At 37.1% G+C, this 144,179-nt stretch overlaps 1 pseudogene; it reads left to right on the top strand.

Annotated features, from left to right (window-relative positions):
- The first annotated feature begins 10,568 nt into the window (after positions 1–10,568).
- On the top strand, positions 10,569–80,720 carry LOC128644539 (zinc finger protein 260-like; annotated as a pseudogene).
- The last annotated feature ends 63,459 nt before the right edge of the window (positions 80,721–144,179 follow it).

Here is a 144,179-nt window from a genome sequence, read left to right on the forward strand (position 1 = left end):
TTGCATCATGTGATCCAAGATGGCGGTGGTTAGTAAGAAAAAATGCCACATGTAAGATGGCCGGTCGTGTAAAGCAGTGGAAAGAAGGTCATGTAAAAATGTCAAAGAAAAAGGTCGGATCTCTTGACAAGTAGTAAATCAAAAAACGACTTTAATAGAATCAACTGGATAAAATTCCAAAACCACCAGAACAAAAATCACGGGAGACAGCTGGCCTTACTAGTTTCGGCATTGTGCCGTAATCATAGACCTGCTGGATACTTGGAAGGGGCCTTCTTAAAAGTATACCTTTTCACAGTCATTGGTTGGAAGGGAGTTTAAACCACCCTCCCATTTAACCCCAAGTATGGCTAAAGTAAGTGTTTAAAGGGACCTATTTATATACATAGGAGTATAAAAAGGGACTCATTTCAGTGAAAGAAAAGAAAAATCATTGTGTGAGACATTGTTATAAACACCCTGGATATTGTGCTATTATATTATTGGTGTAAGCTCCTTCATATGTCCAAATTCATATAAGGCTTGGGCTATTAAGAAATAACAGCCTATATTGCAAATACCTGGACCAATCACTATTATGTGTTTATAAAATTTATAATTTTCATCATTCTGGTAAACATTTGTATATGATTATAGTTCATACACGTTGCAAAACTTAACATGAGGTGATAATAGGTTGTCAGTAATCAATTGAGCAATATAGGCATAGTCACTAATGAATGAAGGAAACACTGTTATATTGTATCCAACGCCATGATAATAGCACAATACGTACAGATCTCTGGCATACTATTATGGTATGCTTATATATAACATCATTGTTATAGTATATATAATAGGTGCCCTATATGGTTAGAGTGGTCACATACATATGGTTATTTCAATAGTCTCCAATGTACACATTTACAAAAGAGGTCATGTTAATAATATAGTATAACCATACATAAAGGATAAACCAGTGGATAATACCATGTAGTTATTAAATACCTTGTAGTTAATAAAAATAAGCATACTCATATCTATTTACATAGGCATGATCAAGAGGTGAATAGTGAATAACGAATAACATTGTCTAGACTTAAATAAAGAAAGACGCTGGTTAAGTGGACATATAATGTACAATATAACGCCTGTGACTGTCAGGGCGTTCACGGGTGTTTGCACGGCTGCATGTGCATGTGAGTTCCTGGGTGCCTGCGCTGTTGCGAACGCAAATTTGCGTGTGTCTGGGCAGGTGCGCAAGTCCGAATTTGCAGGTGCGTACCCATGGATGACGTGCACAACACATTTCCGGCTCCTGACAGACAGGGGGAGTGTTCTGTGGCTACACCCTTGTCTCCCATAGGTGCTAAGGTAACTGCTGCACCTGCGTTACCTGAGCAATGGGGGTGTTCCTGGCCCTTGCAGGGTTTAAAGCCTGAACAGCCCTCTCACTAATTGTTGAGTTATTCTGCAGGCTGATTCACAGAGTCTAAGCAATTATCCTGTTTCCCTACCTTGTATTCTGGATTTCCCTGGCTTTTGACCTTTGGCTTGTTTTTGATGTTCCTTCTTTGCTGCCTAGCCTGGCTTTGGATTCTCCTGACTTGGATCTCTGCTTCAATCCGTGCCTGTTGTGACGTCTTGGACTTGTCTATTTATTGTTCTCTGCCACTGGGTTTCCCTTCCCGTTACAAAAGATGACCCCCTTTAAATTTAATTTTCTGTAGTTTCTCAAATAGTTAATATTTTCAGATTTGGTTATTTATGCTACAGTTGTAAATGATTCTAATGATAAATACACAAATGTGATTGTCTTTATAAATCATGCTTGTAAAATAATAGATTCAGATCTTATTGTGGATTTATAAAAGATGCAGTTATAGTGTTATTTTTTTTTGTTCTATTTTTTTTTATATATAATCAAAATAAAATGTACTTACAGAATTTCTTAACTGTGGTCTCAATGTTAATCAGGGAGAGGTTGAATAAATTGTGTTATAGGTTTTTAGCTTTCTGAATTTTGTTTTGCTAAAATCACCCAATAAGATGATTTTATCTTGTCTACAAAACACCCCATGCCTGACAGGGGGACACTATAACCTTGTTACTTTAACCCATAAAGAAGGTCATTTCCCTGTATTTGAGAAGCAGTTGTTTCATCTTATGCACTAAAATAAACATTTTGAAAAGCCATTTTTTTTTCTATTTCCAGTGGCAATTTTTTGGGCTTTTTAAATAACATATTTGTAATATGAACATTCTGTTACTTGCTCAGTTTATTGGTTAATAAGCAACATCATTGTTTTTTTTAACTAAAATTTTAATTGAACTAAAATCACACATTTGAAATAATAAAAATATGCACAAATTAAATAGTCATCTAAATCAAGGATCAGCAACCTTGGGCCCCTAGATGTTTTGGAACTACATTTCCCATGATGCTGATACACTCTTTAGGCTGTCTGAGCATTGTGGGAAATATAGTTCCAAAACATCTGGGGGCCCAAGGTTGCTGACCCCTGATCTAAATAATCCTTTTGTTGGGATTGTGATTAACAGGAGGAATAGATGTATTTAATATGTAATGAAAATGGCATGAAGTTATTAACTACATAAATGTTATGAATGAAGAGCCTTCAATAAGTGAAAATGCTGTATTCAGGCACATGCGTCTCTCTCCAGCAATACTGAATACAGGATCTCTCATCTGTTCCTATCCCTGAGGCAGTTTCTACCATGATAAGTCTTTATTACAAACTAACAAAAGCCTGTGAAGTCAGGTTGCTTAGCACTTTGTTCACTGCTCATTTGTTTAACTAAAGTTTACTGTAATATGTATCGAATTCAGACAGTATCTGTTCTTATTGACTAAACTAGCTGTGAAAAAAATATAAAAATGTTACATTCATATTCAAACTGATTTAAATACAGACCTGTTTTTTTTTTATTAGGCAATAAATAATCTTATTCCAAGTAAGAAAAAAGTAATGGACATTGTCATTTAGATGAAACCAGTAACTTAAAGGATGATTATTTTGGAGATCCATACAAGGGGACTTTATAAATGTAAACTATTGTATGTTCAAATGGGTAGTAATATTGATACAAAAATAAGTAAAGGTGACTTGTAATTTGTGTGCAGCTTTTACAGACATTTAATATTATTTCTATAAAGATGCTAAATTGTGCAAAGTATAACAACACATAACTTAGCATGTCTCTTGTTTTTTATTTTTTTATTAATTGAAACGATTGAGTAATATTATTTATACATTTAAAAGATGCAGCAATTCTATCTACCTACAGTGGGGCAAAAACTATTTAGTCAGCCACCAATTGTGCAAGTTCTTCCACTTAAGAAGATGAGAGAGGCCTGTAATTTTCATCATAGGTATGAAAACTATGAGAGACAAAATGTGGAAACAAATCCAGACAATCATATTGTCTGTCTGATTTGGAAAGAATTTATTTGCATATTATGGTGGAAAATAAGTATTTGGTCACCTACAAACAAGCAAGATTTCTGGCTCTCACAGACCTGTATCTTCTTCTTTAAGAGGCTCCTCTGACCTCCACTCATTACCTGTATTAATGGCACCTGTTTGAACTTGTTATCAGTATAAAAGACACCTGTCCACAACCTCAGACAGTCACACTCCAAACTCCACTATGGTGAAGACCAAAGAGCTGTCGAAGGACACCAGAAACAAAATTGTAGACCTGCACCAGGCTGAGAAGACTGAATCTGCAATAGGCAAGCAGCTTGGTGTGAAGAAATCAACTGTGGGAGCAATAATTAGAAAATGGAAGACATACAAGACCACTGATAATCTCCCTCGATCTGGGACTTCACGCAAGATCTCACCCCGTGGGGTCAAAATGATCACAAGAACAGTGAGCAAACATCCCAGAACCACATGGGGGGACCTAGTGAATGACCTGCAGAGAGCTGGGACCAACGTAACAAAGGCTACCATCAGTAACACACTACGCCGCCAGGGACTTAGATCCTGCAGTGATAGACGTGTCCCCCTGCTTAAGCCAGTACATGTCCGGGCCCATCTGAAGTATGCTAGAGAGCATTTGGATGATCCAGAAGCGGATTGGGAGAATGTCATATGGTCAGATGAAACCAAAGTAGAACTATTTGGTAGAAACACAACTCGTCGTGTTTGGAGGAGAGAGAATGCTGAGTTGCAACCAAAGAACACCATACCTACTGTGAAGCATGGGGGTGGCAACGTCATGCTTTGGGGCTGTTTTCTCTGCAAAGGGAACAGGACGACTGATCCGTGTACATGAAAGAATGAATGGGGCCATGTATCGTGAGATTTTGAGTGCAAACCTCCTTCCATCAGCAAGGGCAATGAAGATGAAACGTGGCTGGGTCTTTCAGCATGACAATGATCCCAAACACACCGCCCGGGCAACGAAGGAGTGGCTTCGTAAGAAGCATTTCAAGGTCCTGGAGTGGCCTAGCCAGTCTCCAGATCTCAACCCCATAGAAAACCTTTAGAGGGAGTTGAAAGTCAGTGTTGCCCAGCGACAGCCCCAAAACATCACTGCTCTAGAGGAGATCTGCATGCAGGCATGGGCCAACATACCAGCAACAGTGTGTGACAACCTTGTCAAGACTTACAAAGTATTGAGATGAACTTTTGATATTGACCAAATACTTATTTTCCACCATAATTTGCAAATAAATTCTTTCCAAATCAGATAATGTGATTGTCTGGATTTGTTTCCACATTTTGTCTCTCATAGTTGAGGTATACCTATGATGAAAATTACAGGCCTCTCTCATCTTCTTAAGTGGGAGAACTTGCACAATTGGTGGTGGCTGACTAAATACTTTTTTGCCCCACTGTATCTATCTATCTATCTATCTATCTATCTATCTATCTATCTACCTATCCCAAACAAAGGCTATGCAATAGAATTAAAATGTATAATGTTTATTTTTAAACAATAATTGTTTGTTTTTTAAGAAAAATCCTGTGAGTTCCAATCTGATGTATTTTGCTATTTATGATAAATTAATTGAGCACCCAACATTAACTTTTGCAAGCAGTGAGTGCATGGACATTTCTAGTGTGTGTGGGTATAGTAAAATTATATATAGCAAATACAGCAGGTTATATGTGAAAAATATATAGTTTAGGCTGGAAAAAATAAACATTAGAAAATAATAAATTAAAGGGCCATAATACCCAAATGTTTAAACACTTTAAAGTGCTGCAGCATAGCTGTAAAAAGCCGACTAGAAAATATCACCTGAACATCTCTATGTAAAAAAAAAAAGATATTTTACCTCAAAAGTTCCTCAGTAGCCACCTTCCATTGTAAAGGATTTCTAAGCAGCATTTTAGTGTGTCTGTCCTGGGACAGCTGAAAGGATGAGCCTTGTGAACTCTCATATTATTTCACCAATCAGGTAAAGGAAGCTTACTATGAAATCTCATGAGAGTTAAGTCAAATCTCATGAGATCACAGTAAGAGTTCATGACCTCAGCACTGCTGAGGCTGATTGGCTGCTGTTCATTTCTTCATTTTTTTTTATTTTTACCGGCAGCTGGGAGCAGCTGAGTATAACCTTTTTACACAGAACTTACTCTGCTGAGCTGAGGAGATTGTGAGATAACATATCTTCCTTTTTTACATAGAGATGCTCAGGTGATATTTTCCTGTCAGCTTTTTATAGTTCTACTGCATCAGTTTCAAGTGATTTAGCATATGAGTATTATGTCCCTTTAAGGAATAAATATTATAGGTCTGTTTACAACTAAGTTCTGTTAAAATAAAAATTTCCATCAATAAAAACATAGTATAATGCTGTATCCTGAGATATTTTAGGACACAACACTGCCACTTTATAGATCATTAGTTAGGCCTCATCTTGAGTATTGTGTGCAGTTCTGGAGACCATATCTTCAGAAGGATATTAAAAAACTTGAATCTGTGCAAAGGAGGCTGCCACAATGGTACATGGTCTAAAAAATAAAACTTACCAGGATAGGCTCAATGACCTGAATATGTATAGCTTAGAGGAGAGAAGGGAAAGAGGTGATATGATAGCAACTTTCAAGTACGTTAAAGGGTTTAGTAAAACTGAGTCTGTGAGTATTTTACATAAAATGGAAAATTCAAAAACAAGGGGTCATGAGCTCAAGCTAAAGGGTAGTAGATTCAGGAGTAATTTGAGGAAGCACTTCTTTACAGAAAGAGTGATTGATTTATGGAATAAACTTCCTCAAGAGGTAGTAGCAACAAACACCTCGGGGGACTTTAAAAATGCCTGGGACAAGCATAAGGCTATCCTACGAAGTAAATATGTTTATACTGTTAGGTAATATCGGGCAGACTTACTGGGCCTATGGCTCTTATCTGCCGTCAATATCTATGTTTCTATGTAACAGATAATACTCCCACATTTAAATACACAATTTGTTTCCTCCTTACTTATCCATATGATAATCACACCCTGAGGGGGAGGCAGGGACTCTGTATTCATGTGACACCAGAGGGGACAATAGACATCTATATGAGAACAAAAGTCCAGGTGTGACCCTCTCATTGTCTCCCAACTGACAAGTTGTACTCATGTGAGTCACACAGAGAAAGGTGACCCTCCCATATTAATATAAATATCTGTGTAATACTCAGTGATATCACAGGAGGAACCAGAGAGACTTCATACTTACAGAGCTTCTGCTAAACGGTAATATGCAAACCCTGACATAAATCTTTATTAACAGCCTCACACTGTTGTGTTTTATATAATGATGAGAAAATATTGTTCTGTATTTTGTTATAAAGATAAAATATTTCACTTCATATAAGAAACTGAGTTTATAAAGATAAATTGACTTTTTTGCTATATTTTTTATTGATGTCTTAATGAAGTTAAAGAGGGTAATTTAATACATTGCAGTATATGGCATTTTGTAAAATGAATGTTAGTAGCTTAACCAAACCATATTTTTTAAGTGTGAGGAGGTCTGTGCTTGTTATATATAATATACTGTTTTTGCTCTTTGAAACCAAAACCAAAATGGACATTACAATAAAAAATAAGCTTTTACAACTCAGAGCGTCATTTAAAAAAAAGAGAAAAACATTTCAAATTGGTTCCTATTGACACAGTATTTTTATATGCACACTTCCTGAGGCACCAACCCCTACTGAACATGTGTTGGAGTTTATGTCATTAAAAAATATTAAAAAAGTGTTAAAATATTACTCACAGTGCACAAAACACACAATTATCATAACAAACCAAATGGATGAGTAATTTTTTTTAATTAACTTTAGTTTATTAGTTATTTAATAAAATTACTTTTTTTCACTCGTCAATTTACTTTGTTATGATATATGTATGTTTTGTGCACTGTCTGTAGTATTTTAACACTGTTTTTATATTTGTTCTTGGTTATATTGAGACATTTTGTTCTCAATTGTGTATTTTATTCACAGGGTGTTACACTATTGTTTTTATTGCACACAAGTTAATTTTATATGTACATATCAGTCTGTGGTTGGCTGATGGCTGGTATATATATGGCAGCTGAGAAATGGAAGAAAACTTTGATATTTGTTAGAAAAAAAATCTACTGCTCTTTTGAAATTAATATTAAGTGTTATTGCATTGTCCTTTATTATGAATTGGTGGATTTTGTAATTCTCTTGTATGTTATGTTCCTTTAAAATGGGCTGAGCTTGCCCAGAATTGTATTGAAAGCTCTATGCAAACCAGCATCACATATGTAATACCCTAAACGGATGACTCAGCCAATCAGTATTACATGTTATATCTATGTCTTTATAGGGACATGTAACTCAAAATGTTTCTTCAGGATTCAGATTGTAATAACTCACCTGTATTATTAAAGGGGCATGAAATCCCCCCCCCCCAAATATTTCATGTTTTGATAGAACATACAGCTTTCTAATGTACTTTTATGATATAGTATGCTTTGTTCTCGTGGTATTATTGGTTGAAAAGCATACCTAAGTTGGATCAGGAGCTGGGAGCTAGCTGTTGATTGGTAGCTGCAGATATATGCCTCCTGTCATTGGTTTACTGATGTGCTCAGCCAGCTCCCTGTAGTGCATTGCTGTTCCATCAGTAAAAGGATACTAACAGAACAAAGCAAAATTGATAATAGAAGTAAATGGGAAAGTTGTTTAAAATGGTTTTCTCTACTTTAATCAGCAGCTTGTGTAGCCACCAATCAGCAGCTAGCTCCCAGTAGTACATTAAAGCTTCTCAGGCTACCTAGGTATGGTTTTAAACAAAATATGCCAAGAAGATAAAGAAAATGATATAAAAGTAGTTCAAATGATTTCCCTAAATCATTTAAAGTTTTTAGTTTTGATTTACTGTTCCTTTAATTATACCATACTAGTTGGTAAGCCTGCCCGGAGGGCAGTCTATGTGTTGTTAATAAAAAAAATTGAACTACAGAAAAAAATAAACAAATTATCAAAAATTAAACCTAATCCCTATGTAAATTAAAAAGCTTCCCCCCAAAATACCCCCCCAATCTAATGCTAAACTACCAATAGCCCTTAAAGGGCCAGTAAACCTAATAAATAATGTTATATAATTCTGCACATCCCTCAGAGCGCATCGAGCCAGATGTTTAGTCACAGCCTGGCCCGACCACGCCATTACATTCAATGCAGCTCGCTCCTACTGTCTGGCATAGCATGAGCAAGCTGCATTGAATGTAATGGTGCGGTCTGGCCGGGCTGTGACTAAACATCTGGCCCGATGCGCTCTGAGGGAAAACCAGACCCGCTCAGTAGAGCACAGAGGCGAGTCTGGAAAACCCTCTTCTTTTTATAAAAAATACTGGATATATTATGCAATAAAAAACTAGCACTATGTGCAGAATTATATAACATTATTTTTTAGGTTTACTGGCCCTTTAAAAGGACTTTTTGTAGGGCATTGTCCTAAGTACAACAGCTCTTTTGCAGTTACCAAAAATTCTAAGTCCCCCCTAACAGTAAAACCCCCCACCCACCAAACCCCCAATAATAATAAATAAACCTAACACCTAAAAACCTAAACTATCCATTGCCCTGAAAAGGGCATTTGTATGGGCATTGCACTTAAAAGGGCATTCAGCTCTTTTGCTGCCCATTCCAAATCTAAAAAAAAAAATATATTTTTAAAAAAACCTGTCTAACCCCCCAAAAATTAAAAAATTATACCTAAGTTTAAATTAAGCTAAAATTACAGAAAATAAAAAATCAAAATACCAAAGTTTAAAAAATTAAACCTAATCCCTATGAAAATAAAATGCCGCCCTCAAAATAAAAACGCCCCCTAATCTAATGCTAAACTACTAATAGCCCTTAAAAGGGCCTTTTGTAGGGCATTGCCCTTAGTTTAACGGCTCTTTTAAGAATTAAAAATATTAAGTCCCCCTAACAGTAAAACCCCCCACCCACTAAACCCCCCAAAATAAAAAAATAACACTAAAAAAACTAAACTATCCATTGCCCTGAAAAGGGCATTTGTATGGGCATTGCCCTTAAAAGGGCATTTAGCTCATTTGCTGCCCATCCCTAATCTACAAAAATAAAATTAAAACACTAAAGCCCCAAAGTCTTCTTCCAAGCGGCCGACATCTTCTTCCAAGCGGGGGTCTTAGTATGTTTAATTCTTAAAAGAGCTGTTAAACTTAGGGCAATGCCCTACAAAAGGCTCTTTTAAGGGCTATTGGTAGTTTATTCTTAGATTAGGGGGTGTTTTTATTTTGGGGGGGCTTTTTATTTTTATAGGGATTAGGTTTAATTTTGGTAATTTGGTTTTTTATGTTCTGTAATGTTAGCCTTTTTTATTTTTTGTAATCTTAGCTTTTTTTATTTTTTGTAACTAGTATTTTGTAGTTTAGATAATTTGTGTTAATTTAGGGGGTGCTAGGTTAGGGGGGTGTTAGGTTAGGGGGCTTAGTAATTTAATTAGTTATTTGCATTGTGGATTTTGGTGGTTTAAGGGGTTAATAGGTTAATTAGGTTTATTGTGTTGTGGGGGGTTTTCGGTTTAGGGGTTAATTATGTTTATTGCGATGTGGGGGTTTTGCGGTTTAGGGGTTAATAGGGTAAATTGGTTTATTGCGATGTGGGGGTTTTGCGGTTTAGGGGTTAATAGGGTAATTAGGTTTATTGTGGGTGGTTGATGGTCAAGGGGTTAATTACTTTATTATTTTGTGATGTTTGGGTTTGCTAAGTATGTGATAATACTTCGTGTGGGAGTTTTTTTTTATATACTTCATTTGGGCAGTGTTTTTTTTTTGTATTGCTCCGTTTGCCTTCACTGCATCCTAGTGGATTCCGAAAATGGCAGGGTGGTCAAACAATCCACCTTCGGTGGATTCTTTCACCACCCTGACATTTTCGGGACTCCACCTGGATGTAGCTTCTCTTCATCCAGGTGAATTCTTTTGGCTGCGTGCACAGCTAACATTCTGTTGCCTGCCTCGCACTGCCATTATTCCATTGAGGATGCGTGCGCAACTGCCGGCGGTGACGGACATTACAAACGCAATTATAGTATAGATGTACAGTTAATGAGAACCATTATTTATTATTATCCGTCTAAACCATTTAATATACTTTATACAGACACGGACAGAGCACTGAGAGATATCAGGTATTGATGTAACTGGAGTGAATAAGGGAACCTTCTTCCCGAGCACAGACTTTGGAGACTGTTATCAGCATGAACTCATATGTGTTAGGTGAGTAAAATAGATATTATGCAGACTTTAATTACTGGGAAAATAGAACAGATCACTCATTAAACAAATATAAACTATTATATTTATATCTGCATCTTTTAAGAACATTTGTCTCAGTGACAGTTATAATGAAGGAGCAACCCCAATCTTCTTTTTCGGACCCCTATTGGGGCGAGGAGGAGGGTAAAAAAATACTATTACCTCCCCTATCCTTTTAGACAGACCCCACAACTACCTAACCACATTCAAAGACCTGGCTCTGTATTCTGAAGCCCTGGCACTGACCCAGCCAATACAACACCCGTAACTAGGCCTCTGCCTACCTTGTTCCCACATTATTAAAACTAATAAGTGTCTAACAAATGTCTTTTTCAGAAATATTTCTAAAATAATACTAAGAATAAAATCTATTAAATGGTATAAAAAGAGAATATGTTTTTACTGATTAAAGACCAGGGGCTTCATAAGTAACAATCCAGCCCTATATTGGAGTAAGGCTTACTGATTTAGGAAGCTTGAGCATTACCCTTATGCGTTATGGCCCTAACATAGGCCTTTGTCAAGAATCTTGAAACATTAGGGCTGAAAACGCGTTGAAGAGTTACATAGAAACATAGAATTTGAAGGTAGATAAGAACCAAAAAGGCCCATCAAGTCTACCCATATTACATGTTACTTTTTCCTTAGGATAGCCTTATGCATGTCCCAGGCATTTTTAAATTCCTTTACAGTCTTTGTGTTTACCACCTCAAATGGAAGTTTATTCCATGAATCCACCACCCTTTCTGTAAAAAAAATGCTTCCTCAAATTTCTCCTGAATCTGCTACCCTCTAACTTTAGATTGTGACCCCTTGTTTTGGCATTTATTTTTTGCGAAAAATGCTTTCAGCTTCTATTTTATTAAGTCCCTTCATATATTTGAAGGTTTCTATCATGTCACCTCTTTCCCTTCTATCCTCTAAACTATACATATACATCATAGAGTCTTTCTTTGTACGTTTTATATTTTAGACCATGTACCATTTTAGTAGCCCTCCTTTGGACAGCTTCTAGTTTATTATATATATATATCTTTCTGAAGATATGGTCTCCAGAACTGTACACAGTATTCCATATTTGGTCTAACTAATGATCTGTAAAGTGGAATAAGAACCTTGCTATTTCTGCTACTAAAACCTCTTCCAATGCAACCAAGAATTTGACTGGCCTTGCTGGCTGCCCTGCGGCATTGTGTACCAAATTTTAAATCATCTGAAATAATAATTCCCAAATCCCTTTCTTCTTTAATTACAGTCAGTAATGTACCATTGAGACTATAATTGGCCTTTGGGTTTTTGGATCCTATATGCATAATTTTGCTCTTGGTAATATTAAATTTCATATCCCATTTGACCAGTCCTCTAGTTTATTAATATCACAGTTCATTTGATCAACTCCTCCTGGAACATCTGCCCTGTTACAAATTTTTGTATCATCAGCAAATAAGCAAACCTTCCCCTTAAGCCCACTTCCAATATCACTTATGAACATGTTAAACAAAATAGGCCCAAGAACTAACCCTTGGGGATCACCACTAGTAACTGATGCCTCATTTGAATGTACTCCATTAATTGAAACCCTCTGTCGTCTATCTTTAAGCCAGCATTCTACCCACTTAACAATCTTAGCATCTATTCCAAGGCAATACATTTTGTGAATAAGTTTGTTGTGTGGGACGGTGTCAAATGCTTTGATAAAGTCTAGATATGCAACATCTACGGCTCCTCCCTGGTCTATTATTTTAGTTACATGGTCAAAGAAATCAATTAGATTAGTCAGGCATGATCTTCCAGTAATGAAACCATGCTGTTCTTTGTCTTCTAAGTTGTTTGTCTGAATGAAAGATACAAGTCTTTCCTTTAAAAGAGTTTCCATTAATGTCCCTGCAATTGAGGTCAAACTGACTGGCCTATAGTTAGCAGAATCTTCCCTACTACCCTTTTTATGAAGCGGGACTACATTGGCAATTTTCCAGTCTTTTGGAACAACTCCTGTTAGAAGTGACTGATTAAATAAATCAGCTAATGGAGTAGCTATTACGGATTGAAGTTCTCTTAGAACCCTTGGATGAATATTATCTGGACCCACAGACTTATTAACTTTTATTTTTGATAAAGCCCTTGAAACCTCTTCCTCTGTTAAAAGAAGAGTACTACTCACATTATTATTTACAGTAACATCCCTTAATAGAATCTCACTATCTTTACCATCTGTTGTAAAGACTGAACAAAAGTAATCATTTAAACAGTTTGCTATTTGTTTATCTTCTTCCACTACTCTATCCTCATTCTTGAGTCTAACTATCCCTCTGTTAGTTTTTCTCTTTTCACTTATATATCTAAAGAAGGTTTTGTCACCATTTTTTACAGAGTGTATTATTTTCTCTTCTGCATCAGCTTTAGCCTTTCTGATTAACTGTTTTGTCATCTTTTGATGGGTTCTCCATTTTTTTTTATCCTCTTTTGAGCCAGTGAGTATGAATTTTTTATAGACTGTCTTTTTTGTCTTAACTGCATGTGCTACTTCTCTTGAAAACCATATTGGTTTTCTTTTACTTTTACAAACAAGCCTAATACAGTGTTTAGTTGCATCTAGAATAGCATTTTTAAAATATTCCCACTGTTCTTGTACTCCTGTAATCAGTGCCATCCCTTTTAGGGATTCATCTAGGTATCTGCCCATGTAAGAAAAATCAGTTGATCTAAAGTCTAAAACTTTTGTTTTACTATGGTTGCTCAGTACCTTTGCCTGAATATTAAACCATACAGACTGATGATCACTAGAGCCTAAGTTCTCACCCACAGACACCTCAGATACTATATCACTGTTTGTAAGTACTAAATCTAATATAGTTCCTTTACGTGTTGGTTCTTTTACTAGTTGCTCAAGAGATTCCCCTTGTAAAGATTCCAGGATATATTTACTTCTAGTTGATTTGGCAACAGGTACTTCCCAGTCTACATCAGGCATATTGAAGTCCCCCACTACAATAACATTGCCCTTCATTGTAATTTTGACTATTTCATCAATTAATAAAGTGTCTGATGCTTCGTCCTGTAATGGTGGTCTATATACTACTCCTATTCTAAACACCTGTTTCCCTTCAGTTTCTATAGTTACCCAAACACTTTCTACATTGTCATTTTTTTCTACAATTTCAGTTACTTTAATATTGTCTTTTACATACAGAGCAACTCCACCCCCTTTTTTCCTACTCTATTTTTTAAATAAGATGTAACCAGGTATGACTGTTTCCTAGTCGTGAGAGTCATTGTACCATGTCTCTGTTATAGCTACTAAATCCAATTTATCTTGAATCATTATTGCAGTAAGTGCAGGTAATTTACTTACTAAACTGTGAGCATTTGTGCACATTGCACATAGAATATTTCTAGAATTCTCAAATCCTTTTGCATGGTCAATACAACCCCTGCCTACATTATTCAAAGTCTTATTCCTAAGAGTAATGTTTTTTTTCTTAAATAAACAAGAATCTAAAATTTGGTTGACTGTCTTGGCATGTTCTGGGGGACAGATGGGTATATTAACTCTGTCCTCCTTCATTAGTTTAAATTGCTACTAATAAAGTCTTTAAATTCTTTACTCAATACTCCTGTCCCTTTAATATCCAGATGCAAACCATCCTTCTTATACAAGTTGCTATCAAGCCAAACAGGGCTTTGATGGCTAACAAAACCATATCTTCTCTCCCTACACCACCTCTCTAACCAAGAGTTAAATTCTATAATACGCTGCATTCTTCCTTCTTCCTGTCCATACACAGGTAAAACAGCAGAAAAGGACACAGATGCAGCCACATGATCTAAACAACTTCCTAGTTTAAAAAACTCCTTTTGCACAACAACAACATCATTTCTAGCCAGATCATTTGTACCTAGGTGAACAATAACATCTAACTCACTGTCTTTTCTAGCTGCCTTAACAATTCTTGAAATACGATATAAATCTCTGGAAGACATCTAACCTCTCTCAAATCTCCTTTATCATCATCTATCTGTACATTTCTTAAAATGGAGTCACCTATTAACAAGGTCTTACAGAAATTTACATTTGCAGATCTTACCTTGGATTTCTTGTTTTCAGATTCAGACACCAGAAACTCAGGTTACTCCAATATAGGACTGGATTGTTACTGGCGTCATTTTTTAATTTTACATTTTTTTTCCACTAATAATCACTGAGGAATTTAAAGATAACATGGACACTATTACCCATTATCATTTTTATTTTTATCTTTACAATTTTTTCCTGTTGGGACACACATTAGGAATTTCACCTAGAAAGTTCACATTACCTCGAGGGACAATTTTTTGTGCACATTATATTATAATATATATATATATATATATATATATATATATATAATATACTGGACTTCAATTTTCACTATTGTTATATATGTATATGTTTTAACTGATAGGGTATCCTAACATTATTTATTTTAAATGTTTTCGAAAATAATTTGTTATAGATTTAAGTTATTGATTGATTTAAGTTAAGTTTAAGTTTCTATTTCCATATTTCCATTTGTATATTTTAACCACTCTAGCCTTTTTTAGCACTCCCTCCATCTGGATTATTGTATATTTTGAAAGTTTTTAGGGACTTTTTGGGAGCTTGTGGTTTCATAGGTGTAGGTGCTGTAATTACTAATCTATATACTGAATGACATTAGAGTTTTGTTACTTTGTGCATTTTATTTTATATTACTTTACCTGTCAGATTGGGTCCTTTCAGTTGTACGTTAGGTTTGAACTATCTATTTTATATTTTAATAAATTTAGCTTTAGATCCAACAGTAATTTTATAAATTCTGATGGTTTTGAAAGTTTCTGTGTTACTTTAACAAATTAGAACTAAACTCTTTATATTTCTGTTTATCTTTTTGCACTTTGTTTGTATTTGCTTATTTGTATATTAAAACTGGCATCTTCAGATAGTGGGAGTAACAGATGAGTTCCCATGGAATGTCTGAAGCTCTCTCACAGTTCTTGTGAAACGCTGTAAGCATTTTAAGCAAGCTGGCCTCACCGATTTATCCAGCTGCATGAAGTTAAAATTGGCTCAAAATTTAAAAAAGCAAGTTAAAAGTGAAACCATTTCAGTTTAGTTTGTATTTGCTACAGACTGAGACTTTTATATCAGCCTCAGGGGTTCTCCTGGTAAACTGAAGCTGTCAGTTTTATCTTAAATAGAAGAAATACAAAGTGCAATGTTATTTGTAAAATATAAACATAAATATTTAGTATGAGCCTAGTTTGTTAATGTTACACAGGAACTGTAAAGCCGTAATCAGAATTTGTAAAATCATAATCCTAAATACACTGCTGTATACAAAATAAAAAACAAAAGTGGAAAGTTTAAATGTAGTAAACTTAATCTGAATGTAAATTAATATAAAATACAAAGCACAAAGTGTATGTCTCTCCTTCACATACAGAAATGTAGGGAATGCCCCTTGTAAAAGTAAAGCAAAAATCTGCCTTTTTTAGAATTTCACTAGGGATCTAATTTAGATCATCTCACCTGAGCGGGGAGGTTTAGATAATCGGGCCTTTATCCAGAATACAGATGTACTTGTTTCCTTACTGTGACTTTCAAATGGGGTCCTATAACTTTTCAATCATAATCAGTGGTTTAGTTTATTAGGATGTGAAAATATTTGCATTTTTTCGGTTTACATTTGTGAAATAAAGGTAAAAAGATTAAAAAAAAACACAAACAAGCTATTTTTTTTATTAATAGAAAATTAATAATATGCCTTTTCAATAGGATTGATTATATTATATTGATGAACTATAATGACATTTTTAATATTGTTTATTTTTATTTTTAGACAAACACATGAGTAGTTCTTTTCAGACCTGCGTTCCTGGAAGCAGCATTTCGAGATCACAAACTCCAAAAGTCTTAAATTCTAATGACTATTCACAAACATTGGGGATATCACAACATATATTTAAAGAAGATCGTGAAATTACAGGAATTTGGCAGCAATCATTATGTACAGAGAGTAATGTAATAATCAAACAAGAGGACAACATTTATGACTTATCTAGTGAAATGATTATCCCAGAAGATAAACCATACACATTTACTGAGTTTTCAAAACATTTTAAAGAAGAAAATAGTCTTCAGTCTAGCCAATCAATTCATACAAATGAGAAAGCATTCAAATGTACAGAATGTGAGAAAAGCTTTTCATGGAAGTCGAATCTCCTACAACATAAAAAAATTCATACTGGGGAGAAGCCACATGAATGCACAGAGTGTGGGAGATGTTTCACATCTAAGAGAAGTCTTATAGCTCATGAAAAGACACACACAGGGGAGAAACCTTTCACATGTACTAAGTGTGGCAAATGCTTTATTCGTGTGACAAGCCTTATATCTCATGAAAGGACCCACACAGGGGAAAAGCCATTCAAATGTACTGAGTGTGGGAAAGGTTTTGCAGATGTATCATTTCTGAAGCAACACCAAAAGATTCATACAGGAGAGAAGCAACATACGTGCACAGAGTGTGGGAAATGTTTCACAGGCAAGACTGGCCTAATTTTTCATAAAAGGACCCACACAGGGGAGAAACCATTCAGTTGTACAGAGTGTGGAGTACAGTTTAGCCAAAGGTCCAGTCTCTCAATCCACAAAAGGATTCACACAGGAGAAAAACCTTATGTATGTACAGAATGTGGGAAAATGTTTACAGCCAGGTCAACTTTCCGAAGTCACCAACTTATTCACACAGGGGAAAAACCATTTACATGTTCAGAGTGTGGGAAATGTTTCACACAGAAGACTAATCTCATATCACATGAAAGGATCCACACAGGGGAGAAACCATTCATCTGCACTCAATGTGGAGAAAGTTTCACAATAAAACCTAATCTTTTAAAACATATAAGGATTCACACAGGAGAAAAACCTTTCACATGTACAGAGTGTGGAAAAAGTTTTACACAATCGAGTAGTCTTAAAACTCATGAAAAGATTCATGAGGGGAGAAAACTTTCTCATGTTTAGAATGTTGCAAAAGGTTTCTATTCAAATTAAATATCCTAACACACCAAATATTTACATCAAAGTGAAGCCTTAAAAATGTTTTAGAAAAGGTTTCCAAAAATTGTCTTAAACTTAAGAAAAGTATTTACACATGGGAGAAACCTTTTACGTGAGCATTGTGTAAAGTATTTTCTCACAAGACAGTAATCATACAACTCATTTGAGAATTGACAGCTTTTCATGTTCAAAGATCTTGGAAAAATATCTGCATAATTTAGAAAATATCCAATGGATTATGCTTTCCTAATTTGTTCCTTATATATGCAATGTAGAAACATTTTAAAAATGATAAATTTGTCAAACAATGTAAATTGACAAAAGGCAAAAAACACTAATTTCCCATTACAAAAACCCCTAATCACACCATAATTTGTCACCTACTGGAAATGCATTTCTGCTGTCCTTTGTTCCTCTATATATGTTCTTTGTATACGTCAATTTCTCTCCTATCAATGTGGCAGAATCCAAACACCACACAGGAATATACAACTTATCCTCATACTGTCCAGTCTACACAACCTTTCAGCACCATGTTCTTAGACAACCAGACTACATCAAGTTCACGCATGACCTAGCTCGTCAATGCCATTCTTGTGTATTAATATGTCAGTTATGGGAGTTGTGCATTTGATTTACATGGAGAGAAAATAATTTGATTTACAGAATAATGGAGACTTTTTATATGAAGAAAGCGAAAATGATTTAAAGGGACACACAATCAAAATTAAACTTTCATGATTCAGATAGAGCCGGCCATTTTAAACAACTATCCAATTTACTTTCATTATCTAAATGTGCACAGTCTTTTTATATTTAAACTTTTTGAGTCACTAGCTCCTACTGAGCATGTGCAAGAATAAGTGTGCATGCATTTCTGAATGGCTGATGGCTGTCACATGGTACAGGGGGAGTGGAAAAAGACATAACTTTTAAAATTGTCAGAAAAAACTCTACTACTCATTTGATGTTCAGACTAAGTGCTATTGCATTGTCTTGTTATCTTGCATTTGTTGATTATGCAAATCTACTGTGTTGACTGGTCCTTTAAGAGCGAACATCAGTCTGAAATGGTTGACAGCTGGGAGATATATTTGATGTGTAAACCATGTGGGTAAAGCTTTTTCATTAGTAGAACAAAAGTTGAAATACGTTTTTTGTGTAATAAAAGGTCACAAATAAGGCTGTGTCAATTATTCAAAGTGTGCATAAAAGTTGTGAAAATAAAAACCATAGTGATAAAAGAAAAAGTTACTTAATCTGAATAATTGTTTCCTTTATTGGTTTCAATTCCCAGATGGCCACAGTAAATTATCAGTAGATTTTCCTCAAAAAGAGAAATAGAAACAAATAGAGTAAATCTGTGTTTACATATAGGATAAGACCCCACATTCTTCTCTTTCCTTACTGACACTTGATGGCGCTACAAACAGCTAAAGACTATACTGGCCCCCACCGTACCAAATCCAAAGAAATGCACTACCATCTTAAACATTAGAGGGAATACACTAAAAGGATTCATTAGAGGGAATACACTAAAAAGCTGATACATTTGTATCATAAACCACAAGTGAAAATATCATGATGACAGATATGATTAGATGTTCTTTAATAGAGTAAATATATGTTTTTTTTACTCCTATAAGCGAGATGTTCATCATTGCCCTTATTTAATATAACATTGCCCATAACAAAGATGGCAAATAGAGCACCACAATACCGGCTGCATAGGAATTACCGGAACCGCATATGATGAAATTGAAACTGGAAGTGATCTTTTTGGGCGCAATTTTCAAATTAGTCACTCGGTTCTAATTGGACCATATACACTTATAACCCACAGTTACCTACAGCCTCACTATGTCTTGAAAAAAGGCCCCAAGCTGGGTCAAAACATGTTAACATAGATTTGAGGCTCAAGTTTCCTTTTTTGGTAAGCATATCTCTATTTGGCCACCTCCTTTTAGGAGATTTTGCACATGTTTGTATATTTTCTTCTTTTTTAGGTTTTCCATAGCAGATTCACACCCCCCTCCACACGCTGACACATTCACATCAGGATTTATTTTTATTTTTTGTTATTTTTATTTTAATATATATATATATAGTATGCAGAAATCCAAAAAGATCAGCACTCACCAACACCCCCATCCACTGTGTGTTTTGCCAAAATCATATAACCATGAGCAGGTTTGTTGAACTGGACTCGGTAAAAATCCCAACTGAACAACAAGTAAGCAGGCACCGCAGATTACTTCAACCACCTTTATTGTGTCAAAAAGCATAACACATAACGTTTCGGCCCCTCACAGAAGCCTTGGTCACGTGAAAGATAGTACACAACATTACCCAACACACCCCTACAATAGTGCCTAATATACCCCCAGGGGATACCTGATTCGCCGCAGAGTGGCCCGTGTGATGCCTCCACACACACATGGACTAGAGATGGTCCGACAAATTTTGATTGATCATTTTCATTAGACCGGCCCTCCAATTGAATTCTTCATCCAACTGATGGATCTCTGTTCAGTTAAGAATTATTTTCGGTTTGAAAATACTTTTTTTTCTACAAACTCTAGGCACTGTGCTAGGGTCAAATATGGCCCCATTGTATGCTAATATGTACATGGTAATGTATGAACAAGAACACATTTTTCTTCCTGAACGGAGCTCCATCAAGTTCAATCGTCGCTATAGAGACTACATCTTCTTTATCTGGGGTGGCAGTGTATCATCCTTATTGGATTGGTTTCACCAACTCAACTCAATTAATTCTACTGTACGGTTCAAAATTGAGAATGATATGGATAGGATACACTTCCTAGATGTAGAAATATACAAGAAGGATACAAGCAATGGGCTTAGGTTATACACTACGTTATTCAGTAAGCCTACGGATAAAAATTCACTACTACATTTTGGTAGCTTTCACCCACAAGTTCAGAAGGCAGGGGTCAGTTCCTCTCAGCTCCTGTGTGTTATACGTAACAACACTGAGGAGACCAACAACAAAACAACTGGAGAACATGTCCAAATGATTCCTGGACAGGAGTTATCCAGAGACTATTGTGAAAGCACAATGTGAGACAGCATCTCTCCTCACTCAACAGTCCATCACCTCCAAACCACCAAAACCACCAGAGAAATGACTGAATTTTATAACAACATTCACACCAGCTTCCAGTGCAGTGCAGAGTTTTGTGCAGCAACACTGGCCAATACTTTCACCAGATGCCAGTTTACCTTTTGATGATATTCCCCCACCACGATTGGTCTACAAAAGGTCAATGAACCTGAGGGACCTATTGGTGAAGACGGACCCAGTCAATAATAACCGTAAGGATACGTGGCTACCAGCAGGCAAGAAAGGATGCTTTCGCTGTGGAAATTGCAAAAATTACAATGGAATGATCACAGGGAACCGTTTCCACCATGCTCACACCAATCAGATGTTTTAGATTCGACTTAGGCTGACATGTACATCAGACCATGTCATCTATATTATCATCTGTCCATGCTCCCTATATTATATTGGAAAAACCATCACCACATTCAGGGAGAGGTTGGCGAATCATAAATCTGCAATCAGATTGGCCTTTGAAAAAGACGGATCAGACCAACCAGTGGCACGCCACTTCCAGCAAGCTGGCCATTCCATCTCTACTATGAGGACAATTTTGATAGATCATGTACCAAAGTCAAGACGTGGAGGATATTGGGCTAAAGCACTTTTGAGGTTGGAATCGAAGTGGATATATTGTCTGGGTACTACCTCACCCAATGGTCTAAATGCCATGATTGACTACAGTTGCTTCTATAAATAGGACTGTTGGTTTCCTTTCCTCTAATATGTTTCTACCGTAAGCCTTGAGGCACATTACGTTTAGCTTTTTTTATTCTTTGTTTTTAATATTCTAGGTATGCTAGGAAATAATTTTTTAGCATATCTGCTCTGCATACGGATAAGATGTAATATAGCTTTAAACTATAGGCAACTAGATGTTTGGTTACAGACAAGCTGGCTATATTATTCAAAGTCTTTTTTCTGTGATTTCTTGTTAGCAGGTTCTAATACATTTTATGACAGGGGATCCCTAGAGTCGCTGCAGTTTTGGACTAAAGTCCTTTCGTGTTGTCTATGTGCTGTTCATAGTGATTTTGGAATGCCAACTAGGTCAGCTGAGAGAGCGTCATGTGTTTGGCTGGTTATAATGCTGTATAGCACATAGCTGCCGATTTTTGTTTGGTGATCACCTTGACAACAGACTCGTCTTGATGATGTATACACTACATGTGTTTTCACTTGTGCTTGATGCGAGGCATCACACGGTCCACTCTGCTGCGAATCAGGTTATCCCCTGGGGGTATATTAGGCACTATTGTAGGGGTGTGTTGGGATACGTTGTGTACTATCTTTCATGTGACCAAGGCCTCTTTGAGGGGCCGAAACATTATGTGTTACGCTTTTTGACACAATAAAGGTGGTTGAAGTAATCTGCGGTGCCTGCTTACTTGTTGTTCAGTTGGGATTTTTACTGAGTCCAGTTCAACAAACCTGCTCATGGTGTGTATATATATATTTCTTTTTTTTGGTGCACAGTATCTATATATTCCACCAGTTTTTTTGGGAACATATTTTACAGTTTATTTTTTACTTTTTTCTGCTTTTTGGATACATATTCTTTCTCAACTTTTCAGGATACCTTTAGGATTTGTCTATGATTGACTATGAATTCACAAATCAAGAATTCAGCCTACTTTTTGGATTTGGACTTTTGCACTACTGGACATTGGGACTATTAGTTTATTAATTTATTGTACCTCACATAGAGATTTGTTTTTATCCAACTCTATAATTTTAGACATTTTAATCTGTTCAAATTGATTTTTAGTCGTTTATAATAAATTTAATAATATTTATATTTTATTATATATATATATATATATATATATATATATATATATATATATATATATATATATATATATATATATATATATATATATATATATATATATATATATAGTCTGCTACCTGATATCATACTTCAGCCTGTTGGCGCTCCTATTACATCTCCATTTGTATCTGTTTTTAAGAAATGTACTCTATATAAATCACTCAGCCGCCTTCTTTTAAAACTTTTAATATGTACAACAAAAAATACAATTTCACAATCACATCAAGGCTTGGAACGTTATTCAGGTTGTTAAAGAATTTTAGCAACAAACAAATATAACCAGTCTTTATACATAAGAGAAACACGCTGTAGAATCAGCGATGATATGTCTTACAGACACTGTTACAAATTTGCTTTTAATTCAAAGCCATTCTCACACCCCCTCCTGGTAACATGTCTCTTCATTCCAACGTACGTTTCTCCACCTTGTGTGGATTTTTCAATGATATAAATAATTAGATTTACAGAATAATGGAGTCTTTAAATGAGAGAAAATTATATAAACAAGAACATCAGTCTCAAATAACTGACATCTGGAAGATATATTTAATGTGCACATCATATGGATAAACCTTTTCTTATAGCAATAGACACTTAGAATTGTACATGTTATAGACCAGAGGAATTACTGAGGGGAAACTGATTTTATTTAATGAGACACAATATCAGTAACCGGCACATACGTGATCATAATCAGTTTAATTTAAATGGCTACTATAACCTACATGTATACTGGGTATGTAATATGTGTGTCATGTGATCATAATCAGTTTAATTTAAATGGCTACTATAACCTACATGTATACTGGGTATGTAATATGTGTGTCATGTGATCATAATCAGTTTAATTTAAATGGCTACTATAACCTACATGTATACTGGGTATGTAATATGTGTGTCATGTGATCATAATCAGTTTAATTTAAATGGCTACTATAACCTACATGTATACTGGGTATGTAATATGTGTGTCATGTGATCATAATCAGTTTAATTTAAATGGCTACTATAACCTACATGTATACTGGGTATGTAATATGTGTGTCATGTGATCATAATCAGTTTAATTTAAATGGCTACTATAACCTACATGTATACTGGGTATGTAATATGTGTGTCATGTGATCATAATCAGTTTAATTTAAATGGCTACTATAACCTACATGTATACTGGGTATGTAATATGTATGTCATGTGATCATAATCAGTTTAATTTTAATGGCTACTATAACCTACATGTATACTGGGTATGTAATATGTGTGTCATGTGATCATAATCAGTTTAATTTAAATGGCTACTATAACCTACATGTATACTGGGTATGTAATATGTATGTCATGTTCTAGGTTTTTATGTTCTTTAGCAGTCACATAAACTCAATGCACTACTGGGAACTTAGCACATCGGATAAGTTGCATATTAGTGCAGCCACCATTCAGTAGCTAGCTCCCACTAGTGCATTGCTGCTTCTTCAACAAAGGATGCCAACAGAATGAAGCAAATGTTATAATTGAAGTAAAATGGGAATGTATTTAAAATAGAAAATGCTCTATCTGAATCATGAAATAAAAATGTTTGTTCTTGTCCTTTAAGTATTTTATTGCTTCAGGATATAGTTCCTACCTCTCTGGTCATCCAAATGGTTAAGCATAACCACTACACAATTTTAACCCTTTATTTTAAATTTGCCTTGTTAATTTAAAATGCAATATTCAATTTGTCATGTTTTCAATTTAATTTTGTGTAACATATACTTATTATAACAGTGAGTTAATGAGTCTGTTTATAATAAATCACGATTGATTGTTTTAATGGCATGATTGATTTTGCCACCTAATTAACAAACCAGTGTCACTGATAGGTCTAAAACCAACTGGCACACAGCGGAACAGGCTCTACTGGCACTGAGCCTTTGATCAACTTTAAAAAAATATTCTTTAACAGGAAATAAATCAAGCCCTATATATAAATATTGCTCCAGGTTATTAATCACTATAACCACAAAGATTTTATACCCATTCACATTGATATTTACCTTGTATCATACTGAAAACCAATTAGTCATACATATATTCTAGATAGTGATTTGATTGGACTGAGCAAATTATTTAAACCTTGATTGTTCACCTGTATAGCTATGCATGATTAAGGACCATGTAGGTTCCGAAACGTTGCAATTTTTTGAGGTCTTAGGTCCTCCAATAAAGCCTTTCACCTGTTGAAATTGTGGTGCTGTCACATCTCTTCTTTGTGAACTGTTAATTTTGGAGGATACAGATACTCCTTTGTGACTGGCCCACTTCAAAGGCAAATATAAAGGGTCTGGACTGTTTGCTGTATATCCTAGATAATCAATAAACTTGTAACATTATCTCAAAACAGCATAGATCTGATTAAAGCACATTTAATCTTAAACTGGACTTTAACTTTACAAATAGAAACATTTGGTTTTGGAATGCATTTTAATGACTAGAAATGACACGAACACTTAAATAGAATTAAGCAACCTATAAGAATGGAAGAGGTTGACACATAAGGTCCAAATAAGGTACCCAAAGGGACTTATAAAATATTAAGAGAAAAGGTCGTCCCCTTTCTTACAGACTTATGTCATTTTTATTTTGAATGCCAAACTGTTCCATCTAAGTATTTCTCAAAGTATTTGGCCACTTTAATATTTAAACTGGATGATGAATCTCAATTGATAGGATCATGTAGACCATATGAAACGCAAATTATTTCTTTCATGATTCAGATAGAGTAGCAATTTTAAGCAACTTTCTAATTTACTCTTATCATATTTGTCTTCGATCTCTTGGTATCTTTATTTGTAAAGCGGGATTGTAAGCTTAGGAGCCGGCCTATTTTTGGTTCAGCACCTGGGTAGCGCTTGCTGATTGGTGGCTAAATGTATGTGTGATTAAAGCTTTGTATAGTTAAATATGTACGCCTTTACAGTCAAATATGATATATCAGAAACCATAATGCACTCCAAAGATGTCCTTGTTTTCATTAATCTGCTAACGCGTTTCGGCTATTCAGTCGTAATCATAGCTATGGATCATACACCAGTTTGCTTATTTAAATACAACAGTCCAACATGATTGGTTGAAACAAAAGCTGCAATTACAAAACCTTTTTGAATTTAAAGGGAAAATGACACTCATAATGCCTGAAGTGACTGCCTACAGCTGATGGAAAGAGAGCTAGTACAATATAGTACAATATAGTACATAGACACCACTTTTCTTAGCAAGAGAGAAAGTGGAGGGAAAGAAGGGTTTTTATATTATTTATCCCTATGATCCACTCACATCATTTGTATTTTGGAATATTTAACGTTTGATTTGAATTTAGATTTAAAGGGACATGAAACCCCAAAAAAATATTTCATGATTTAGATAGAGAATACAATTTTAAACAACTTTCCAGTTTACTTATATTATTTAATTTCCTTTTTCTCTTGTTATCCTTTGCTGAAAGGTTTATCTAGGGAAGCTCAGGAGCAGCAAAGAACCTAGGTTCTAGCTGCTAATTTGTGGTTGCTGCATATATATAAACCGATTGTCATTGGCTCACCCATATGTTCAGTTAGCAACCAGTAGTGCATTGCTGCTCATTCAACAAATGATACCAAGAGAATAAAACCAATCAGCAACAACAACCCAGGCTCTTTACTTAAAAATGGGCCGGCATCTAAACTTACATTCTTGCTTTTCAAATAAAGATACCAAAGGAATGAAGAAAATTTGATAATATGAGTAAATTAGAAAGTTGCTTAAAATTGCATGCTCTATCTGAATCATGAAAGAAAAAAATTTGGGATTAGTGTCCCTTTAAGGGTTTATTGGGGGGGGTTTATTTTTAGATTAGGGTTTGGGATGAAAAAGAGCTAAATGCCCTTTTAAGGGCAATGCCCATCCAAATGCCCTTTTCAGGGCAATGGGGAGCTTAGTTTTTTTTAGATAGGATTTTATTTGGGGGGTTGGTTGTGTGGGTGGTGGCTTTTACTGTTGGGGGGTTGTTTGTATTTTTTTTTTACAGGAAAAAGAGCTGATTTCTTTGGGGCAATGCCTCACAAAAGGTCCTTTTAGGTGTTAGTGTAAGACAGGTTAGGTTTTATTTTACAGGTAAATTTGTATTTATTTTAGCTAGGTAGTTAGTAAATAGTTAATAACTATTTACTAACTAGTCTACCTAGTTAAAATAAATACAAACTTGCCTGTAAAATAAAAATACAACCTAACGCCTAGATTTAGAGTTTTGCGTTAGCCGTCAAAACCAGCGTTAGAGGCTCCTAACGCTGGTTTTGGGCTACCGCTGGTATTTGGAGTCAGTCAGGAAAGGGTCTAATGCTCACTTTCCAGCCACGACTTTTCCATACCGCAGATCCCCCTACGCCATTTGCGTATCCTATCTTTTCAATGGGATCTTTCTAACGCCGGTATTTAGAGTCTTGGCTGAAGTGAGCGTTAGAAATCTAACGACAAAACTCCAGCCGTAGAAAAAAGCCAGGAGTTAAGAGCTTTCTGGGCTAACGCCAGTTCATAAAGCTCTTAACTATTGTGCTCTAAAGTACACTAACACCCATAAACTACCTATGTACCCCTAAACCGAGGTCCCCCCACATTGCCGCCACTATAATAATTTTTTTAACCCCTAATCTGCCGACCGCACACCGCCGCAACCTACGTTATCCCTATGTACCCCTAATCTGCTGCCCCTAACACCGCTGACCCCTATATTATATTTATTAACCCCTAATCTGCCGCCCCCAACGTCGCCACCACCTACCTACAATTATTAACCCCTAATCTGCCGACCGCACAGCGCCGCCACCTACGTTATCCTTATGTACCCCTAATCTGCTGCCCCTAACACCGCCAACCCCTATATTATATTTATTAACCCCTAATCTGCCCCCCACAACGTCGCCGCCAGCTACCTACAATAATTAACCCCTAATCCGCCTCACTCCCGCCTCAATAACCCTATAAGAAATAGTATTAACCCCTAATCTGCCCTCCCTAACATCGCCAACACCTAACTTCAATTATTAACCCCTAATCTGACGACCGGACCTCACCGCTACTATAATAAATTTATTAACCCCTAAAGCTAAGTCTAACCCTAACCCTAACACCCCCCTAAATTAAATATAATTTAAATCTAACGAAATAAATTAACTCTTATTAAATAAATTATTCCTATTTAAAGCTAAATACTTACCTGTAAAATAAACCCTAATATAGCTACAATATAAATTATAATTACATTGTAGCTATTTTAGGATTTATATTTATTTTACAGGCAACTTTGTAATTATTTTAACCAGGTACAATAGCTATTAAATAGTTATTAACTATTTAATAGTTATCTAGTTAAAATAATTACAAAATTACCTGTAAAATAAATCCTAACCTAAGTTACAATTAAACCTAACACTACACTATCAATAAATTACTTAAATAAAATACCTACAATTATCTACAATTAAACCTAACACTACACTATCAATAAATTAATTAAATACAATACCTACAAATAAATACAATTAAATAAACTAACTAAAGTACAAAAAATAAAAAAGAACTAAGTTACAAAAAATAAAAAAATATTTACAAACATTAGAAAAATATTACAACAATTTTAAACTAATTACACCTACTCTAAGCCCCCTAATAAAATAACAAAGCCCCCCAAAATAAAAAAATGCCCTACCCTATTCTAAATTAAAAAAGTTCAAAGCTCTTTTACCTTACCAGCCCTGAAAAGGGCCATTTGCGGGGCATGCCCCAAAGAATTCAGCTCTTTTGCCTGTAAAAAAAACACAATACCCCCCCCCAACATTACAACCCACCACGCACATACCCCTAATCTAACCCAAACCCCCCTTAAATAAACCTAACACTAAGCCCCTGAAGATCTTCCTACCTTATCTTCACCACGCCGGGTTCACCGATCCGTCCACCGAAGTCTTGATCCAAGCCTCCGAAGTCTTGATCCAAGCCCAAGCGGGGGCTGAAGAGTGACGTCCATCCTCCGGCTGAAGTCTTGATCCAAGCGGCAAATGAAGAAGTCCATCTTCGGGAAGAAATCTTCATCCTATCCGGGCAGAAGAGTAGATCCGGACCGGCAAACATCTTCATCCAGGCGGCATCTTCTATGTTGTTCCATCCGATGACGAGTGGCTGATCTTGAAGACCTCCGGCGCGGATCCATCCTCTTCGTTCGACGTCCAACTGAAGAATGAAGGTTCCTTTAAGGGACGTCATCCAAGATGGCGTCCCTCGAATTCCGATTGGCTGATAGGATTCTATCAGCCAATCGGAATTAAGGTAGGGAAATTCTGATTGGCTGATGGAATCAGCCAATCAGATTCAAGTTCAATCCGATTGGCTTATGGGATCAGCCAATCAGATTGAGCTTGCATTCTATTGGCTGTTCCGATCAGCCAATAGAATGCGAGCTCAATCTGATTGGCTGATTGGATCAGCCAATCGGATTGAACTTGAATCTGATTGGCTGATTCCATCAGCCAATCAGAATTTTCCTACCTTAATTCCGATTAGCTGATAGAATCCTATCAGCCAATCGGAATTCGAGGGACGCCATCTTGGATGACGTCCCTTAAAGGAACCTTCATTCTTCAGTTGGACGTCGAACGAAGAGGATGGATCCGCGCCAGAGGTCTTCAAGATCAGCCACTCGTCATCGGATGGAACAACATAGAAGATGCCGCCTGGATGAAGATGTTTGCCGGTCCGGATCTACTCTTCTGCCCGGATAGGATGAAGATTTCTTCCCGAAGATGGACTTCTTCATTTGCCGCTTGGATCAAGACTTCAGCCGGAGGATGGACGTCACTCTTCAGCCCCCGCTTGGGCTTGGATCAAGACTTCGGAGGCTTGGATCAAGACTTCGGTGGACGGTTCGGTGAACCCGGCGTGGTGAAGATAAGGTAGGAAGATCTTCAGGGGCTTAGTGTTAGGTTTATTTAAGGGGGGTTTGGGTTAGATTAGGGGTATGTGGGTGGTGGGTTGTAATGTTGGGGGGGGGTATTGTGTTTTTTTTACAGGCAAAAGAGCTGAATTCTTTGGGGCATGTCCCGCAAATGGCCCTTTTCAGGGCTGGTAAGGTAAAAGAGCTTTGAACTTTTTTAATTTAGAATAGGGTAGGGCATTTTTTTATTTTGGGGGGCTTTGTTATTTTATTAGGGGGCTTAGAGTAGGTGTAATTAGTTTAAAATTGTTGTAATATTTTTCTAATGTTTGTAAATATTTTTTTATTTTTTGTAACTTAGTTCTTTTTTATTTTTTGTACTTTAGTTAGTTTATTTAATTGTATTTATTTGTAGGTATTGTATTTAATTAATTAATTAATTTATTGATAGTGTAGTGTTAGGTTTAATTGTAGATAATTGTAGGTATTTTATTTAAGTAATTTATTGATAGTGTAGTGTTAGGTTTAATTGTAACTTAGGTTAGGATTTATTTTACAGGTAATTTTGTAATTATTTTAACTAGATAACTATTAAATAGTTAATAACTATTTAATAGCTATTGTACCTGGTTAAAATAATTACAAAGTTGCCTGTAAAATAAATATAAATCCTAAAATAGCTACAATGTAATTATAATTTATATTGTAGCTATATTAGGGTTTATTTTACAGGTAAGTATTTAGCTTTAAATAGGAATAATTTATTTAATAAGAGTTAATTTATTTCGTTAGATTTAAATTATATTTAACTTAGGGGGGTGTTAGGGTTAGACTTAGCTTTAGGGGTTAATAAATTTAATAGAGTAGTGGTGAGGTCCGGTCGGCAGATTAGGGGTTAATAATTGAAGTTAGGTGTCGGCGATGTTAGGGAGGGCAGATTAGGGGTTAATACTATTTCTTATAGGGTTATTGAGGCGGGAGTGAGGCGGATTAGGGGTTAATAACTTTATTATAGTAGCGGTGAGGTGCGGTCGGCAGATTAGGGGTTAATTATTGTAGGTAGCTGGCGGTGACGTTGTGGGGGGCAGATTAGGGGTTAATAAATATAATATAGGGGTCGGCGGTGTTAGGGGCAGCAGATTAGGGGTACATAAGGATAACGTAGGTGGCGGCGCTGTGCGGTCGGCAGATTAGGGGTTAATAATTGTAGATAGGTGGTGGTGACGTTGGGGGCGGCAGATTAGGGGTTAATAAATATAATATAGGGGTCAACGGTGTTAGGGGCAGGAGATTAGGGGTTCATAGGGATAACGTAGGTTGCAACAGCAGGTGTTAGTTTTTTTCTAACACTTTGTCTCCATTGATGTCTATGGGGGAAAACGTGCACAAGCACGTCAAGTCAGGACTTGGTTTTTGTGCAATATGGAGCTTAACGCACAAAACCGCACAACACAAGAAGGTTTTGGGTTAACTTGTAATACTTCCATGCTATGGAAAGTGTGGTAGCGCAAATTTTTTAGCGTTATTCCCGCTCTGAGTATAGTGCATAACTTGTAATATAGCGGAATGTTATCAATATCTACCTGCTACCTGCTTAGTCCTTTATACTTTAGTAAGGCTCTTGTAGAAGGGTGATAAGGAATATATTTTACTGTTGTAACCTGCAAATAGTGGATGTGTAGTGGACTCAAAACCCAGTTCTTTACATTTTTTAAAATTAAATAATTAGCATAATGCCTTGCTTGCAAATATGCCAAAAAATGTTCATCTACTATATTAAATTCTTCTTTGAGTTTCCCAAATTACTTAATGCAGCCGGTTACTGTATAAACTATCTACGAAAACAAGAAGGTGGCACTCAAATAAGAAGCAAACCTTTATTCAGAGAGCAACATTTTGGGGTTCCTGCCCCTTTCTTAACCTAACACATACTGAACACAGCACACTATTTAAGCCATACACCTATAAAAAGGTATCCAATCAACTTCAGATAGGAGGAGCTATCTTGCAAGTATAGGGGAGGTTTAACAGACACTGTAACCCTTAACCTTCTTTCACCCACCAGTGGACAGAATACCTATTAAAAACAAAATCATGGTGATAGATAAAGCCCAGAAAAACCTTAGAGGAGGTGATATAATTAAAGACTTACTCCATAAGGAAGACAAATGGACATAGAGGCTCCATACTATGCATCCAAAGGGCCAAAATAGGGAGTTTAATTTGCTTCCATTTATCTAGACTAACTCTTATGATAGATATTCATAAATAAATAAAAATTAAAACATAGATAGAATAATGCCCCTTCAATTACATTTCTCCAAAAGTAATGTTTATTCGTACATTACAGTGCTTTTTGGATAGGACCCTTTAATTTCTAGCTGTTGGTTGCTTTTGTTTTTAATAGGTATTCTGTCCACTGGTGGGTTACAAAGGGCTAAGGGTTACGGTGTCTGTTAAACCTCCCCTATACTTGCAATATAGCCCCTCCCATCTGAAGTTGATTGGATACCTTTTTACAGGTGTATGGCTTAAAGGGACAGTAAACGTAGAATATCGGACATCATTTTACTAAATGCCTTATGCAACTATGACAGTCTAGTGGTATCTCACAATAAAAAAACATTTATAACATACATAAAACAGACCGCTAACCTTACCTGTAGGGAGTAAACACCGACCGCCCAGAATTTCTTATGTATATAGAATTTTTACAAAGCTTCTTTATCCTAACCAATCCCCTGTATATCGATCGCGCAGTTCCTTGAGCGTCAGGGGCATGCGTTCTTTGATTGACAGGGATTGCTGGAGACATACTGGGCATGCAATCCAGTCTTTAGCATATCGTTGTTAAAGCGCATGCACAGTTTGAGTAGCTGGCGAGAAACACTTGACAGACAGAAGCTTGTGAATGAGCAGTAATGGGAGGAACAGGGGCGTTTGTAGCCCTTCCTATGGGATGAACCGTTAGCCGATAAAACACTCCCAGAGTAGGAGCGGCTTGGTGGGCAGTGAGTGAGGACTTCCATAATGGTTATTTTCAGAAACTTCAAAATGTTATAGCTTAATTTTTAAAAAGTTTACTTAAAAAACAAAAATAGCATAGCGATGAGAATATTAGTCTGCCTATATGTGAAACACAAAACAGCAAGATTTACTGACACTTTAAATAGTGTGTTGTGTTCAGTATGTGTTAGCTTGAGAAAGGGGCAGGAGCCCGAAACGTTGCACTCTGAATAAAAGTTTGCTTCTTATTTGAGTGCCACCTTCTCCTTGTTTCCTTCGATATACATTTGGGCTGTTGGGGAAGCCTGGAAGGTGAAGCACCTACTATAGTTTATTATCTGGATACATTGGCCTCTATTTATGAAAGGTCTTGCGGACCTTATCCGACAGTGCGGATCAGGTCCGCAAGACCTCGCTGAATGCGGAGAGCAATACGCTCTCCATATTCAGCGCTGCACCAGCAGCTCACAAGAGCTGCAGGTGCAACGCCGCCCCCTGCTGACTTGCGGCCAATCGGCTACCAGCAGGAAGCTGTCAATCAACCTGATCGTATTCGATCCGGTTGAATTGCGGCAATTCCTGTCCGCCTGCTCAGAGCAGGCGGACAGGGTTATGGAGCAGCGGTCTTTAGACCGCTGCGTCATAACTGCTGTTTCTGGCGAGTCTGAAGACTTGAGCTTGATAGATAGGCCCCATTGAAACAAGTGATGTGCTGACCCTATGTGCCTTTTCTGTATAAACTCTCTAATGCATGTAAATTACCCCTTTGTCCCTCCAAAGTAGAATTATGAGTAGCCAAATAGATATTCTGTATAGTATGTTCCAAAGTTTACTTAAAGGGACAGTCAACACCAGAATGTTTGTTGTTTAAAAAGAAAGATAATCCCTTTATTACCCATTCTCCAGTTTTGCACAACCAACACAGTTATAATAATACACGTTTTACCTCTGTTATTACCTTTTATCTAAACATCTGCAAACTGCCCCCTTATTTCAGTTCTTTTGACAGACTTGCATTTTAGCCAATCAGTGCTCACTCCAGGGTAACTTCACGTGCATGAGCTCAATGTTATCTATATGAAACACATGAACTAATGCCCTCTAGTGATCAAAATGCATTCAGATTAGATAAAGCCCGGAGGGGCGAAATGCGTCAGGGGAGAGCTGTGAGCATGGAGACGCTCATGTTATTATTTTAAATTGCCTGACACTAGTTCACTGTTCGTTTGTTGCTCAGAATCTCAGCCGCTCTAACTATAGCTAACTCCGTTATATAGTCTGGGTTGTGCTAAGACTTTTTTAGCATAGGGCTGTACTGTGGAGTTTACCTTATTTTGCTAGCCATTCAAGTGTAATAATTTAACCAAATACATCAGTATTCTACTGTATGTTAATCGAGCTATTCCGCAACTTATTTATTATCTATGATCCACTTTAAGATCCAAATTTATTGAATATACAGTATATGAAAACTACGATAATCAATTTATCACACTACGATAAATATTTTTCATATATATAAAATTAATTTAGGGGAGTTGTGAATACACACTAAGTAGCATTATATATTGGAACAGTTTACTACTGTCACCTGGAGCCCGATACATGGTAACAGTAGTTACTACCAGACTGTTACTTTGTTGCCAAAGCAGGAACGTATTGTTGCTTAATTTACGTCTAAAAACATAAGAAATCTGGTTTTCCTTCACAATGTATTTTAGAGCCTAGACGGTCAATATTTAAAGGGATAGACATTTCTCTGTGCACACTTTATGAAACAGAGATACTATCAGCCTCATTAAGTATAAATCATACGTTTTGGATACCGGTATACATTTGGCCTTTTTCAAACACATAAGGAAACACCAACAGTACACAGTGATATTACACACACTCCTATGGCTGCTATATATAACCCAATGAGACTGATTAGCTGACTATTCTAAGCAACTTTATTTTGCATATAGGGGATTTTATCTAGTATTAATACTCATAGGCCTTATTTTCTACGATAATATCCCTTCTACTTATGTATCATTATACAGGACTAGTGTTCAGTGTCGTTTTTAATGTTGTGTATGTTACTCATTTTTATTTAGACCATTAAAAGTTATATTTTATTAGTTTGCAATTCCACTGTTCATTGGTCAGGGCCAAGAGTGCTATTTGTGCTTACTTTTCTTGGTTTTGGTGCTTTTCTTCCAGACCTCATTTTCTATTTTGTTCTGAATAAATATTTATGCACCAGCTCCCCTTTTGTACAATTTGGGATTCAATACAAAAGAATAAATTGATTATCCTTACATATTATTTCAAGGGGAAAAGCCCAAGTGGTGCCATTGCTTCAGTGTATTATAATGCATTCAGATTAGAGGCAGCCTTCAAGGTCTAAGAAATTAGCATATGAACCTCCTAGGTTTAGCTTTTAACTAAGATTACAAAGAGAACAAAGCAAAATTGGTGATAAAAGTAATTTAGAAACTTTTTTTGGACTTGACTGTCCCTTTAACCACTTAGGGCTCAATTTTTAAAGCCTTCTCCTCTCTAAGACTGCAGGTTCTCACAAGAGAACCTTCAGTCCGTATTTATCAAGCAGCAGTCATCAGACTGCTGCTTCCATATCCTCTTTTCCACCTCTTATGTGGAGAATTTAAATCTCCCCGGTCTCGTCTGACCGGGGAGTTTGACAGATCTTGCCCGCACGTGATTGGCTGTGCGCGGGTAGGGGGCAGTATTGCACGCAAGCGCAAAATAGTGCTTGCAAGCAATGTTAAATTATGCCAGGGGAATTCTGTCCACCAGAGGTGAGCTGTGGCAGACAGGGGTGCATATGTACGCCCCTGTCTGCCGCAGCTTGATAAATCAAGCCGTTAACCTCCATCATGCCAAGACTGCAGAGCATATATTGTTAAAAACTTTCCAATTTACTTCTATTATCAATTTTGCTTCAATCTCTTGGTATCCTTTATTGAAGAAGCATCAATGGGCTACAGAAAGCTGGCTAGACACATTGGTATGCCAATGACAAGAGACATATAGGTTCAACTACCAATCAGCAGCTAGATCCCATCTCCTGAGCATTACCTAGGTATGCCTTTCAACAAAGAACAGCAAGAGGATAAAGCTAATTAGATAAAATAAGTAAATTGGAAAGCTGTTTAAAATAACATGCTCCATCTGAATCATGAAAGAATAATGTTGGTTTTCGTGTCCCTTTAATATACTTTATATGGAACAGATTATAAAGGGATATACATTTTACAGTACTGTATAGTGAAGACTAAACTACACAAAAGCCTTGTTCCAATAAAAATGCAGAGCATAGTTTAACTGTAGTGAAAAGAGGGGATATATATTGGGGTCCTTTTTTCCATAGACTTTCCCAGCTGTGTGAAGTGGGCACCTCATGTAATTAAATTGTGAATACAAATATACCATTTGTCTGTGCTACGTTTGTGCTGATTTTGTTTTAGAGATATTAGACATTATATTTTAGCCCATGTGATCTCAATCTCCACTTACTTTCCACCCCATGTAACTAAATTGTAAAAATAAATATTTAAATAAATACATAAATAATTTTTTTTATTTGTGCTGATATCTGCTGCAAAAAAAAAATATTAAATTTGTGCTGGTCTCCGCTTGCTTTGTACCTCATGAAATTAAATCGTAAATGCAAGTATATCATTCTGTTGTGCTGAATTTGTGCTGATTCCTCATATATTTTAGTCTGATGACCTCAGTAGTCACAATTTAATTACATGGGGTGTCATAGTATAGGTGGATATGAGGTCACATGGGCAAAATATAAAGTGCAATATCTCAGAAACTAAAGCGGCACAAACTAATGGTATATTTGTATTCACAATATAATTGCATGGGGGGCTCTGCTCACATTGTATGAAACTTGTGTACAGCTCAGCAGGTTTTATACACAAGTAACTGATGCTGTACACAGCACTGACTGTACCAGCTTAAAGGGACATGTACATACAACCCACAAAAGCCTTTAAAGGGTCAACTCACACCACACGCATAGTCTTAAAAAGTCAGATCACAATAATGTTCTCACAACACATGCCCACACAGTCTAAAACATACAGGCACACACACACACACACACACACAATATCATTAAAGGATGAAAAACACTTACAGCCTTTAAAGGGACATCTTGCACCACACACATGCAAGCTTAAAGGTACAGATACACAAACACCCAAGGTAGCCAGCCTTTAATAAAAAAAAGCTCAAATAATCTTTAAGGGACAGATACACGGTCTAATAAGTACACCCAACTGCACAGATCCTTAAAGGGGTGCTCAGTCTTAAAGTGACTGAAACACACACAGTCTTTAAAGGGACAGCTCACACCACAAGCACAAAGTGTTAATGATACAGGAGAACAAACACAGTGCACACAGCCTTAAAGGCACAGACACACTCACACAATTCACATAGCCTTATTGTATACCCAAATACAGTCTTAAAGGAATAGATCACAGCATGCACACACACACATACGGTGCACCTAGCATTAAAGGGAAAGTTTATACCACACTGTCTTTAAGAGGTGGCTCAAGGCATTCATACACAGACTTATAGAGATGGGTTTTGGCATTCACACAAAGCAATGAGCTTTCACTTTAAGACAGTCTGTGTGTGAGGGGGCACGAGTTAGCTCTTTAAAGCTGTTTGTGTGCGTGCTATGAGCTGTCCCTGTAAGACTTTAAATCTGTGTGCATTGTGAGAGTGGTGTAATCTGTCCCTGTGTGTGCTGTGCGCGTAGGGTGTCCTGTCTCAGTCCCTTTAAGGCTTGGTGGGTTATGTATGTGTGTGCTGTGCGTGTAGTGTGTCCTGTCTCAGTCCCTTTAAGGCTTGGTGGGTTATGTATGTGTGTGCTGTGCGCGTAGGGTGTCCTGTCTCAGTCCCTTTAAGGCTTGGTGGGTTATGTATGTGTGTGCTGTGCGTGTAGTGTGTCCTGTCTCAGTCCCTTTAAGGCTTGGTGGGTTATGTATGTGTGTGCTGTGCGCGTAGGGTGTCCTGTCTCAGTCCCTTTAAGGCTTGGTGGGTTATGTATGTGTGTGCTGTGCGTGTAGGGTGTCCTGTCTCAGTCCCTTTAAGGCTTGGTGGGTTATGTATGTGTGTGCTGTGCGTGTAGGGTGTCCTGTCTCAGTCCCTTTAAGGCTTGGTGGGTTATGTATGTGTGTGCTGTGCGTGTAGGGTGTCCTGTCTCAGTCCCTTTAAGGCTTGGTGGGTTATGTATGTGTGTGCTGTGCGCGTAGGGTGTCCTGTCTCAGTCCCTTTAAGGCTTGGTGGGTTATGTATGTGTGTGCTGTGCGTGTAGGGTGTCCTGTCTCAGTCCCTTTAAGGCTTGGTGGGTTATGTATGTGTGTGCTGTGCGTGTAGGGTGTCCTGTCTCAGTCCCTTTAAGGCTTGGTGGGTTATGTATGTGTGTGCTGTGCGTGTAGGGTGTCCTGTCTCAGTCCCTTTAAGGCTTGGTGGGTTATGTATGTGTGTGCTGTGCGTGTAGGGTGTCCTGTCTCAGTCCCTTTAAGGCTTGGTGGGTTCTATATATGTGTGTGCTGTGCGTGTAGGGTGTCCTGTCTCAGTCCCTTTAAGGCTTGGTGGGTTATGTATGTGTGTGCTGTGCGTGTAGGGTGTCCTGTCTCAGTCCCTTTAAGGCTTGGTGGGTTATGTATGTGTGTGCTGTGCGTGTAGGGTGTCCTGTCTCAGTCCCTTTAAGGCTTGGTGGGTTATGTATGTGTGTGCATGTGACTGTGTGTACATAGTGTGAGCTGTTCCTTTAAAGCTGTGTGTATATTGACTATGTTTTTGTGCACACTGTGATCTGCCCCATTTAATGTGAAAATCAATCGTACTGTTTGTGAAATGCTAGGACTGACCATTGAAACAAATAAAGGGGACATTCATTACTGAAATATAAAATATTTCATGCAGAAAGCTCCTTTATTTGTTTCAAGCGTTGCCTCACTGAGTTGCTAAGGAAGACCATTAGTCTGTCAGCAGTGTGTACAGCTGGTACAGTATCAGTTACTTGTGTATAAAATCCTGCTAAGCTGTAAACAAGTATCATACAATGTATCATGTAATGAATGGGGAGTCTATGGGGCGGAAAGGGTCTTTTAGACCCTAATATAAAGCCCCTCTTATGGTCCATGAACAAACAGTGCAGAAAATAGACCCCAAATAAACCCCCATATAATGTTATATGTCTGAGACAATAATTTACCTTGCTAAATAGGATGTCACCTTATTAGTATTATTATTATTATTATTATTATTATTATTATGCTGACACACACATTAGTGATATAGTGAGGAGGTGGGATGTTCCACTCCATATCACCCCTATCCTATTCCTGTTTGGTTCAGTCCGTATCACATGACTCAGTATAACACACCCCATTGGCCTGAGATCAGGAAGAACTGACTAACAGAGGACTGAGCTGCAGCTGCTGCAGAGATGGTGAGAGACAAACACTTATTGTATATTATAAACTAACCAGTAACTAAACAATACTGTTATATACAGTAACTAATTAGTGCTGTTATATACAGTAACTAATCACTACTGTTATATACAGTAACTAATGACTGCTGTTATATACAGTAACTAATTAGTGCTGTTATATACAGTAAATAATCAGTGCTGTTATATACAGTAACTAATCACTAATGTTATATACAGTAACTAATGACTGCTGTTATATACAGTAACTAATGACTGCTGTTATATACAGTGACTAATCACTACTGTTATATACAGTAACTAATGACTGCTGTTATATACAATAACTAATGACTGCTGTTATATACAGTAACTAATCACTGCTGTTATATACAGTAACTAATCACTGATGTTATATACAGTAAATAATTAGTGCTGTTATATACAGTAAATAATTAGTGCTGTTATATACAGTAACTAATCACTAATGTTATATACAGTAACTAATTAGTGCTGATATATACAGTAAATAATTAGTGCTGTTATATACAGTAACTAATCAGTGCTGTTATATACAGTAACTAATCAGTGCTGTTATATACAGTAAATAATTAGTGCTTATATATACAGTAACTAATTAGTGCTGTTATATACAGTAACTAATCAGTGCTGTTATATACAGTAAATAATTAGTGCTGATATATACAGTAACTAATTAGTGCTGTTATATACAGTAAATAATTAGTGCTGATATATACAGTAACTAATCAGTGCTGTTATATACAGTAAATAATTAGTGCTGATATATACAGTAACTAATTAGTGCTGTTATATACAGTAACTAATTAGTGCTGTTATATACAGTAACTAATCACTGCTGTAATATACAGTAACTAATCACTGCTGTTATATACAGTAACTAATCAGTGCTGTTCTGTGCTGTTATATACAGTAACTAATCAGTGCTGTTCTGTGCTGTTATATACAGTAACTAATCAGTGCTGTTATATACAGTAAATAATTAGTGCTGATATATACAGTAACTAATCAGTGCTGTTATATACAGTAACTAATCAGTGCTGTTATATACAGTAACTAATCAGTTCTGTTATATACAGTAAATAATTAGTGCTGATATATACAGTAAATAATCAGTGCTGTTATATACAGTAACTAATCAGTGCTGTTATATACAGTAAATAATTAGTGCTGATATATACAGTAAATAATCAGTGCTGTTATATACAGTAACTAATCAGTGCTGTTATATACAGTAAATAATTAGTGCTGATATATACAGTAAATAATCAGTGCTGTTATATACAGTAAATAATCAGTGCTGTTATATACAGTAACTAATCAGTGCTGTTATATACAGTAAATAATTAGTGCTGATATATGCAGTAAATAATCAGTGCTGTTATATACAGTAACTAATCAGTGCTGTTATATACAATTACTAATAAGTGCTGTTATATACAGTAAATAATTAGTGCTGATATATACAGTAACTAATTAGTGCTGTTATATACAGTAAATAATTAGTGCTGATATATACAGTAAATAATTAGTGCTGATATATACAGTAACTAATTAGTGCTGTTATATACAGTAAATAATTAGTGCTGATATATACAGTAAATAATCAGTGCTGTTATATACAGTAACTAATCAGTGCTGTTATATACAGTAAATAATTAGTGCTGATATATACAGTAACTAATCACTGCTGTTATATAGAGTAACTAATCAGTGCTGTTATATACAGTAAATAATTAGTGCTGTTATATACAGTAACTAATCAGTGCTGTTATATACAGTAAATAATTAGTGCTGATATATACAGTAACTAATCACTGTTGTTATATACAGTAACTGACTGCTGTTATATACAGTAAATAATTAGTGCTGTTATATACAGTAACTAATGACTGCTGTTATATACAGTAACTAATCACTGCTGTTCTGTGCTGTTATATACAGTAAATAATCACTGCTGTTCTGTGCTGTTATACACAGTAACTAATCACTACTGTTATATACAGTAACTAATCACTGATGTTTTATACAGTAACTAATCACTGATGTTATATACAGTAACACATCACTGCTGCTATATACAGTAACTACTGCTGTTATGTGCTGTTATATACAGTAACTAATCACTGCTGTTCTGTGCTGTTATATACAGTAACTAATCACTGCTGTTATATACAGTAACTAATCACTGCTGTTCTGTGCTGTTATATACAGTAACTAATCAGTGCTGTTCTGTGCTGTTATATACAGTAACTAATCAGTGCTGTTATATACAGTAAATAATTAGTGCTGATATATACAGTAACTAATCAGTGCTGTTATATACAGTAACTAATCAGTGCTGTTATATACAGTAACTAATCAGTGCTGTTATATACAGTAACTAATCAGTTCTGTTATATACAGTAAATAATTAGTGCTGATATATACAGTAAATAATCAGTGCTGTTATATACAGTAACTAATCAGTGCTGTTATATACAGTAAATAATTAGTGCTGATATATACAGTAAATAATCAGTGCTGTTATATACAGTAACTAATCAGTGCTGTTATATACAGTAAATAATTAGTGCTGATATATACAGTAAATAATCAGTGCTGTTATATACAGTAAATAATCAGTGCTGTTATATACAGTAACTAATCAGTGCTGTTATATACAGTAAATAATTAGTGCTGATATATGCAGTAAATAATCAGTGCTGTTATATACAGTAACTAATCAGTGCTGTTATATACAATTACTAATAAGTGCTGTTATATACAGTAAATAATTAGTGCTGATATATACAGTAACTAATTAGTGCTGTTATATACAGTAAATAATTAGTGCTGATATATACAGTAACTAATTAGTGCTGTTATATACAGTAAATAATTAGTGCTGATATATACAGTAAATAATTAGTGCTGATATATACAGTAACTAATTAGTGCTGTTATATACAGTAAATAATTAGTGCTGATATATACAGTAAATAATCAGTGCTGTTATATACAGTAACTAATCAGTGCTGTTATATACAGTAAATAATTAGTGCTGATATATACAGTAACTAATCACTGCTGTTATATAGAGTAACTAATCAGTGCTGTTATATACAGTAAATAATTAGTGCTGTTATATACAGTAACTAATCAGTGCTGTTATATACAGTAAATAATTAGTGCTGATATATACAGTAACTAATCACTGTTGTTATATACAGTAACTGACTGCTGTTATATACAGTAAATAATTAGTGCTGTTATATACAGTAACTAATGACTGCTGTTATATACAGTAACTAATCACTGCTGTTCTGTGCTGTTATATACAGTAAATAATCACTGCTGTTCTGTGCTGTTATACACAGTAACTAATCACTACTGTTATATACAGTAACTAATCACTGATGTTTTATACAGTAACTAATCACTGATGTTATATACAGTAACACATCACTGCTGCTATATACAGTAACTACTGCTGTTATGTGCTGTTATATACAGTAACTAATCACTGCTGTTCTGTGCTGTTATATACAGTAACTAATCACTGCTGTTATATACAGTAACTAATCACTGCTGTTCTGTGCTGTTATATACAGTAACTAATCACTGCTGTTCTGTGCTGTTATATACAGTAACTAATCACTGCTGTTATATACAGTAACTAATCACTGCTGTTCTGTGCTGTTATATACAGTAACTAATCACTGCTGTTATATACAGTAACTAATCACTGATGTTTTATACAGTAACTAATCACTGTTGTTATATTCAGTAAATAATCACTGCTGTTATATATAGTAACAAATCACTGCTGTTATATACAGTAACAAATCACTGCTGTTATATACAGTAACAAATCACTGCTGTTATATACAGTAACAAATCACTGCTGTTATATACAGTAACTAATAACTACTTTTATATACATTAACAAATCACTGCTGTTATATACAGTAACTAATCACTGCTGTTGTATATAGTAACTAATCACTGCTGTTATATACAGTAACTAATCACTGCTGTTCTGTGCTGTTATATACAGTAACTAATCACTGATGTTATATACAGTAAATAATCACTGCTGTTCTGTGCTGTTATATACAGTAACTAATCACTGCTGTTCTATACAGTAATTAATCACTGATGTTATATACAGTAACACATCACTGCTGCTATATACAGTAGCTACTGCTGTTCTGTGCTGTTATATACAGTAACTAATCACTACTGTTATATACAGTAACTAATCACTACTGTTATATACAGTAACAACTCACTGCTGTTCTGTGCTGTTATATACAGTAACTAATCAGTGCTGTTCTGTGCTGTTATATACAGTAACTAATCAGTGCTGTTCTGTGCTGTTATATACAGTAACTAATCAGTGCTGTTCTGTGCTGTTATATACAGTAACTAATCAGTGCTGTTCTGTGCTGTTATATACATTAACTAATCACTGCTGTTATGTGCTGTTATATACAGTGACTAATCACTGCTGTTATATACAGTAACAACTCACTGCTGTTATATACAGTAACTAATCACTGCTGTTATATACAGTAACTAATCACTGCTGTTCTATACAGTAATTAATCACTGATGTTATATACAGTAACACATCACTGCTGCTATATACAGTAGCTACTGCTGTTCTGTGCTGTTATATACAGTAACTAATCACTGCTGTTCTGTGCTGTTATACACAGTAACTAATCACTACTGTTATATACAGTAACTAATCACTGCTGTTATATACAGTAACTAATTACTGCTGTTATGTGCTGTTATATACAGTAACTAATCACTGCTGTTCTGTGCTGTTATACACAGTAACTAATCACTACTGTTATATACAGTAACTAATCACTGCTGTTATATACAGTAACTAATTACTGCTGTTATGTGCTGTTATATACAGAAACTAATCACTACTGTTATATACAGTAACAACTCACTGCTGTTATATACAGTAACAAATCAGTGGTTTTATATACAGTAATTAATCACTGCTGTTATATACATTAACTAATCACTGCTGTTATGTGCTGTTATATACAGTGACTAATCACTACTGTTATATACAGTAACTAATCACTGCTGTTATATACAGTAACTAATTACTGCTGTTATGTGCTGTTATATACAGTAACTAATCACTACTGTTATATACAGTAACAACTCACTGCTGTTATATACAGTAACTAATCAGTGCTGTTCTGTGCTGTTATATACAGTAACTAATCAGTGCTGTCCTGTGCTGTTATATACAGTAACTAATCACTGCTGTTCTGTGCTGTTATATACAGTAACTAATCAGTGCTGTCCTGTGCTGTTATATACAGTAACTAATCACTACTGTTATGTGCTGTTATATACAGTAACTAATCAGTGCTGTTCTGTGCTGTTATATACAGTAACTAATCACTACTGTTATATACAGTAACTAATCAGTGCTGTTCTGTGCTGTTATATACAGTAACTAATCAGTGCTGTTCTGTGCTGTTATAAACAGTAACTAATCACTACTGTTATATACAGTAACTAGTCACTACTGTTATATACAGTAACTAATCACTACTGTTATATACAATAACTAATCACTACTGTTATATACAGTAACTAATCACTACTGTTATATACAGTAACTAATCACTACTGTTATATACAATAACTAATCACTACTGTTATATACAGTAACTAATCACTACTGTTATATACAGTAACTAATCACTGTTGTTATATACAGTAACTAATCAGTGCTGTTATATACAGTAACTAATCACTACTGTTATATACAGTAACTAGTCACTACTGTTATATACAGTAACTAATCACTACTGTTATATACAATAACTAATCACTACTGTTATATACAATAACTAATCACTACTGTTATATACAGTAACTAATCACTACTGTTATATACAGTAACTAATCACTACTGTTATATACAGTAACTAATCACTGCTGTTATATACAGTAACTAATCACTGTTGTTATATACAGTAACTAATCACTACTGTTATATACAATAACTAATCACTACTGTTATATACAGTAACTAATCACTAATGTTATATACAGTAACTAATCACTAATGTTATATACAGTGACTAATCACTGCTGTTATATACAGTAACTAATCACTGTTGTTATATACAGTAACTAATCACTGCTGTTATATACAGTAACTAATCACTGTTGTTATATACAGTAACTAATCAGTGCTGTTATATACAGTAACTAATCACTACTGTTATATACAGTAACTAATCACTGCTGTTATATACAGTAACTAATCACTACTGTTATGTGCTGTTATATACAGTAACTAATCAGTGCTGTTCTGTGCTGTTATATACAGTAACTAATCAGTGCTGTTCTGTGCTGTTATATACAGTAACTAATCACTACTGTTATATACAGTAACTAATCACTACTGTTATATACAGTAACTAATCACTACTGTTATGTGCTGTTATATACAGTAACTAATCACTACTGTTATGTGCTGTTATATACAGTAACTAATCAGTGCTGTTCTGTGCTGTTATATACAGTAACTAATCAGTGCTGTTATATACAGTAACTAATCACTGCTGTTCTGTGCTGTTATATACAGTAACTAATCAGTGCTGTTCTGTGCTGTTATATACAGTAACTAATCAGTGCTGTTCTGTGCTGTTATATACAGTAACTAATCACTGCTGTTCTGTGCTGTTATATACAGTAACTAATCAGTGCTGTTCTGTGCTGTTATATACAGTAACTAATCACTGCTGTTCTGTGCTGTTATATACAGTAACTAATCAGTGCTGTTCTGTGCTGTTATATACAGTAACTAATCAGTGCTGTTCTGTGCTGTTATATACAGTAACTAATCACTGCTGTTCTGTGCTGTTATATACAGTAACTAATCAGTGCTGTTCTGTGCTGTTATATACAGTAACGAATCACTACTGTTATATACAGTAACTAATCGCTGCTGTTATATACAGTAACTAATCACTGTTGTTATATACAGTAACTAATCAGTGCTGTTATATACAGTAACTAATCACTGATGTTATATACAGTAACTAATCACTGCTGTTCTATGCTGTTATATACAGTAACTAATCACTACTGTTATATACAGTAACTAATCACTACTGTTATATACAATAACTAATCACTACTGTTATATACAGTAACTAATCACTACTGTTATATACAGTAACTAATCACTGTTGTTATATACAGTAACTAATCACTGCTGTTATATACAGTAACTAATCACTGTTGTTATATACAGTAACTAATCAGTGCTGTTATATACAGTAACTAATCACTACTGTTATATACATTAACTAATCAGTGCTGTCCTGTGCTGTTATATACAGTAACTAATCACTACTGTTATGTGCTGTTATATACAGTAACTAATCAGTGCTGTTCTGTGCTGTTATATACAGTAACTAATCAGTGCTGTTCTGTGCTGTTATATACAGTAACAAATCATTGCTGTTCTGTGCTGTTATATACAGTAACTAATCAGTGCTGTTCTGTGCTGTTATATACAGTAACTAATCAGTGCTGTTCTGTGCTGTTATATACAGTAACTAATCAGTGCTGTTCTGTGCTGTTATAAACAGTAACTAATCACTACTGTTATATACAGTAACTAATCACTACTGTTATATACAGTAACTATTTACTGCTGTTATATACAGTAACAAATCACTGCTGTTATATACAGTAACTAATCACTACTGTTATATACAGTAACTAATCACTACTGTTATATACAGTAACTAATCACTACTGTTATATACAGTAACTAATCACTGATGTTATATACAGTAACTAATCACTGCTGTTCTGTGCTGTTATATACAGTGACTAATCACTACTGTTATATACAGTAACTAATCACTACTGTTATATACAGTAACAAATCACTGCTGTTATATACAGTAACTAATCACTGCTGTTATATACAGTAACTAATCACTACTGTTATATACAATAACTAATCACTACTGTTATATACAGTAACTAATCACTACTGTTATATACATTAACTAATCACTACTGTTATATACAGTAACTAATCACTACTGTTATATACAGTAACTAATCACTACTGTTATATACAATAACTAATCACTACTGTTATATACAATAACTAATCACTGCTTTTATATACAGTACCTAATCACTGCTTTTATATACAGTAACTAATCACTGCTGTTCTGTGCTGTTATATACAGTAACTAATCACTGCTGTTATATACAGTAACTAATCACTGCTGTTCTGTGCTGTTATATACAGTAACTAATCACTGCTGTTTTGTGCTGTTATATACAGTAACAAATCATTGCTGTTATATACAGTGACTAATCACTGTTGTTCTGTGCTGTTATATGCAGTAACTAATCACTGCTGTTCTGTGCTGTTATATACAGTAACTAATCACTGCTGTTATATACAGTAACTAATCACTACTGTTATATACAGTGACTAATCACTGCTGTTATATACAGTAACTAATCAGTGCTGTCCTTTGCTGTTATATACAGTAACTAATCACTGCTGTTATATACAGTAACTAATAACTGCTGTTCTGTGCTGTTCTATACTGTAACTAATCACTGCTGTTATATACAGTAACTAATCACTGATGTTATATACAGTAACACATCACTGATGTAATATACAGTAACTAATCACTGCTGTTCTGTGCTGTTATATACAGTAATCACTGCTGTTTTATACAGTAACACATCACTGATGTTATATACAGTAACTAATCACTGCTGTTCTGTGCTGTTATATACAGTAACTAATCACTGCTGTTCTGTGCTGTGTTATATACAGTGACTAATCACTTCAGTTATATACAGTAACTAACCACTGCTTTTATATACAGTAACTAATCACTGCTGTTCTGTGCTGTTATATACAGTAACTAATCACTACTGTTATATACAGTAACTAATCACTGCTGTTATATACAGTAACAAATCACTGCTGTTATATACAGTAACTAATCACTACTGTTATATACAGTAACTAATCACTGCTGTTATATACAGTAACTAATCACTGCTGTTCTGTGCTGTTATATACAGTAACTAATCACTACTGTTATATACAGTAACTAATCACTGCTGTTCTGTGCTGTTATATACAGTAACTAATCACTGCTGTTATATACAGTAACTAATCACTGCTGTTATATACAGTAACTAATCACTACTGCTATATACAGTAACTAATCACTGCTTTTATATACAGTAACTAATCACTTCTTTTATATGCAGTAACTAATCACTACTGTTATATACAGTAACTAATCACTGCTTTTATATACAGTAACTAATCACTTCTTTTATATACAGTAACTAATCACTGCTGTTATATACAGTAACTAATCACTGATGTTATATACAGTAACACATCACTGATGTTATATACAGTAACTAATTACTGTTGTGCTGTTATATACAGTAACTAATTACTGCTGTTCTTTGCTGTTATAGATAGTAACTATTAACTGCTATTATATACAGTAACTAATCACTGCTGTTCTGTGCTGTTATATACAGTAACTTTGCACTGCTGTTATATACAGTAACTAATCACAGCTGTTTTATACAGTAACAAATCACTGCTGTTATATACAATAACTAATCACTACTGTTATATACAGTAACTAATCACTGCTGTTATATACAGTAACTAATCACTACTGTTATATACAATAACTAATCACTACTGTTATATACAGCAACTAATCACTACTGTTATATACAGTAACTAATCACTGCTGTTATATACAGTAACTAATCACTACTGTTATATACAGTAACTAATCACTACTGTTATATACAGTAACTAATCACTGCTGTTATATACAATAACTAATCACTACTGTTATATACAGTAACTAATCACTACTGTTATATACAGTAACTAATCACTGCTGTTATATACAGTAACTAATCACTGTTGTTATATACAGTAACTAATCACTACTGTTATATACAATAACTAATCACTACTGTTATATACAGTAACTAATCACTACTGTTATATACAGTAACTAATCACTGCTGTTATATACAGTAACTAATCACTACTGTTATATACAGTAACTAATCACTACTGTTATATACAATAACTAATCACTACTGTTATATACAGTAACTAATCACTACTGTTATATACAGTAACTAATCACTGCTGTTATATACAATAACTAATCACTACTGTTATATACAGTAACTAATCACTACTGTTATATACAGTAACTAATCACTGCTGTTATATACAGTAACTAATCACTGTTGTTCTGTGCTGTTATATACAGTAACTAATCAGTGCTGTCCTGTGCTGTTATATACAGTAACTAATCACTTCTGTTCTGTGCTGTTATATACAGTAACTAATCAGTGCTGTCCTGTGCTGTTATATACAGTAACTAATCACTACTGTTATATACAGTGACTAATCACTACTGTTATATACAGTGACTAATCACTACTGTTATATACAGTGACTAATCACTACTGTTATATACAGTAACTAATCACTGCTGTTATATACAGTAACTAATCACTGCTGTTATATACATTAACTAATCACTGTTGTTATATACAGTAACTAATCACTGCTGTTATATACAGTAACTAATCACAGCTGTTATATACATTAACTAATCACTGCTGTTCTGTGCTGTTATATACAGTAACTAATCACTACTGTTATATACAGTGACTAATCACTACTGTTATATACAGTAACTAATCACTGCTGTTATATACAGTGACTAATCACTACTGTTATATACAGTAACTAATCACTGCTGTTATATACAGTAACTAATCACTGCTGTTATATACATTAACTAATCACTGCTGTTATATACAGTGACTAATCACTACTGTTATATACAGTAACTAATCACTGCTGTTATATACAGTAACTAATCACTGCTGTTATATACATTAACTAATCACTGCTGTTATATACAGTAACTAATCACTGTTGTTATATACAGTAACTAATCACAGCTGTTATATACAGTAACTAATCACTGCTGTTATATACAGTAACTAATCACTGCTGTTCTGTGCTGTTATATACAGTAACTAATCACTACTGTTATATACAGTGACTAATCACTACTGTTATATACAGTAACTAATCACTGCTGTTATATACAGTAACTAATCACTGCTGTTCTGTGCTGTTATATACAGTAACTAATCACTGCTGTTATATACATTAACTAATCACTGCTGTTATATACAGTAACTAATCACTGCTGTTCTGTGCTGTTATAAACAGTAACTAATCACTACTGTTATATACAGTAACTAATAACTACTGTTATATACAGTAACTAATCACTACTGTTATATACAGTAACTAATCACTACTGTTATATACAGTAACTAATCACTACTGTTATATACAGTAACTAATCACTGCTGTTATATACAGTAACTAATCACTGCTGTTCTGTGCTGTTTTATACAGTAACTAATCAGTGCTGTCCTGTGCTGTTATATACAGTAACTAATCAGTGCTGTTATATACAGTAACTAATCACTACTGTTATATACAGTAACTAATCACTGCTGTTATATACAGTAACTAATCACTGTTGTTCTGTGCTGTTATATGCAGTAACTAATCACTGCTGTTATATACAGTAACTAATCACTGCTGTTCTGTGCTGTTATATACAGTAACTAATCACTACTGTTATATACAGTGACTAATCACTGCTGTTATATACAGTAACTAATCAGTGCTGTCATTTGCTGTTATATACAGTAACTAATCAGTGCTGTTATATACAGTAACTAATAACTGCTGTTCTGTGCTGTTCTATACTGTAACTAATCACTGCTGTTATATACAGTAACTAATCACTACTGTTATATACAGTAACTAATCACTGATGTTATATACAGTAACACATCACTGATGTTATATACAGTAACTAATCACTGCTGTTCTGTGCTGTTATATACAGTAATCACTGCTGTTTTATACAGTAACACATCACTGATGTTATATACAGTAACTAATCACTGCTGTTCTGTGCTGTTATATACAGTAACTAATCACTGCTGTTCTGTGCTGTTATATACAGTAACTAATCAGTGTTGTTATATACAGTAACTAATAACTGCTGTTCTGTGCTGTTCTATACTGTAACTAATCACTGCTGTTATATACAGTAACTAATCACTACTGTTATATACAGTAACTAATCACTGATGTTATATACAGTAACACATCACTGATGTTATATACAGTAACTAATCACTGCTGTTCTGTGCTGTTATATACAGTAATCACTGCTGTTTTATACAGTAACACATCACTGATGTTATATACAGTAACTAATCACTGCTGTTCTGTGCTGTTATATACAGTAACTAATCACTGCTGTTCTGTGCTGTTATATACAGTAACTAATCAGTGCTGTTATATACAGTAACTAATCACTGCTGTTATATACAGTAACTAATCACTGCTGTTCTGTGCTGTTATATACAGTAACTAACCACTACTGTTATATACAGTAACTAATCACTACTGTTATGTGCTGTTATATACAGTAACGAATCACTACTGTTATATACAGTAACTAACCACTGCTGTTCTGTGCTGTTATATACAGTAACTAACCACTGCTGTTCTGTGCTGTTCTATACAGTGACTAATCACTTCAGTTATAAACAGTAACTAATCACTGCTTTTATATACAGTAACTAATCACTGCTGTTATATACAGTAACTAATCACTGATGTTATATACAGTAACTAATCACTAATGTTATATACAGTGACTAATCACTACTGTTATATACAGTAACTAATCACTGATGTTATATACAGTAACTAATCACTAATGTTATATACAGTGACTAATCACTGCTGTTATATACAGTAACTAATCACTGATGTTATATACAGTAACTAATCACTGATGTTATATACAGTAACTAATCACTGATGTTATATACAGTAACTAATCACTAATGTTATATACAGTGACTAATCACTGCTGTTATATACAGTAACTAATCACTGATGTTATATACAGTAACTAATCACTGATGTTATATACAGTAACTAATCACTGATGTTATATACAGTAACACATCACTGATGTTATATACAGTAACTAATTACTGTTGTGCTGTTATATACAGTAACCAATTACTGCTGTTCTTTGCTGTTATAGATAGTAACTATTAACTGCTATTATATACAGTAACTAATCACTGCTGTTCTGTGCTGTTATATACAGTAACTTTACACTGCTGTTATATACAGTAACTAATCACAGCTGTTTTATACAGTAACTAATCAGTACTGTTACATACAGTGACTAATCACTGCTTTTATATACAGTGACTGATCACTGTTGTTATATACAGTAACTAATCACAGCTCTTATATACAGTGACTAATCACTGCTGTTATATACAGTAACTAATCACTGCTGTTATATACATTAACTAATCACTGCTGTTATATACAGTAACTAATCACTGCTGTTATATACATTAACTAATCACTGCTGTTATATACAGTAACTAATCACTGCTGTTCTGTGCTGTTATATACAGTAACTAATCACTGCTGTTCTGTGCTGTTATATACAGTAACTAATCACTGCTGTTATATACATTAACTAATCACTGCTGTTCTGTGCTGTTATATACAGTAACTAATCACTACTGTTATGTGCTGTTATATACAGTAACGAATCACTACTGTTATATACAGTAACTAACCACTGCTGTTCTGTGCTGTTATATACAGTAACTAACCACTGCTGTTCTGTGCTGTTCTATACAGTGACTAATCACTTCAGTTATAAACAGTAACTAATCACTGCTTTTATATACAGTACCTAATCACTGCTTTTATATACAGTAACTAATCACTGCTGTTATATACAGTAACTAATCACTGATGTTATATACAGTAACTAATCACTAATGTTATATACAGTGACTAATCACTACTGTTATATACAGTAACTAATCACTGATGTTATATACAGTAACTAATCACTAATGTTATATACAGTGACTAATCACTGCTGTTATATACAGTAACTAATCACTGATGTTATATACAGTAACTAATCACTGCTGTTATATACGGTAACTAATCACTGCTGTTATATACAGTAACTAATCACTGATGTTATATACAGTAACTAATCACTACTGTTATATACAGTAACTAATCACTGATGTTATATACAGTAACTAATCACTAATGTTATATACAGTGACTAATCACTGCTGTTATATACAGTAACTAATCACTGATGTTATATACAGTAACTAATCACTGATGTTATATACAGTAACTAATCACTGATGTTATATACAGTAACTAATCACTAATGTTATATACAGTGACTAATCACTGCTGTTATATACAGTAACTAATCACTGATGTTATATACAGTAACTAATCACTGATGTTATATACAGTAACACATCACTGATGTTATATACAGTAACTAATTACTGTTGTGCTGTTATATACAGTAACCAATTACTGCTGTTCTTTGCTGTTATAGATAGTAACTATTAACTGCTATTATATACAGTAACTAATCACTGCTGTTCTGTGCTGTTATATACAGTAACTTTGCACTGCTGTTATATACAGTAACTAATCACAGCTGTTTTATACAGTAACTAATCAGTACTGTTACATACAGTGACTAATCACTGCTTTTATATACAGTGACTGATCACTGTTGTTATATACAGTAACTAATCACAGCTCTTATATACAGTGACTAATCACTGCTGTTATATACAGTTACTAATCACTGCTGTTATATACAGTAACTAATCACTGCTGTTCTGTGCTGTTATAAACAGTAACTAATCACTGCTGTTATGTGCTGTTATATGCAGTAACTAATCAGTGCTGTTATATAAAATAACTAATCACTGCTGTTATATCAATAACCAATCGCTGCTGTTCGGTGCTTTTATATACAGTAACTAATCATTGCTGTTATATACAGTAACAAATCAGTGCTGTTATATACAGTAACTAATCACTGCTGTTCTGTGCTATTATGTATAGTAACTAATCACTGCTGTTTTATACAGTAACTAATCCGTGGTTTTATATACAATAATCAATCACTACTGTTATATACAGTAACTAATCTGCTGTTTATACAGTAACAAATCAGTGGTTTTATATACAGTAATTAATCACTGCTGTTATATACAGTAACTAATCACTGCTGTTCTGTGCTGTTATATACAGTAACTAATCACTACTGTTATATACAGTAACTAATCACTGCTGTTCTGTGCTGTTATATACATTAACTAATCACTACTGTTATATACAGTAACTAATCACTGCTGTTCTGTGCTGTTATATACATTAACTAATCACTGCTGTTCTGTGCTGTTCCCCTTACCTGACTACACACTGCTAACCTTCAGTGTAACAGATGAGCACACAGACGTGCTAGCACTAATACAGATTATATCCTCCCTGGTATTATATATCTCATGGCTTTCCCTTACTTGACACCTGACTACACACTGCTAACCTTCAGTGTAACAGATGAGCACACAGACGTGCTAGCACTATACAGATTATACCCTCCCTGGTATTATATATCACATGGCTTTCCCTTACCTGACACCTGACTACACACTGCTAACCTTCAGTGTAACAGATGAGCACACATACGTGCTAGCACTAATACAGATTATACCCTCCCTGGTATTATATATCACATGGCTTTCCCTTACCTGACACCTGACTACACACTGCTAACCTTCAGTGTAACAGATGAGCACACATACGTGCTAGCACTAATACAGATTATACCCTCCCTGGTATTATATATCTCATGGCTTTCCCTTACCTGACACCTGACTACACACTGCTAACCTTCAGTGTAACAGATGAGCACACATACGTGCTAGCACTAATACAGATTATACCCTCCCTGGTATTATATATCACATGGCTTTCCCTTACCTGACACCTGACTACACACTGCTAACCTTCAGTGTAACAGATGAGCACACAGACGTGCTAGCACTAATACAGATTATACCCTCCCTGGTATTATATATCACATGGCTTTCCCTTACCTGACACCTGACTACACACTGCTAACCTTCAGTGTAACAGATGAGCACACATACGTGCTAGCACTAATACAGATTATACCCTCCCTGGTATTATATATCACATGGCTTTCCCTTACCTGACACCTGACTACACACTGCTAACCTTCAGTGTAACAGATGAGCACACATACGTGCTAGCACTAATACAGATTATACCCTCCCTGGTATTATATATCACATGGCTTTCCCTTACCTGACACCTGACTACACACTGCTAACATTCAGTGTAACAGATGAGCACACATACGTGCTAGCACTAATACAGATTATACCCTCCCTGGTATTATATATCTCATGGCTTTCCCTTACTTGACACCTGACTACACACTGCTAACCTTCAGTGTAACAGATGAGCACACAGACGTGCTAGCACTATACAGATTATACCCTCCCTGGTATTATATATCTCATGGCTTTCCCTTACTTGACACCTGACTACACACTGCTAACCTTCAGTGTAACAGATGAGCACACAGACGTGCTAGCACTATACAGATTATACCCTCCCTGGTATTATATATCACATGGCTTTCCCTTACCTGACACCTGACTACACACTGCTAACCTTCAGTGTAACAGATGAGCACACATACGTGCTAGCACTAATACAGATTATACCCTCCCTGGTATTATATATCACATGGCTTTCCCTTACCTGACACCTGACTACACACTGCTAACCTTCAGTGTAACAGATGAGCACACATACGTGCTAGCACTAATACAGATTATACCCTCCCTGGTATTATATATCACATGGCTTTCCCTTACCTGACACCTGACTACACACTGCTAACCTTCAGTGTAACAGATGAGCACACATACGTGCTAGCACTAATACAGATTATACCCTCCCTGGTATTATATATCACATGGCTTTCCCTTACCTGACACCTGACTACACACTGCTAACCTTCAGTGTAACAGATGAGCACACAGACGTGCTAGCACTAATACAGATTATACCCTCCCTGGTATTATATATCACATGGCTTTCCCTTACCTGACACCTGACTACACACTGCTAACCTTCAGTCTAACAGATGAGCACACAGACGTGCTAGCACTAATACAGATTATACCCTCCCTGGTATTATATATCACATGGCTTTCCCTTACCTGACACCTGACTACACACTGCTAACCTTCAGTGTAACAGATGAGCACACAGACGTGCTAGCACTAATACAGATTATACCCTCCCTGGTATTATATATCACATGGCTTTCCCTTACCTGACACCTGACTACACACTGCTAACCTTCAGTCTAACAGATGAGCACACATACGTGCTAGCACTAATACAGATTATACCCTCCCTGGTATTATATATCACATGGCTTTCCCTTACCTGACACCTGACTACACACTGCTAACCTTCAGTCTAACAGATGAGCACACATACGTGCTAGCACTAATACAGATTATACCCTCCCTGGTATTATATATCACATGGCTTTCCCTTACCTGACACCTGACTACACACTGCTAACCTTCAGTGTAACAGATGAGCACACAGACGTGCTAGCACTAATACAGATTATACCATCCCTGGTATTATATATCACATGGCTTTCCCTTACCTGACACCTGACTACACACTGCTAACCTTCAGTCTAACAGATGAGCACACAGACGTGCTAGCACTAATACAGATTATATCCTCCCTGGTATTATATATCACATGGCTTTCCCTTACCTGACACCTGACTACACACTGCTAACCTTCAGTGTAACAGATGAGCACACAGACGTGCTAGCACTAATACAGATTATATCCTCCCTGGTATTATATATCACATGGCTTTCCCTTACCTGACACCTGACTACACACTGCTAACCTTCAGTGTAACAGATGAGCACACAGACGTGCTAGCACTAATACAGATTATACCCTCCCTGGTATTATATATCACATGGCTTTCCCTTACCTGACACCTGACTACACACTGCTAACCTTCAGTGTAACAGATGAGCACACATACGTGCTAGCACTAATACAGATTATATCCTCCCTGGTATTATATATCACATGGCTTTCCCTTACCTGACACCTGACTACACACTGCTAACCTTCAGTGTAACAGATGAGCACACATACGTGCTAGCACTAATACAGATTATACCCTCCCTGGTATTATATATCACATGGCTTTCCCTTACCTGACACCTGACTACACACTGCTAACCTTCAGTGTAACAGATGAGCACACAGACGTGCTAGCACTAATACAGATTATACCCTCCCTGGTATTATATATCACATGGCTTTCCCTTACCTGACACCTGACTACACACTGCTAACCTTCAGTGTAACAGATGAGCACACATGCCTGCTAGCACTAATACAGATTATACTCTCCCTGGTATTATATATCACATGGCTTTCCCTTACCTGACACCTGACTACACACTGCTAACCTTCAGTGTAACAGATGAGCACACAGACGTGCTAGCACTAATACAGATTATACCCTCCCTGGTATTATATATCACATGGCTTTCCCTTACCTGACACCTGACTACACACTGCTAACCTTCAGTGTAACAGATGAGCACACAGACGTGCTAGCACTAATACAGATTATACCCTCCCTGGTATTATATATCACATGGCTTTCCCTTACCTGACACCTGACTACACACTGCTAACCTTCAGTGTAACAGATGAGCACACATACGTGCTAGCACTAATACAGATTATACCCTCCCTGGTATTATATATCACATGGCTTTCCCTTACCTGACACCTGACTACACACTGCTAACCTTCAGTGTAACAGATGAGCACACATACGTGCTAGCACTAATACAGATTATATCCTCCCTGGTATTATATATCACATGGCTTTCCCTTACCTGACACCTGACTACACACTGCTAACCTTCAGTGTAACAGATGAGCACACAGATGTGCTAGCACTAATACAGATTATACCCTCCCTGGTATGATATATCACATGGCTTTCCCTTACCTGACACCTGACTACACACTGCTAACCTTCAGTGTAACAGATGAGCACACATGCCTGCTAGCACTAATACAGATTATACTCTCCCTGGTATTATATATCACATGGCTTTCCCTTACCTGACACCTGACTACACACTGCTAACCTTCAGTGTAACAGATGAGCACACATACGTGCTAGCACTAATACAGATTATACCCTCCCTGGTATTATATATCACATGGCTTTCCCTTACCTGACACCTGACTACACACTGCTAACCTTCAGTGTAACAGATGAGCACACATGCCTGCTAGCACTAATACAGATTATACTCTCCCTGGTATTATATATCACATGGCTTTCCCTTACCTGACACCTGACTACACACTGCTAACCTTCAGTGTAACAGATGAGCACACAGACGTGCTAGCACTAATACAGATTATACCCTCCCTGGTATTATATATCACATGGCTTTCCCTTACCTGACACCTGACTACACACTGCTAACCTTCAGTGTAACAGATGAGCACACAGACGTGCTAGCACTAATACAGATTATACCCTCCCTGGTATTATATATCACATGGCTTTCCCTTACCTGACACCTGACTACACACTGCTAACCTTCAGTGTAACAGATGAGCACACATACGTGCTAGCACTAATACAGATTATACCCTCCCTGGTATTATATATCACATGGCTTTCCCTTACCTGACACCTGACTACACACTGCTAACCTTCAGTCTAACAGATGAGCACACAGACGTGCTAGCACTAATACAGATTATACCCTCCCTGGTATTATATATCACATGGCTTTCCCTTACCTGACACCTGACTACACACTGCTAACCTTCAGTGTAACAGATGAGCACACATACGTGCTAGCACTAATACAGATTATATCCTCCCTGGTATTATATATCACATGGCTTTCCCTTACCTGACACCTGACTACACACTGCTAACCTTCAGTCTAACAGATGAGCACACATGCCTGCTAGCACTAATACAGATTATACCCTCCCTGGTATTATATATCACATGGCTTTCCCTTACCTGACACCTGACTACACACTGCTAACCTTCAGTCTAACAGATGAGCACACATACGTGCTAGCACTAATACAGATTATACCCTCCCTGGTATTATATATCACATGGCTTTCCCTTACCTGACACCTGACTACACACTGCTAACCTTCAGTCTAACAGATGAGCACACAGACGTGCTAGCACTAATACAGATTATACCCTCCCTGGTATTATATATCACATGGCTTTCCCTTACCTGACACCTGACTACACACTGCTAACCTTCAGTGTAACAGATGAGCACACATGCCTGCTAGCACTATTACAGACTATATATCTCATCTCATGGCTTCTCAGTTTATCAATTTATCAATTTATAGCCTTTGATAAGTAAAAATGATTTATTGAGACATATTAGGGACTCTACTGACTAATACTGAATACATTATTGTCATGTTTACCTATCCCTGCGGGTGAGTTTCTGTTCCTTCCATAACTGGGTTTACATGCAAATTCTATTTCTCCAACATAGGTGTGTCCGGTCCACGGCGTCATCCTTACTTGTGGGATATTCTCTTCCCCAACAGGAAATGGCAAAGAGCCCAGCAAAGCTGGTCACATGATCCCTCCTAGGCTCCGCCTACCCCAGTCATTCTCTTTGCCGTTGTACAGGCAACATCTCCACGGAGATGGCTTAGAGTTTTTTAGTGTTTAACTGTAGTTTTTCATTATTCAATCAAGAGTTTGTTATTTTCAAATAGTGCTGGTATGTACTATTTACTCAGAAACAGAAAAGAGATGAAGAGTTCTGTTTGTATGAGGAAAATGATTTTAGCAACCGTAACTAAAATCCATGGCTGTTCCACACAGGACTGTTGAGAGCAATTAACTTCAGTTGGGGGAACAGTGTGCAGTCTCTTGCTGCTTGAGGTATGACACATTCTAACAAGACGATGTAATGCTGGAAGCTGTCATTTTCCCTATGGGATCCGGTAAGCCATGTTTATTACGATCGTAAATAAGGGCTTCACAAGGGCTTATTTAGACTGTAGACTTTTTTGGGCTAAATCGATTCATTATTAACACATATTTAGCCTTGAGGAATCATTTTATCTGGGTATTTTGATATAATAATATCGGCAGGCACTGTATTAGACACCTTATTTCTTAGGGGCTTTCCCAAAGCATAAGCAGAGTCTCATTTTCGCGCCGGTGTGGCGCACTTGTTTTTGAGAGGCATGGCATGCAGTCGCATGTGAGAGGAGCTCTGATACTTAGAAAAGACTTCTGAAGGCGTCATTTGGTATCGTATTCCCCTTTGGGTTTGGTTGGGTCTCAGCAAAGCAGATACCAGGGACTGTAAAGGGGTTAAAGCTTAAAACGGCTCCGGTTCCGTTATTTTAAGGGTTAAAGCTTCCAAATTTGGTGTGCAATATTTTTAAGGCTTTATGACACTGTGGTGAAAATTTGGTGAATTTTGAACAATTCCTTCATGTTTTTTCGCAATTGCAGTAATAAAGTGTGTTCAGTTTAAAATTTAAAGTGACAGTAACGGTTTTATTTTAAAACGTTTTTTGTACTTTCTTATCAAGTTTATGCCTGTTTAACATGTCTGAACTACCAGATAGACTGTGTTCTGAATGTGGGGAAGCCAGAATTCCTATTCATTTAAATAAATGTGATTTATGTGATAATGACAATGATGCCCAAGATGATTCCTCAAGTGAGGGGAGTAAGCATGGTACTGCATCATTCCCTCCTTCGTCTACACGAGTCTTGCCCACTCAGGAGGCCCCTAGTACATCTAGCGCGCCAATACTCCTTACTATGCAACAATTAACGGCTGTAATGGATAATTCTGTCAAAAACATTTTAGCCAAAATGAACCCTTGTCAGCGTAAGCGTGGCTGCTCTGTTTTAGTTACTGAAGAGCATGACGACGCTGACATTAATATCTCTGAAGGGCCCCTAACCCAATCTGAGGGAGCCAGGGAGGTTTTGTCTGAGGGAGAAATTACTGATTTAGGGAACATTTCTCAGCAGGCTGAATCTGATGTGATTACATTTAAATTTAAGTTGGAACATCTCCGCATTTTGCTTAAGGAGGTATTATCCACTCTGGATGATTGTGAAAATTTGGTCATCCCAGAGAAACTATGTAAAATGGACAAGTTCCTAGAGGTGCCGGGGCTCCCAGAAGCTTTTCCTATACCCAAGCGGGTGGCGGACATTGTTAATAAAGAATGGGAAAGGCCCGGTATTCCTTTCGTCCCTCCCCCCATATTTAAAAAATTGTTTCCTATGGTCGACCCCAGAAAGGACTTATGGCAGTCAGTCCCCAAGGTCGAGGGAGCGGTTTCTACTTTAAACAAACGCACCACTATACCCATAGAGGATAGTTGTGCTTTCAAAGATCCTATGGATAAAAAATTAGAAGGTTTGCTCAAAAAGATGTTTGTTCAGCAGGGTTACCTTCTACAACCCATTTCATGCATTGTCCCTGTCACTACAGCCGCATATTTCTGGTTTGATGAACTGATAAAGGTGCTCGATAGTGATTCTCCTCCTTATGAGGAGATTATGGACAGAATCAATGCTCTCAAATTGGCTAATGCTTTCACTCTAGACGCCACTTTGCAATTGGCTAGGTTAGCGGCTAAGAATTCTGGGTTTGCTATTGTGGCGCGCAGAGCGCTTTGGTTGAAATCTTGGTCGGCTGATGCGTCTTCCAAGAACAAGCTACTAAACATTCCTTTCAAGGGGAAAACGCTGTTTGGTCCCGACTTGAAAGAGATTATCTCTGATATCACTGGGGGTAAGGGCCACGCCCTTCCTCAGGATCGGCCTTTCAAGGCAAAAAATAGACCTAATTTTCGTCCCTTTCGTAAAAACGGACCAGCCCAAAGTGCTACGTCCTCTAAGCAAGAGGGTAATACTTCTCAGGCCAAGCCAGCTTGGAGACCAATGCAAGGCTGGAACAAGGGAAGGCAGGCCAAGAAACCTGCCACTGCTACCAAGACAGCATGAAATATTGGCCCCCGATCCGGGACCGGATCTGGTGGGGGGCAGACTCTCTCTCTTCGCTCAGGCTTGGGCAAGAGATGTTCTGGATCCTTGGGCGCTAGAAATAGTCTCCCAGGGTTATCTTCTGGAATTCAAGGGACTTCCCCCAAGGGGGAGGTTCCACAGGTCTCAGTTGTCTTCAGACCACATAAAAAGACAGGCGTTCTTACATTGTGTAGAAGACCTGTTAAAAATGGGAGTGATTCATCCTGTTCCATTAACAGAACAAGGGATGGGGTTCTACTCCAATCTGTTCATAGTTCCCAAAAAAGAGGGAACGTTCAGACCAATCTTAGATCTCAAGATCTTAAACAAATTTCTCAAGGTCCCATCGTTCAAGATGGAAACCATTCGAACTATCCTTCCTTCCATCCAGGAAGGTCAATTCATGACCACGGTGGATTTAAAGGATGCGTATCTACATATTCCTATCCACAAGGAACATCATCGGTTCCTAAGGTTTGCATTCCTGGACAAACATTACCAGTTTGTGGCGCTTCCTTTCGGATTAGCCACTGCTCCAAGGATTTTCACAAAGGTACTAGGGTCCCTTCTAGCGGTGCTAAGACCAAGGGGCATTGCAGTAGTACCCTACCTGGACGACATTCTGATTCAAGCGTCGTCCCTCCCTCGAGCAAAGGCTCACACGGACATCGTCCTGGCCTTTCTCAGATCTCACGGCTGGAAAGTGAACGTGGAAAAGAGTTCTCTATCCCCGTCAACAAGGGTTCCCTTCTTGGGAACAATTATAGACTCCTCAGAAATGAGGATTTTTCTAACAGAGGCCAGAAAAACAAAACTTCTGGACTCTTGTCGGATACTTCATTCCGTTCCTCTTCCTTCCGTAGCTCAGTGCATGGAAGTGATCGGGTTGATGGTAGCGGCAATGGACATAGTTCCTTTTGCGCGCATTCATCTAAGACCATTACAACTGTGCATGCTCAGTCAGTGGAATGGGGACTATACAGACTTGTCTCCAAAGATACAAGTAAATCAGAGGACCAGAGACTCACTCCGTTGGTGGCTGTCCCTGGACAACCTGTCACAAGGGATGACATTCCGCAGACCAGAGTGGGTCATTGTCACGACCGACGCCAGTCTGATGGGCTGGGGCGCGGTCTGGGGATCCCTGAAAGCTCAGGGTCTTTGGTCTCGGGAAGAATCTCTTCTACCGATAAATATTCTGGAACTGAGAGCGATATTCAATGCTCTCAAGGCTTGGCCTCAGCTAGCGAGGACCAAGTTCATACGGTTTCAATCAGACAACATGACGACTGTTGCGTACATCAACCATCAGGGGGGAACAAGGAGTTCCCTAGCGATGGAAGAAGTGACCAAGATTATTCTATGGGCGGAGTCTCACTCCTGCCACCTGTCTGCTATCCACATCCCGGGAGTGGAAAATTGGGAAGCGGATTTTCTGAGTCGTCAGACATTGCATCCGGGGGAGTGGGAACTCCATCCGGAAATCTTTGCCCAAGTCACTCAGCTGTGGGGCATTCCAGACATGGATCTAATGGCCTCTCGTCAGAACTTCAAAGTTCCCTGTTACGGGTCCAGATCCAGGGATCCCAAGGCGGCTCTAGTGGATGCACTAGTAGCACCTTGGACCTTCAAACTAGCTTATGTGTTCCCGCCGTTTCCTCTCACCCCCAGGCTGGTAGCCAGGATCAATCAGGAGAGGGCGTCGGTGATCTTGATAGCTCCTGCGTGGCCACGCAGGACTTGGTATGCAGATCTGGTGAATATGTCATCGGTTCCACCTTGGAAGCTACCTTTGAGACGAGACCTTCTTGTTCAGGGTCCGTTCGAACATCCGAATCTGGTTTCACTCCAGCTGACTGCCTGGAGATTGAACGCTTGATTTTATCGAAGCGAGGTTTCTCAGATTCTGTTATCGATACTCTTGTTCAGGCCAGAAAGCCTGTAACTAGAAAGATTTACCACAAAATTTGGAAAAAATATATCTGTTGGTGTGAATCTAAAGGATTCCCTTGGGACAAGGTTAAGATTCCTAGGATTCTATCCTTCCTTCAAGAAGGATTGGAAAAAGGATTATCGGCAAGTTCCCTGAAGGGACAGATTTCTGCCTTGTCGGTGTTACTTCACAAAAAGCTGGCAGCTGTGCCAGATGTTCAAGCCTTTGTTCAGGCTCTGGTTAGAATTAAGCCTGTTTACAAACCCTTGACTCCTCCTTGGAGTCTCAATTTAGTTCTTTCAGTTCTTCAGGGGGTTCCGTTTGAACCCTTACATTCCGTTGATATTAAGTTATTATCTTGGAAAGTTTTGTTTTTAGTTGCAATTTCTTCTGCTAGAAGAGTTTTCAGAATTATCTGCTCTGCAGTGTTCCCCTCCTTATCTGGTGTTCCATGCAGATAAGGTGGTTTTACGTACTAAACCTGGTTTTCTTCCAAAAGTTGTTTCTAACAAAAACATTAACCAGGAGATTATCGTACCTTCTCTGTGTCCGAAACCAGTTTCAAAGAAGGAACGTTTGTTGCACAATTTGGATGTTGTTCGCGCTCTAAAATTCTATTTAGATGCTACGAAGGATTTTAGACAAACATCTTCCTTGTTTGTTGTTTATTCAGGTAAAAGGAGAGGTCAAAAAGCTACTTCTACCTCTCTCTCTTTTTGGATTAAAAGCATCATCAGATTGGCTTACGAGACTGCCGGACGGCAGCCTCCCGAAAGAATCACAGCTCATTCCACTAGGGCTGTGGCTTCCACATGGGCCTTCAAGAACGAGGCTTCTGTTGATCAGATATGTAGGGCAGCGACTTGGTCTTCACTGCACACTTTTACCAAATTTTACAAGTTTGATACTTTTGCTTCTTCTGAGGCTATTTTTGGGAGAAAGGTTTTGCAAGCCGTGGTGCCTTCCATTTAGGTGACCTGATTTGCTCCCTCCCTTCATCCGTGTCCTAAAGCTTTGGTATTGGTTCCCACAAGTAAGGATGACGCCGTGGACCGGACACACCTATGTTGGAGAAAACAGAATTTATGTTTACCTGATAAATTTCTTTCTCCAACGGTGTGTCCGGTCCACGGCCCGCCCTGGTTTTTTTAATCAGGTCTGATAATTTATTTTCTTTAACTACAGTCACCACGGTACCATATGGTTTCTCCTATGCAAATATTCCTCCTTAACGTCGGTCGAATGACTGGGGTAGGCGGAGCCTAGGAGGGATCATGTGACCAGCTTTGCTGGGCTCTTTGCCATTTCCTGTTGGGGAAGAGAATATCCCACAAGTAAGGATGACGCCGTGGACCGGACACACCGTTGGAGAAAGAAATTTATCAGGTAAACATAAATTCTGTTTTTTTTTTTTTTTTTTTTAATATGGATCTAACAATCTGATAGTACTGAGTGTAGTATCATCTAGATGAAACCAGTGACTGTAAATAAGAATGACATTGTATTGGAGACCCATGTAAGGTGACTTTATGTAAAATATTGTGGGCCAGATTACAAACGGAGCGCATATATATATATATATATACAAAACACGGAAGGGAACTGCACTCTCATACCGGACCGGGTACACATCCTATGACCCTGCAACATGCTCAGCCCTGGGTGCCACTGGCACTCACAGGAAGCTGTGCTGTCCCCAGAGCCACAAGCAGTTAACCCCAGACAGGTCTGGGTGCAAGAACCATAGGGAAAATTACAAAACAAATTAATACAACACACAGAGAAAACCCAGCACTCACTTACAAGCTCTCAGCTAAGATTTAAAAGCAAAACTGGAAAGGTTAGTCACCGCATCTGGCCAAATGGGACAAGCTCAGGTACCACGTCAAGGTCCTTTCCAAAACCTGAGACCCTATAACAGCCACACAATGCAAGCTTTCAAATCCAAACAAACTGAAAACAAAAAAAGGGTGCACAGGAATATGTAACCACCCTAGACATATACAAAACACGGAAGGGAACTGCACTCTCATACCGGACCGGGTACACATCCTGTGACCCTGCAACATGCTCAGCCCTGGGTGCCACTGGCACTCACAGGAAGCTGTGCTGTCCCCAGAGCCACAAGCAGTTAACCCCAGACAGGTCTGGGTGCAAGAACCATAGGGAAAATTACAAAACAAATTAATACAACACACAGAGAAAACCCAGCACTCACTGGGTCTAACCTTTCCAGTTTTGCTTTTAAATCTTAGCTGAGAGCTTGTAAGTGAGTGCTGGGTTTTCTCTGTGTGTTGTATTAATTTGTTTTGTAATTTTCCCTATGGTTCTTGCACCCAGACCTGTCTGGGGTTAACTGCTTGTGACTCTGGGGACAGCACAGCTTCCTGTGAGTGCCAGTGGCACCCAGGGCTGAGCATGTTGCAGGGTCATAGGATGTGTACCCGGTCCGGTATGAGAGTGCAGTTCCCTTCCGTGTTTTGTATATGTCTAGGGTGATTACATATTCCTGTGCACCCTTTTTTTGTTTTCAGTTTGTTTGGATTTGAAAGCTTGCATTGTGTGGCTGTTTTAGGGTCTCAGGTATTGGAGAGGACCTTGACGTGGTACCTGAGCTTGTCCCATTTGGCCAGATGCGGTGACTAACCTTTCCAGTTTTGCTTTTAAATCTTAGCTGAGAGTTTGTAAGTGAGTGCTGGGTTTTCTCTGTGTGTTGTATATATATATATAGTTTGCATGCAAGTCATATTAGCGATACCAGCGAACTATAATGTGAGCTGGTATTACAAGTTAATCGCAATATGATTCATTCGCATTGCTAGGAAGCATTTCGCTCACGAGAGTGCACTTCCATAGGCTCCTATGGAAGCCTTGTTTTTATGCCGTCACAGATGGTATCAGAACTTCAGCACCAGCGAAGGGGGTAAGTGGCACAGCGATGGCTGTAAATATAAATGTATATGCTGATATACCTATAAATGTATGTGTATATACACCTATTAACACACAAATATGTATGTACATAAACATATATAATTACTGGGAACACACAGTTGCCATTGACCGCAATGTAAAAGCACTTTTTAGTGCCGTTTTTTTCTAACACCCCACTCCCACCAACTTTACCCCCAAAATACTACCTAGTGCAATAATTTTATTAAAAAATAAAGATCCTGCTATCTTTATTGATAAACTACACTAGACTGTATTTTGGGGCTATTTGAAGCATATTTATAAAATTAACCAGAGATCCGAGCTCGCTGTATCAATAACCAGCCACTTGTAATAGCTGGTTATTATTGCACTGCAAATGTGCCCATTGGCAGGAGCGCACTAATTGAGCACTGCACTTGTAACCTAGCCCTGTGTGTTTTTAAAGGGTAGTAAAATTGGTACATTAAAAATATAAAGATGATCCTTTAAATTTATGTAGCTTTACAGACATTTAACATTTTATATGTAGCTTGTTGCTATTATTTTGGATTTATATTTAAAAAAAGACAGAGCAATATGGTTTGTGTATATGTATAAAAGTATATATTATATGTATAGAAATAAATGTTACATATCTGATGGGGGCTTCTTTTAAATACAAAAAGTAAGACAGTGACAAAAACTCATTTAATTGCAGCAAATTATATCTGTAGAATAAAATAAAGTCAGAAAAAAATATAATTTATGCTACAAAGATTAGAAAAATAAGCATTAAATAAAACATAATGGACTAGATTACAAGTGGAGAGATGTTTTAACGTGCACCCATAAAGGGTCAAATTTACCCATTTACAGGCACATAGTAAATAACCAGCCATTACAAGTGGCTGGTTAATGCTACCATGAGCTTGCGATAGCACTTTGCACTAATTACAATTAACCTGAGATCAGACCTCTGGTTAATTAAAAAACAATGTCCCCCAAGTGCCCCCATAATTGAGTGTACAGTTCCTTGTATATATATATATAAAAAATATGAGCAGTTGTAAAACAAACTGCATGAAGCAGTTATAAGGGATTAAAGTGAGCGAGTGTGGGTTGTTAGAAAAAACCCAGCACACTGAATAGTGCCTTTACATTGCGGTCTATGGGGACTGTGTTTTAAACTGTAAATATATATATTTATATGCTTTATATACATATATATTTATGTGTTAATAGTGTACACATATAAACACATATATATGTACATATTCATATATATTTTAAATTTGCTGCCCAACGATGCGCGACTTAGCCTCTACATTGCGTCAGGTGCTTTGCCGTGCCTCACAACATCAGAACGAGTTTCCCATTGGAGGCTATGGAAGCATTGCACTTTACTTGTAATACCAGCGTATGCAAATGTTTTACTGAGTGGAGCGCAAATATTGAAATACTCAGCTTAGTATCTCATATGTATCTAACATCATGTTAATATTATACATCTGTTTGCAACTCAGTTCTGTTAAAATAACCATTTTCATTAATAAAAACATAATATAATGCTGTATCCTGAGATATTTTAGGATACGACAGAAAAATCTCTCACATTTAAATAAACAGTTTGTTTCCTCCCTTCTTATCCATATGATAATCACACCCTGAGAGGGAGGCAGGGACTCTATATTCATGTGACACCAGAGGGGACAATAGACATCTATATGAGAACAAAAGTCCAGGTGTGACCCTCTCATTGTCTCCCAACTGACAAGTTGTACTCATGTGAGTCACACAGAGAAAGGTGACACTCCCACATTAGTATAAATATCTGTGTAACACTCAGTGATATCACAGGAGGAACCAGAGAGACTTCATACTTACAGAGCTTCTGCTAAACGGTAATATGCAAACCCTGACATAAATCTTTATTAACAGCCTCACACTGTTGTGTTTTATATAATGATGAGAAAATATTGTCCTGTATTTTGTTGTGATAAAGATAAAATATTTCACTTTATATAAGAAACTGAGTTTATATAAAAAAAACAACTGTACTTATTTAAAGGGACAGTATACACCCATTTTCATATAACTGCATGTAATAGACACTACTATAAAGAAGAATATGATAGTGATATAAAAAAAAGTATAAAACCTTTTTTTAAAACTTAGGAGTTCCCAGTTTAGCTGTGTTGATGAGGTTATGCTGAGACTCCCATTGAAAGGGGCTGGGAAAACAAGAATAACAGACTGCCCCCTCCCCTGCATATGAAAAGACAGATTACACAAACAGGAGCCAGCAGCACACTGTAAACGCGTGTATACAACTGACACTGTGGGGCTTGGTTAGGAGTCTGAAAAATCAGCACAATGTTATAAAAAAATAAGCAAAACTATACATTGTTACAAAAACACCCCCAGGTGGGCTGTATAAATCTGCAAAACAGTTATGCAAAGAAGTCAATGTCCCTTTAATTTGTTTTCTATATGTTTTCATGCTGTGTTAATGAATTTAATGTTAAGTTATTTAATTAGAAAAGCTAATTTAATACATAATGATTTACAGCAGTTTGTAGCAGAACCAAACCATAGTTTGAAGCGTGAGGAGGTCTGTCCAATAATTTGTGGGGGTTGTTCCTGTTATCCAATGAGCAACAGATTCCTAAAGGGGCATGAACCCCAATTTGTATTACTTCCGCGGTTAAGATTAAGCATATAATTTAAATCAACTTTACAATTTGTTTCTCTCATCATCAAGTTTGCTTCATTGTCTTGGTCCCTTGCTGATGTATCATTAATGCGCTACTGGGAGCTAGCTGAACACATCAGGAGAGCCAGTGATAGATGTATTTGTGCAGCTAGCTCCGAGTAATGCATTGCTGCTCTTGAGACTACCTAGGTATGCTTTGCAATAAAGAATACCAAGTGAATTGAGCAAATTTGATGATAGAAACAAATTGTAAAGTTGTTTAAAATGATCTGCTCTATCTGAAAAGCAAAAGTAAAAAAATGTAGGTTTCATGCCCCTTTAAGTATCAGCCAATTAGAATCCAGTATTACCCTATAGGTTTATAACTAACTGTAGAGCCCAGATAAACCATTTTCATTTAATATTAGTCTGAAGCTGCTATTTGCTCCAGTAATAAATATCACTCAGCGTATGGCCCTGTTGTATCAGTCTCATCACATATACTGATCTAATCATAAATATCTTGTGATCTGCATATTATTTTATTTCTAATGAGGTTATTTTATAACTAGATGGTAAGTCTATGTGTTGTTAATAAAAAATTTTTTAAAAACTACACTAAAACTACAGAAAAAAAGAAACAAATTATCAAAAATTAAAAAATAAACCTAATCCCTATGAAAATTAAAAAGCCCCCCCTGAAATAAAAATGCCCCCTAATCTAATGCTAAACTACCAATTGCCCTTAAAAGGGCGGTTTGTAGGACATTGCCCTAAGTGTAACAGCTCTTTTAAGAATTAAAAATACTAAGAACCCCTAACAGTAAAACTCCCACCCACCAAATCCCCCAAAATAAAAAACCTAACACTAAAAATCCTAAACTATCCATTGCCCTGAAAAGGGCATTTGTATGGGCATTGCCCTTAAAAGGGCATTCGGCTCTTTTGCTGCCCATCCCTAATCTAAAAAACAAAAACAAAAAAAAACTAACACTAAAGCCCCAAATAGATACTCACGGGTCCTTAATTCCGGCGGAGAAAGTCCTCTTCCATACGGTGAATTCTTCTTCCAAGTGGCCGACATCTTCTTCCAAGTGAGGACCTCTTCTTTCTTCATCCAGGACAGTGGAACTGAAGACCGATGACGGCGGAACTGAAGACTGGTGATCACGGGGCCATGGAGCGCAGAGGTTCCTCTTCTTCCGATCGCCGCCGTACACTGAATAGTGAATTCAAGGTACGCAATTAAATATGGCGTCCCTTGAGTTCCTATTGGCTGAATTGATTCTTCAAATTCAAATCAACCAATAGGATGAGAGCTACTGAAATCCTATTGACTGTTTAAATCAGCCAATAGGATTTCAGTAGCTCTCATCCTATTGGTTGATTTGAATTTGAAGAATCAAATCAGCCAATAGGAATCTTTAATCGCATACCTTGAATTCACTATTCAGTGTACGGCGGCGATCGGAAGAAGAGGATCCTCCACGCTCCATGGCTCAGCGATCGCCGGTCTTCAGTTCCACTGTCCTGCATGAAGAAAGAAGAGGTCCCTGCTTGGAAGACGATGTTGGCCGCTTGGAAGAAGACTTCAAAGCATGGAAGAGGACCTTCTCCGCCGGACTTCAGGACCCGTGAGTATCTATTTGGGGCTTTAGTGTTAAGGTTTTTTTTTTTATTTTTTGAGTTTTTTTTTTTTTTAGATTAGGGATGGGCAGCAAAAGAGCTGAATGCCCTTTTAAGGGCAATGCCCATACAAATGGTGTTTTTATTTTGGGGGGCTTTTTTATTTTCATATGGATTAGGTTTAATTTTGTAAACTTTGGTAATTTTGTTTTTTTATGTACCATAATGTTAGCCTTTTTTTATTTTTTGTAATCTTAGCTTTTTTTTAATTTTTCGTAACTTTAGTATTTTTTAGTTTAGGCAATTTGTGTTAATTTCGGGAGTGTTAGGTTAGGGGGCTTAGTAATTCAATTAGTTATTTGCGTTGTGGGTTTTGACGGTTTAAGGGGTTAATAGGTTAATTATGTTTATTGTGATATGGGGGTTTTGCGGTTTAGGGGTTAATAGGGTAAATAGGTTTATTGCGATGTGGGGGTTTTGCGGTTTTATGGGTTAGTAGGTTAATTATGTTTATTGCTATGTGAGGGTTTTGCGGTTTAGGAGTTAATAGGGTAATTAGGTTTATTGTGATGTGGGTGGTTGACGATTAAGGGGTTAATTACTTTATTATTTTGCGATGTGTGGGTTTGCAGTGTATGTGTTAATACTTTGTGTGGGAGGTTCTGGGTTTTTTTTTTGTTATACTTTGTGCGGGCGGATTCTTTCACCTGCATCCAGGTGAATTATTTTGGCTGCGCATGCAGTCAACATTCTATTGGCTGCCTCACGCTGCTAACATTCCATTGAGGATGCGTGTGCAACTGCTGACGGTGAAGGACATTACAAACGCAATTATAGTATAGATACATTTCTTATTTCTATTAGCTGCACCTGTTTATCCCACTGATCTGTGACTGATTCTTGTTGTTAGTAAAGAGCTTAGTAAGTGTATTCTGCACCTTCAGCTGCTGCTGTTTATGTCACATGATCACAGACTTAAAGGGACAGTGTCCTGTAAATTTGGTTTTCCCTTAAAATAACAAGAAACCCCAAAAAATGTTTTTCATCATTTAAATAGAACATATAATTTTATTCTATTATAATATTTGTTTTATTCTTTACATCTACTTTATTAAAGTACCTAAGTATGTTTTAACACAAAGGATTCCAAGAAAACAAAGCAGTTTTGATACTATCAGTACAATGGAAAGCTGTTTAAATGTGCATGAAACTTTTTAACTGTGGCTTAGCTGTCCATTTTAATGCTTTACCAATGACTTGTTATACCAATCTATACAAATGTTATAAAATGTATGGGAAATATCACCTCTAGGTTTTTTTTACAGCTAAAATATCAGTTTTTGTTTCCAGTTTATTTCCATTATCAATTTGTGGACAGTCACTTAGTGCACTTTCATAATACAGGGGCAGAAAACAATTGTAAAAAAATCTACTGCTCTACTGAAATTTATAGTAAGATTTTTTGTTATTTGCATTGTCTTTTTTATTATGCATTTGTGGATTTTGTATTTTTATTGTATTGTATGGTTCCTTAAATGGGCTGAGGTTGTAGGGAGAACATATTTTATTTCATCACTCTATGTAAATACAGAGACTTCCTTTTCTTATCTCTATCAAAGATAACAATTAATATGAACATTTTGTGCCTATCTCTCTCTTTTGCATTGTGATTTAAGACAACTCAGTACTGACCAGGAGAAGATAAAGGACTGGGGGTGGAGCACAAGACAAATACAAAATGTCTGACAGTGAGATTAGTAGGAAGTACAATACCAATACTGCAGTATTAGATGTAACTTACACTTAAACAACTCTTATGTAACATTTCTTTTCAGGATAAAATCTTGTTATGTGTCAGTGCTTTTATATAAATGATAGAATAAAATGATTATATTTGTAAGGTTGTGGTTTGTGCCACTTATAAATAGATTGTCTGCTCCTGAGCTTATAGTGTAAAGCTCTGGGAAAACTGTAACACACACAGAGCTAACTGTACTAAATGCTTGTGCTAAATCAGCAGCGCATGTGTAATACCCTAAGCACAGGGACTCAGCCGATCTGTATCACATGACTTGTTATGTGTCAGTGCTTTTATATAAATGATAGAATAAAATGATTATATTTGTAAGGTTATGGTTTGTGCCACTTATAAATAGATTGTCTGCTCCTGAGCTTATAGTGTAAAGCTCTGGGAAAACTGTAACACACACAGAGCTAACTGTACTAAATGCTTGTGGGGAATCAGCAGCGCATGTGTAATACCCTAAGCAAAGGGACTCAGCCGATCTGTATCACATGACTTGTTATGTGTCAGTGCTTTTATATAAATGATAGAATAAAATGATTATATTTGTAAGGTTGTGGTTTGTGCCACTTATAAATAGATTGTCTGCTCCTGAGCTTATAGTGTAAAGCTCTGGGAAACCTGTAACACACACAGAGCTAACTGTACTAAATGCTTGTGGGGAATCAGCAGCGTATGTGTAATACCCTAAGCAAAGGGACTCAGTCGATCTGTATCACATGACTTGTTATGTGTGCCTTTAATTATAACATCCGTACACTTAATCACAACCATTATTTATTATTATCTGTCTAAACCATGTAATGTACTTTTTACAGACACGGCCAGAGCACTGAGAGATATCAGGTATTGATGTAACTGGAGTGAATAAGGGAACCTTCTTCCTGAGCACAGACATTGGAGCTTGTTATCAGCATGAACTCATATGTGTTAGGTGAGTAAAATAGATATTATACTGACTTTAATTACTGGGAAAATAGAATAGATCACTCATTAAACAAATATAAACTATTATATTTATATCTGCATCTTTAAGTACATTTGTGTCAGTGACGTTATAAAGAAGGAGCAACCCCCATTGAGCTGAGGAGGAGGGTAACAAATACTATGCCCCCAAGGCTTTTGTGCTACCCTAGGCACTCAAAATTCTGCTGCCCCCTAACAACCCCCCCCCCCCCAAGGTTTTAGGTCAGTTTTTGGCCATAATATTTGTTATTCAGGGAGTAACATTCATTTTTTTATGGCATTTCCAAAGTAAATGTTCACAAGGACTTGCAAAACACTTGCGTTCACACAGACAGAGGCACACACACATACACTAAAACACACAGAGTTCTACACACATGCACATATACACATACACACATACACACACATATTCACACACACATCTATCTATTTCTGCCATATATATAAAAACCCCAAACACATATTTCTTGATACAATACTCCCTCAAACAAGCCAATAGAACTAAAGGCAATAGCTAGCTAAATAAATGAAAGTTTTAGAGTTGCCAATAAACTGTAAGCTCTATGGACAGTGTCTTATTATACCCTCCTAGAATGTAATGTAATGCTCATTGGGCAAAATCTCTCATTGTACCTGTATAATACTTCTAAAATAACTGTAATATTTTTACAAATCTAACAATAAAAAAGTGCTGCCTCCAATCTGCTGCCCTAGGCAAGTGCCTAGTTTGCCTAGGCCACAATACGGCCCTGTTAAGACATCATGTTCTCAACCAACTGGTTGATCATGAGCTGGGCAGGGCTGTATGTGTACTTGCTTGTGCAATGTTAAATGAGGATAAAGGATGCCACCTCTCTTGCCCAGAATACAGATGTACTTGTTCCCTGGCTGAGAACATTATTCACCCGCACCTTGTTTAATATGGCCCTATAACTTGTTTTCATCAGTAATCAGTGTTTTAGTTTATTATGATGTAGAATTATTTGAATTCTTTGTCTTCTGTTTTTTTAATTTCATGATTTTTTTTAGAATCTTTGTTTAAGCACAATTATAAAGAGTTACAAATAAACAGATTACAATTAATCTGCTTATAGTTTTCTAAATTTAATTACCTTCTCTTCCTTATCTATTATCATATCATATCATATGTAACAATGATTTGCCTCTCTAAACTTTTTCTTAGTTGAGCAATATTAGGACATCTATTGACTATTCAATACTTACTAATTAATTTCTGTTCTAATCGCACAATATAAGCCAACAAGTTCAAGTGTTTTTCATGGACTGTTTTCAATGAAGAGAAAAAAGTATATCCTCAAAAGACAGTTTGCAGACAGTATCACAAACTTTACTCAAAAGACAGGAAACCTTAATTTAAAACTAGTACATTTTTTGGGCAGTCCCATAATAGATGTAATACATTTTGATTAATTTAATGAACATTTAGGACAGATGTCTGTTATATCCTTTATTCCATTTTGTCACTCTATTAGGAGTTAAATAATCTTTATTAATCAATCTGATTTAAGGTTAGCTTATTAACTAAATTAATTATTTTACTTATTATTATTATTATTTAATTCTAAAGCGCCAACAGATGCCACAGCGCTGCCCATGGGTACAAAGATAAAAAGTACAACGGAGAAACAATACAATAAAAGACACAATTTTACAGACAAATTCAAGGGGGAATTGAGGGCCCTATTCCCATGGGAACTTACAATCTAGATGGGTAGGAGGATGGGAAACAGGAGGTGAGGACTGCAGAGTTGAGAATGATATTAGTGAGGAGATAGATGAGGGCAACTGTTAGGTAAGTGAAATTAATTTGTTGCTGAGTTGGGTGATCTCATCTGTGATCTCTTTAACCAAAAGAACAGACCATTTTGTAGCATTTAACTCTGATTGCTTATAGAGAGGTCTAAGCTAGATACTATTCTGTATATTGCAGACAAAGAGAATTTTATTTTTAAAGTGTTTATTAATGATCTTACTATATGGGAAAGAATCACAGATTTTAGTTTAATTATATATGAACCTTTTTAATATAATATTTTAAGTGGACATGTATCCATTGGTATATATCAGGAAGTCCATAGAGAAGTTGACATGTTTTAAGAGACTTGTCTGAAAAGTTATTCAATACACTGACATTTTTTAATTATGTAGGGAGAATATCTTAGAATCTTCAGGGAGGAATTGTGGATTTCCGTTTAATGGCAAATATCTCGATATTCTATAGTTTAAGCATAGACTACTATAGTCCATTTTCCAAGAATTTCTTATAGCTATAGAATTCCTAATTCTCTATTAAACTTACCATCTGAGGCATCTAGTGCATAAGCTAGTGAAAAGGGCTTAGCTCTTTCATTTTTCTATCCCATTTATTGTATAACTAGTGTTAAAGCCTGTGTACACGGGCCAAAATGTGTAAGGAAATACATATACCTATTAGGAGGCATATCTCTATCCATCTATCCCTCTATCCATCTATCCCTTTTCCATCTATTCCTCTTATCCATCTATTCCTCTATCCCTAGCATCTATCTCTATCCATCTATCCCTCTATCTATATTTCCCTCTATCTCTATCCATCTATCCCTATGTCAACATTTTTTTTCAGACCCGCCCCCTCCAGCAATGGGCTGCCCACCTGCCTACCTCCTAACCCTTCCATGCCACCAACATTCGGCACCATCACTGCCCAATGCAGAGAGGGACACAGAGTGTCCCTCTCTGCTTCAGTACTTCTGCAAGACTATTTCTGCACTGCCCCACTTGTGGGACATGCATAAATAGTACAATCTCGCTACTTTTAATGAGATTGTGGCAAAGAGAGGCCCAGGGCTTAATGACCAGCGCCATCCTCGCGCTTGTCTCGCACAGTCTATACTGGTCATTAAGGGATTAAGGCCAGGTATGTTTGTCTTGTGCTGCAGTCTCTACTGTGCGTGACTGCATCGGACAAACATACCTGACCTATAATATATATAATATAGGATAATCTGTGTCTTTAAGCCAATCAAAAAGTTACATTTAAAAGGAATGCCCAATTATATAATATTTGATACACCAAAGCCTCCATTATCTCATGATAGATAAAGTCTACGTAAGTCAATTCTTATTTTTTCCAAAGAAATGTTCTTTTTAACCTATTCTATTATTATCCTTTGGGGTTAGTAACAGAGGAATGAATTGCATTCGGTATATCATTTTAAACAAAGCCACCCTTCCAACAATCACGATAGGTAAATGTTTCCAGCTTTTTAGTTGATTATCTATTTTTAATTTAATTTAAACCAGTTATTAGGGTTTAGCGTTAATTTAATGATCATCTACTTCTTTAAAATATATGACTTTGTTTCTTTATCTTTTTAAAAGCTATAATACCTCTGATTTACTAATATTTAATTTATAAGTTGATATTGTACCTTAGGTCTTTATTATAGATAATATTTTATATGTTAGTGCTCTGGGTTGTGTAACATATAGCAATAGATCGTTTGTATTGATCTCTTAATAAATTTGCTTCCTATTTTAATCCAAGGAAGGAGCTCTCTTAATTTCATTGCTAAGGATTCTAGTGCTAAATTGAAGAGGAGATAGAAGACATCCTTGGTGGGTTCCTCTTTCAAGAGGAAAGTGGTGTGAGATGACATTATTCACCACAATACATGCTTTAGATTCAGGATGTAGCTTCATAATTATATTAAGAAAATTGCCTGAGATATTATAATGTTGTAAAAAATCAAATAAAAACTTCGGTTCAACCCTTTGAATGTTTCAGTGTCTAGATAGAGATAAGAGAAAAGTCTCAGGTAGGTACAGGTAGGGTACTGTTCTTATTTCTTTTTTTATTCCAAAATATATCTATTACCTCAATAATTTTCCTGACATTTTTTTGATAGTGTTCTACCTGAGATGAAGCCATCTTAGCCTTTATAAACCTACTATGGGATTACATTTGTTAATTTTTCAGATTTCCAATTTAATTTTATCATCAAATTTGTTTTGTTCTCTTGGTATTCTTTGTTGAAATCTAAACCTTGGTAGGCTCATATGCTAATTTCTAAGCTCTTGAAAGTTGCCTCTTTTCTCAGTGAATTTTGACAGTTTTCAACAGCTAGACAGCGCTAGTTCATGTGTGCCATATAGATAATAGCACTGATTGGCAAAAACGCAAGTCTGTAAAAAACAACTGAAATAAGGGGGCAGTCTGCAGAAGCTTAGATACAAGGTAATCACAGAGGACAAATTTATATTTATATAACCGTGTTGGTTATGCAAAACTGGGGAATGGGTAATAAAGGGATTATCTATATTTTTAAACAATAACAATTCTGGAGTAGTCTGTGTCTTTAATATTGAGATTGGATTAAACAATTCTGCATTTAAAGTGTCTTTATTAGGTTTTAAAAAAGTCAATATATTTGCCAATTTTAAACTGCTATTGAATGAGGTATTCTCCAACAAGTACTTATTAAATGACAATTGTAATGTCCCAACTATATCCTCTATCATTATCTTATAGAAATCCCCTGGTAAGTCATCTGGACCTGGGGATATATTGGCTTTGATCGATTCAACCATGTCTTTAATATCTTTTTCTGTTATGGGTTTAATTCATTAAATTGTTTCTCTACTAGCCTGGGCAAGATAATTATTTCCCAGTAAGAGCTATGGTGAGAGAGAGGTCAGAGGAATAATGTTTTTCATAATATAAAATAAATGATTTCAATATAAAATCTATATAATTTGCTGTAGTTTATTAAGATGTAGAATTGTTTGCATTCTTTGTCTTCCATTTTTTAAATTTGTGATTTTAAAGGTGAATCAATTCAAAACCAAACAGAGAACTTAAGGGAAGACATTTTGACTATTCTAAATACTAAACATTCTTTATATTATTTATTCCTTTTCTTTTTTTAATGTAGAAAACCACTTGAAAAGTTCATATCTATCCTTCACAACAGGAAGCAACAGAATGATACCGCAGACTACAAACATTTTAGACACTAATGACTATTCACAAACATTGGGGATATCACAGCAGATATTTAAAGGAGATGGTGAATTGGAAGGAACTGGGCAGCAATCATTATGCACAGAGAGTAATGTAGTCATCAAACAAGAGGACAATATTTATGACTTATCTAGTGAAATGATTATCCTCGAGGATAAACCACACACATTTACTGAGTTTTCAAACCATTTTAAAGAAGGGCAAATTCTACAGTCTAACCAAATAATTCATACAAAGGAGAAGCCCTTCAAATGTTCAGAATGTGAGAAAAGCTTTAGATGTAAGTCACATCTCATAGAACACCTCAAAATTCACACAGGGGAGAAACCACACAAATGTACAGAGTGTGGAAGATGTTTCACATCTAAGAGAAGCCTTACATCTCATGAAAAGACCCACACAGGGGAGAAACCTTTCACATGTACTGAATGTGGCAAATGTTTCATACGAATGGCAAGCCTTATATCTCACGAAAGGACCCACACAGGGGAGAAACCATTTATATGTACTGAATGTGGAAAAGGTTTTGCAGATGTGTCATTTCTCAAGCAACACCAAAAGATTCATACAGGGGAGAAGCAACACACATGCACAATATGTGGAAAATGTTTCACAGGAAAAACTACTCTAATATTTCATCAAAGGATCCACACAGGGGAGAAGCCATTCAGTTGTACAGAGTGTGGAGTACAATTTACCCAAAGGTCCAGTCTCTTAACCCACAAAAGAATTCACACTGGAGAAAAACCTTTCACATGTACAGAATGTGGAAAAATGTTTGCAGACAAGTCAAGTTTCAGAAGACATCAACTTATTCACATAGGGGAAAAACCTTTCACATGTGCTGAGTGTGGTAAATCTTTCACAGAGAAGACTAATCTCATATCACATGAAAGGATCCACACAGGGGAGAAGCCATTCACCTGTACTGAATGTGGAGAAAGTTTCACAATAAAACCAAGTCTTCTAAAACATATAAGAATTCACACAGGGGAAAAGCCTTTTGAATGTACAGAGTGTGGAAAAAGTTTTACACAAAAGAGTAATCTTAAAACTCATGAAAGGATTCACAAGGAAAGAATCCTTTCACATGTTTAGACTGAGGAAAAAGGTTTCTATGCAAATCAGATATCACAAAACACCAAATATTTCACAGAAAAGAAGATTTTATATACACAGCGTGGAAACCTTTTCAAAATGATCCTAGAGTACAAACTCTCAATAAAGAAAGGTAAAACAAGATGCTGTTGTAAATAATACTTTCTAAATCCCAATTCAAAAAGCCCCAGATTGGAAGTGCTCACCTTAGTTTCTATCATATAAATGTAATAGAATCCAAACACCACACAGGAATATACAAATCTGTCCTCATACTGACCAGTTTACACAAACATTCACCTCCAAAGCACCCCCAGTGTTGTTTATTAATATGTCAGTGTTAGGAGTTGTACGTTTGATTTACATAGGGGAGAAAATAATTATATTTACAGAATAAAAGAGTCATTTATATGAATAGATTGTTAGAAATGATAAAAACAAGATCAGTCTCAAATGATTGACATCTGGGAGCTATATTTAATGTGCACATCATGTGGATAAACCTTTTCTTATAGCAATAGATGCTTAGCATTGTATATGTTATATACAAGAGGAATTACTGAGGGGAAACTGATTTTACTCAAAGGGACAGTCTACACATTAGTCATCTTAAAGTCTTACCTCAGATTAAGCTGCAAATACCCTCCAGCACCCTTTCTATATCATGCAGCACAAACAGTAAAAAAGTTATTTTAAAATGAATAGTGTTTCTGGCCAGTTTGAAATGGCTGCCAAGCTCAGCCCACTGATGACATCATGATCTGGGCTGCATATGGCATCCAATCACAAAAAGCTTAGTAGTTTAATTCAACAGACTGTCTATGCTATTCAGCAGAGTGCCTAGATGCAGCACAGATTGTGATGTCATCAGTGGGTGGAGCTTGACAGCCAATTCAAACTGGCCAGAAACACTATTTATTTTAAAACAACTTTTTTACTGTTTCTGCTACATGATATAGAAAAGGTGCAGGATACTATTTGCAGGTTAATCTAAGGTAAGACTTTGAGATGATCAAGGTGTATACTGTCCCTTTAATGAGACACCATATCAGTAACAGGTACATTTGTGATCATAATCCATTTAATTTAAATGGCTGCTATAACCTACATGTATACTGGGTATGTAATATGTGTGTCATGTGATCATAATCAGTTTAATTTAAATGGCTACTATAACCTACATGTATACTGGGTATGTAATATGTATGTCATGTTCTGTAACTTGATATTATGCCTGTTAGATGTTTTCATGTTAGTTAGAAGCCACAAGAACTGATAATAGCACATACTGTATATATAAAGGGAACATTATATGTCTGATAAATCCCTTTGTATCAAGAGCACAAGTGTTAGGTATATTTATACCATTGTGTGCATAGATCATGTAATGCTGTTTTTGACAATGTAATGTAATACCATTTTTTTCATGCAAATTTAAAATTGATTGAAATTAAAACAAATATTTTTTTTGCTTTCTTTTTTTTTAATCTAATTAAAAACATAATATCACAGAATAATTAGTAACACAAGTCACAGATACAATCCATGTTTGAAGTAAAGTCAAAATTAAATGTTCATAATTAAGACAGAGCAGCAATTTACACATCTTTCCAATGTACTTCTATTATTTAATTTGTTTTGTTCGTTTTGTGTCCTTTGTTGAAGAGTAAACCATGTAAGGCTGCTGGGAGCTTGCACATGGGCATATTGCTTAAAACATAGAATCTAAAATCGATCCACAATAGCTATGAGCATTTAAGCTCTATCCCCTATAGGGATTCTGTGGCATTAATTACAGACAAAGAGGGTTTAACGGAGCGGTAACGTTCTACTCCCCTCTCTTTTACTTATATTTGCCACGGTAACCTAATACTATTTTAGATCAATACTATTGTTGGGTAATTTTGATACATCCTTATTGGCTTTATATATATATATATTATTAATTATATATATATATATATATATATATATATATATATATATATATATATATATATATATATATATATATATATTCTTTCTTATAGTACTGCCACTGAGATATAATTTATATACTGATAGCTTTTTTGTACAATATACTAACTACCCAATAATGTTTAAGCATTTGACCATTTACCTTCTAAAATATTATATAATTATTGACCTTAGGCATTTGCCTGATTTGGAGAGTTAGCTGTGCTCTCTTTATGGATTGTGGTTTTTAAATACACACACACGTTTCCTATATTAGTTTTTAATGGTGGCATGGTCCACAATGTTATTTTAAATAAGTATTAAATGTTATGTTTTATTCCTGAATTGTTGAAATTTATTTATACATACCGTACTCCACCACCTGACTTCATATGGTAGTACGACCTGCAAGTGTGCCTGAATAATGCTCCTTATCCTTTACCCTTTACAATAATTAATTAACTTTGGCCTTAGGCACTACCTCCCTGTTACACATAGGATTGTGCCAGGAGGTCTAGGTTGTAACACCCCTTTTTCCCACCTTCCCTAAAGGCTATTAGGGATCCTTTTTTCAAGCCTTTATACACAGACATTTTCTGTTAAATTATGCTTAAAGGGACATTAAATACTTTTTGAGATGGTAATATAAGATGACAAGCTGTATAAATAAAAAAGGCACTGCAATATAATTGTCATTATTTATTTTGTCCCCCTTTCCTGTAATTCCATTCTGAAATTGTGAGCTTTTCAGTTCCTGTTAGAAATGGAAATGCAAAACACTGTTATATTCCACACAGCCATTGGCTGTGCTTTCTAGTGACCTATTTATAACTGTCCACAGCAGAAAAGGTAACCTACAACAAGCCCATATTGATTTATAGACAATTGACACTTATGGGGCGCGATCCGATAAAGATCGTAGTTTACGGCGCAAGCGAGGTAACCCACGCCGCCTGCAGTTTCAGCTCGCAACTCGAGCTATCCTATATACGGCGCCGTCAGAGGCTAAAGTGCCGTAAGTCTGACAAACCAGCGATGTCCAGAAATCTGCGTAAGTACAAATTTCTGGAGTCGCCAGTGACTTACGGCACTTTAGAAACTGCCGGCGCCTACAAAACCTGACTAAAGTTATAAAATCACCCGCACTGTCTAACACGCCTCCTTAACATAGCCCGACACGTCTAACCCTCTATCCGCTATCCCCCCTCACTATCCTAACAATAAAAAATGTTTTAACCCCTAAACCGCCGCTCCCGGACCCCGCCGCCACCTAATAAAGTTATTAACCCCTAAACCGCCGCTCCCGGCCCCCTGCCGCCACCTAATAAAGTTATTAACCCCTAAACCGCTGCTCCCGGACCCCGCCACCAGCTACATTAAATCTATAACCCCCTAAAGTGAGCTCCTACCCCGCCGCCATCTATTTTAAAAATATTAACCCCTAATTTAATCCCCCTACACCGCCGCCTATATTAAACACATTAACCCCTAATCTCATCCCCCTACACCGCCGCCAGCTATATTAACTAGATTAACCCCTAATCTAATCCCCCTACACCGCCGCCACCTATTTTTAATTAATTAAACCCTAATCTAATCCCCCTATACCGCCACCACCTATTTTAAATTCATTAACCCCTAATCTAATCCCCCTATACCGCCGCCACCTATTTTAAATTAATTAACCCCTAATCTAATCCCCCTATACCGCCGCCACCTATTTTAAATTCATTAACCCCTAATCTAATCCCCCTATACCGCCGCCACCTATTTTAAATTAATTAACCCCTAATCTAATCCCCCTATATCGCTGCCGCCTATATTAAATTAATTAACCCCTAAAATACTAAACTATCCCTACCACTAAACCTAAGTCTAACCCTACAAATAGCCCTAAAAAGGGCTTTTTGCGTGACATTACCCCAAAGTAAACAGCTCTATTGCCAGCCCTTAAAAGGGCTTTTTGCGGGGCATGCCCCAAAGAAAACAGCTCTTTTACCAGCCCTTAAAAGGGCTTTTGGCGGGTCATTGTCACAAAGTAAACAGCTCTTTTGCATCTAAGCTAAATCCCCCTACACCGCCGCCACCTATAATAAATGTATTACCCCCAATCTAATCCCCCTACACCGCCGCCACCTATATTAACTATATTAACCCTAATTATATTAGGGTTAATATAGTTAATATAGTTAGTAGATTATATATATTAACTATATTAACCCTAATTATATTAGGGTTAATATAGTTAATATCGTTATTATATGATATATATATTAAGTATAATAACCCTATCTAACTCTAACATCCCTAACTAAATTCTTATTAAAATAAATCTAATTAATATTAATATTATTAATTAAACTATTGCTATTTAAATCTAAATACTTACCAATAAAATAAACCCTAAGATAGCTACAATGTAATTAATAATTACATTGTAGCTATTTTAGGGTTTATATTTATTTTACAGGTAACTTGGTATTTATTTTAACTAGGTACAATAGCTATTAAATAGTTAATAACTATTTAATAGCTACCTAGTTAAAATAATTACCAATGTACCTGTAAAATAAATCCTAACCTAAGTTACAAATACACCTACACTATCAATAAATTAAATAAACTACAAATATCTAAACTAAAATACAATTAAATAAACTAAACTAAATTACCAAAAAAAACAAACACTAAATTACAAAAAATAAAAAAATAATTACAAGATTTTTAAGCTAATTACACCTATTCTAAGCCCCCTAATAAAATAATAAAGCCCCCCAAAATAAAAGAAAATTCCCTACCCTATTCTAAATTAAAAAAGTTCAAAGCTCTTTTACCTTACCAGCCCTTAAAAGGGCCTTTTGCGGGGCATGCCCCAAAGAATTCAGCTCTTTTGCATTTAAATAAATATACAATACCCCCCCCCCCAACATTACAACCCACCACCCACATACCCCTATTCTAAACTCACCCAAACCCCCATTAAAAAAACCTTACACTATCCCCCTGAAGATCTCCCTAACTTGTCTTCACCCAGCCGGGTCGAACTCTTCATCCGATCCGGGCGATGTCCAATCAAGCGGCAGTGAAGTCTTCTTCCATCCGGGCGATGTCTTCAATCAAGCGGCAGTGAAGTCTTCTTTCATCCGGCGATGTCTTCTTCCATCCGGCGATGTCTTCAAGCAAAGCGGCATCTTCAATCTTCTTTCTTCACTCCTCCACCACGGAGCATCCATCCGGCACGACGACTTCCCGACGAATGAGGTTTCTTTAAATGACGTCATCCAAGATGGCGTCCGTCAAATTCCGATTGGCTGATAGGATTCTATCAGCCAATCGGAATTAAGGTAGAAAAATCTGATTGGCTGATTGAATCAGCCAATCAGATTCAAGTTCAATCCGATTGGCTGAACCAATCAGCCAATCAGATTGAACTTGAATCTGATTGGCTGATTCAATCAGCCAATCAGATTTTTCTACCTTAATTCCGATTGGCTGATAGAATCCTATCAGCCAATCGGAATTCGACGGACGCCATCTTGGATGACGTCATTTAAAGAAACCTCATTCGTCGGGAAGTCGTCGTGCCGGATGGATGCTCCGCGGCGGAGGAGCGAAGAAAGAAGATTGAAGATGCCGCTTTGCTTGAAGACATCGCCGGATGGAAGAAGACATCGCCGGATGGAAGAAGACTTCACTGCCGCTTGATTGAAGACATCACCCAGATGGAAGAAAACTTCACTGCCACTTGATTGAAGACATCGCCCGGATGGAAGAAGACTTCACTGCCGCTTGATTGGACATCGCCCGGATCGGATGAAGAGTTCGACCCGGCTGGGTGAAGACAAGGTAGGGAGATCTTCAGGGGGGTAGTGTAAGGTTTTTTTAAGGGGGGTTTGGGTGGGTTTAGAATAGGGGTATGTGGGTGGTGGGTTGTAATGTAGGGGGGGGGTATTGTATATTTATATAAATGCAAAAGAGTTGAATTCTTTGGGGCATGCCCCGCAAAAGGCCCTTTTAAGGGCTGGTAAGGTAAAAGAGCTTTGAACTTTTTTAATTTAGAATAGGGTAGGGAATTTTTTTTATTTTGGGGGGCTTTATTATTTTATTAGGGGACTTAGAATAGGTGTAATTAGCTTAAAAATCTTGTAATTATTTTTTTATTTTTTGTAATTTAGTTTTTGTTTTTTTTGGTAATTTAGTTTAGTTTATTTAATTGTATTTTAGTTTAGATATTTGTAGTTTATTTAATTTATTGATAGTGTAGGTGTATTTGTAACTTAGGTTAGGATTTATTTTACAGGTACATTGGTAATTATTTTAACTAGGTAGCTATTACATAGTTATTAACTATTTAATAGCTATTGTACCTAGTTAAAATAAATACCAAGTTACCTGTAAAATAAATATAAACCCTAAAATAGCTACAATGTAATTATTAATTACATTGTAGCTATCTTAGTGTTTATTTTATAGGTAAGTATTTCGATTTAAATAGAAATAGTTTAATTAATAATATTAATATTAATTAGATTTATTTTAATAAGAATTTAGTTTGGGATGTTAGAGTTAGATAGGGTTATTATACTTAATATATATATCATATAATAACGATATTAACTATATTAACCTTAATATAATTAGGGTTAATATAGTTAATATATATAATCTACTAACTTTATTAACTATATTAACCCTAATATAATTAGGGTTAATATAGTTAATATAGGTGGCGGCGGTGTAGGGGGATTAGATTAGGGGTTAATCTATTTAATATAGGTGGCGGCGGTGTAGGGGGATTAGATTAGGGGGTAATACATTTATTATAGGTGGCGGCGGTGTAGGGGGATTTAGCTTAGATGCAAAAGAGCTGTTTACTTTGTGACAATGCCCCACCAAAAGCCCTTTTAAGGGCTGGTAAAAGAGCTGTTTTCTTTGGGGCATGCCCCGCTAAAAGCCCTTTTGAGGGCTGGCAATAGAGCTGTTTACTTTGGGGTAATGTCACGCAAAAAGCCCTTTTCAGGGCTATTTGTAGGGTTAGACTTAGGTTTAGTGGTAGGGATAGTTTAGTATTTTAGGGGTTAATTAATTTAATATAGGCGGCGGCAGTGTAGGGGGATTAGATTAGGGGTTAATTAATTTAAAATAGGTGGCGGCGGTGTAGGGGGGTTAGATTAGGGGTTAATCTAGTTAATATAGCTGGCGGCGGTGTAGGGGGATTAGATTAGGGGTTAATTAATTTAATATAGGTGGCGGCGCTGTAGGGGGATTAGATTAGGGGTTAATTAATTTAATATAGGTGGCGGCGGTGGTGTAGGGGGATTAGATTAAGGGTTAATCTAGTTAATATAGCTGGCGGCGGTGTAGGGGGATTAGATTAGGGGTTAATGTGTTTAATATAGGCGGCGGCGGTGTAGGGGAATTAAATTAGGGGTTAATATTTTTAAAATAGATGGCAGCGGGGTAGGAGCTCACTTTAGGGGGTAGGTAAGGTAGATGGCGGCGGGGTAGGAGCTCACATTAGGGGGTTATAGATTTAATATAGCTGGCGGCGGGGTCCGGGAGCGGCGGTTTAGGGGTTAATAACTTTATTAGGTGGCGGCGGGGTCCGGGAACGGTGGTTTAGGGGTTAATAACTTTATTAGGGATTGCGGCGGGGGATCGCGGTTGACAGGTAGATAGACATTGCGCATGCGTTAGGTGTTAGGTTTTATTTAGCAGGCAGTTTAGGGAGTTACAGGGCTCCAATAGACAGCGTAAGGCTTACTACGGCTGCATTTTGTGGCGAGGTGAAAATGGAGTAAGATTTCTCCATTTTCGCCACATAAGTCCTTACGCTGTATATTGGATACCAAACTACGCTGGTTTGGTATACCTGCCTATGGCCCAAAAAACTACGGGCGACGGCAGAAATATACGGGCGTAACTTCTAGGTTACGCCGTATATAGGATACCAAACCAGCGCAAATTTCGGTGTCACCGGCTTTTGCGGGCGACGCTGCATATCGGATCGGGCCCATGTTGTCAATATTTAAACAACTAATGAAAGTTTTAAAAAAAAAACATCTACATGTTATTCTCAAAATAATCTTTTTTTAAGGCCTCATTCTATCTAGCATTTTTTTAGTGTTTATTGTCCCCTTAAAGGGACAGTCAAGTCCAAAAAAAACTTTCATGTTTCAAATAGGGCATGTAAATTTAAATAACTTTCTAATTTTACTTTTATCACCAATTTTGCTTTGTTCTCTTGGTATTCTTAGTTGAAAGCTAAACCTAGGAGGTTCATATGCTAATTTCTTAGACCTTGAAGGCCTTGATAGTTTTTCACCACTAGAGGACATTAGTTCAAGTGTTTCATATAGAAAACATTGAGCTCATGCATGTGAATTTACCATGGAGACAGCTCTGATTGGCTAAAATGCAAATCTGTCAAAATAACTGAAATAAGGGGGCAGTCTGCTGAGGCTTAGATACAAGGTAATTACAGAGGTAAAATGTGTATAATTATAACTGTGCTGGTTATTCAAAACTAGGGAATTGGTAATTAAGGGATGATCTATCTTTTAAAACAACAACATTCTGGTGTTGACTGTCCCTTTAAAGGGATAGGAAAGTCAAAATCAAACGTTTGTCTGCCAAAATGTTTGTGGAGGTATACTGGTGATCCATAACCTCTGTGTGGAGAAGGAAGGAACGATATCCAAGTTTCTTTTGCCTTCCAGTCATGGTTCTCTCCCCAGAGGCATTGTGTTGCCACTAGTGCGCTGTCAATGATAGGAAGGCGTACTGGGTGCACCCCATAGGTCTGAAGTGAAGTACATGCTCTGCCCAGCATTCTTTGACATCTCTTCCATCACCAATGCCTTGTAGGAACAATAAAGTGAAGGTATTACATTCCTGCTTAAGTTGGTTTAAGATGGCACATGGTAAAGTTGGTTCAGAGCATCAACCACCTGCTTGAAGGGTTCTCCTTCAATCATTTTAAAAGTAGCACCCCCTATAGCAATCAACTGTCCAATTAGCCATTTCACCTTTTTTTTGGGGGACTATTTGGTGGTTTCCATTCAAGGGAGATGTCCAAAAATGCTCATGGGTGGGCTGCTGCTGCTGCCAATGATGACTGCCGTTCTATCGGACCCTGCTCTTGAGAGGAAAGACGACATTTAATACTGTCCTCTGTTCTGGTAGGTGGTATCGCTACTGATGGAGGTCAATTCCAATCTTGGGGTGCTGCGGCTTTCTGTGGCAGTGCTGCTCCTACTCTGCTCACCAAGAAGAACAGCCTTATGGTGTGACTTTAAGTGGTGGTCCATCCCCAAGCTTGTAAGGATTTCCCAACACTTTGCTATGGCTAATATCTTTGCTGCAGTGTTTGCAGATATCAAATCTAATATCTCTCAAAGTGCTCTCACACTTTCCTACAGCGCTCTGAACCAGCTACTGCACACTGTGAGGTAGAGGAGGTGCCTACACTGCATCTGCTGCTGCTGCTAGTAGTAGTAGTAGTGTTGGTGGAACCACTGGTAGTGGTGGTAGCAAGGGAACTAGCCCTTGCAGAGGAAGGACCTGGAGCTCGGTCTGGACTGTCACCATAGTGTTCTTGACTTGGCACAGCTCCAGAAGAACTGCCAGAAGGAGGTTAAGATGGCTGAGGAGAGGCAGTGTTTGTAGCGTCATCGCCTACACCCTCATCTATTACATACACCTCTGACTCATCATAAGCAAATTCTTTCTTATTTAAGGTAAAAGCAACGTCCTTACATAATTGGACAGAGGTTGTAGTGAGACTGGCATCTAACACTCACTAAAAATGTGGAGTCAACTTTAGGCTAACTTCCTCTTCCTTAGGCTTGTTGCTGGTAGTAGCCATTTCCTCTTCAAGGTTGGCAACGGCCCTAATTACCTCATGTCCATGGGGCATATTACTTTTATGACTTAATTGAAACAGACTGCTAGTTGTTCCACTAGTTTTCTTAGCTGGTGGCTGTGGCTGAGATTCAACAAAGGAAGCCTGCTTTTTGAGTGATGAGGTGCCACAGCCACCACTGCTTATCACAGTCAGTGAACCAACATGCCATTCCCCTCTGTCTCTAACAGTACTGCTGGTGGTGGTGGCAGAGGTTTGCACCATTGCATTTGCTGTTGTTGCATAGTTGCCAACAGTCCCTGATTTCCAAGCACAGTCTCTGGATTTTATTGGATGTCCCTGGATTTTTTTTCCCCTGGAAATGTCCTCTCCGGGAGATTTGGAGGACTGCAGCTGAGCTGAAGCATGTGTGACACGAGTTAATGGGGAGGAGCTGCCGGCGGGGCTGTGCGTGTAGCAAGTACTCTGCATGATAATTCAGAGCAGGTCTAGGCAGGAACTCCTTGCTGCATCTTCTCTGAGTGATAAACTGCCATATATCAGAAGAAAAAACACTTACAAACAGCTCCTCGACACTGTGTTGATATGTTTATAAAAGAGGGTAGATTACTTGGCTACTCCTGTAGATCTTCATATTTTAGCACTCTGTATCATCTGTTCTTGTTTATAGTAATTTGACTCACTGCAGCCTAGTTCTTCCCCCTCACCTCTGCCCTCATAGTGTCATTAGGAGTCCAGGATAACTTAGGAAGCATTGCTGCTGGTTATTAGGACAGTGGATCTAAGGTAGTTTTGTGTCACTTCAGTTCTATGACTTTAAGAACTCAGCTGAGCCCTGCTATAGTGTAATATATAGGGAAGTGATAATAGAAAACAGCTAGGCAGTTAAAAGTAACTGATTAGGGAATGGTTTATGTTTCTTTATAACTTTACAACAATAGTGCAAGATTGCTTCAATTTTTATGGTCTTTTGGAATAATGAATGACTGTCAATAGTAAAAGTTTTGTAAATATATGTGCACATGTATTTGTTTAAATTAGATAAGGCACCTAGGGATATCACTTGTTTGGGGGTGCTGCCTTCTTGGAGGAATGGGATACCAGATTTGAAGTGTCCCCCATTCTCCCAGATAGTAGCACCCCCAAACAAATGGTATCCCTAGGTGCCTCAACAAATTTGCAGACAACATACTGAAAGAACCACTTGATCCCTTGCACCCTACTCAATTGACACCCCATTTATTTAGTGACAGTCCGTGGCTCAATTTTGATATGGCACCGAGTTCCAGGAGCCCGGATAAGCCAAGGAGGTTTTACCGGTCCTCCAGCATTTACCTGATCTCCATGACAAAATGTGCATTTTTTTTTGTACAATGTAAATTATTAAATTAAGTATTGTGGACATATTAAAAGGGATTTAATAGCTGCATGCTATTATTTCAAACATAAATATATATTTGAAAATAGGTTTAAAATAATATTAAGCAAACATTAAATCCCTTTTAAGAGATCTATAATAATTTAAACTATGTGTTGTACACAACAAAGCATATTATTTAGACATTGACCCCTAATCTGCCATAACCTAAAACTAAGGCCCTACATATATTCTATATTTAAATGATGCATTGTTATGTAGAATGCATAATGTTTAAATATTTGCATATAAATTAAAATGTAATTAAAGTTGCCTGTTGTGTTTTTATTATTTCTATTTAAAGACAGTATAATTAATATTATATATATATATATATATATATATATATATATATATATATATATATATATATATATATATATATATATATATATATACATATATATGTTTTATACTTGGGCTAGGGGGCACTCAGAATGCTATGTAACAGGCACCTATATCCGTGCTGGCAGTCCCAAAAATGTATATATACTACTTAGAAGACAGAGCTCATAAATATAAAATGAACCAAAGCAGAACTAGGGCCGCACCAGATATTTAAACCCACACTATGAATGCAACAGTGATACCCTCATCGACTGTGCTTAAACATATATTGATTTATTAAAAATACAAAGCCAGGACACTTCCGGTGGGCGGCAATCCAAGATGGCCACTAACTTATGTAGCTCTGTATAAGCTGTAACTCATTAAGTTGTTTGGTGGTCGTATCTTTAGCCATCCGTTCTGCCCTTGACAATATTTGTGTCTGGGAACCTTTTGGGATCAAGGATTTCCATCCCTTGGCTACTGAGAAGCAATTTCTAATGATAGATGCCGGCTGGTGCTGTGGCGGGACATAGAGCTGCCACTCTGTATATAGTTTCTTCGTAGTTCATATCTTATTGTATACCTTGGCAAGATGGAACTTATTACTGCTAATCTAGCTGAACTGTTTGCACCTTTATTGGACTCCCTATCGGCATCAATGGGGGAACTTTTGAGCGAGGTTCAACGGTATAAGAAATCAAAGGGCTTAAAACAGGCCCCTGCCGACACAGCATCTGTTCACACTGAAGCAACGGTGGAGACAACCTCTGATCGACCTGCCCTAATGTTAATGAACATGGGATTTATTAATGCTCCAACAAGCTTTATCCCCACGTTTAGTGCACCTGATTACTTGAGGATAAAAGAGGTGGGTGGAAATTTGAACCTTTCCTGCCCCGCTGTGGATAATATCTGTCTTGAAAGCTATAATGTGAATAAGGCGCAAGAGCTTCCTTTGAGTGTAAAGCCGTGTACTTTGAAAATATCTGCGTGCCATGCTGACACGCTTCCCTGCATAAATAATGTAGTGAGATCCAAGGCTCAAAAAGAATATATGGCGCAGGAACTAGAGTTAGAAAGCAACCGTGTGACACCCTTCACTTCAGGGCTTCTGCAATTGTGCCGGCAAAGCGAAACGAGAGCTGGTTCCAGCTCTTTGCGGGTTCAGAGACACAGGGAAGGTATTGGTTAAGTGGACAAATTCAGGATCTGATGGGCTGATTAAAATAGCCTCATTAATATAATCGATCACTTCTGTTGCAGGGCTCATTTGCAAATCCACTGCGCTATAACGCTATAATGTCGATGACAAAGCCTTGCCACGTTGTCGATCTCCTAAATGTATTCTCCAGATTGGTTCTTAGCCATAGCCCTGTTGGCTATTTGTTTTTTTGTTTTGTTTTTTTGGGTGTTTTATTGTTCTGAGGAAATGTTCTTTCTCTCTTACATGAATGGATCCCATATTCTAGCAATGTACTGGCCAATTAGAACTGAACTAGTGGGAACTATGAAAACTACTGACTCGCTGTCATACAGTTTACATTCATACAACAGGAAAAGATACCCAGGTACAAAGGATTCAATTAAGAGGCTTGGATTTGTTGTAAAGGGCTTGAAAACACTTTATAAACCTGTCACGGATTGCTAAATTAAGCCGGACTATTACCTACAATTTTCTAGCTGCTTTGATTATGGGGCATTTAGAACTTAAGTGATGACACCTTGTATCTGTATTGACTTGACAAATTTGGTGTACTCCATGCACCATGGTTTAGTTTGTAATAGTGTTGTCACTGCTGAGACTGAGCGGTGGTAGAAGTTGCACGCTACTATCTTCTCCCTATGGTACGACACAGATTTTAGTTTATCATGAGCCTGCAACTCCTACCACACCGTTAGGGTTTAAATTAAATCACACTATGGTCGCTCTCCTTAACCATGTCATGGAGGTCTATTAGATTTGCCGACTGCGTACCTAGATAGAATCACTATGGCAACGATGTGGTCATTTTTTTTTTATCTGTTTTTGTATTTGTTTTGGTATGTGTGTTGTTTTTGTTTTGTTTTATTATGTGGTTGTTATAAAATTAAGAGACACAGGATTAACAAGAAGTGGTACCCAATTAGTCCTGATAAATCTATTACTGTACTTAAGAGTGGCAAGTATCCTAGTCAATCACTCTTGGGATCAGTTTGTAATGTGCATAGAAATCATCACTTATTCTTGTTCTTATCAAACTCAAGTGTATTGCTAATGATGTACTGATATCCAACATGTAGAAACTACTGCAAAATATGTACTGTAATGTCGATATATCCCCATTTTGTAACTGTTTACTTCTAATCTTTTGTACCTGTGCTTCTTTAATAAAAAAGAATTTAAAAAAAAAAATAAAAAAAAAATACAAAGCCATAAACAGGAGCAGATGACGGTTCAACACAAAAGAAAATAAACAATTTTCACCCAAAGATATATTAGCATGCTAGCATATATATGAACCGGCTATTGAAAAGTCCATATTTGGAAGGTACCCGTAGTGATATTGTTCAAGTGAAGGAAAGCAAAGAGGAATTTGGCATTGAGTTACTGTCAATAATTGACTCTCTAAGGTATAACCAAGTCCGGTACCGGACAAACACCTGCACCTAAGAGCATAAAGGACGGTAATTTTGTTCACTTTTAACCGGAGCGTGTTGTTAACACTATGTGCCCGGATATACAGGTGGACTTTTCAATAGCCGGTTCATATATAGCATGCTAATATATCTTTGGGTGAAAATTGTTTATTATCTTTTGTGTACTGAACCGTCATCTGCTCCTGTTTATGGCTTTGTATTTTTAATAAATCAATATATGTTTAAGCACACTTGATGAGGGTATCACTGTTGCATTCATAGTGTGGGTTTAAATATCCGGTGTGGCCCTAGTTCTGCTTTGGTTCATTTTATATTTATGAGCTCTGTCTTCTAAGTAGTATATATATATATATATATACATAACTAGTGATGTCGCGAATAGTTCGCCGGTGAATAGTTCCCGGCGAACATAGCATGCTCGCGTTTGCCGAGGCGGGCGAACATATGCGATGTTCGATCCGCCCCCTATTCGTCATTATTGAGTAAACTTTGACCCTGTATCTCACAGTCTGCAGACACATTCCAGCCAATCAGCAGCAGACACTCCCTCCCAGACCCTCCCAGCTCCTGGACAGCAGCCATTTTAGATTCATTCTGATCCTGCATTCTTAGTGAGAGGAGGGATAGTGTAGCTGCTGATGATTTTATAGGGAAATTGATAGCTAGGCTAGTGTATTCAGTGTCCACTACAGTCCTGAAGGACTCATCTGATCTCTGCTGTAAGTACAGCACCCGAAAAAGCCCTTTTTAGGGTAGAACATCTTTTTTTTTTTTTTTTACCTGTGTAATTTTGACTGTGATACATCAGTCTGCTAGTGTAATCTAATTGCAGTTGTCTGCCTGCAGTGCCACCACTCATATCTGTTGTAACAGTAGTGTAAATTTTGTAAAAAAAAAAACTTTTTTGACTGTGAAACATCAGTCTGCTAGTGTAATCTAATTGCAGTTGCCTGCCTGCCAGCGTGTGTGCCAGGCCCACTTGCCAACTAGTGCCACCACTCATATCTGTTGTAACAGTAGTATAAATTTTTAAAAAAATACTTTTTTGACTGTGAAACATCAGTCTGCTAGTGTAATCTAATTGCAGTTGCCTTCCTGCCAGCGTGTGTGCCCGGCCCACTTGCTAAGTGCCACCACTCATATCTGTTGTAACAGTAGTGTAAATTTAAAAAAAAAAACTTTTTTGACTGTGAAACATCAGTCTGCTAGTGTAATCTAATTGCAGTTGCCTGCCTGCCTGCCTGCCAGCGTGTGTGCCAGGCCCACTTGCCAACTAGTGCCACCACTCATATCTGTTGTAACAGTAGTGTAAATTTAAAAAAAAAAACTTTTTTGACTGTGAAACATCAGTCTGCTAGTGTAATCTAATTGCAGTTGCCTGCCAGTGTGTGTGCCAGGCCCACTTGCCAACTAGTGCCACCACTCATATCTGTTGTAACAGTAGTGTAAATTTTTTTTAAAAAACTTTTTTGACTGTGAAACATCAGTCTGCTAGTGTAATCTAATTGCAGTTGCCTGCCTGCCAGCGTGTGTGCCAGGCCCACTTGCCAACTAGTGCCACCACTCATATCTGTTGTAACAGTAGTGTAAATTTAAAAAAAAATAACTTTTTTGACTGTGAAACATCAGTCCGCTAGTGTAATCTAATAGCAGTTGCCTGCCTGCCTGCCAGCGTGTGTGCCAGGCTCACAGCATATACTGTGCCACCACTCATATCTGTTGTAACAGTAGTGTAAATTTAAAAAAACAAAAACTTTTTTGACTGTGAAACATCAGTCTGCTAGTGTAATCTAATAGCAGTTGCCTGCCTGCCAGTGTGTGTGCCAGGCCCACTTTCCAACTAGTGCCACCACTTATATCTGTTTTAACAGTAGTGTAAATTTTTTTTCAAAAAACTTTTTTGACTGTGAAACATCAGTCTGCTAGTGTGATCTAATTGCAGTTGCCTGCCTGCCAGCGTGTGTGCCAGGCCCACTTGCCAACTAGTGCCTCCACTCATATCTGTTGTAACAGTAGTGTAAATTTTTTTTAAAAAAACTTTTTTGACTGTGAAACATCAGTCTGCTAGTGTAATCTAATTGCAGTTGCCTGCCAGCATGTGTGCCAGGCCCACTTGCTAAGTGCCACCACTCATATCTGTTGTAACAGTAGTGTAAATTAAAAAAAAAAAAAACTTTTTTGACTGTGAAACATCAGTCTGCTAGTGTAATCTAATTGCAGTTGCCTGCCTGCCAGCGTGTGTGCCAGGCCCACTTGCCAACTAGTGCCACCACTCATATCTGTTGTAACAGTAGTGTAAATTTTTTTTAAAAAAAAACTTTTTTGACTGTGAAACATCAGTCTGCTAGTGTGATCTAATTGCAGTTGCCTGCCTGCCAGCGTGTGTGCCAGGCCCACTTGCCAACTAGTGCCACCACTCATATCTGTTGTAACAGTAGTGTAAATTTAAAAAAAAAAAACTTTTTTGACTGTGAAACATCAGTCTGCTAGTGTAATCTAATTGCAGTTGCCTGCCTGCCAGCGTGTGTGCCAGGCCCACTTGCTAAGTGCCACCACTCATATCTGTTGTAACAGTAGTGTAATTTTTTTAAAAAAAAACTTTTTTGACTGTGAAACATCAGTCTGCTAGTGTAATCTAATTGCAGTTGCCTGCCAGCGTGTTTGCCAGGCCCACTTGCTAAGTGCCACCACTCATATCTGTTGTAACAGTAGTGTCAATTTTGTAAAAAAAACTTTTTTGACTGTGAAACATCAGTCTGCTAGTGTAATCTAATTGCAGTTGCCTGCCTGCCTGCCAGCGTGTGTGCCAGGCCCACTTGCCAACTAGTGCCACCACTCATATCTGTTGTAACAGTAGTGTAAAATTTTTTTAAAAAAACTTTTTTGACTGTGAAACATCAGTCTGCTAGTGTAATCTAATTGCAGTTGCCTGCCTGCCAGCGTGTGTGCCAGGCCCACTTGCTAAGTGCTACCACTCATATCTGTTGTAACAGTAGTGTAAATTTAAAAAAAAAAAACTTTTTTGACTGTGAAACATCAGTCTGCTAGTGTAATCTAATTGCAGTTGCCTGCCTGCCTGCCAGTGTGTGTGCCAGGCCCACTTGCCAACTAGTGCCACCACTCATATCTGTTGTAACAGTAGTGTAAATTTAAAAAAAACAAACTTTTTTGACTGTGAAACATCAGTCTGCTAGTGTAATCTAATTGCAGTTGCCTGCCTGCCTGCCAGTGTGTGTGCCAGGCCCACTTGCCAACTAGTGCCACCACTCATATCTGTTGTAACAGTAGTGTAAATTTAAAAAAAAAAAACTTTTTTGACTGTGAAACATCAGTCTGCTAGTGTAATCTAATTGCAGTTGCCTGCCTGCCAGCGTGTTTGCCAGGCCCACTTGCCAACTAGTGCCACCACTCATATCTGTTGTAACAGTAGTGTAAATTTAAAAAAAAAACCTTTTTTGACTGTGAAACATCAGTCTGCTAGTGTAATCTAATTGCAGTTGCCTGCCTGCCAGCGTGTGTGCCAGGCCCACTTGCCAACTAGTGCCACCACTCATATCTGTTGTAACATTAGTGTACATTTTTAAAAATATATACTTTTTTGACTGTGAAACATCAGTCTGCTACTGTAATCTAATTGCAGTTGCCTGCCAGCGTGTGTGCCAGTCCCACTTGCCAACTAGTGCCACCACTCATATCTGTTGTAACAGTAGTGTAAATTTAAAAAAAACAAACTTTTTTGACTGTGAAACATCGGTCTGCTAGCGTAATCTAATTGCAGTTGCCTGCCAGCGTGTGTGCCAGGCCCACTTGCCAACTAGTGCCACCACTCATATCTGGTGTAACAGTAGTGTAAATAATTTAAAAAAAAAAAACTTTTTTGACTGTGAAACATCAGTCTGCTATTGTAATTCTAATTGCATTTGCCTGCCTGCCCACGTGTGTGCCCGGGCCACTTGCCCAGTGCCACCACTCATATCTGTTGTAACAGTAGTGTAAATTTAAAAAAAAAAAACTTTTTTAACTGTGAAACATCAGTCTGCTACTATAATCTAATTGCAGTTGCCTGCCTGCCAGCATGTGTGCCAGGCTCACAGCGTATACTGTGCCCACTTGCCCAGTGGCACCACTCATATCTTGTTTAATAGTAGTGTAAGTGTACATTTAAAAAAATAAAAACTTTTTGGACTGTGAAACATCAGTCTGCTTTTTTGTGTCAGGCTCACAGCGTATACTGTGCCCACTTGCCCAGTGCCATCACTCATATATTGTTTAATAGTAGTGTAAGTGTACATTTAAAAAAAAAAATGAAACTTGTGTTTCGGCCAAATGTCCGTTGGCTAAAAGTCCGGCCACGATTGCACGCGCAGTGCCCCAAATTTGAAGTAGGAGGACCGACCAAGCATCTTTTTCCATCTCCCGGTTCCTAAAATCCATGCCATATACACGTCCCCTGGCACCCGCAACTGCCTCTGGGAACCTTACCATGGGTCACAGACCGCACGTCTTGTAATTCTCTGTCTGGGAAATTATATATCTATCAAATCTATCTATTTATCTATCAAATCTATGTAAATATCTATCGTATCTATCAAATGTATATTACATCTATTGATTTATGTAATCTATGTATCTATCTATCAAATCTATCTATCTCGTGGCCGGACTGTTTTGTGACAGCCACTTGTGTTTCGGCCAAATTTGAAGTAGGAGGACCGACCAAGCATCTTTTTCCATCTCCCGGTTCCTAAAATCCATGCCATATACACGTCCCCTGGCACCGCAACTGCCTCTGGGAACCTTACCATGGGTCACAGACCGCACGTCTTGTAATTCTCTGTCTGGGAAATTATGTATCTATCAAATCTATCTATTTATCTATCAAATCTATCTAACTATCAATCGTATCTATCAAATGTATATTGCATCTATTGATCTATGTAATCTATGTATCTATCTATCAAATCTATCTATCTCGTGGCCGGACTGTTTTGTGACAGCCACTTGTGTTTCGGCCAAATGTCCGTCGGCTAAAAGTCCGGCCACGATTGCACGTGCAGTACCCCAAATTTGAAGTAGGAGGACCGACCAAGCATCTTTTTCCATCTCCCGGTTCCTAAAATCCATGCCATATACATCTCCCCTGGTGCCGCAACTGCCTCTGGGAACCTTACCATGGGTCCCAGACCGCACGTCTTGTAATTCTCTGTCTGGGAAATTATATATCTATCAAATCTATCTATTTATCTATCAAATCTATGTAAATATCTATCGTATCTATCAAATGTATATTGCATCTATTGATTTATGTAATCTATGTATCTATCTATCAAATCTATCTATCTCGTGGCCGGACTGTTTTGTGACAGCCACTTGTGTTTCGGCCAAATGTCCGTCGGCCAAATGTCCGTCGGCTAAAAGTCCGGCCACGATTGCACGCGCAGTGCCCCAAATTTGAAGTAGGAGGACCGACCAAGCATCTTTTTCCATCTCCCAGTTCCTAAAATCCATGCCATATACATCTCCCCTGGTGCCGCAACTGCCTCTGGGAACCTTACCATGGGTCCCAGACCGCACGTCTTGTAATTCTCTGTCTGGGAAATTATATATCTATCAAATCTATCTATTTATCTATCAAATCTATCTAACTATCAATCGTATCTATCAAATGTATATTGCATCTATTGATCTATGTATCTATCTATCAAATCTATCTATCTCGTGGCCGGACTGTTTTGTGACAGCCACTTGTGTTTCGGCCAAATTTGAAGTAGGAGGACCAACCAAGCATCTTTTTCCATCTCCCGGTTCCTAAAATCCATGCCATATACATCTCCCCTGGTGCCGCAACTGCCTCTGGGAACCTTACCATGGGTCACAGACCGCACGTCTTGTAATTCTCTGTCTGGGAAATTATATATCTATCAAATCTATCTATTTATCTATCAAATCTATGTAAATATCTATCGTATCTATCAAATGTATATTGCATCTATTGATCTATGTAATCTATGTATCTATCTATCAAATTTATCTATCTCGTGGCCGGACTGTTTTGTGACAGCCACTTGTGTTTCGGCCAAATTTGAAGTAGGAGGACCGACCAAGCATCTTTTTCCATCTCCCGGTTCCTTAAATCCATGCCATATACACCTCCACCGATAGGTGGAGTAACAGGTATTAAACTGATCAGAATAGTACTACTTAACACACCACTCATATCTGGTGCCACAGTAGATTGCACGCGCAGTGCCCCAAATTTGAAGTAGGAGGACCGACCAAGCATCTTTTTCCATCTCCCGGTTCCTAAAATCCATGCCATATACACGTCCCCTGGCGCCGCAACTGCCTCTGGGAACCTTACCATGGGTCCCAGACCGCACGTCTTGTAATTCTCTGTCTGGGAAATTATATATATCTATCAAATCTATCTATTTATCTATCAAATCTTTCTATCAAATGTATATTGCATCTATTGATCTATCTATCTAATCTATGTATCTATGTATCTATCAAATCTATCTATCTCGTGGTTGTGCAAATGGACTGTTTGCGGTTGTTTGCGGTGCGTTAAATGGGGAGTTTGGCCTGTCACTGTGAAGCAGGCGTAACCCTTACACTACCTGATCGAGCCGGCCTGAGAGTTTGGAGCGGCCGCTAGCCTTGTACCTGTATCATAACATCTAATGTATGTGTCAAATCCTCAAGGCTACCTTTCCACACCAGCAAATAAACAATATATCTCTTATAGAGGACCAGGTCCACGTTAGCTGGGCATGAGTCCCAAAATAGGGATTCCCATCTTCCTATGTATAAATTAGCATAGCTAGGCACGAACCTGGTCCCCATAGCTGTTCCACATATTTGACGATAGAATTTGCCCTCACAGTTAAAGTAATTATGTCTCAATATATGATCTATTCCATCCAATATGAATGTTCTCTGTGGTATGCAGGTATAAAGCGATATTACATCACTAGTTATCAATATATACTGGTCATTCCATTCCATATTTTTTCAAATATTTAAAACTTCTGTAGAGTCCCTCAGAAAGGATGGTAGGGATCTTACATGAGTCTGTAAATTCTTATCAATGTATTCAGATAAGTTGCTAGTCAGAGAGCCTATACCCGATATTATTGGTCTCCCCGGAGGGTTTTCCAAACTTTTGTGGATTTTTGGCAAATAATAAAACACTGGTATTTTAGGATGTTTGTTTATTAAATAATTATATTCTTTGTTATTAATATTACCCATGTTATTTGCCTCTAAAAGTATGTTATCAAGTACTCTCTTATATTCGTCTGTGGGATTCTTTCTTAACAACTCATAAGTTTCCTTATCCCTTAGAATTCTCATAGATTCCTGAGAATAGTCCTCTTTATTAAGAATCACTATCCCTTTGTCGGCTGGTTTGATGACAATCTCCTTATTTTGTTCAATATATAACACAGATCTGAGCTTATGAGCACTCAGCAATAATTAAAAAATCACCCTTTTATTTCCCTCCCTCCCCCTGAGAATGCTGGTTTGTTAGAAAACATCAAGGGTTCCTGGTTTACATTCATTGAATAATAGACATGTGCATTTGTTTTTGGAAGAATTAAAGAAAAGAATGAAAATGGCATTTCCATTTTATTGTTTGCTTTACTTAAAACCAAAATTACTTAAAATGAAAACCAGAAAAAAAATCAAAACTGTTGGTGTATGCTGTTTTATGATTCCAGTAGGCATAATCCAATAAATGCTAACCGCAAAGAAAAATCAGAATAGATTGACAGTTTCTCTCAGCCTGTCAGTGGAAGCCTGTGATGTTTTTCTAGCCAACCAGCATTTTTAAGGGGAGGGAGGGAAGCAGAATTTTTGTATCTTATTGCAGATTGCTCAGAGTCTCAGATATGTGGAAGAACTGGAGGAGGCTATGGACAGACACATCTGGTAGATTTGTCACAGTAGCAGCAAAGCAAGTGGGTCAGTCACACATAATGTTTGTGTAACACTGGCCAAAAGTCATGACCCAAATTATCAAAACAGACTGCCAGCCACTTATGTTCTTATGGCTCCTGTGGTAGCTGGGGAAGGATGGGGTCTATGGCTCTATTTTGATGGGGCAGGGCCCTTCTTGGTGTGATTATAGTTGTTGCTGTAAACAACTGGAAAAGTATGAGAAAACTTATATTGCAAAGCAAGAAGCCACTTAGCTATGGAACAAACTTGTTAATTATTTTTTTAAATTAAATTGGGCATGTGAGAGTGTGTGTGCGGCGAATAAAAATGGTTGTTGGTTGATGCAATACTATGATGTTACTAACAATGTAAGAGTAAAACCACTAATTCAACTGATGACAAGTATGTGTGGTAATATGGAATTGAGTGGTCACAATAAAATAGTTGACACTGCATGAATAACACCACATTGCACTAATTCAAACTACAAGTATGTGCGGTATGGCAAATGAGTGTGTATGGACAGTATGTGACTGTGTACTGGCCAGTGGAGAAGGTTATGAGAAATACAAGTGCAACCAGAGCATACGTTTGTAAGCAACTTTTCATTTTATTTCTATCGTCAATTTTTCTTCATTAGTATCCTTTGTTAAAGGTGCAGCAATGTAGTACTTGGAGGGAGCTATCGGAACACATTTTTAAAAGCCAATGAGAAGTGGTATATATTTGAAACCACCAATAATCTGCTAGCTCCCTTGCTGCTTCTGAGCCTCAGCCTACCTGTAGGTATGCATTTCAAGAAAGGATTCCAAAAAAAAGAAGAAAATTAGATAAAATAAGTAAATTTGAAAGTTGTTTAAAAGTGTATTCTCTATCTGATTCATAAATGAAACAAAGTTTCATGTCCCTTTAAGAAGACACTTTCAATATAGTAAGTTTACTAGTTAGTTACTGTACCTTTAAAAGGACAGTCTATACCAAAATTAAAAAGATAAATAACACCTTTACTACCTATTCCCCAGGTTTGCACAACCAACATTGTTATATAAATATACTTGATAACATTTAAACCTCTAAATCTCTGCCTGTTTCTAAGCCAATACAGATAGCCTCTTATCCCATGCTTTTTTATTTGCATTTCACAACAGGAGACTTCTTGTTCACGTGGGCCACATAGATAACATTGTCCTCACGCCTGTGGAGTTATTTATGAGTAATTGGCTAAAATGCAAGTAAATAGTGTATAAAAAAACTATGTTCACTCTGCAAAACTGGGTAATGGGTAATAAGTGAATTATCAGAGCATACAATTTTAAGACACTGTTAAAATCACTTCTATTTTTAAATGTGCTTTGTTCTCTTGGTATCTATTGTTGAAAATTAATAGGAACATATCCTACACCAGTGGGAACTATCTGCCGATTGGTGCCTGCACACATTTGTCTCTTGCGATTGCTAAGATCTGTTCAGCTAGCAGCCAGTAGTGCAATGCTATTCATTTGGCAAAGGATAATAAGAGAATAAAGCATATTTTATAATAAAAGAAAATTTTAAAGTTATTTAAGCTTGTATGTTCTTTCTGAATCATGAATGAAAATGTTTTGGGGGTTTCCTGTCCCTTTAAGAATAACATAGAATGACAGAATGAATAGTAATATAACTGATTACAGCTTCAGATAAAGACAAATGACAAGAATCTGAAAATGTAACTCAAAACGAAAATTTTAGTTGGAAACAAAAATTTTGAACGAAATTAGTTTGAGACGAATGCCACCATGAACTTAAATGAATCCAACATCTGTGTTCCAATTGATGATAAAGACATTTCCTATGTTTAGGAATCAGAATCCTCGCCATCATCAGAGGAAGATATTTTAAATGAAGAATACTGCAAAAATTAGTTGATAAATTTTTTTTTATAGAAAACTATTGTAATTTTTGAGATGCACCTATCTGACCATATGTTCCTCTCTGTTGGAAAAGGTGTTAAAATGAGTTACAGGAGCCAACATTTCAATACAAAATCTGAGATAGCCAGCCACATTTTGGAAAAAAAGGCAGTTGGAAATATTTTAACTTATGCTGCTGTGTAGTGTTGTCCCGAACTGTTCGCCCGCGAACGGTTCACAGCGAACTCAGCTTGTTTGCGTTCGCCGCTGCGGGCGAACACATGCGATGTTCAATCCGCCCCCTATGTGTCATCATTGAGGAAACTTTGACCCTGTATGTCACAGCCTTCTGACACATTAGAGCCAATCAGCATCAGACACTCCCTCACAGACCCTCCCAGCTACTGGGCAGCAGCCATTTTAGAGTCATTACGACGTTGCTTTCTTAGTGAGAGGACGTTTTGTGTTGCTGCTGCTGACATTATATGGAAATAGATAGCTAGGCTAGTGTATTTAGTGTCCACTACAGTCCTGAAGGACTCATCTCATCTCTGCTGCAAGGACAGCACCCCAAAAATCCCTTTTTAGGGCTATAACTTCACCCGTTTTTGTTTTTTTTTTTCTTAGTATTTTTATTAGCATTTGCCTGGCTTTCAGCCTGTGTGTAAGGCTCACAGCATATGCTGTGATTACTGCCACCACTGATATCTGCTTAACATTAGTTTAAATTTAACCAACAAAAATTTGAAATTATTTTGCTAGTGTAATTTATTTTCATTTTCTATCAGGCCTGTGTCACACAGCATATACTCTGGTTCATTGCTCTGTGCCAGCCACCAGTGGTCATATCCGCTTATAACATTATTTTAAATTTTAAAAAAAACTTTTAAATCATTTTGCTAGTGTAATCTAATTTCATTTTCTATCAGGCCTGTGTGTCAGGCTCACACAGCATATCCTTAAGTTTTTTTCAGTCTTTTGGTTAATTGCTCTGTGCCAGCCACCACTCATATCTGCTTCACCTTATTTTAAATATAAAAAAAAAACTTTTAAATGATTTTGTTAGTGTAATCTAATATCATTTTCTATCAGGCCTGTGTGTTTTGCTGACTTACAGAGCATACTGTGTTTAATTGCTGCCCTCCCTAGTCTATCAGCCACGACTCATATGTGTTTAACCTTTTTTTAAATTCCCCCCCAAAAAAAACTTTAAATAATTTTGCTAGTGTAATCTAATTGTATTTTCTATCAGGCCTGTGTGTATCTGAAAGTGCTAAGAATAGTACTACTTAACACAACCTAGTTACCATGGGTCCCAGACCGCATGTTTAATTATTATACTTTGTCAGGGTAATTATATATCTAACAAATCTATCTATTTCTCTTCTGTCAATTCTATCTAACTATCAATCTATGTATATCTATCTATCCTATCTATCTTCTGTCCGGACTATTTTCAGACAGCCACTTGTGTTTTGGACAAATTTGAAGTAGGAGGACAGACCAATCACAGGGATTAAACTGGGAAGAATAGTAATACTTAAGAAAACCTAGTTATACCAGAACCACCATGGGTCCCAGACCGCTTGTTTTGTTATTATAGTTTGTCAGGGTAATCATGCAGGCCATATAGACCTCCCCCGATAGGGGGAGTAACAGGGATTAAAGTGCTTTGAAAAGTACTACTTAACACAACCTAGTTACCATGGGTCACAGACTGCGTGTCTTGTTGTTATACTTTGTCAGGGTAATAATGCAGGCCATTTAGACCTCCCCCGATAGGAGGAGTTACAGGGATGAAAGTGCTAAGAATAGTACTACTTTACACAACCGAGTTACCATGGGTCCCAGAACGCATGTTTAATTATTATACTTTGTCAGGGTAGTTATATATTTAACAAATCGATCTAATTCTCTTCTATCAATTCTATCTAACTATCAATCTATGTATATCTATCTATCCTATCTATCTATCTTCTATCCAGACTGTTTGGAGACAGCCACTTGTGTTTTGGACAAATTTGAAGTAGGAGGACAGACCAATCACAGGGATTAAACTGCGAAGAATAGTAATACTTAAGAAAACCTAGTTATACCAGTACCACCATGGGTCCCAGACCACATGTTTTGTTGTTCTACTTTGTCAGGGTAATCATGCAGGCCATATAGACCGCCCTTGATAGGGGAAGTAACAGAGGTTCAAGTGCAAAGAATAGTACAATTTAACACAACCTAGTTAACATTAACAGTGGTTCCCAGACCGCATGTCTTGTTATTAGATTTTGCCAGGATAATCAGCCAGACCATATAGACCGCCCCCAATAGGGGGAGGAACAGGGATTAAAGTGCTAAGAATAGTAAAAATCAACACAACCTAGTTAACTGTGGTTCACAGACCGCATGTCTTGTTGTTATATTTTGCCAGGATAATCTGGCACGCCATATAGACCTCCCCCGATAGGGGGAGTAACAGGGATTAAAGTGCTAAGAATAGTACTACTTAACACAACCTAGTTACCATGGGTCCATGACCGCTTGTTTTCTTATTATACTTTGTCAGGGTAATCATGCAGGCCATAAAGACCTCCCTTGATAGGGGGAGTAACAGGGATTACAGTTCTAAGAATAGTACTGCTTAACACAACCTAGTTACCATGGGTCCCAGACCAGATGTTTTGCTGTTATACTTTGTCAGGGTAATCATGCAGGCCATATAGAACTCCACCGAAAGGGGGAGTAAGAGGGATTAAAGTGCTAAGAAAAGTTTTACTTAACACAACCTAATTACTAGGGTTGCACCGATACCATTTTTTTATGACCGAGTACAAGTACCGATACTCGTTTTCAAATACTCGCCGATACCAATTACCGACAGTTTACCAAACACAATACAGACTAATTATTTAAGATTCCTTCTTTATAATTATAAAGGACTGTAATTCAAAATACATTATGAAATAATAAAAGTTTTATTTGTCACAAAGTTCACTGAACATGTTTATAAATAAAAAATATTACAATAAAATATTAAATTTAAAGGGGTGATACAATTGGGTTGTAGGGCTGTTAAATAACATCAATCTGACATTTGTATGGAGGTTTGATTCTAAGCTGAACAGTCTTTCACTTTCCACACTACTGCATGGGGCAGAAAGATATTTTTGGGCCATTTTAGCCAGAGCTGGAAATCTGTTTATTAACTGCCCAGTACTTCAGGGGTTTGTCTGAACGAGGTACAGTGATCTCTCCTACAATAATACAAATAACAGCAATTTGTATTAGCAGAACAGTAGTAAACAATTTTTAGTTTAGTCTCCTCTCCAGTTTAAAATGAAATGGGAACATGCAGTTTGAAAAAACGCCACAAGATAGCATATGGGTAGGAAGTGGAGGTATCGGTTTAAGTATCGGTGCATTTGCACGAGTACAAGTACTCATGCAAATACTTGGTATCGGTACCGATACCGATACTAGTATCGGTATCGGTGCATCCCTACTAATTACCATGGGTCCCAGACCGCGTGTCTTGTTGTTATACTTTGTCAGGGTAATCATACACGCCATATAGACCTCCACCGATAGGAGGAGTTACAGGGCTGAAAGTGCTAAGAATAGTACTACTTAACACAACCTAGTTAACATGGGTCCAAGACCGCATGTTTAATTATTATACTTTCTCAGGGTAATTATATAACTAACAAATCTATCTATTTCTCTTCTATCGATTCTATCTAACTATCAATCTATGTATATCTATCTATCCTATCTATCTATCTATCTATCTATCTATCTTGTGTCCGGACTGTTTTCAGACAGCCACTTGTGTTTTTGACAAATTTGAAGTAGGAGGACAGACCAATCATCTTCTTCCATCTCCCGGTTCCAAAAATGAAGGCCATATAGACCTCCCCCGATAGGGGGAGTAACAGGTTGTAGTAAACTGCTAAGAATAGTACTACTTAACACACCATGGGTCACAGACCGCATGTCTTATTGTTATACTCTGTCAGGGAAATTATATATATTTCAAATCTATTTATTTATCTATCAAATCGATCGAACTATCAAACGTATCTATCAAATGTAGATTGCATCTATTGATCGATGTAATTCGGATCAATAAAATGTATATTACATATTTTGGTTGATGTAATTCCTATCTATCAAATGTATATTGCATCTTTGGATCGATAACATTCGTATCTATCAAATGGATATTGCATCTATTGATCTATGTAATTCGTATCTATCAAATGTATATTGCATCTATTGATCTATGTAATTTGTATCGATCATATGTATATTGCATCTATTGAGCTATGTAATCTATGTATCTCTCTATCAAATCTATCTATCTCGTGGTTGTGCAAATGGACTGTTTGCGGTTGTTTGCGGTGCGTTACACTTGGAGTTTGCTCTGTCACTGTGAAGCGGCCGTAACCCTTACACTACCTGATAGATACGACATCATACGTCATTAATAAAAATATTATAAAGAACAGGGCCCAGTATTGATCCCTGGGGGACTCCACTGATTACCTATGTCAAATCTGAGTATGATCCATTCACTACTACTCATTGCTCCCTATCTTTTATCCAGTTATTTATCCATGAGCTAACATTTTTAGCTATTCCCAGTCCCTTAATTTTGTGCATTAATCTCTCGTGTGGCACTGTATCAAACACCTTTGCAAAATCTAAGTATATCACATGAACTGATTTTGAGAAAAAGTTTACATTTATATGTATTATTTTTAATAATAATTTTTAAGTTTTAAGTTAAAACTTATTTAGATAGTTTTTTTGGTAGTATTTCTTCATTTGACAATTTTTTTTTAAATTTTGAGATATTTTATTTTAGATTTCTATATTCCAAAAAAATTATTCTATTTACTTAATAAATTTTTTTTTAATATATATTCATATCTCTGTCACTCTCATTTTATGTTTTTTTTTTAATATATATATCTCTATTTGTTTTTTTTTTGTTGTCTTTTATTATACTGTATTTTCTAAAAAAGAAAATCATAATCAATCAGTCTCTCTTTCTTTCTCTCTATCTGTATCTATCTCTCTACCGCTATCTTTATCTCTGTATCTATCTCTCTGAATCTATCTTTATATTTATCCCTATTTCTGTATTTATCTCTTTATCTTTCTCTCTCTCTCTGTGTATCTGTATAGCTCTATCCACATCTATCTTTATCTCTGTATCTATCTCTTTCTCTCTTTATTTCTCTATGTGTGTCTCTCTGCCACTTAATATCTGTATCTTTTTTCCTATTTCTATTTGTATCTTTCTATCTATTTTATCTATGGTGTTTTGCATGGAATATGTCAGATTTTGCTTTTCTCTCTCTCCTTATTTGTGTCATACCAATACAAACAAAAGAAATAAACATGAGAATGCCTAAACATTTGTAATTGCAACAATTTCTTGGTGAAGTGGTGCATTATCTGACAGAAATGCAGGGGTGCCAACATTTTTGACCATTACTGTATGCATACACTCATCGGCCAATTTATTAGATACACCTGTTCAACTGCTTTGTAACACAAATTGCTAATCAGCCAATCACATGGAAGCAACTCAATGCATTTAGGAATCTAGACGTGGTGAAGACGACTTGCTCAACAAAAGTTTAAACCGAGCATCAGAATGGGGAAGAAATGGGATTTAAGTGACTTTGAACATGGCATGGTTGTTGAGTATTTAAAAAACTGCTGATCTACTGGAATTTTCACGCACAAACATCTCTAGGGTTTATAGAGAATGGCCCGAAAAAGAGAAAATATCCAGTGAGCGGCAGTTGTGTGGACGAAAAGGCCTTGTTGATGTCAGAGGAGAATGGGCTGGTTCGAGATTATAGAAAGGCAACAGTAACTCAAATAACCGCTCGTTACAACCAAGATTTGCAGAATACCATCTCTGAATGCACAACCCGTCAAACCTTGAAGCAGATGGCTACAGCAGCAGAAGACCACACCGGGTCTGTATAGCTCTATCTGTCACACAATTCACACAGGCTCACCAAACTTGGACAATAGAAGATTGAAAAAAAACGTTACCTGGTCTGATGAGTCTTGATTTTAGCTGCGACTTTCAGATGGTAGGGTCAGAGTTTGATGTAAACAACTTGAAAGCATGGATCTATCCTGCCTTGTATCAGTGGTTCAGGCTGGTGGTGGTGGTGTAATGGTGTGGGGGATATTTTCTTGGCACACTTTGGGCCCCTTAGTACCAATTGAGCATTGTTTAAATGCCACGGTCTACCTGAGTATTGTTGCTGATCATGCCCATCCCTTTATGACTACAGTGTACCTATCTTCTGATGGCTACTTACAGCAGGATAATTCGCCATGTCACATAGCTCAAATCATCTCAAACTGGTTTCTTGAACTTGACAATGAGTTTGCTTTATTCCAATGGCCTCCACAGTCACCAGATCTCAATCCAATAGAGCACCTTTGGGATGTGGTGGAACAAGAGATTCATAGCATGGATGTGCAGATGACAAATCTGCAGCAACTGCCTGATGCTATCATGTCTATATGGAGCAAAATCTATGAGGAATGTTTCCAACACCTTGATGAATCTATGTCATGAAAAATTAAGGCAGTTCTGAAGGCAAAAGAAGGTCCAACCCGGTACTGTCAAGGTGTACCTAATAAAGTGACCGGTGAGTGTGTATATAAACAGTATATATATATATATATATATATAGTACAAATCTTCAGACCGACCCAACTGTTGTCACCTGCCTGGGTGCAATGATATAGAGCTATAACCAAATAAAGGATTGCACTCACAGGACTTCTTCAAAAAATCTAATTACTTTATTGGAACGTTTTCGGGGATGATATCCCCTTCATCAGCATGACATATGTGAACACAACACTCAATATATATAGTGTAAATACCACACCAAATCTCATACCTGCCTCTTGTGTCTGTGGCGCCAAACAATTGTGTTGGAATGCATACTTGCGTTCCACTGTCCCGTGTAACCGGAAGTGTGATTACATCACTGACGGGAATGTGTCACTCGTGATATACAGTATAACATATACTATCTCATCATGAACAAAAATTGCCTATATCTCGGCTTAATACCTTTTGTGTACATATACTTGGGATAATAGCTGTATCTCCTATTGGGCTCTGATCACTATAAGGAGCGATTTCAATCATACACTACCTATTTGTTAATGTTTGTAACCATGGTTACCAACTGCCCATGTGTTATTACAACATATTGTGAGCTTTTGCTTATTTCGGAGGGCCTGTCATGTACTAATGTGAGTAAGTGATATGTGTCAAAACCACCTGCACCTGCAGACATGTGAAATTAATGTTATGAAAAAGACGATGATTAAAGTAAAACACTACAGCATCATGTCTTGCTTATTATTATGTTATACACAACTCATCATGTTATTCATACTTAGTGAATTTTCAAACCACCCTTTTATTCTGGTGTGATTGATCACTCCTGAACCCTCTTCATTACCCACTGGTCATGCTAGTACACATAAAGTAATAGAATATGTAAAAAAAAAAAAAATTAACTATACTGTTTACCGTCCTAGATGGAATATCACAGTTATATGCATGGAAATATTTCATTATATAAATAATTCAGAATCAAGAGGGTGCTTCTCATCACCCTATATGCCTCAAATTACATTGATGCTGATACTTTCAAGCATCCATACCACATATCTTCCCCTCAAACATAGAGAGAACCTTATAGGTGTACCCCTATATACATAGGAGCATGTCAATGTATATACAGAGAAATATATATATACCAAGAGCTATACATGTATATATAGAACTATAGAAATATATGTGGCTATAGACAGAAGCCTACGACCGGCCTTCTTACAATCATACATGGGTACAATCGTTGAGTGACCTTTTTCAAGGGACATATCATGGTAGCTGGGGTGTTATGTGACTAACCTCCCTGTTAGTGGCATTATGGGTGGTTTTACCCTCCCCCTGTACCGATATATTCCCAAAAATATGCACTCCTGGTATGTAGTACCCTGACTTAATCTCCAAAGGACATTATGAGGCCAGTATATATATATATATATATATATATATATATATATATATATATATATATATATATATATATATATATACAGGGAGTGCAGAATTATTAGGCAAGTTGTATTTTTGAGGATTAATTTTATTATTGAACAACAACCATGTTCTCAATGAACCCAAAAAACTCATTAATATCAAAGCTGAATAGTTTTGGAAGTAGTTTTTAGTTTGTTTTTAGTTATAGCTATTTTAGGGGGATATCTGTGTGTGCAGGTGACTATTACTGTGCATAATTATTAGGCAACTTAACAAAAAACAAATATATACCCATTTCAATTATTTATTTTTACCAGTGAAACCAATATAACATCTCAACATTCACAAATATACATTTCTGACATTCAAAAACAAAACAAAAACAAATCAGTGACCAATATAGCCACCTTTCTTTGCAAGGACACTCAAAAGCCTGCCATCCATGGATTCTGTCAGTGTTTTGATCTGTTCACCATCAACATTGCGTGCAGCAGCAACCACAGCCTCCCAGACACTGTTCAGAGAGGTGTACTGTTTTCCCTCCTTGTAAATCTCACATTTGATGATGGACCACAGGTTCTCAATGGGGTTCAGATCAGGTGAACAAGGAGGCCATGTCATTAGATTTTCTTCTTTTATAGCCTTTCTTGCCAGCCACGCTGTGGAGTACTTGGACGCGTGTGATGGAGCATTGTCCTGCATGAAAATCATGTTTTTCTTGAAGGATGCAAACTTCTTCCTGTACCACTGCTTGAAGAAGGTGTCTTGCAGAAACTGGCAGTAGGACTGGGAGTTGAGCTTGACTCCATCCTCAACCCGAAAAGGCCCCACAAGCTCATCTTTGATGATACCAGCCCAAACCAGTACTCCCCCTCCACCTTGCTGGCGTCTGAGTCGGACTGGAGCTCTCTGCCCTTTACCAATCCAGCCACGGGCCCATCCATCTGGCCCATCAAGACTCACTCTCATTTCATCAGTCCATAAAACCTTAGAAAAATCAGTCTTGAGATATTTCTTGGCCCAGTCTTGACGTTTCAGCTTGTGTGTCTTGTTCAGTGGTGGTTGTCTTTCAGCCTTTCTTACCTTGGCCATGTCTCTGAGTATTGCACACCTTGTGCTTTTGGGCACTCCAGTGATGTTGCAGCTCTGAAATATGGCCAAACTGGTGGCAAGTGGCATCTTGGCAGCTGCACGCTTGACTTTTCTCAGTTCATGGGCAGCTATTTTGCGCCTTGGTTTTTCCACACGCTTCTTGCGACCCTGTTGACTATTTTGAATGAAACGCTTGATTGTTCGATGATCACGCTTCAGAAGCTTTGCAATTTTAAGAGTGCTGCATCCCTCTGCAAGATATCTCACTATTTTTGACTTTTCTGAGCCTGTCAAGTCCTTCTTTTGACCCATTTTGCCAAAGGAAAGGAAGTTGCCTAATAATTATGCACACCTGATATAGGGTGTTGATGTCATTAGACCACACCCCTTCTCATTACAGAGATGCACATCACCTAATATGCTTAATTGGTAGTAGGCTTTCAAGCCTATACAGCTTGGAGTAAGACAACATGCATAAAGAGGATGATGTGGTCAAAATACTCATTTGCCTAATAATTCTGCACTCCCTGTATATATATATATATATATATATATATATATATAAATATAGCTACCCCCGTCCCACAACCTAACTGAATAGGAGTGTGGATAGTTGAGTGACCCCCCATTGTTGGGTGAACATCCACACACCATCCGGGGCACACACTGGCCCAGATACTGCATGCTGTTTTGTACTCAAAGAAACTGAGGCCCCACATAGTAGGACCACCATTACTTATTCCCAACTAAGTCCCCATTACACGGGATTGCACTCCTGTTATGTACCACACTCTGATAAACTATATCAGTAATTTGAAGTCTGGTGCTGAATTGAGACCTCTGGGGTGGACTGTGCCCAGTCTGTATATCCACTGGGCTTCACGTATTAGGAGTGTCTTGTTCCTGTCTCCTCCTCTGTCAAGGCTGGGAATATGGTCAATCAGAATGTATTTTATGGATGATACTGGATGTTTCGCTACCGGTTGGTCTGATTCCCCCTTTTCTAGGGTCAGACGGATTGCTCGTCTGTGATTTGCCATACGTTCCCTTAATGTGCCTATTGTTTTGCCCACATAAAAGCTGTAACATGGGCAAAACAACAAGTAAACAACATGCATGGTAGTGCAGGTAAGTGAATGGCTGATGGTAAAACTCTGGTTAGTGTGAGGGTGATGAATGGTCTTGGTACTGATTAGCCCATTGCACGTAGTGCAACCTAGGCATCTGTAGGATCCTTTTATGTTCACCTTGGTTTTGATAACATAACTCTGTTTAGGGTCTGTCCTAACCAGCATGTCCCACAGGTTGGTCCCTCTTCGGTACCCCACCATATTATCCAAGTCCTTAGTAAAATGTAATTTCTGGTCTGATAATACCACTGGCCAGTGTGTTCTCAGTATGCGGCCCGCTTTTGTGGTATTGGGTGCAAACGTAGTAGCCATAATGAGCTTGTCTTTATCAGGTTCCTTCGGCTTCTCTGCAATCAAGTCAGCTTGGGTGAGAAGCAATACTTCCTCCAAAACGCCATCCCCAACCATGGACTATACCCCCTCTGAAGGAATTTGTCCATCACTCCGGACAGCTGGAAGTTCCCTGTACGTTTATTTGAATTGTTTCGTACTGTCCTAATCATTTGCGACCTGACTATGCCTTTAAGGAGTGCAGGAGGGTGACAGCTATCTGCCCTAAGGATAGAGTTCCTATCTGTGGGCTTGCTGTATAATGTTGTTTCAAAACGTGTGATCATCCTTGAAGATGCTCTTGGAGATTTTGCTGACCCCCACACCAAATCAGGAACACATTGTCTATATCTTCGATAGAAGATAGTAGACTCATCACATTTACCCCAAAGGTAATGGTTTTCAAAATGTGACATAAAAATGTTCACGTAAGATGGGGCCATGCTCGACCCCATCGTGGTGCCAGCAATTTGTAAATAAAAACTCTGTTCAAATCGAAAATAATTTTTGTGCAAACAAAAATCTATAAGGGTCAGAAAAAAATCAACCGAAGGGCCACTGTATGCCTGGTCTTTAACTGCTGTCAATCCTACTTGGTGCGGGATAATAGTGTATAAACTATTAACGTCGAAGGTAACCAAAATGTCATCTTTTTGAATAAGCACACCTTTAAGTTGTCTGATGAGATCATTTGTATCAAGAATAAAGGAGCGAATGTCCCTTACAACAGGTTGAAGGAGGACATCAATGTACTGGGCCACTGGCTGTAATAGTGACTGAACAGTCGACACTATGGGTAATCCTGGGGGTTTGTGTAGAGTTTTGTGAATTTTGGGGATGGTTTACAGAATGGGAATCCTATGTATATAGGGGTACACCTATAAGGTTCTCTCTATGGTTGAGGGGAGGATATGTGGTATGGATGCATGAAAGTATCAGCATCAATGTAATTTGAGGCATATAGGGTGATGAGAAACACCATCTTGATTCTGAATTGTTTATATAATAAAATATTTTCATGCATATAACTGTGATATTCAATCTAGGACGGGAAAACAGTATAGTCTTTGTGTGTTTTTTGTCTTTTAGTGTAAATAGTTTTTTGTTTTTTTTACATATTCTATTACTTTATGTGTACTAGCAAGACCAGTGGGTAATGAAGAGGGTTCAGGAGTGATCAATCACACCAGAATAAAAGGGTGGTTTGAAAATTCACTAAGTATGAATAACATGATGAGTTGTGTATAACATAATAATAAGCAAGACATGATGCTGTAGTGTTTTAGTTTAATCATCGTCTTTTTCACAACATTAATTTCACATGTCTGCAGGTGCAGACGGTTTTGACACATATCACTTACTCAGATTAGTACATGACAGGCCCTCCGAAATAAGCATAAGCTCACAATACGTTGTAATAACACATGAGCAGTTGGTAACCATGGTTACAAACATAAACAAATAGGTAGCGTATGATTGAAATCGCACCTTATAGTGATCAGAGCCAAATAGGAGATACAGCTATTATCCCAAGTATATGTACACAAAAGGTATTAAGCCGAGATATAGGCAATTTTTGTTCATGATGAGATAGTATATGTTATATTTAAGTGATGTAATCACACTTCCGGTTACACGGGACAGTGAAATGCAAGTATGCATTCCAACACAATTGTTTGGCGCCACAGACACAAGAGGCAGGTATGAGATTTGGTGTGGTATTTACACTATATATATTGAGTTTTGTGTTCACATATGTCATGCTGATGAAGGAGATATTATCCCCAAAAATGTTCCAATAAAGTAATTAGATTTTTTGAAGAAGCCCGGTGAGTGCAATCCCTTATTTGGTTTTATATATATATATATATACACACACACACACAAAAGATGCAAAACGCTGATCGTTAGCAAAAAGTAGATTTAAAGTTAAAAATGTTTTTCTTTCTATAATTCTTTTTCCTTTTGTCCCCTTTTGGTTGTCCACTTACTTGATTGTACCTCAAACGATATGAGGTAAGTATAGCGTATCCTCAATACTCCTCACTGCATCAGATGTTAGAACAGCATTGATAATGACTCTCTCTCTCTCTCTGGGAGCCACAGCGAGAGAAACTTTCTTTAAACGCCCCTTTAGCTATGGTTTGCAAATCACTCACTCATAAGACAGAGAAAACAGCTGAAAGTGTATTATCATTTATTTAACAAAAATATAATGTCATATCACACACTATCACACTCATATTTAAAAACCTCAACAATTATCAGGTATATAAAAGCACATAAACACTCCCAATATAAAGCATAGGTAGAAGTGTTAGCGTTCTGACAGTCCTTCTAAATGAATGCCAGGCGCACCTGGCAAGAGTGAGTATTTCTGCCTGTTTAAGATTAACTGTAAAAGTTCTATCGTCTTTTCCTTAAAGTGAATGTAACTTTTGATGCTAAAGTGCCCGGTTTTTTAAAATTCAATTAAAAACAGGGGCACTTTAATTCTTTAAAATTTACATTTCACTTCTTGTGAAAAAAATATTTACCTTTTAAACTTGACAGCCGCTCCAGCTTCCTCCGCCCATCGCAAAGCCTCTTTCTGGGTCTAAAATGATGGATCGGTCATCCTCCAATCACGGCGTTGAATCAGACACTGATTCCCCCTGGGGGAAGCCGTGATTGGAGGATGACCAATCCATCATTTCTGACGTCAGAAATGGCTTGCGATGAGCGGGGGAAGCTGGAGCGGCTGTCAGGTTTAAAAGGTAAATATTTTTTCACGAGTGAAATATAAATTTTGATGAATTAAAGTGCCCCTGTTTTTAATCAAATTTTTAAAAACCGGGTACTTAAGCTTCAAAATTTACATTCACTTTAAGCAGTACAAAGGTGCATTTTTAATTTGTTTCGGCTTCTTCATCAGAGGTTAAAAAAGACTACCGATCTCCCCGTTATTTAAACATGGCGCTGATACATCACAGGGGGTGGACTTCCCCTCATTGGTGCACACAACGATCACGTGATATTATTACCTCTCAAGCATTTACAGACTATATCGGCAGATATCAAGTATAATATCTCCATCTGTATATCTATAGTGCATATTCATCTTTATATCTATAGTGCATAGTCATCTGTATATCTATAGTGCATAGTCATCTGTATATCTATAGTGCATATTCATCTGTATGTCTATAGTGCATAGTCATCTGTATGTCTATAGTGCATAGTCATCTGTATATCTATAGTGCATATTCATCTGTATATCTATAGTGCATAGTCATCTGTATGTCTATAGTGCATAGTCATCTGTATGTCTATAGTGCATAGTCATCTGTATATCTATAGTGCATATTCATCTGTATATCTATAGTGCATAGTCATCTGTATATCTATAGTGCATAATCATCTGTATTTCTATACAGTTCAGTCTCTTAGTCATGCAACGATGATTCATACATAGCAGATGTTTTGACTTATACTACAATGTATCTGTGATTCCCCTCTGCACATATATACACAGTTACTTTACCCAGTTACAATTCTAACAATGTTAGTACTGTGTGTACCATGGTTGATGTAACTCAGTCAATATTAAAAAACCATTGCAGTATAAAAAGGAATTAAAAACCTTTTCGACAGATATAATATATATATATTTATATACAGTATAAAAAATCCTCATGTAAAATTCACACAAAATATATACACTACTATTTATAAGAAATAATTAAGGATACAGTTAATATAAAACAAATAAGTACAAATGCATTGTTTATGTATACAGTACAAAAAACCTATTGCTTAATGGATGCCTCTTCGCAATCCAATCAACTACTGCTGGGTGGTCATCTTCTTTTGTTATTGGATCACAATTTGTTTAGGGCTATATAATCACTGTACACATGTTATATTATTATATTGTTATAGTAGATTATTATTTACCCAGACATTGTAAGACTCTCCCCAATAAAAGTTTTAATTACTACACTTACATATATGTATATGGGGATGTATATACACATATCCAAACCATCATATATATATGAGAAAGAAAACCATATACATCCTAATATGTCCACATAAATATATGCACCTAGTAGATATAAAGGAATTATTAGGACTCTTCCTTATAGAAAAGCAGCAATATCTATGTCTTTATTCAGACCAAGGAGACCAGACTATTAAGTGTATGGATTCAGTAGGTCTCTTTCTGTTTCAAAATAAGTTCCATATCTCCCCCGCTGTCTCCAGTTTTGACATGTTCCAAAACTGTACCCCTCAGGCATTTTGGATCTTGGTTATATGTGAGGGTGTGGGTGACGGCTCTAGGCTATCTGTACTGCAAATGGACTAGCCCAAATAATATATACTATTACTTCTCTATTAAAAAATAATGAAGATGCATTCGTTACTAGTCTATGTATACACATTCAATTAGCATTGAGAGCCTTAATGATCATCACACACTGGCTACGCAATCTGATATTCAATTAAAACACCTTCTAGTGAGTTAAAAAATATATATTCAAATTTATTAACACAGCTTAGTGCATATATATAAGTTTAAAAACAGTAGTGCTGACACCGGTGTCTAGGTTTTAACACCTGATATGCATAATACGTTTCAATAATACATTTGAAAAAAACATTTATAAAATATGCTACAGCAGGAATATAAATTCCAATGGATATAAAATGAATTAATTAAGCTGGAGTTATATACTAGTCAGGAATATCTAAATGGCCATATCTAAACTCAAATTAGGAGCGGTCATTGAAATTGTTCAGGAAACTTTAAGGTTTCTCAAGTTTATTAAAGGGACATTAAACCCAAATTTTTTCTTTCATGATTCAGATGGATAATACCATTTTAAACAACTTTCTAATTTACTTTTATTATCTAATTTTGCTTCATTCTCTTGATATTCTTTCCTGAAAAGCATATCTAGATAGGCTCAGTAGCTTCTGATTGGTGGGTGCAGATAGATGCCTCGTGATTGGCTCACACCATGTGCATTGTTATTTCTTTAACAAAAGTTATCTAAAGAATGAAGCAAATTAGATGATAGAAGTAAATTGGAATGTTGTTTAAAATTGTATTTTCTATCTGAATCATGAAAGAAATGTTTTGGGTTTAATGTCCCTTTAAGCCTAATCCTTGCTTGTACATAAAGAAAGTTCCTTTGTTTTTTCAAAAAACACGTTCTCGTGTGATATAACTTTTATAATATAGAAAGTCCTTATACAGAGATCTTCAATATATGATTGAATCCTTTACTGTGCCGTTTTGCAAGACGCAATATAGAAGATGCAATTCAGCAAAGATAGCTACAATGTCAGTATAACGTGATATTAGATATGTTAAGCCACAAATGTCGCTATATTCTTGCAGCAACTGTTTCACACCTTTTAAGTCAATAGCGTTTACAGTGATGTGGGTGTACTCACTGTTTCTTCGGCGTCCTCCACCAGCCTACGCGCTTCTATGCTCAGATGATGCGCGTATGTTGTAACCAATCGTTGGTGATTTCTAAGAGCGCGCACTCTTTTCTAATGTACTTGTTTTTCTTCAAACTCCTACCGCTTCGTTCTTAAGTACATTTTCAACGCTGCAGTTATGGGAGCTAATCCAGGATCTTGGTCCGGTGAATAAGGAGCTTGTTTTGTTGAAACTTAGCCACTTTCTATGACAGTATACTGAAGTAGGCTTAGGCGTGTGGACCTTTCTTGAGTACTATGTGGCAGCAGTGTACAAACATTGCTACACACACTGCTGCTACATAGTACTCAAGAAACTTCTATATTGCTTCTTGCAAAACGGCACAGTAAAGGATTCAATCATATATTGAAGATCTCTGTATAAGGACTTTCTATATTATACAAGTTATATCACACAAGAAAGTGTTTTTTGAAAAAACAAAGGAACTTTCTTTACGTACAAGCAAGGGATTAGGCTTAATAAACTTGAGAAGCCTAAAAGTTTCCTGAACAATTTCAATGACCGCTCCTAATTTGAGTTTAGATATGGCCATTTAGATAATCACTGACTAGTATATAACATCCAGCTTAAATTAATTCATTTTTATATCCATTGGAATTTATATTCCTGCTGTAGCATATTTTATAAATGCTTTTTCAAATGTATTATTGAAACGTATTTATGCATATCAAGTGTTAAAACCTAGACACCCGGTGTCAGCACTACTGTTTTTAAACTTATATATATGCACTAAGTTGTGTTAATAAATTTGAATATATATATTTTTAACTCACTAGAAGGTGTTTTAATTGAATATCAGATTGCGTAGCCAGTGTGTGATGATCATTAGGGCTCTCAATGCTAATTGAATGTGTATACATAGACTAGTAACGAATGCATCTTCATTATTTTTTAAATAGAGAAGTAATAGTATATATTATTTGGGCTAGTCCGTTTGCAGTACCAGATAGCCTAGATGTGTCACTCACACCCTCACCTATACTGATTTTTTTTCCGGATCGTACTTTGTGAGAGGTGCGATCAGTGGTTTAGGCATTTATCTGTTATTATTCAAGTTCATGAGACAACATTTTTTTCACTTGGATATTGGTTATGCTTGATTCTATAGAGCTCGGACAAGTTATGGGACTCTCAAAACTATTTTAATGTTGGTAACGTTCATGTAATCTCTTTTTGCATGGCCTAGTTTTGCGGCCTATGTACTGTTGATCACAACTGCACTGTAGCAAATACACAACATGGTCAGTCTTGCAATTACATAGGGATTGTATTTCACATGTTTTATACATATGTTCACAGGCAATACAATTGAACCTATTGCATTTATAAAAAAACATTTGTCCCTTTTACCCTAACCATGTTCTTTTTGGTGCTATCTTTTTCAATTTACTAGGTGCAAGGATAGTTTTTAAGTTCCTGTTCTTCTTAAAGGGGACAGTCTACACCAGAACTTTTATTGTTTTAAAAGATAGATAATCCCTTTATTACCCATTCCCCAGTTTTGCATAACCAACACAGTTATAATAATATACTTTTAACCTCTGTGATTATCTTGTATCTAAGCACCTGCAAACTGCCCCTTTATTTCAGTTCTTTTGACAGACTTGCAGTCTAGCCAATCAGTGCCTGCTCCCAGATAACTTCACGTGCACGAGCACAGTGTTATCTATATGAAATACGTGAACTAACACCCTCTAGTGGTGAAAAACTGTTAAAATGCAATCTGAACGAGGTGGGCTTCAAGGTCTAAGAAATTAGCATATGAACCTCCTAGGTTAAGCTTTCAACTAAGAATACCAAGAGAACAAAGAAAAAATTGGTGATAAAAGTATATTGGAAAATTGTTTAAAATTACATGCTCTATCTGAATCATGAAAGTTTATTTTGGCCTAGACTGTCCCTTTAAAGATTAAACCAGATTTCGAGAAAGAAGCAATCTGTCTAAGAAATGTTTATTGAAGATAAGAAATGCAAATTTCATTTCTACATACAACGAGGGATCAACAGGTATTAAACATATTATTCAGAGGCACTGGCATATTCTAAAAAGGAATGCTTTTCTGAATGGAATAATTGGTCTGAAACCTGGTTTTATCTTTAAGAAGAACAGTGTTTAACTCCTGAAAAGTCAGCTATAGAGCAGCACTGTACTACTGGGAGCTGGCTGAGCATATTGGGTGAGCCAATGACAAGAGGCCCATGTGTGTAGCTCCCAATCAGCTCCCAGTAGTACATTTCTGCCGCTGGGAATATGTACATATCCCTTTCAGCAAAGGATACAGAGGGAACAAAGTAAATTTGATAATAGAAGTGAAATTAGAAGTGTCATACAATTTCACATTCTATCTGAATCATGAAAGTGTAATTTTCCTATCCCTTTAAGTAACAGAAAATATCTGTGTATAAAGTCTTGCTGGTGATTAATAATCTGGGTTGGTGTAGGTTGGGGTTAATTTGATATTGTTTTATGTACTGTTAAAAGGACGGTTAAGTCAAAATTAAACTTAAATTGATTGGATAGAACATGACATTTCAAACAACTTTCCAATTTACTTATATTACCATTTGTGCTTAGTACTCTTAGTATCCTTTATTAAAGAGTAATCCTAGGTGAGCTCAGGGACCGTGCACGTGTCTTCAGGACAGCAGAGTTTGCAAGAACATAGTTTGCTTCAGTAAGCCAATCAATTGCAAAATTTGATCATAGAAATCCAATTATAATATTTAATACTAGGCAATGAAAAACCACCATCTTTAGACATTGAACTAGAGACAGTGGCCCCAATTTATCAAGGTCTGTCGGACCTGATCCGACAGTGCGGATCAGGTCCGACAGACCTCGCTGAATACGGCGAGCAATACGCTCGCCGTAGTCAGCATTGCACCAGCAGCTCACAAGAGCTGCTGGTGCAACGCCACCCCCTGCAGACTCGCGGCCAATAGGCCGCCAGCAGGGGGGTGTCAATCAACCCGATCATACTCGATCGGGTTGATTTCCGGCGATGTCTGTCCACCTGCTCAGAGCAGCTGTTTCTGGCGAGCCTTCATTCGGAGCTTGATACATATGCCCCAGTAGCTCCGTTCAATTTAAAAGCACTATTGCATTGTCCATTCACTAGATTACCTAGCTCAGTTTGCAGGTTGATAACCATTACAAATATCATATTGGCTTGGCAGAAGTTCTGTGAAATAATGGGACATAATTTTAGGGCATCTCAATCTCTACCTATAGCAGGAAATCAAGATTTTTCTCCAGTTCTTCATAACATTGTATTTAAGGAGTGGCATTTGAAGGGAATTGTGTATTTAGCTCAATTTAAGCAGGGTGACAAAGAGATAATCCAATCGTATGAAAACTTGTCGTTGAAATTTGCGCTGCCAGCAAGGAATTTTTATGCATACGTACCGGCTAGGAATTATTATAGGTAGATCACAGCAGTTGTATGGTTTTGGCTGGGGCTCGCAAGTGATACCCAATACTGCAGGCACACACTCTTTTTCTTTCTGGTATGAATCCCTACTGCTACGGATAGGACAAGTGCATATAAAAAAAACTTGAGCATAAGCTAAGTAAATTCCCAACAAAATCAGAATAAGTCATCATGAAGAGCATCAGACTTGCTGAAGCAGCTACGAAGTCAGTAAGCTGGAGTGAATCCCAACTTAAATTAGTTTCATCTACAAAGAAAACAACTGATGCACAGATAATGTCAGATGTTATCACAAAAATCTGTTCGCAAATGACATAAGAACAATACTCTCCTTATAAAGTGGACCGCTGCCTTCTTGCAGTCTCTTCCAGGGACTGTGATAAGTAGCGTAGTAGAATATAGATGGCGCAGGTCCTATAGGGTTCGTGTTTTAAATTCTTGTCTGACTTATGCAGATCTCTAATAGTAAAGGAAAAAGGCTTGATGTGTTTGTAAATATTCAATAGCAAGAGTGCAATATATTCACTCCATAAAATCTGTATATTCAGCCCGTCTGTAAAAGCAGCCTCCGTTCACAAAGCACAGCCAAACTGTGGATAAAGGGAAGGATGTTCTGTTGGTGAAGTGGTAAAATACTCTGTATATAAAACGAGTAGTAACTTACTCCATTGAAGATCAAAATCCAGCGCACTCACAGTAAAAAAACAGCACAAAATACCAGATACAAAATAAAAATGTAGCTCAACGTGTTTCAACGATAAAAAAACGTCTTTTTCTAGAGCAAATAAAAACAAGTAGACAATTGCTGTGCTGTGACTAACATTTCAAACTTATATACAAATTGCAAATGTTCCAATTTCTGGTTTAACGGAAAACGGACTCACATAAATGACAAAATACTCCAAATTATCTATTTGTTTGAAACCAGAAATAATAACTTATTAATAGTAAAATACTATTAAAGTAAACAAATAAGTTTATATTAGAGTTTGCTGGTTTCAAACAAAACAAACCAATCCGCAGTTACAAGAATTGAAAGCTGACCAATAAAATTGTAGATTTCAAAGTCCTCAATCAGTAACTAACATATAGCTAGTTCCGTCTCAAGTCTGGTATTGTCACATGACTTGCTGCACCTATCACGGAGAACTTTGCACGATTCTTCAAAGAAAGAGAGGTGTGTCCCCCGACGTCCTTTTGTGAGTTCCACAGAGTTTTTCATTGGGTCTTGACTGTCCAATCATTGCATGCTTGTATACCCAATTTGGAAAACGTTCCGATATAGGAAGAAATGTATCCAAAATATCGATATTCGATTCTATATTAGAGAATTTAACAAAAACAAGTGAACAGTATTTGTGTCTTAACATACATATTAATATAAAAAATATACAATACTATTTCACGTTATAGATATAAAGTGCTATATTACATTTTTGGAAACCACATTTTCATATGTAATAAAACAAAGTGCAAAATAGAGTGTTCACAGAGAAATAGATAACATACTGCTTGTGCAAAATAAGATAAATAAACAATACTTAAACGTTTTATAACAATAAAGTGAACTTAGTGTCCATCTAAAAAGCCTGATTATATAAATGCTGCTATTCTAATATCTTTATTTAATCCCCATTGACCATATGTTCTGATGGTGTGAATCCTCCACAGCTCTCTTTTATCTAGTTCTACTTCTATTTTCCCACCTCTCCAATGCGTAGAGACCTGCTCTGACTCCATATAGGATCTCTAGATGGTCCAAAAGGCCCCAGTATAAGGTCATAAATGTAGAAGGGAGAGGGCAGATATTTTGCACTGCATGTGGTCATGTCATAAAATTAGACATCTTTGGTACAAAATTAATTATTGGCTGAATAAGTTTCTTGATAATAAGATTTCAACCTCAGACTTTCATAGTTTCTTTCTATAGTTTGATTAACTCCATACTAATATTGGAGAGCAAAACATCATTAATACAGTTATTTAGGCTACACATAATCTAATATTAACCCCATAACAACTAGCGCCATATCTTGTACGACACTGGTTAAGCCCTTAAAGGGACAGTCTTACACCAGAATTGTTATTGTTTTAAAAGATAGTCATCCCTTTATTACCCATTCCCCAGTTTTGCATAACCAACAGTTATATTTATATATGGTTTTACCTCTGTGATTATCTTGTATCTAAGCCTCTGCAAACTGCCCCTTTATTTCAGTTCTTTTGACAGACTTGCAGTTTAGCCAATCAGTGATAGCTCCCAGGTAACTTCACGTGCCATGAGCACAGTGTTATCTATATGAAACACATGAACTAACACCCTCTAGTGGTGAAAAACCTGTTAAAATGCATTCTTAAGAGGCGGCCTTCAAGGTCTAAGAAATTAGCATATGAACCTCCTAGGTTAAGCTTTTAACTAAGAATACCAAGAGAACAAAACAAAATTGGTGATAAACGTAAATTGGAAAATTGTTTAATATTACATGCCCTATCTGTATCATGAAAGTTTGTTTTGGACTAGACTGTCCATTTAAGGACCAGCGCCATGCCCTGTATGCTGCTACTGTCCTGGGCATCTCTCTGCCACGATCTTACTAAAACTAGCGAGATCGCACTATTTCTGCACGCCTCATGAGTGGGGCAGTGCAGAAATAGACAGGCAGAGGTACCGATACAGAGAGAGCCACTCATGGTAGGCGGACCATTACAGGAGGGGGGTGGGATGTGGGTGGGACTGCTATGGCCAGGCCCGGACTGGGCATAGGGCATGCCGGGCATTTGCCCGGTGGGCTGCCGGGTCCCTAAGCTCCGCCCACTGACCGGATCCCTTAGCCCCACCCACTGACCAGCACCGGATCCCTTAGCTTGCCCACCGCTCCTGGGTCCATTAGCCACACCCACCATTCGGGTCCCTTACCCCCACCTAGGATCATATGCGCACCAGGGGCAGGCTGGCCCAAGGACAATAGACCCCAAGGCCCGTAGTAGAGAAATAGGGCTGATTTTAAAAAAAAAAATATTGGTGGTTGCCTGTAGGGTGCGCTAACTAGCGCAAGTTATTTAGAGAAGTAGTTCAGGGTAAGGAGGGGAAATACTTTTTCTGCACCTGTACTTCAGCATGGGGCTTCTGACTGAGTGCGTGCAGACGGATGGTGCAGGAGCTTTTCAAAGGTAGGCTTAAGCATTATCTGTCTTGCTTTACTGTTTTAGATTTCTTCACTTCACAAACTATTTTACCCACATCCTAAACAGTAAGGCATGCTGAGGGCTCGGAAATGGCCCCTCTAGAATAGGATCGTCCTCCTCATCTTGGAGGAGGCGTTGGGGCGCCTGGACGGCCTGCAGCATCCCAGCCTGCTGTGCAATGTTATGCAGGACGCTGCAGGCTATAACGATCTTCGCCACCTTACTAGGGCTGTATTGGAGGGCTCCTCCAGACCTGTCCAGGCATCTAGTCTCATTTTGAGGAGCCTAAACATCCTCTCCACTACAGCCCTAGTCCGCTGGTGCGCCCTATTATAGCGCTCCTGGGCCTCGTCAGTGGGGTTACGTATAGGCGTAATGAGCCAAGGCCGGCTCATGTAACCAGAATCACCTATAAATAATGAACATAACAAAATGACAAATATTAATCATTTATTTACTAATTATTATATTAAAATACTTTTCATTTGTGTACACGAAAATCCCCTAAAATAAAACATTTTCCCTAAAAAAGAATTATATGTTTAAAATCGCATTCTCTATCTGCCCATTTAAGCTAGGACATGCTACCTATGCGTATTTTGCATAAACCAGACATTTGAGAAAAGAAAAAGAAATGGTTAAATTGCATTTCTCTATCTGACCATTTAAGCTAAGACATGCTACGTATCTGTTTTGAGCTAAAACTAGACATTTGCGGAAAGAGGGACAATGACATGGTTAAAAATTGCATTCTCTATCAGCCCATTTAGCTAATGACATGCTACATATCTGTTTGGAGCTAAAACTAGAACATTTGAGGAAAGAGACAATGACATGGTTAAATTGCATTCTCTATCTGACCATTTAAGCTAAGACATGCTACATATCTGTTTGGAGCTAAAACTAGACATTTGAGGAAAGAGACAATGACATGGTTAAATTGCATTCTCTATCTGACCATTTAAGCTAAGACATGCTACATATCTGTTTGTAGCTAAAACTAGACATTTGATAAAAGAGACATAAATGGTTAAATTGCATCCTAGAGCTGCCCATTTAAGCTAAGACATGCTACCTATGCGTATTTCACATAAATCAGACATTTGCTAAAAGAGAAAGAAATGGGTTAAATTGCATTCTCTATCTGACCATTTAAGCTAAGACATGCTACATATCTGTTTGGAGCTAAAACTAGACATTTGCGTTGCGAAAATTAAATGGTTTAAATTGCATTTTCTATCTGCCCATTTAAGCGAAGGACATGCTACATATCTGTTTTTTAAGACTACAGTGGCAATTGTCTAACTAATTAACCATGTTGTGCACAAGTACTCACCAACGAGCCACCCAGGGGGAAACTGTCTTCCCTCAAACTGCCGCCACAGGGACGACTGTCTGAGGATGCGGGCATCATGACAAGCCCCCGCCGAAATTCGCACACACGTGCAATAATCTGCATCTGTGCGTCACAAACAAACTGCACGTTGAGACTATGGAAGTGTTTGCAATTTTCGGAAGGGCTGGTCATTTCAGGACCACGCAGCGCAATGTGGGTGCAATCTATTGCTCCCAAGACATTGGACATTCAAGCTATTTCAAAGAATTATTATTATTATTATCATTTATTTGTATAGCACCGCCAAATTCCATAGCAAATTGCCTCTTCAGGAGCCTCCAATCACCATCATTCTGAGGGAATCCTATGCAATGCTTACTGACTCGTACCATGGCGTCCAGAAGTTGTCAAAAACCACTAGAGAAAGTACCCTGAGCAAGCCCATGCATGTACCCCTCTCCAGATTGAAAACTCCCGGAGGCCAGGACGTGTATGCAACTAAGCATCTTGGTCATACCAGGGGATTGCCGTTCGCATATTGTCTACGTGGCTCCATATGAGGTCTAAGAACATCATAAAGGCCAAAGAGCTGTTCGCAATTGAGCCTATACTTGTCATAAACCTCGAAGTCACTCATGTTGTCCAAGGTGGGGCCTCACCCTGAGAACAGGAGGACCTCGAACCAACCGAGCCCTTTGTCCCTCTCCTTGGAGCCGCTGAGCCCGCCTGATTCTATTGACCACTACTTGTGCAACAGCACCAGCAGCATCTAACTGAGCATCATCCATATTTGCCAAGCGAAGCAGCACAAAGCCAAACAGCAGAGCAAACACACAAGGAGTAACAAGGTATGCAAAAAACACAAAAGCGATTTTGATACAATGTTGATCACAAGGGATGCTTTGGCCATGTTGTTTGGGGCCAATTAGTCCAATGGTTGTTAGTTCGTATGATTGCTCGATGTATACACTTGATTGTATGTGAGCGGCTCGAATGTTTTCAAGTGGGCGTTTTTTTAGATGTTTGCTGAAATGTTGTTTTACCCCAATGATCAATGTTGCTGCAATATTGTTTGTAAACGATAAAAGTAACAGCTGACATCTATAATATTTGATTTGCGAGATGTCAATATTGTACGCGTCCTTTAAAAACCACAATAATAATGCAAGATCTTCCAGCTGACATCTGTAATATTGTATATATAAGTGATTGGCGAGGTGTCCAATATTATACACGTCCCTTTAAAATCGCAATAATAATGATGAAGATCTTCTGGCTGACATCTCTAGTATTGTATATATAAGTGATTGGCGAGGATGTCAATATTGTACGCGTCCCATTAAAATCGCAATAATAATGATGTTCCAAACTCCTCGTTTACGTATATGTAGTATTGAGTGCTAAACTTCTGAAAGGGGCCGGTATAGTCCTAAAGCTGTAATGTGTATGGTTGACTCTTCTAATGACGTCATCATATTATTAACCTGCCCGTCTAGTTATCAAATCCTCATTGTGTTGTTGTATTTTACTACATTGTTATTGTGTGCTGATTAAAAATATAAATGTGTGCTTTGTGGTTTGCGTGATGCGTGTTATGTACATATACGTATATATTGTGATTTTCTCTCCCACATATGCTGACTTATATAAAGCAGTATAGCATTGTTGTTCCATCCAAAAAGTGACAGCTGTAATCTGTTCTAATTAGTTGTTATTGTACGTAATTCCTAACGTTATATTCTGAGTGAATTGTGATGTTAAAGGGACTGTAAAATCCATATTTTATGTTTCATGATTCATAGAGAGAATCTAATGTGTTTTTTGCTCATCATATCAATGCACATGTATGAGTGAATGATAAAAGTCATGTATGTGCATCATTAATGATCATGTGTTAAGCCTATGAAAATATGCTGTTCAATGCAAGCATATGAGTTGAATAAATGAATGCTATAATAGAGGTAAATGAGAGGTGTTTCAAATTGTCTACTGTTTGTGAATAATGAGATGTTAAAATTAATTTTTATGTCTGTTTAAATCTGATGTAATTGATCAAAAATATTTTGTATTGTTGATGGTGGATTTGTAGTCAATATAATGTAAATTTCTATAACAATTTTGGTGTTGTAGTGAATTTCACACAAGTAAAAGCCATAACTCCATAGAGAAAATAGCCATTTCTTGATCTATTTTGTCATAGCGGTACTAACGCAAGAAAGAATGAGTTCGTTTCACAATTTTAACGCTGGTATTACGAGTTTTCATTTCTATGCTTTTTCTCTGTGCGTTAGGTAAAATCTGACTGTCGCATGCACAAGCACGTCTTCCCCCATAGAAGTCAATGGAGGATAAAAAAAATGTGTGTAGAAATAAAATCCAAGACTTGTTTTGAGCGTAAAGTGAGTGATGTCATGTTGTTGTGTGAAAAAGTAGCTAAATCATGTTTATTTCCTAATAAAAATCTTATTTGTGTATGTAATGTGCTGTATATTGTTTGTATGTATGGATTAGTGTATGCATGTGATAATATTTGTAGTTAGATGTAGCTATATGAGTGTATGTTCCCGTCTGCCTATGTAAGTCAATGGAGAATGATTTGTGTTTGTAGTGAGTGTAAGTGTAGTTTGTGTAATGTTTTTTTTGTGATTCGTGGATGTTTTTTTCCCCCCGGTATATGTTAACTACTGGGTCTGGGTGACGTTAATGATTTCAGCGGTCCGGAATCGGATATTTTGTTGCGTTAGGGAACTCATAATACCAGGCGGCCGTATAAAAAAAGCAGCGTTAGGACCGGCCAACGCTGCTTTTTTACCCTAAACGCAAAAACTTGTAATCTAGGCGATAATGTTCAGAGGGTGTGGCAAGAAAACTAGGCTTCACAGACATCCCTGTAACAGGGGTATACTGTACATTTCAGGGACAAGATGCAAGCCTTATTGGGAAGAGGTACCTGCATAAATCAAGAGTTGCTAAAACCATATTGATACAAGAACAGTTGCAGGATTCTACTGCAGAAAGGGAGTGTATGAGATTGTCAGGATGTTCTAGTACTAAGACCCATGAGGCAGAACAAGCTATAGGGCTGCATGGGAGGGTCCCTTCAGTATATTAAACCAGCTGAGTAGAGCAAATTGTGTATCGTTTTTTAAAAGGAAGGCATCATGATGGCAAAACTGCTATGTGCAATTTGACTGGGAATGGCGTTATCACATCAAAGGGAAGCTCCCTTTGATACACAGCTGGAGTGGCTTGTGTGCCACCTCCCTTTGCGTCTCTTATTTGGGGGGAGATGTCATGAATACCTCATGATTTAGATGCTAATGGGGTTTAATTTTCCTTTTTTCTTAGCTTGGTGTGCTAAAACATCAATTTTCTCAGAAGAAAATGGTTGCTGTGTTTTCCCTTTGATAAGCCAGAACACTCATACGGCTAGATTACGAGTTTTTGTCGGTAAGGGGTGCGTTGCTAACGCAAAGTTTTTCCTTACCGCTCACCTACAGCCAATAGGATTTTTCTACCTTTATTCCGATTGGCTGATAGAATTCTATCAGCCAATCGGAATTGAAGGGATGCCATCTTGGATGACGTCACTTAAAGGTAGCATCATTTAGTGTTAGTCGTCGGAAAGAAGAGGATGCTCCACGTTGGATGCCTTGAAGATGGGACCGCTCTGCTCCGGATGGATGAAGATAGAAGATGCCGCCTGGATGAAGACTTCTGCCCGTCTGGAGGATCTCTTCTGCCGGCATAGGATGAGGACTTTGGACCGTCTGGAGGACCACTTCTGCCCGGTTGGGTGAAGATGTCTCAGAGGTAGGGTGATCATCAAGGAGCTAGTGTTAGGTTTTATTAAGGGGGGATTGGGTGGGTTTTAGAGTAGGGTTGGGTGTGTGGGTGGTGGGTTTTAATGTTGGTGGGGTATTGTATTTTTTTTTACAGGTAAAAGAGCTGATTACTTTGGGGCAATGCCCCGCAAAAGGCCCTTTTAAGGGCTATTATTAATTTAGTATAGGGTAGGGATTTTTTTTATTTTGGGGGTCTTTTTTATTTTATTAGGGGGATTAGATTAGGTGTAATTAGCTTAAAAAAAATTATAATTATTTTATTATTTTCTGTAATTTAGTGTTTGTTTTTTTCCGTACTTTAGTTTATTTAATTGTAATTAATTGCAGTTAATGATAGTGTAGTGTTAGGTGTAATTGTAACTTGGGTTAGGTTTTATTTTACAGGTATATTTGTATTTATTTTAACTAGGAAGTTATTAAATAGTTAATAACTATTGTACCTAGTTAAAATAAATACAAAGTTTCCTGTAAAATAAAATAAATCCTAAGATAGATACAATGTACATATTACTTATATTGTAGCTAGCTTAGGTTTATTTTTATAGGTAAGTATTTAGTTTTAAATAGGAATAATTTAGTTAATTATAGTTATTTTATTTAGATTATTTTAAATTATATTAAGTTCGGGGTGTAGGGTTAGATTTAGGGGTTAATAACTTTAATATAGTTGCGGCGACGTTGGGGGCAGCAGATTAGGGGTTAGTAAATGTAGGTAGGTGTCGGCGATGTTAGGGACGGCAGATTAGGGGTTAATAAAATGTAACTAATGTTTTGCGAGGCGGGAGTGCGGCGGTTTAGGGGTTAATATATTTATTGAAGTTGGCGGGCGATGTACGGTCGGCAGATTAGGGGTTAAAAAATGTATTTAAGTGTTTGCAATGTGGGTGGGGCCCTTGGTTAAGGGGTTAATAGGTAGTTTATGGGTGTTAGTGTACTTTTTAGAACTTTAAGTAAGCGTTTTATGTTACGGCGTTATCCCGTAAAACTCTTAACTACTGACTTTTAAATGCGGTACGAGTCCTTGACAGGAGAGGGTCTACCGCTCTCAACTTTTTTCCAAGACTCGTAATACCGGCATTATGCAAGTCCCATTGAAAATATAGGATACGCAATTGACGTAAGTGTAATTTGCAGTATGTTCGAGTCGCGTAAAAAAAAGTGAGCGGTATAAACCTGTACCTGCAAGGCTCGTAATACCAGCGGGCGTAAAAAGCAGCATTTGGACCTCTCAACGCTGCTTTTTAAACCCTAACAGAAGACTCGTAATCTAGGCGATAGTTTAGTAAGATGGCACAAGAACTATTGACAGGGAGCACCAGCCTTGCAAATTAATATACTTTTATGTTATAATGCCTCTGTAACATAAATGATGCAAAATATAAGGTGTTTGGTATCAAAAATACTTCTGACACCAAAAAGGGATTGCCTATCTGTGTTATGGGTTAGATATACATAACAGAATTTATAAGGCGTTTTATCATTTCAGCCAAAGACTCTGAACTTTATGACATGTTGTAAAAAGAAGGAAGTGAATATTTCTGGCAAAGGAGGGGAGTGAATCTTTCTGGCCCCTCTGTCAGAAGGTTGGGTCAAGCAATTTTATATCAGAGAAACGGTATAAAATGTTGTGTATACCAACAGAATGAGTATCCATCTTCTCTTGCCCATCTCCCTGGGGAAGATTTATAAGCTAGGAAAGTATTAGGTCTGTTATTTATCCTTTTTATTTTTAAAACTGTTTGCTTGTGTATAATTCTATTTGATAACATATTTTTATTAATAATGCACTGTGCATAATTTATCATTAATTTATTAAGCTTTTGCTTTTGTCCAATATTTGAACCATGTTACTGAAAGAGACTGGTAGTGTTAATACTGTGTTTTTAAGATTATGGTTTGCTAAATTGTATTTTGGGATTTAATTTGGTAGTCCTGGGTTTCCCTTGAGGTTTCCCATATAATAAATCTTAAGTGGTGGCAGCTTAGAGATAGTTTAGTGTGGGTGGCATTAAAGGGGAGTTTGGACATTTTTCCTATGTTTAGGGACAAACTAGATGGTGTTATTAACCCTTGCACCCACTGAACTAAGTCACAGGCTTGCCTGGAGTGGCTAGACTGTAACAGATTGGTTTAAAGTGGAAAGGGCCTGTTAACCCTTTCTAGGCCAAACAAGTGACTGGTGCAGGGTTAGTTAACCCTGGTTGTCACAATATATCAATACTGTTGCTATTTGTAGTGAGTGCCCCTTTTGACACCACCGTTTAGTATACATAGATATAAACACTGCTGCACAGGGTTGCTAAATACACATGCATGCTCTAAGCTCATATCAGCCTCCTAAGGTTTACTCTTTAACAAAGAATACAAAAAGAACAAAATCAGATTAGATAATAAAAGTAAATAGAAAGTTGGGTAAAATTGCTGCTCTATTTGAATTATCAGTGTTTAAGTTTGACTGTCAGATTTGGCTTCTGTATTTGATGTTGTTTTCCTAATTATTCTGTGATATTGTGTTTTTAATAATGCAAAAAAAAAACAAAAAAAAAAAAAAAACACTGGTCTGGATTACATCACTTTTTATTTGCATGAAAAAAACATTGTATAGTATATAGTAAAAATCAGCATTACATGATATATGCACACAATGGTATAAAGTATACCTAACACTTGTGCTCTTGATACAAAGGGATTTATCAGATATATAATGTTCCCTTTATATATACAGTATGTGCTATTATCAGTTCTTGTGGCTTCTAACTAAACATGAAAACATCTAACAGACATAATATCAAGTTACAGAACATGACACACATATTACATACCCAGTTATACATGTAGGTTATAGTAGCCATTTAAATTAAACTGATTCGTGATCACATGACACACATATTACATACCCTGTATACATGTAGGGTTATAGTAGCCATTTAAATTAAACTGATTATGATCACATGATATACATATTACATACCCAGTATACATGTAGGTTTAGTAGCCATTTAAATTAAACTGATTATGATCACGTATGTTACAGGTTACTGATAATGTGTCTCATTAACTAAAAATCAAGTTTCCCCTCAGTAATTCCTCTGGTATATAACAATGCTAAGCATCTATTGCTATAAAGAAAAGGGTATCCACATGATGTGCACATTAAATATATCTCCCTGATGTCAATCATTTGAGACTGGGGCTCTTGTTTATATAATTCTCTAACACTCTATTCATATAAAGACATCCTTTATTCTGTAAATGTAATTATTTTCTCCCCTATGTAAATCAAAGCTTTGGTGGTGACTGGTTGTGTAAACTGGTCAGTATGAGGACAGATCTGTATATTCCTGTGTGGTGTTTGGTTTCTATCACATTGAATATGAGAGAATATGAGGTGCGCATATATAGAGGAGACAGAGGAGGGCAGGAGAGCATTTTTATATAATAAATGTTTGAGTTTTTATAAAGGTATATACAAGGTAAAGCATGACCTTTTAGAAAAATAGTAGGTATACAAGCTATTTGCAATTAAATAAACAAAATAAAATTATTAGAAGCCTTAGAGCAAAAAGGACAAAGATTACATTCTGAGACTGTACAGGAGATTCACAAAGGATTATGCTTAACATAAGGAACGTAAGTAGCAGTAGTCCAGTGATTAAACATTATTAAAATACACAACCTCTATTCTAGTGGATGACTCACATGCAAGTAATATGATTAAATGAAAGAACAAAAAATAGAATGAAACCTCATGTTCAATAATATATGAGTTCCTCCCAAACTGCGGTGGTCCACTCTTGGACCCCAAAGGGTATAAAGAACATGAAGGAAATCTATCAACTGAATTGATAGTAGTAGTAATATTTAGCGATATTAAGTGTATGATTTAGTATTGAGGAGAAAAGTATAGTGACCCTATATATATAACATAACAGTTTGATAAATAGAATATGGAGACTTAGTTCCTCTAGTGAAGAGGACACTATATTTCAGATATATGATTATAACCCACAGCTAAAAACTATATAGTACAAACATTTAGAGCCCAATATTCTAAGAGTAGATTAAATTATACAAAGCAAGATAGCTAAGAACCATTCTAGTGGTCATAGAGGTGACTATTACCTAACATTATCCTATACATCTTTACCCGCAGATATTTTATGTTGCAATACAGGCCTTTGTAGAGTGGTATGGAAATATAGCGTGGGCTACATAGTAAGAGAATAGGACACTTGTAATATTAAGTTAATTAATTCCCCCAAGACAAAGGGGGAATTATGTGTGGGAACAGGTCAAAGCTCTCAAAAGGTATCCCTGCAGGGTAAGCCTATGTATCCCTGGAGGGCAGTGCCTGATACCAGGTTTATATATAAAAAAAATATAAAGAAAGAAAAAGAGGATTATCCTATGCACACTTAGATGGAGAGCTTATAATTTCGATTTTTTTACATCAGAAAAAGGGCACTAGGAAGAGATTATACTTAAAAAATAACTTTTATTAGGTTCATTAGGATAAGAAAGTTTTTTATAGTTGTATGTAGAAATTAAAATAGGGCATATTTGTAATTACACAATAAGTACAATCCAATAAATACTGAGTTATCACCCATGAAACTCACAGTGGCTTGCAGAATCGTGAGGGTGAGGTAGTATATCAAATTGTCCTTATGTACAGATATGCTAAACTCTTATACAATAGTTTACCGAAGGGGGTGCTTAAAAAATATACCACAGCTTTCCCCCGAACAGAACACAGACCTATTTATGCTTAGGCTAAGCAAAAAAAAGAGCATATAGTATGCCACACAATAAATCTTAGGTGTAGTAACTACCTCACGTCACAGTCACAAATCTAAACAAAGATAACCTACTGCCTTTGACAAAGGCAGTAGGCGAAACGCGCGTTCAGGCGTTCACTCTGCCTTCTCTATGTGTTGATCGTTTAAACAAATAGAATTACCTAATGTTGTTGGCCGATATCGGCACCCTAGGCTTAAAAACTTGGAGGGTATTTAGTGGGGAAATTTACTTACGGGTATATGGTTAAAACTATTTGTAACGATAATGAATCTCATAGTACTTTAAGCAATTATTCTTGGTAGTGAGGGAGCAGTACTGTGGTGTATCCACATCGCTCTCACCGATAACACCTCAGATTTTTATTTGATTGTAGCATAAACACAGGACAAACGGTTAACTCCCCCACTACCGGGTTCTTAGCTAACTTCTATAACATTCAAATAAGCGCTATTAGGGGGATATTCCCTCTCAAATTAAATGAGAAGGGAACACACTTTTTTTCTAACCTATCACTGTGTCCTAGGGCACCACCTTTATTATTAGAAGACGTTCTAATAATAGGTCATCTTTAGGGGTATTTGACATTAATAAATAAAACATATTCCTACAAAAACAGATGAGTTATATGTGAATCAATACTGTTTACACTGTACACAATAATAGAAAGTCAGTTGTCCCTGTGAGCTTTCATTGGTGATAACTCAGTATTATTGGATTGTCCTTATTGTGTAATTACAAAATATACCCTATTTTTAATTTCTACATACACTATTTAAAAACTTTCTTATCCTAATGAACCTAAAAAGTTATTTTTTTAATATAATCTCCTTCCTAGTGCCTTTTCTGATGTAAAAATCGAAATTATAAGCTCTCTATCCAAGTGTGCCATAGGATACCTCTTTTTCTTTCTTTATATTTTTTCACTTGTAAGTTATGTAAAATTATTGTGACTAGTTAAAGTTAGGCATATTTAACCTCTAAATTATTAAATTGTAGTATAGGGGCGAGCGTCCTTAAGATAGTATGGAAACTGTACATCAATACACAGAGCTAACTGAACACATATATCAATAGTGTTTAAAGATCTGGCGATGCAGGTCTATAGGCAATATTGACTTAGGGAGTACAGGTGGCCCTCGTTTTACAACAGGTTCAATTTACACCCGTTTCAGAATAACAACCTTTTTTTCAAGTCATGTGACTGCTATTGAAAAGCATTGAGAAGCAGTGCATTTATTAAAATAGCCAATAGGTGGAGCTGTCCGCTTGTGTTGCAGCAAAGCCAAGCAAGCTGAAATTTATCAGTTTAACCAGACCTGAGTATTGAGCAGATTTCAAAGGAACAAGATCTTCCTGTCTATAACTCAAGTCCAGATTGGAATGCATAGAAAGAACTGCGAAAGAAAATGCAAGTGAAGTCTGTGTTGTGTGATAATTTATTAGGGTTTATAATGCTGTTTAGCAAATGTTTTTGTTCATTTAACATAGTTTTAATTATATATTCTGTGTTGTGTGATTAATTTTATTAGGTTTATAATGCTGTCTAGAATTTAAAGTCTTAATTTCAAAGCTTTTAAAATAATGTAATTGGGTGTTACTTATGACAATTTTGAGAGGGGCCTGGAACCTATCTACCTTCCCATTTCCCATTGACTTACATTATAAACTGGGTTTTAATTTACAACGGTTTTCGATTTACAACCATTCCCATCTGGAAACCCAACCCCGGCGTAAAACGGAGGGCTACCTGTATAATCATATATTAATACTAGTGCAGCAATGTTAGACTAGATAGGGGTAAGTTAAGTGAGGTTAAGCTCTTTACTTACCTTGGCCCATTAATTATGGTTAATGTCAAAACAGTACCCCGATGGCTATTAAAATAGATTGGAGGCAAAAACAGAAGTATCTGACAGGGTCAAACCCTTTCTTGGTACACTAGAATCAGACTTAGTTGCTGTCATTGGTAGTATATCAATAGGAGAGAATGACATGAACAGTTAGAAGCTTGTGAAGTTTGAGTGACAAAACCAAAAAGGAATGCATAAAAAAACAAAACAGATAGAAAAAACACAACATGGTTCTAAGGTTATTTTACAACTTACTGATTTATGTATAGATTTAAACCTACACAGAATTAAATAAATGTATATTGAGGACACTCTATTTCTATCTCCTATATAAAGATCAGCTAGAGTCCAGTCAGCTAGCTATTAAATATATATATACTGTCCTCCATCCTAATATGTCATGAAGGGTAAACCAATACTTATTCTGAAATAGCAGGCAGGGAAAGTAAATAATAGATAGTTGCCATATGTTGCTCAGTAGAGATATACGTTCTGGTATACAGCCCGGTGTCTGAGTGGTTAACTGTAGGCTACTTAGAAAGTGAGTCGTATAAAAACTGAGTTAGTAGTTGAGAGGGTCCGGCTGCATCAATAGAGATTTTCTCCTCCGGTACCCTTCCAGATATACTGGGCTGCGTGCTTTCCAAACAATGTGCATGTTTTTGCTTCAGGGGACCGCAGCAAAAGACGGCAACCCAACTAGGCTAATCAGCCTCTGGACAGGAATTTAGTATCGGGCTTTCCGCTTCATTCACTCCACATGCTTGACCTTGCAGAGGTCAAAGGGAATATCGGCAGTTGAATAGGTGCCTTCGTCTATTGCCTTTGGATCTTAATGCCATAGGTATAAGGGCCTAATGATCTTAATTTAGATTTCAAATCTGACAGGGATTGCGCGATCTAGTTCCGGCAACATGAACTGCACCGTCTGTGAGATTCCCCCATCGCCTGCGCCTAAACGTGCCCTTAGGGAAGATGGTTAGAGAGAATTAGATCAGCAGGTCCAGAGCTGCTTTACCCGGAGAAGCGAGGGGGTATTGAGAGTTCGAGTATAGCCTTTTGCCAAAGTGCACAATGGGCTAGGTCAGGTCCAAGACTGTATTAGCGAGCGATCTCTAAATCAATTGAAGCAGGAATATTTAAGATGATTAAATCATGTGGATATATAGTAGTAGATTTGTATTAATCATCTAGTGAAACTAGCAGATTTTCAGTAGTACTCTGGGAGCTTCATAAATATGCGACCAGCCATGGCACGCCTCCTAGACACTCCCCCAGCTTTTATAACTGGGGGTAAAGAACAGTATTATTTACAATAGCATCCTTTTTTTGACTTTTATTTTTAGAGTGTTTAGTCCTCTTTAGGATCATTTTTTAAAATTTTCCACACTGAGTATATAAAATTTCTTATTTTGTGTAAATATTTAGCGTTTTGTGATACCTGGCTTGCATGGAAACCTTTTTCCACTTTCTAAAAATGTTAAAGGTTTCTTCCCCTTGTGAATCTTTTCATGTTTTCTCAGAGTACTCTTTTCTGTAAACAAATTTCCACACTCTGTACATTTGAAAGGCTTTTCTCCTTGTGAATCCTTTCATGATTTTTCAGATTACTCTTTTGCGTAAAACTTTTTCCACACCTCTGTACAAGGTGAAAGGCTTTTCTCCTTTGTGACTCTTTTCATGAGTTTTCAGACTACTCTTTTGTATAAAACTTTTTCCACACTCTGTACAAGTGAAAGGTGCTTCCCCTGTGTAGATCTTATTATGAATTTTCATATACTGTAATTGTGTAAAACAATTTCACACTCTGTACAATGTGAAAGGTTTTTCTCCTGTGCTGAATCCTTTCATGAGGGTTTTCAGATAATCCATTCGCGTAAAACTTTTTCCACACTCTGTACATGTGAAAGACTTTACTGCTGAGTGAATTTTTTCATGAGTTTTTAGACAATCCATTCGTGGTAAAACACTTTCCACACTCTGTACATGTGAAAGGGGTTTCTCCTGTGTGATTCCTTTCATGATTTATTTCAGTTTATTCTTTCGTGTAAAACTTTTTCCGACACTTGTACAAGTGAACGGCTTTTCTCCAGTGTGAATACTTTCATGAGTTTTCAGACAATCCATTCGTGTAAAACTTTTTCCACACTCTGTACATGTGAAAGGGGTTTCCCCTGTGTGATTCTCATATGTTGCAGGAGTCTAGATTTTCTTGTGAAACTTTCTCCACATTCAGTACAGGAGAAAGGTTTTCCCCTGTATGCATCCTTCCATGTTTCTGAGTCATTCTTATGTGTGAAACATTTTCACACTCTGCACATTTGAAAGGTCTTTCTCCTCGTGTGAATCCTTTCATGAATTTTTCAGATTACTCTTCGTTTAAAACTTTTTTCCACATTGAGTACAGGTGAATGGTTTCTCCCCTGTGTGGGTCCTTTCATTGTGATATGAGAAAAAACTTCTTTGTGAAACATTTCCACACTCTGCACATTTAAAAGGATTTTTCCCCTGTATGAATACGATGGTGTGCTCGCAAACTTGACCTGTCTGCAAACATTTCCCACATTCTGTACATACGAAAGGTTTTTCTCCTGTATGAATTCTTTTGTGAGATAAGAGATTGGAACTTTGTGTAAACTGTACTCCACACTCTGTACAACTGAATGGTTTTCCCCTGTGTGGGTCCTTTCATGAGCTAAAAGGCCGGTCAGTCATTCGTGTGAGAACATTTGCCCGCACTCAGTACATGATGAGGCTTCTCACCTGTGTGAATTTTGTGGTGTTCTAGGAGCAAGACACCTTCCATCTAAAACTTTTCTCACATTCTGTACATTAAAAGGTTTCTCCTTGGTAGGAATCATTTGCAAGACGTGTATACTTTTCCTTCTTTAAAATGTTTTGAAATCTCAGTTAATGTGTGTGGTTTATCATCTGGGATAATTATTTCACTAGATAAGTTATAAATCTTGTCCACTGTTTTGAAGACTAAATACTCAATGTAAATAAAGATTTCTGCCCAGTTCCTGCCAATTACTATTGTCCTTTAAATAGCTGCTGTGATTTCCCAAGTTTGTGAATTGTCATTAGTGTCTAAGAATTTTGGGAGTTGTGGTATCATTTAGATGCTTCTTGTAGCGAAGGATGGATATGAACTATTCAAAGTGTTTGTCTACGTAAAAAAGAAATGGAAAGAAAAATAAGAATGTTATTTCTTTATAATAACATAAATTATGCTTACCTGATAATTTCCTTTTCTTCCGTTGGAAGAGTCCACAGCTGCATTACGTTTGAGAAATAAAGAACCTGGCCACCAGAAGCAAAGACACCCCAGCCAAAGGCTTAAATAACGCCTCCCACTTCGCTCATCCCCCAGTCATCTCTGCAGAGGAACAAGGAACAGTAGAAGACATACCAGGGTGAAAAACAAAAAGGTGCAAAAAGAATAAAAGAACGCCCCACATTAAAGAAAACGGGTGGGAACTGTGGACTCTTTACAACGAACAAAAGGAAATTATCAGTAAAGCATCATTTATTTAGGCAGCCCATTCTGAGGGGCACCATGCCTGAAACCACTACCCAACAAAAAAAATCTGACTTCATCCGAAGCCAGGAAAACAGGAAGGAAGAGAGGCCAAGGACACTGACCAACAGGTAACCCAGAAGCCTGGCTAGAGACTGCAACAGACTCAGCTGAGCCAACAGTCCCTCCAAGAGACACAGTTGCCCAATAGACATTCCCCAACCACACACCCCTACTAGCAAAGGGACAAGCAAGGAAAACAAACGGGAAACCTGTTTGGTTATCCAAAATCCCAAAAGGGAACCCTTCCGAACCAAACTGAATCCAAGGTCTAGGAAACGGGCAGGAAACCAAAGATGATTACTCTAAACATTGTGTGACGGTTCAGATAGCTAGCTAGCATGCTCCAAAGCCGCTAACAGCTACAGCTGGCAGAAAGGAAAAAACACTTGCCCAACAGCAGGCCAACCCTCAAATCCGCTGAGAACGGAGACAAGCATCTAACTCAGAACACTGAAATGCCTGTAATGACCCACGGAAAAAACACCAGAGTCTAGAAACACGCAGTCATCCAAGATTGACACATAGAAGAAAAATTGCTAGAAGCGAGGAGGGGGTCTAATAGGCCCTAGGTTGCTAAACCTCCACGACAGAGGGCAAACACAGAGGCAAACCAACCCACCGACCTCCCAGAGGTCTCAGGAGAAAACCCTCAACGAGGAACCACAATGCCACCCCCTTAGAGAGCTTCAAGAGCTCAGCCATGGAGCCGTAAAGGTGATCTGTGTGGGCAACCTCCAAACTTCAACAGAGCCCTGCTGCACCCCAATGCAACAATGGCTCAACCGAGCCTACTACAAGCCAGGCCAGTCCAAGCATAGGCCACAGTCTGGAACCGGGGATAGGGAAAACCCCACACTAGCTCAATCCAAGAGCGGAATGAAATGGCATAGCCATGGCGAAGGTCAGAGAAAACCCGAACACCACAGGGAAACCATTGACAGACCGTGGACCAGTAGAACCCAGTCAATCAGAAGAGATTCCAAGTGGAAACAGAGCACCCCAGAGTGAAAACTTCGATAAGGGTACCCCACGTCCTAACCTCAAGAGACAGGAGAACCCTAAACCAGGGACATACTCCTCGCAAGAGGAGACAAGTCCCCCATATAGAAAAGGGGGCCGGAAAGGAGAGAACACCTTCCCACAGGATACAAGTCCACAGTCGTAACTGAGAACCCAATCAAAACTTGTGCTTTGGGACTCAGACACCCAAAGCACACATCAGATCAGAAGCATAAGCTTCAACATGGTTCGAACCACAACCCTCTGCTACAGAACTAAATCCCCTAATGCAAGATGAGGAATCCCCCAGACAATAGCTTGCCGGCACCCATAAAGCACCCTAGCATCAGAAACTACCGCCAACAGGCTAAGAGCCAATAGCTAGGGTAGCAA

This window comes from Bombina bombina, unplaced genomic scaffold (assembly GCF_027579735.1).
Source record: "Bombina bombina isolate aBomBom1 unplaced genomic scaffold, aBomBom1.pri scaffold_669, whole genome shotgun sequence".
In the NCBI taxonomy this organism is placed as follows: domain Eukaryota; kingdom Metazoa; phylum Chordata; class Amphibia; order Anura; family Bombinatoridae; genus Bombina; species Bombina bombina.